This window comes from Oncorhynchus mykiss, chromosome 21 (assembly GCF_013265735.2).
Source record: "Oncorhynchus mykiss isolate Arlee chromosome 21, USDA_OmykA_1.1, whole genome shotgun sequence".
NCBI lineage: Eukaryota > Metazoa > Chordata > Actinopteri > Salmoniformes > Salmonidae > Oncorhynchus > Oncorhynchus mykiss.
The window spans coordinates 28,851,927-28,971,584 of NC_048585.1; the positions used below are offsets into that span (position 1 = coordinate 28,851,927).

The following is a 119,658-nucleotide window of genomic DNA, read 5'->3' on the forward strand; positions in this document are numbered from 1 at the left end:
GAACTTGGTTGTGCATCAGCAGTTTTCCTCGTTATACAGTATGCCACTCATTGACAGTCACTCAGTTAGCCCATGTCAGTTAAATATTTTTAGATTGGGAAATTAGTCTAGCCAGTTTTCGAAACTAGTACTAATCACGTCCGAATTACGTATGCCGTACGTGCCCAGCGGCCCAGACTTCCTGGGGGCCCCCATTGATTTTTGTCACTCTAACTCAGATATCATGTTAACATGGCTTAAGACATGAGTCATTGCAACATGTGTAGAATTGCAGGAAATTAGCTGTAAAACTGCAACAACAAAAGTGATTTGTTTACCTTTTGTTAACAAAATACTGTTTCTTCAAGCAGATCCCTTTTGTATGTATTAAATTATAATTTTTAATTCTGTTTTTCCAAAAATCCTGATTCTGGAAATCGGATTTTTGAAACCCTAAACAGGAGTGTGAGAAGTTAATTGCAGAGGATATTTTTCTTGGAATGCAATTTCTAAACCGTTGTAAAAAATACCCACCACAAATCATGTTATCAAAATTGTCTCTCATAAAAAAAAAATGAGAAAGCAACTTTACCGCTTGGATGTTAAAATCAGTTCCCTCCATTCATCTACAGGCTGAGGAACCAGGGAGTCTTTGTAGAGGTTTAATCATCTCTGCCTGTCAGCAAAGTGATGTAAAATACATCAGTATATAAAAAATTACAAAATCATAATGTAGGGAAAGACAGACATCCTAGATCTCTGGTTAAGACCAACTTCCTCTAGCAGTAAAAACACTGAATTCTTAGCATCTCGAAAATAAACAGAGAGGGTCCACTTCCTCCAGCAGTTTGAGTGGCCTATACGCAAATGCAATATCGCGTCATCTATCCACAGACCTAGGCTGGATAGACAGTGCTTTGTGACCGTTTTAGTTTTCTAGGGATATGTTTGCATGTGTGATAAAACCACAAGGGGTCAAGCAAAAGGTTGGCGGTATGTAAATGGTAAAAAGTGTTTGTTGAAGCCCTCTGTTACATTGGTCAGCTGAAGCTATAGCAGTAAGATGTTGAGGCTATACACACACACACACACACACACACTTACACTACGTTTGTGAATTGAGGCAGATGAGCCTCCAGCTGGTATGTCTGCCCTCTATAATTGCTCTGTCCATTAGTATGAGTCATTGATTACAGTAATATAATAACCATGCTGTTACTGGATCATGTTCTCCTCAACAGACTGCAGCATTTGAAACCCTCCGATGGAATCTGTTATCACCCGCTATCATCAGAACCCATTCATGTTTATCCTCTCCATTTATAACAATACTTCAGGGATAATTGTAGGGATACTGTAGCATAAAGGTAGATCACGATATAAATACTCCATATATACTCATAATAATGAATGCACAAGAACAATCTCCCCTTCCACCTTAGTAATAGGGACAATCCTACTGAAAAAGTCACACAATACATTTGTTCCATTTACCAGGCTAACACTTAACAGAACAAAATGCAGCAACATCGCTCAACTGCTGATTTGAGGAAATCAGGTTGGAAAATCTACGTTTTAGAATCAGGTTGGAAAATCTACATTACAGAAAAGTCCACAGAGGCTGTTTGTGGGTGACATGGCTCAGAGAGTAAAGGTGTTCTTGGAGGTTTCTGAAGCACCTTTAAGTGTGGCCCCTTGGACCACTGAGTGAGAGCATCAGAGCAGCACCTTCTAACGACATTCCTCGAGTTTAGGAAAACATCTAATCACCCCGGCAGGAACTGAGCTGAGAATGAAGTCATCTCTTTCTGGGCCCCTGGAGGCCCCTCCTCACACAGAAACGTGCACACACACACACACACACACACACAGACATGTGCCAACACAAAGACAAACACACTAACCCAGTGTGGCGTGCCCTCTCCTAAAGAGGAGGGGGATGCTGGCTGTTTGTCCTGGCAGCCATTGAGCAAACACCCGTCCTATGACGTCGCACTGGCCAGAGTGTCAGAACATAACAAATAGTTTTATGTGGTATTATTATTATTATTGAAAAGGTTGTGGCAATAGCAATGCATTCTGAATTGACCTGAGAAGCAGTATTCCATGTACACACAGGGAAAGTGTAAATCCTGTTATAGAATAAGTGACTTGTGACCGCGAGGCAAACAGGCGGTACTCCACTACAGCAGACTAGCCCCTCCCAGGCATTCTGGTGGGTTTCAGCCTAAAACATTTGTCCATTTAGAAACTAAAAATGTATAGATCACTAGTAATACGTAACAGCATGTTAATACAATATTTTTACTAGTGTAATTACAATGTTTCTACACAGGCATAAGTGGAATTAATGTTGAGTAAGTGTAACCAAAATATTATTTTTCATATTAAGAACATTTCATCTTAATTACGACAGCTTCTTAGGAACTGACACAGCTGGGTTGATCCATTCGGAGTATGGAGATTCAAAATGTCCTCTACTTTCTTTGCGGTAGCAAGCTGAGGCTGGGAGCAGTGTCTCAGTTCTGTAGACACACAGGGGCTGATGCTGCTGCTGCTCATTCAGCAAGCTCACAGCTCACGCCACCAGTAACTCTGGATCAGGCAATATGTGTGAACACTCACTGTGTGTGTGTGTCCACTATAATGAGGAGAGGAGGGGAAGGGGGAGGAGACCCATGGACATCAAAGGGACCCTGGTAATGTATACCTGGGAATCATCCACCTGGATATCTGCCATCAACATACTGATCTGCCCATGGGGTTGATTGAGTGCTAAACTCCATTGTGAAACATTAGTGCTTTCTGAAAGTGGATCTTTTGTCTGGTTGATGAGTCATCAGATGAACTAAAATGTTCACGTTCATAGACTACACAGAGCAAGGGTTGACTGGAGCGAGAGTAACCAGGCCTTCCTCACCTCATAATGTGTTAAATTGCCCTGTGTGACCTCCAGTTCAGCGATCCAGTCTCTACACAACTAGCCTGGTTTCCTGAATGTTTATTTTTTATTTATTGAACCTTTATTTAACGAGGCAAGTCCGTTAAGAACCAATTCTAACTTACAATGACAGCCTACCCCGGCCAAACCCGGACGATGCAATTGTGTGCCGCCCTATGGAACTCCCAATCACGGCCGGATGTGATATAACCTGGATTCGAACCAGAGACTGTAGTGACGCCTCTTGCACTGAGAAGTAGTGCCTTAGACCGCTGCACCACTCGAGAGCCTAGTGACTAAAGCCAACACATGGATAAAGAAGTGGCATCGAGGCTCCTAACTACACAACAAAGCCCACACGGAGATATAGGTACATCGCCTCAGGCCTCAGTTCAGCAGCCTCTCTGCCTGACTGCTCCCAAGGTTCAAACACAGGTCAGCCTCGCTGTCAGGAACCACGGTCTAACTCAACCGTGATATGAACTCATTATTGACCCTTAATTAAACCCTGTTATGGTTATGAATCACTGTCGTTTGGGAAGGTTAAAAATTCACCGGCTGTGTTTGGAAAAATATGGGATGTTTTTAGTAGCTTTTTGCTGCATGGATGGAGGAATCTGTATCCCCTCCAAATGCTACACTGTTCCCAGAAATGGGATGTTTGATTTGTTGATCCAGTTGGAGAGGAGGTTTGAACCTTGAGCTCTGGCTGAATAGTAGGGGTTAATTAAGGTCAAAAGTAGGCTACTATGTGCACCATAACACATGGCTCATACGGTTTAGTAGTACAGTTGTACAGTCCCTCCTCTCCTCCCTTGTCCTCTTCTCTCCTTCCCTCTAATCTCTCCTCCCCTGCTTTTTCATGTCTCTCCACCACTCTCTTCTAATTTCTTATTCTCTTCTCCTTTCTTTTTCTCTCCGCCCTGTTCTTCTCTTCCCCTCTGATCGTCTCCTCTCTGCTCTCTTTTGTTTTCCTGACACAGCTTAATCAATGCCCCCTCCATCCTCCTCTCCTCTCCCAGTAGTATTTTTTTTAGAGCAACAGGACAAAGGTGTGTATGTGTATATATATATATATATATATATATACACACACACATACAGTGGGGCAAAATAGTATTTAGTCAGCCACCAATTGTGCAAGTTCTCCCACTTAAAAAGATGAGAGAGGCCTGTAATTTTCATCATAGGTACACTATGACAGACAAAATGAGATTTAAAAAAAATCAGAAAATCACTGAACATTACTCGCCTATGGTTTTGCGTTCAGAGTGCACACTGGCCGATAAGTAGGGTTGTTCCAAAAGCTCTGACCTCACAACTACAGTCAAGCACCCAAGCTAACTGGCTAACATTGGCTAGCTACTTCCAGACACATAATGAGAACACCCCACTGACCATTTTACCCGCCCTAGCAGAGCTGGTTAGGCTTTTTTCATGTTATCCAGAGCGTTGGTGACTGTACCTGTGCTGCTGGCAACAATTGAAATACGCTTTGTTGTCGATATTTACTGACACCGGACATATTCAACCGGTGTTCAGCGTTAAAAAATGCAGCAATTATTCTGCGCTCTGGCACACTAAGACAAGAGTCTTTGGTTAAGAAATGTAGCTAGGGGCCTCCCGGGTGGCGCAGTGGTTAAGGGCGCTGCTGTGCCACCAGAGACTCTGGGTTCGTGCCCAGGCTCTGTCGTATCCGGCCGCGACCGGGAGGTCCGTGGGGCGACGCACAATTGGCCCAGCGCACCAGCGACTCCTGTGGCGGGCCAGGCGAAGTGCACGCTAACCAAGGTTGCCAGGTAAAATGTGTTTCCTCCGACACATTGGTGCGGCTGGCTTCCGGGTTGGATGCGCGCTGTGTTAAGAAGCAGTGCGGCTTGATTGGGCTGTGTATCGGAGGACGCATGACTTTCAACCTTCGTCTCTCCCGAGCCCGTACGGGAGTTGTAGCGATGAGACAAGATAGTAGCTACTAAAACAATTGGATACCACGAAATTGGGGAGAAAAATTCACAAAAGAAAAAAAATAAAAGAAATGTAGCTAGATAGCCAGCTAGGTAAACAATGAATCCCAACGCATGACGTAACGTTAGTTAGCGAGCCAGCCAGCTAACGTTAGCTAGCTAACAGTACACTTTAACTTGAAATTAAAATACTTAGAGTGTAGTCTTTTGCTAAGACATGTACAGTGCCTTGCGAAAGTATTCGGCCCCCTTGAACTTTGCGACCTTTTGCCACATTTCAGGCTTCAAACATAAAGATATAAAACTGTATTTTTTTGTGAAGAATCAACAACAAGTGGGACACAATCATGAAGTGGAACGACATTTATTGGATATTTCAAACTTTTTTAACAAATCAAAAACTGAAAAATTGGGCGTGCAAAATTATTCAGCCCCTTTATTTTCAGTGCAGCAAACTCTCTCCAGAAGTTCAGTGAGGATCTCTGAATGATCCAATGTTGACCTAAATGACTAATGATGATAAATACAATCCACCTGTGTGTAATCAAGTCTCCGTATAAATGCACCTGCACTGTGATAGTCTCAGAAGTCCGATAAAAGCGCAGAGAGCATCATGAAGAACAAGGAACACACCAGGCAGGTCCGAGATACTGTTGTGAAGAGGTTTAAAGCCGGATTTGGATACAAAAAGATTTCCCAAGCTTTAAACATCCCAAGGAGCACTGTGCAAGCGATAATATTGAAATGGAAGGAGTATCAGACCACTGCAAATCTACCAAGACCTGGCCGTCCCTCTAAACTTTCAGCTCATACAAGGAGAAGACTGATCAGAGATGCAGCCAAGAGGCCCATGATCACTCTGGATGAACTGCAGAGATCTACAGCTGAGGTGGGAGACTCTGTCCATAGGACAACAATCAGTCGTATATTGCACAAATCTGGCCTTTATGGAAGAGTGGAAAGCCATTTCTTAAAGATATCCATAAAAAGTGTCATTTAAAGTTTGCCACAAGCCACCTGGGAGACACACCAAACATGTGGAAGAAGGTGCTCTGGTCAGATGAAACCAAAATTGAACTTTTTGGCAACAATGCAAAACGTTATGTTTGGCGTAAAAGCAACACAGCTGAACACACCAACCATGGATGGAGCGAAATACAGGACCATTCTGGAAGAAAACCTGATGGAGTCTGCAAAAGACCTGAGACTGGGACGGAGATTTGTCTTCCAACAAGACAATGATCCAAAACATAAAGCAAAATCTACAATGGAATGGTTCAAAAATAAACATATCCAGGTGTTAGAATGGCCAAGTCAAAGTCCAGACCTGAATCCAATCGAGAATCTGTGGAAAGAACTGAAAACTGCTGTTCACAAATGCTCTCCATCCAACCTCACTGAGCTCGAGCTGTTTTGCAAGGAGGAATGGAAAAAAATGTCACTCTCGATGTGCAAAACTGATAGAGACATACCCCAAGCGACTTACAGCTGTAATCGCAGCAAAAGGTGGCGCTACAAAGTTTTAACTTAAAGGGGCTGAATAATTTTGCACGCCCAATTTTTCAGTTTTTGATTTGTTAAAAAAGTTTGACATATCCAATGAATGTCGTTCCACTTCATGATTGTGTCCCACTTGTTGTTGATTCTTCACAAAAAAATACAGTTTTATATCTTTATGTTTGAAGCCTAAAATGTGGCAAAAGGTCGCAAAGTTCAAGGGGGCCGAATACTTTCGCAAAGGCACTGTAGCTAGCTAAACAATGGACCATAATCACAATGACGTTACTACCCTGCATGAATCTGCAGGTAGCTAACCTACCGGGTTCTATGGCTATAAGTAGTCAAGCAAATGTGTCTGAGATACGAAGAATAAGATCATACACATAACGTTAGCTAGCGACCCAGCCATGTAACCTGTAAACAGCTGTATGGTGTTTCCTCTGACATATTGGTGCGGCTGACTTCCTAGGTGACAGTACACTTGAAATGAAACCACTTTCTGTCAAAATTAGAAACGTGTAATATCTGAAAATGTTACTGTTATACATCATGGTTGGACGTGTCTCCTGTCTGATGCCATGCACGGTTGTCCTTAGTTTCATGAATGTAATCCAGACTGGTGTTTTTTCCATCTCCTTAGCTATCATACTCGAATTCCACTGATTTCAAAACTCGGTCCTCCAGAAAGTGGAGAACATACACATAAAGTTAGCTAGCGAGCCAGCCAGCTAACGTTAGCTAGCTAACAGTACACTTTAACTTGATATTAGGTTTATGCAGTTTTACATTGCGATTACCTAAACATACTGACTAGCTCCAATAGACTGATGCGTGCTATATGGTAGAGCAATCCAAACTCATCTCTCGGCATGTCCGGCCCACTCATTATCTCAGCCAATCATGGCTAGCGGGAAGGTTGCTCACTTTTTATGTGGCTAAATCAACTAGGCTCTTAATTTAACCATGTTATTCCTATTTTCAGATGGCATCCAAGTTTGATATTAAGACACATGAAAGTTCACATGTTCGAGAAGGTATTTCTGCCAAAAAAACGCATTTTCATTTTTTACGTTCAAACAGCTCTCCTGTGAAGACATACGCCTAGTTTCCTGATTGGGGTCACATATTATGGCTAGAACAGCTCAAATAAGCAAAGCGGAATGACAGTCCATTACTTTAAGACATGAAGGTCAGTCAATATGGAAAATGTCAAAAACTTTTAAAGTTTCTTCAAGTGCAGTCTCAAAAACCATCAAGCGCTATGATGAAACTGTCTCTCATGAGGACCGCCACAGGAAAGGAAGACCCAGAGTTACCTCTGCTGCAGTTACCTCTTCTGCAGAGGATAAGTTCATTTGAGTTAAGACTCAGAAATTGCAGCCCAAATAAATGCTTCATAGAGTTCAAGTAACAGACATCTGAAACTTCAAATGTTCAAAGGAGACTGCGTGAATCAGACCTTCATGGTCGAATTGCTGCAAAGAAACCACTACTAAAGGACACCAATAAGAAGAGACATGCTTGGGCCAAGAAACACGAGCAATGGACATTAGACCGGAGAAAGTCTGTCCTTTGGTCTAATGAGTCCAAAATTGAGATTTTTGGTTCCAACCACTGTGCCTTTGTGAGACTCAGTGTAGGTGAATGGATGATCTCCACATGTTTGGTTCCCACCGTGAAGCATGGAGGAGCAGGTGTGATGGTGCTTTGCTGGTGACACTGTTGGTGATTTATTTAGAATTCAAGGCACACTTAACCAGCCTGTCTACCACAGCATCCTGCAGCAACACACCGTCCCATCTGGTTCGCGCTTAGTGGGATTATCATTTGTATTTCAACAGGACATTGACCCAACACACCTCCCAGGCTGTATACGGGCTATTTGACCAAGAAGGAGAGTGACGGAGTGCTGCATCACATAACCTGGCCTCAACCCGTTTGGGATGAGTTGGACAGAGTGAAGGAAAAGCAGCAGTTTGTCTTGTCCCATCGCTGCAACTCCCTTACGAATTTGCGAGAGGCCAAGGTCGAGAGCCATACGTCCTCCGAAACACGATCCCGTCAAGCCGCACTGCTTTTTGACATACTGCTCGCTTAACCCGGAAGTCAGCCGCACCAATATGTCAGAGGAAACACCATACAGCTGTTTACAGGTTACATGGTCCAGCAGAGGCAGACAGGGCCGTCCTGCTAAGGTTATAGAGACTGGTCCTACAATGCAATACATTGACTTTGTGTAGTAATAACATTGTAATAATGTAATGTGGTGTTACCATCTAGGCGACTCTTTGGGTCGGTTTGAAATGGATTTGGTCCTACTGTGAAATGGAATTGGTCCTATTTGTGTTGATTGCTAACTATTGTGTCTCGTTAACAGGAATGCTGCACCCTTTAAAAAGGGCTCTGCCCTCTGCACCACTGAGCAAAGCACGGCTAGACACAGAGGAGAGGTACTGCGCTCCAACCAGCCATCTTTATTATAACGTTGTAATACCTATGTGTTTACAGTGTAGGTATACATAACAAGACTGTCTATGAACCATAAACAGATTACACTGGACTCGCTAAATATACAGTAGCCCTTATCCGGCTATCCAGTTAGCTAAACACTCATTCAAATAACTGGGAAGCAGGGTGCCGTTTTGGAAGTTTGCTTGAATCACGGTGTGAAACTGCAACAAACACAAAAGTACATGTTTTCAGTTACAGTAGTATAGAGCATAGACTGTCTTCCACAATAACTGAACTAAATGTATGAAATGAGGAATAAGAGTACTCAATCTAGAGCCAAATATAAAATAGAGTTACTAGAATACAACTGTATGCTTGATATTACTCAACTAGGTATCCCTAGGGAGAAATGGCATTGAAGCTAATGCAAAGTAGCTGACTCAATTATTCATATTTTAGAGAAACATGAAAATGATATGTGATTAACATTTATCTTGGGTTAATAAACAAATGTACTTTCAGACATTGCGTCATACAAAGCTTATGAAGGATGTTGAAGGATTGAGACTACTCTGTCACACCTGCACATCTTACACATTGCTTCACTTCTGAAACTGCTTCCTGTCACATGACACAAACAGGTCAATTCTAGACTGCTGAACTTAAACTGCCACTAGGGTGTGGTAAACAACTAACAGGTCCAGAACACCGATGATTTCAGCCTTTGTGGTAGGGCTCCGGTGTAACACTCCTAAAACTAGGCGACCAAAACACTCACAAAATGTACAGAGGTCTGTCTGTGTGTGCACACCTCCTTGTATGTTCTGATCTGGAGTCAGTCACATGTTTATTTTAGCTTGGGTTTATTAGCGGTGGTCTCTGTTTGACACATCACACTCTCTTCATCTTGGACTGCTCGGAGCTGTTTGCTTTGAGAAAGGGTCCTTGCCATGTGAGATCCATCAGCTTAGGCCTATTCCGTTCTTTTGTCCAATAAACATGTTACGGTTAAGTTGGAGAGCAGGGCTTTGCCGTTCGTATTTTAGTGTTTTTGTATAACACCTGAGTGCCAATGTACAATGTTGCCTCTGAACCTAAGCAGGGTTGGTCCTGCTCGGGCCCTGGATGGGAGACCATATGCTGCTGGAAGTGGTGTTGGAGGACCAGTAAGAGGCACTCTTTCCTCTGGTCTAGAAAGATATTCCAATGCCCCAGTGCAAGAATTGGGAACATTGCCCTATGTAGGGTGCCGTCTTTCGAAAGGGGATGTTAAACTGGTGACCTGACTCTCAGTGGTCACTAAAGATAAAATCAAACTTTATTTGTCACATGCGCCGAATACAAGTGTAGACCTTACTGTGAAATGCTTACTTACTACAAGCCCTTAACCAACAGTGCAGTTCAAGATGAGTTAAGAAAATATTTACCAAATAAACGGAAGTAAAAGATACTAAAAGTAACACAATAAAATAACAATAACAAGGCTATATACAGGGGGCACCGGTACCGAATCAGTGTGCGGAGGTACAGGTTAGTTGAGGTAATTTGTACATGTAGGTAGGGGTGAAGTGACTATGCAAAGATAATAAACAGTGAGAAGCAGCAGCGTACAAAACAAATGGAGGGGAAGGGGTGGGTGTCGATGTAAATAGTCCGGTGGCCATTTGATTGATTGTTCAGCAGTCTTATGGCTTGGGGGTAGAAGCTATTAAGGAGCCTTTTGGTACTAGACTTGGCGCTCCAGTACCGCTTGCCGTGTGGTAGCAGAGAAAACAGTCTATGACTTGGGTCACTGGAGTCTCTGACAATTTTATGGGCTTTCCTCTGACACCGCCTATTTATATACGTCCTGGATGGCAGGAAGCTTGGCACCAGTGATGCACTGGGCCGTACGCTCTACCCTCTGTAGTGCCTTACGGTCAGATGCCGAGCAGTTGCCATACCAGGCGGTGATGCAACCGGTCAGAATGCTCTCGTTGGTGCAGCTGTAGAACTTTTTTAGGATCTGGGGACTCATGCCAAATCGTCTCCTGAGGGGGAATAGGTTTTGTCGTGCCCTCTTCACGACTGTCTTGGTGTATTGACCTGGCACTTAGGGGGTGTTAACCCTGGTGCCCTGGATAAATTCCCAATCTGGCCCTCATACCATCATGGCCACCTAATCATCCCCAGCTTCCTATCGGCTCATTCATCGCTCTTCCTCTCCCCTGTAACTATTCCCCAGGTTGTTGCTATAAATGAGAATGTATTCTCAGTCAATTTACCTGTTAAAATAAGGGTTAAATAAAAAAGTAAATGTAAGGTCAAGCATTAACAAGGTACAATGTGACAACACAGAGCTGGTAGGGAGGGAGGTTGGATGTGTGACTGCTACCTGTGACATACTGTAAACACAATCTGAAACACCTTCCTCTCTGACTACACTGTTTACCAAAGTTGTTCTATTCTACCAAAATAGGTGAGGAGTTTATATACAAAATCGAACTTGGGTCCCAAATTCCACATATTCCCTATGTAAAGCACTACTTTTCACTATATAGGGAATAGGGTGCCATTCTTCCCACATCACAAACCGTCAGATCCAGTCTTACATCATGTGAATTGTCCTTCAGTTGCACCTGCCTGGACTCCTCTTTGATGACAATATATTTATTTGGCTTATATCCTAAAATCAATTACTTTGATAAGATCATAAAAAGTGAAAGATAGCCTAATGGTTACCCTCTGAAGTTAATTGCTTTCATAAAATACGCTATGAGAGAAGAGGTGTAAGATGAGCTCATATTTTCAGGAAATGGATTGGATGACGTGGCCCATGATGCAAGTGAGTTTAATACGCATTATTCAACCTTCCATAGAAAAAACGTGAGATCTTCTGCCAGCGGCACTGGGAATCTCACGAGCCATTTTCGACTATCATGACATCATGGTATTTATTTCCAGCATAGCCTACAGAAAATGTTATAATTGATGTTTGTGGAAATAGGCCTAACTCTATTGCATTCATTATCATAATTATAATAAATTCCATCACCATCATCATTGATTTGTTTTGTGACGCCTCTCGAGCCACCGGACCAAGCCGGGGCTCTATTTCATCTCCATTAAAAAATAAAAAATAAACGTCAGGAAATCTCTATGTAAACATGGTTTACGTCCGGGCAGCAGTATGCCACGCTTCGGCAAATTCCACTGTTGTTTCTTCAAGGGGAGAGGAGTAGCCTAGCCTATGATGAGCAGTAGAACCGTGAGGGATAAATAATAATACGGAGAGAGAGGAACAGACGGAGCGGCACAAAGGAGAGAGGAGAGTGTTGTGCGGGAGGGCGAGATAGAGGGAGATGCAGGCAGTGGCCTAGATGTGCGAATCGCCAAGAGTTGCTCTTTCTGGTTCACTGGATGGAGGCTGTTCTCGCGCAGGGAGGACTATAGAAAATATGGGGAGGTTTTACGTGGTTTGTTGAAGGCTACACAGTGAAACGTAACTTTTTCCAGCACGTGTTTTCGTTCATTCGTGTTCTGTATTTTTATGTGGCCTACTTTATGTGTGTTTTGGGGAGAAATGGGTCAATAATTTCGAGGCGCGCAAGCAGTAGCGCACAGTCCCACACATTGCCGCGCGTTATGACTCTCTCTGTCAAACATGGTGTATGAAAATGCGCTGAACCTTTCACATTTACACACTGTGAATATATAGTTCACGCCGCTTCCTTGTGTGATGACGATGGAAGTGGAAGTTGACAGCGGCAGAGGTATATCAAGGAGCGCTCATGATAAATGCCCGCGGGCGGTGGAGCGCAACGGCTATGTGAAAACATGTGTCACCCCTCTGTATCAGGACGCGGGCTGCCAGTCGTGGATGAGACTCGCAGATATATGGAGTTCCCTAAGACTTTCGTCCGCGGTGTGTGTGGGCTCTGTCTCGGTTATTCTTGCTTTGCTGGTCAGATTGGTGGACTGGGACGTGGAGCAGCAGAGTTGCAGCAGCAACAGCAAGAATAACGGCGAGTCTGGTTCTCTAGTTCATTTCGTGGCGACCTGTGTGGTGGAACTGTTGTTGAACGTTTGGTACCTCGTGTCCCCCGTCTTCACTCTCGTATGTGCCTTCTTTTGGGTTGGCTTGTACCTGATCCGCTGCGGGGTGCTGATCCGGACCGCGGTGTTCCTGTTGGCAGTGTGTCACTTTGGCGAAGCAGCCGCGCAGTCTCTCCTGCACGGAGCGGAGGACCAGTTGTTGTCTTTCACCGCCACGGTGGTGGTTCTATCCTGTCTAGCCGTCGGGGCGCTGATGGTGGTCAGACTCGGACAGGGTGTTTCTGTCATCGTCTTCATCAGTATCATCAGAACTGTGTCTCTCATCTCCCTCAACAAGATCCGGGCCAGCTGGAGACCCTACCTGGCGTACCTGGTAGGAGTGCTGGGGGTCCTGCTAGCGAGGTATGCTGACCGGTTCCTGACGGGCTCAGTGCCACTCGGGGCGGGTTGTAGCTACGTGACAGCGGGGAAGGAAGAGAATATCATTCCCGTGTTTAAAAGGCGACGAAGGTCCAGTTCAGTGGTCTCTTCAGACATGGCGCACAGTCACAGCAACAGCAAGTCCCACCGAAGGACCTCGCTCCCATGCATTCCACGGGAACAGGTAAAAGCTTAGCTATAATTTGAATGTTTGGCTTTTTTTCGTTTGGGTTAGAGCAAGGGAATGACGCAAAAATGTGCCCACAATTTATGCATTGTGCCCGAATGTATTATTATTAGGATTGTGACTAGTATTGTTATTATTATTATTAGGCATATTATTATTACATTAGAGGGTCCTTTGACTTACTTTGCGGGATGCCTCAAAGCTTAGCTTCTTCTCGGACAAATATTCCTATAGGCTGCTCTGAATATAGAACACGTGTGTTTACTTGTGCCGATTCTACCATGAGCACTTTATCTACGCTATTAAAGGGAAATACTCTCTGCATGCACGTTCCCGACCCTGGCTGACTTTTTTCTGTTCTATTTTAAAGTAGGCCACTGTTCAAATGGCAAGTATGTGTTTCTGCTTTTGATAAACCAACTGTGTGCCACTGTCCAAGTGGTCCGTATAGTGTATACGCTGTGTGTCCAGTCCATCCATCTAGTGAAGGATTGCTTTGCCCTTCAGGTAGTAAGTCATACCAGGGTGGGTCACCTGAGACAGAGTCAGGGCTGATAACCAGCCCTCAAACCCGGCCTTTTGTTTGACCTGGCCGGGTGGCTCTGGCTCGGCGGAATGGCTTTCACGTCAGCTCACACCAATTGTAAAAGGTTATCAGTAGTTAGAGACTGATATCAAACACATTTCCGCATGGTTTACTGTAATTCATGCAGGTTTTTTTTATACGGTAAGTTACCAGGAAATGCGTTCTACAGACCGGCTTGAATGTGGTTTATGTGAACAAGGAATGAATCTTAAATGTGAAGGTACACATTCTAGAGTATATTTTTATTGTATTCAAGTGCATTTACTGACCTTACCTGTTTTATTCCGCCTCGTGCTTTGTTTATTTTATGTCTAAGGACACTGTGTATCCTGAGGAGGGTTTCCTGTCTGTAAGAACAGATTTTGTGCAATGCTGGACTTTTTTTTATACTGCCTGAAATCTTCTCTCGTCATTGAATTGCAATCCAAAGTTAGTACAGCTGCTACATTTTAAATGCAGATGTACACGTTTTGTGCATGGGGCTCCCCAAGTATACAGCCTGTATGAGCTGTACAACAGAGAAGACATGCTGTACGGCTGGCAACGTTTTTTTTTTATCCTCCTCAGCATGTATGATGTGAATGAACACATCCATATGAAGCTGAGGTGCTCTAGTATGTCAACCAGACCCGTGGGTAGTGTTCATAATGCATCATCTCAACTGTGATTTCTACAACAAAGTGAATCGACGACGACCGGTCTCATAAATGTTAGATTTGTTGTCCCTTGATCTTCACGCGTAAACGTTCACAGCAGCTCTACCTCCTCCACACCTTCTCAGCAGCCACCAATGTGTTGCCTCACATTGACGTTACGCCCTCTGGTGATAGTTTAGAATAAAACCAAAGTAAAAAAAGGTATCCAAGTTGAGATAATATCCAAGCAGACGTTTTGTGTTGGCAGACGGCATGTCCCACTATTATGTGCCAGATACCGGTCTGTCTCCGAAAGGTTTCACATTTATTCGTCCCAGAGGGAAATTGGTTTTGCAGCAAAGGAGCGTAAAAAACAACAACATTGAACATATAAAATCCACATGGATATCCACAGGGATATTTTACTTTGTACTCAGGATAAGCACGCTGTCAAAAGTCTTAAATATAATGACTTCTTTTTAAGTAAGAGGCCCCAGCTGGCCCATAGCGTCATACGGGTGGGTGTTTATTGCAACGTGTTTAGGCCATGTGTTTTGGTGTTGACTGTTGAGTGACTTTGGGCACATCCCTTCTGAACTGTACACAGTGTGTTAGCGATGGGGTCGTCTGATCGAAATCGTGTTCAATGATGCTGACCAACCTCACTAACAACACACCATGACACGAGGCCTGACAAATTGGCCCCCCTCTCTCAGAGGACTTGGTTTTCGGGAGCTTTGATACTCAAGAGGCCTTGCGATTGGTCAGGGTGAGTGCTGTGCGGAGCGAGAGGCCCAGGCAGCGTGTCCTGTCCTCCACGGGCGTCTCCTTGAAGTGAGTTGCGTAAGCCTCTTGAGAGAGAAGGCTAGCTACACCAGGAGAGGCTCACTGGCTGGATCAAAACAAGTCTGTCTGAAAAACAGGGCCTGGTCGCCGGTCACCAGGGTCACTGTATGTGCTGGACAGTATAGGAAATTATCATATGTCACCGATGATGGTAGGACATTATTCTGTTTTCTCTGTAGTGAGTGGTTTTTTAGTGCAATGGAAATTGATTCAGGGTATCATTTTAGAAGCAGCCTTATGTTTTTCCCAAGGGTTAAAAACAACCTAATCTTGTTGTGTGTGTGTGTGTGTGTGTGCGTGTGTGTGTGCAGCTCTCCTCTGGGTGCAGTTCTCGCTCAACTCAGAGAAGCATAGATTTTCATAAACCTGTCCTCCTGCAGTATTTATGAGCCAGCCTCCTCTGACTGCCTGCCAGAATGTGTTCTTGCTTTACATTGCAGCATCAAACAGATCCAATAAGTCCTCCACTGCTACTTCAAACTCTCCTGTCGCCATTGTTTTTCTCAATGTTGCCATAATGTCACGCTTACGGTGCGTTTATAGATGTGTACGGTAGGCTTTATGAACAGTCAGCTCTTAGTAAATCATTACCATCTGTATAATATAGCGTGTATAGTTTGAGGAAGACATTGTAATGTCAGATGAAACCGTTTCAGATAGGTGACTGCTTCATAAATAGCTTTTTAATGAATTCTGGGGGATTTCTTAGAACGCTAAAGCACTTCTAATGACATATCACGATATAAATCTCCTTTTAGACTGAGTGCATGCAGAGACAGTGTGAGTAGCTGTGTGGTAGCGCTGCAGTGGACTAGCTAGCTGCAAAAGTTGTTTGTGTTTTAGCAGAGGCTTCTAGAGGGATATGATTCGAGGAAATAGCCTTTTCTAGTAAGTTCCGGGCGGATTCAATCCAAACTTTGGCTCAGTAATAGAGACGTTGTAAGTAGGACTTTTAAAAATTCCATTTTATGAGATTAGTTTCTGCCTTGGTTCTCATTTTCATTTTACCCATCCACACACACAGAGGACTGTATATTATACAATGCCACACATTATAACAATGCTTCTGCCAAAATAGCTGAATGCTTGAAAAAGAGTTGGGGCTCCAACAGTCCAAACAGTTCTGGATTTTGTTCAATTTTCTAACTGTATATTACCTAATCATCAAACGTCTAAATATTTCTATGAGCGAGAGAGAGAAAGAGAGAGAGAGAGAGAGAGAGAGAATGACAGAGAGAGAGAGAGAATGACAGAGAGAGAGAGAGAATGACAGAGAGAGCGAGAATGACAGAGAGAGAGGAAAGAGAGAGAGAGGGTGTGATTCGGTTAAATTTGAAGGAGAAAAGGGTGCAGCTAGAATCTATTTGAGGGAAACACTATTCTCTCAATGACGCACATTCATTCCCACAGAGACCCGCCACATTATGCTCTGTGCCATAGATTCCTGAATTTCTGTGCCACTGATACAAGGTTAGTAGGCTGGACTATTCTATCTGCCCTCATAGGTTTAGACTATAGTCCCCAAAAGGGCCTGGATCGTGTACAGATGTAGGATCTTATTTTGATCCCCCTGTTGCAGGAGAACGTTCCTGCAATGCAGGAAATGTAAAGCTTGTAATGTATTTGAGGTTTAAAAAGGCTTCTGGAATTTGTAAATCTCAATTTGAAATTCAACTTGATTTTCCCTTAAGAAAAATTGATCAACCCCTACAAAAATGTACATTAATTATAATCCACATAATTATTCACATTTCCTGTTGCTGCAGGATTATTTTCATGCTGTAGCAAACTGGCTCAAATTAAGATCCTACATCTGTACAAAAACAGATCAACTTAGAACCGGTTTGTACTTAACGTAGTGGCTTCTTGTGTGTGTGTCACAGCTAGGCCGCTCACTCACCAACAAAATAAGCTTGGCCGTGCCGAGCTTGTGTGTGTTGAGCATATTCCTCTACATGTTGTCATAGTGTACATTCACCTGTTTTCATCTTGTCGGAAGCAGAGAGGGTGTCTTTTCTACCTGATGACTAGACATGCTGAATGTTGACTTTATTAGTCTGCCTAGCCTTCTCTGTTTAATTGAGCTTGTCTGTGTGTGAATGGACAGAGGGATCTTTTACGTACATACACACACACACACACACACACACACACACACACACACACACACACACACACACACACACACACAAGCTCAGCACGGCCAACCTTATTTTGGTTGTGAGTGAGAGGGGCCTAGCTGCGACTGTGAGAGGGCGTCCAAGGAATGTGTAGCTTCAGCTGTTTGATGGGCCCGCCGGCTGCCAAACCTCATTCATTTAAAAAACCCAGCGCTGCACAGCGACCCGAGTCTCAGAGAACAGCACCACTGGTACACGGTCCTGGAGAGGAAGCGAGACGGAGAGGTTGAGGTAGGGAGGTATAGAGAGATGCAGGGGAAGAAGAGAGTGGGAGGGAGAAGCAACGAGAGAGAGGGGGAGATGCAGAGAGGGAGCGACAAAGGAAGATCTAGATTGATAGACAGAGGCAGGGGTAAAGGATAGGAGAGGTAAAGAAAGATAGACAGCGAGCAAGAGAAGAGAGAGCCGTGCCCTTTTGTCACCAGGTGTGCAGCTGTAGCTCTTATGAAGAAAAAAAAAGAATGAATGGACCCCCTCATTCAGGCCAGAGGTAGGTGGAGAAGGAGGGAGGAATGGAGGGCAGAGAGCAAGTGGGGAAGAGAAGGATGGGTGATGGAGAGTGGTGAAAGACGTGAGTGAGATGGAGAGAAAGGGAGGAGGGAGAACAGTTTCCTGCCAAGTCTACCAAAGATGTCAGTCGTAACAGGACAACAGCCTAGCTGCCCTGTGAAACCTCACCACTGTTCCTATAAACACACCACAGCGTCGCTCTGCTCACTAAAACACTAACAGACACCACACTCAAATACTAACACACACTCTCTCCGAACACTTAAACATTTCTACAGTTTCTGCCACGGCTGCCAAGGCAGTGTCTCCCATACAGACAATGCTTCTTTTCCATGTACTTGTTTTTTTCTATCCAGTACCTGAAGGTACATTAGGATTTGGGTTGTTTTCGCTTTCCAATCACTAGTGAAACATAGCAGATGCCTGTATAGTCTCTTGTGTCGGGAGTTAGAGACCAGAGTCATCCCAAAGAGAAATTCTGCCTCCGGTTGTCACAGTCTGACTTATCCTCCTCATTAGGAGTTCATTATCAGACTCACGTCAACATCACTCACATGTGAAACAGGAGGGATGGGATGTGTCTGTATGCTTGCCTGGGCAGCCGAGCGTATGCTCCATGTTTGCATGATTGTGATGGCGCGTTTATGTGTGTGTGCACATATGTTTGCGTCAGTACCATACTGGTTTGCCCACATACCGGTATGTGCAAAATGTGAATGCAGAATTGTGTACCCATATGTGGATATGTGTGTGCTTGTGCATCTGTGTGAGTGTTTGAGAATTTGTGTGTATGAGTGTACCAGCGAGAGAGAGAGAGAGAACGCTCGAGCCCCAGCTCTAGCTGACTAGCTGTAGGGCTGCTAAGCCCACTGCTGAGAGGCAGCTTGTTTATTTAACCTGGACTGGCCGCTGTCCTGATCCCATCTCCCCCGCTTCTTGCTCCCTACCCCCTCCTCCTCTCTCCCCTGCTCCCAACTTCCTACTCCCCTCACCCTGCTCCCGGCTAGCCTCTCCTCTCTCCCCTCTCCCCTCAATGTGCTCCCCTCTCCCCATATACAGAGTTGCTACCCTGCTGGCCAGCCATATGAGCCCCTGGCCCCAGACAAGGAGCGTACTGTTACCCACTCAATGGTGTGTTTTAGTTTGAAAATATGCCCGGCAGATGGGGAGGGGGGGGAAGAAAGCCAGCCTTTAACAGAAACCAGGTCTGTACATCTGTTTGTCTGTCTGAAAATGAGTGAGAGCCAGGGAGAGCGAGGGAGAGGCTAGAAAAAAAAAAGTTGAAGGATTTTGGTGCAGGGTTTGTTTTCTCTGAGTCTATTTTAATTAGAGAGAGAAGTGGGCTAACTGCTGCCGTGTAACACCGCACAGCACAATGCCATGTTCAGGAGGAGAGGCATGGAGGAGTCTCAGTCAGCGTACGAGGAGGTGGACTGATGCATGGTCAGATTTTTTGTTGTTGAAAGGAGGCGTTTATTAAAATAATTATGCAATGGGTGTTTTTCTCAGTTCATTGGAGGGAACAGACAGCTAATGTGATCAATTGTGTGAATTCCGATGAATCATAAGTGTAATGATAAAATATGATAGATTTCTCTAAATGTCTATAATAGCGTCCTGCTATAATGGCTCAAGCCCCTATATCAGCAGCATTGGAGAACTGTCCTTGAGAAGCCTTCCAGATGACTAGAGTCCTCATAAACCATGGAGGAGTCCTCATAAACCGTGGAGGAGTCCTCATAAACCATGGAGGAGTCCTCATAAACAGTGGATGAGTCCTCATAAACAATGGAGGAGTCCTCATAAACAATGGAGGAGTCCTCATAAACAATGGAGGAGTCCTCATAAACAATGGAGGAGTCCTCATAAACAATGGAGGAGTCCTCATAAACCATGGAGGAGTCCTCATTAACCATAGAGGAGTCCTCATAAACCTTGGAGGAGTCCTCATAAACCATGGAGGAGTCCTCATAAACCATAGCTCCTGTCCACCGACCACGTTACTATGGCCCAGTTGAACATGCAGCGTTATTGGGTTCGGTGTGTGTGTGTGTGTTTGAGCGATGAGTGTTTTTTAAATGTTCCTACTGTATAACCAGGTCTTTATTGTAAAACATAATTAGTTCTCATTGGCTTACCTGGCCAAATAAAGGTTTGAAAAATTGACTGCAGATTGTTGATGCTTCAGAATAAAATCTCATACATTTCTGAATTGAGCTTTCTGTGGACCAAGAGGGTTCCAGGCTAGCCCTCTGAGTTGCCCAGTGCTTCTGCTCTGTCATCAGTCTGCTGGGCTGCAGTGTTTGCCCTGCCTGACCCCTGCCTCCTCCAAGGCTCCACAGTGCCTGGTGCTGTGGTTGTCTATCAGGTAATTGCCAGCGTAATTGCATCACATGCAGCTGATAGTGTTTTTCCACTTCCATTACTCTCCTTGCTTGTGTAATGCTGCTTTTACGCAAAACACAATGGAGATGTGCGCAATGCAGTGAATTGCACGAAGCTGTCTGTTCCTGGAGCCAAAGAGAACCTGCTGCTGGGTTACACTAGGTTTGGATCGGATCTTTATCCTGAGAAATGGTTCTGGGATTAGATAGGGACAGTAGGCTACTTGCCTGTTTCTGCTTAAGCCAAGAAGTTGTTGTCTTGTTTTGGCAAGGCAACAATGTACTAGTATTGGATGCAGATGTCTTGGAACTATTAATGAGTCATACGTTAGCTTACGTAGCTTAGCATATGGATGAAGGGATATTGCTCAGACGCATCATCTTAAAAACAGTGAATAGTATATAGGTAAACTTTGTGATGGTATTCTTAACAGAAGCAGTTTTGACCCCGGATATCTTTAAGGTTATGGGTTCTAACTATTTCTGTGGACGCGAAAGTATATACAGTGTGTTCTGAAAATATTCAGACCCCCTTGACCTTTTAAACATTTTGTTACGTTACAGCCTTATTCTAAAATTGATTCAAATGTATTTTTCCCTCATCAATCTATACGCAATACCCCATAATGACAAAGCAACAATTGGTTTGTAGAAAGGTTTGCAAATGTATTAAAAATACAAAACTGAAATCACATTTACATAAGTATTCAGACCCTTTACTTAGTACTATGTTGAAGCACCTTTGGCAGCGATTACAGCCTCGAGTCTTCTTGGGTATGACGCTTGGCACCTGTATTTGGGGAGTTTCTCCCATTCTTCTCTACAGATCCTCTCAAGCTTTGTCAGGTTGGATAGCTGCACAGCTATTTTCAGGTCTCTCCAGAGATGTTCAACTGGGTTCATGTCTGGGCTCTGGCTGGCGCACTCAAGGACATTCAGAGACTTGTCCCAAAGCCACTTCTGCGTTGTCTTGGCTGTGTGCTTAGGATCGTTGTCCTGTTGGAAGGTGAACCTTCATCCCAGTCTGAGGTCCTGCTCTGCTCTGGAGCAGGTTTTCATCAAGGATTTCTCTATACTTTACTCTGTTCATCTTTCCCTCAATCTTGACTAGTCTCCCACTCCCTGCTTCTGAAAAACATCCCCACAGAATGATGCTGCCACCACCACCATGCTTCACCGTACGGATGGTGCCAGATGTCCTCCAGACGTGAGTTCAATCTTGGTTTCATCAGACCAGATAATCTTGTTTCTCATGTCCAAGTGGGCTGTCATGTGCCTTTTACTGAGGAGTGGCTTCCGTCTGGCCACTCTACCATAAAGGCCTGATTAGTGGAGTGCTCCACAGATGGTTGTCCTTCTGGAAGGTTCTCTTATCGCCACAGAGGAACTCTAGAGCTCTGTCAGAGTGACCATCTGGTTCTTGGTCACCTCCCTGACAAAGGCCCTTCTCCCCTGATTGCTCAGTTTGGACAGGCGGCCAGCTCTAGGAAGAGTCTTGGTGGTTCCAAACTTCTTCCATTTAAGAATGATGGACGCCACTGTGTTCTTGGGGACCTTCAATGCTGCAGAACATTTTTGGTACCCTTTCCCAGATCTGTGCCTCGACACAATTCTGTCTCGGAGCTCTACGGACATTTCCTTCTACCTTGTACCACCGGTGGACTCCAATCAAGTTTTAGAAACATTTCAAGGATGACAATTAATTTGTAAAAATGAAATCCATTTAAAAATAAAATTGTAACATAACAAAATATGGAATAAGGGAAGGGGCCTGAATACTTTCCGAATGCGCTGTACATGTACAGTGCCTTCAGAAAGTATTCCTACCCTTTGACTTAGTCCACATTTTGTTGTGTTACAGCCTGAATTCAAAATTGATTAAATATTTTTTTTCTCAACCATCTACACTCAATACCCCATAATGACAAAGTGAAACATCTTTTTTGAAATTTTAGCAAATGTATTGAAAATGAAATACAGAAATGTTGAATTCACATAATTATTCACACCCCTCAGTCAATACATGTTAGAATCACCTTTGGCAGTGATTACAGCTGTGCGTCTTTCTTGGTAAGTCTCTAAGAGCTTTGCACACCTGGATTGTACAATATTTGCACATTATTATTTTTAAAATTCTTCAAGCTCTATCAGGTTGGTTGTTGATCATTGCTAGACAGCCATTTTGAAGTCTTTCCATAGATTTTCAAGCCAATTTATGTCAAAACTGTAACTAGGCCACTATTTTTATTCTATACAGGCTTCTTTCTTTTCACTCTGTCATTTAGGTTAGTATTGTGGCATACTTCCCATGTTGTTGACCCATTCCCCATATCACAGCCATTAAACTCTGTAACTGTTTAAAAGTCACCATTGGCCTCATGGTGAAATCACTGAGCGGTTTCCTTCCTCTCTGGCAACTGAGTTGGGAAGGATGCCTGTATTTATTTATTGATGTAGTGATACACCATCCAAAGTGTAATTAAAAACAGATACTTATATGTGTGGGGTACTGAGATGAGGTAGACATAGTCATATTATTGCACACAGAAGAAGTCCATGCACCTTATTATGTGACTTGTTAAGCACATGTTTACTTCTGAACTTACTTAGGCTTGACATAACAAAGGGGTTGAATACTTATTGACTCAAGACATTTCAGCTTTTCATTTTTTATGAATTTGTAAAAATGTCTAAAAGCATAATTCAATTTTTACATTATGGGGTATGCCAGTAACACAATCTCAATGTAATCTATTTTAAATTCAGTCTGTAACACAACAAAATGTGGAATAAGTTAAGGATGTGAATACTTTCTGAAGGCCCTCTATGTGTTTTATGCAAGGCCTGAAATGCACAGAGTGAAGTAGAGAAAGCACTAAGACAGTGGCTGTTCACTCTGCCCTATCCTTCAACCAGCCTGCCAGACCTGCTCTGTTCTGTGTTGTTGGAGAAGTAGTTATTCCCTGGTATTTGGGTGGTAATTTTGCGTACACAAGTCAAGGCATTCTGAGCACAGACGTATGCAGGGACTGAATACAGTGACTGAAGGCGCTTGAAGATGACCTCATCAGGCTGGTGAACATTTGGCCTTTTTTTATTTGTTTGTTTTTATTTGCCGACACACTGCATTTTTCAGCTTTTTCATACACTGGACATTATGAGGCCATAGGGAGAAACCAGATAAAACAAATATATTTTTTTGCCAGGTTTTCAACCGGAGTAGCTATCGTGTCGGTTGTTTTGGTGTGGAGGATGGGGGGTGCTTTGCATCCTCAGGTGTGGCCCAGCTGCCACACGCGCACACACACAAACACAAACCTCCACCCCCCATGAATTACTTCCAGAAGCCCTAATGTGTTCCAGAGCAGGGAGAGTCGCTTTAAAACTCAGGCCAGATGAATGCTCTGTAATAACAATTGCGTGTGTGTGTGTGAGTGAGAGAGATGGCTGACTGGTGGCTCGTTACCTCACAGCTGCTGGGCTGATGACGCTGTGCAGAATTAGCTTATAAATGCAAAATAACACAAACTTGGGACAACACATCTGAGAGAGAGAGAGAGAGAGAGAGAGAGAGAGAGAGAGAGAGAGAGAGAGAGAGAGAGAGAGAGAGAGAGAGAGAGAGAGAGAGAGAGAGAGAGAGAGAGAGAGAGAGAGAGAGAGAGAGAGAGAGAGAGAGAGAGAGAGAGAGAGAGAGAGAGAGAGAGAGAGAGAGAGAGAGAGAGAGAGAGAGAGAGAGAGAGAGAGAGAGAGAGAGAGAGAGAGAGAGAGAGAGAGAGAGAGAGAGAGAGAGAGAGAGAGAGAGAGGTACAGTACCTGTTGTCTGAGCAGCAAGATGTCTCTGGCAGTGACGCATGATGACGTGTTAACTCTAGTGGCACAGGGAGATTGGGACTGATATGAAATTAAGAGCCAACCATCTCTCTCCCTTGCCTTCAACCAGAGTAGGAAAGGCCCTGTACCAACCCACATAAACTGCACTGGTCATTACATAAGACTCACCCTGCATGCTTAGCGGTAGATTTGTGTCTCTCTCTCACTCTCTTTCTCTCTCTAACTCTCTCTCTGTCTATCTTTCAGAAGAGTGGCGTCCTCTGAAAGATGGAGTTAGAGAGGGAGTGGCGTCCTCAGCTGCAATCACACGCTGTTATGTAAGGCAGATCTCTACCATAGCTACCTTCTTCATCTGTGCTTTAGCTATGTGCAAAAGCATTCATCCATAAATCCTATCACAAGGTTTATCCTGTAGTCTATTTTATTACCACTACTGCTCTGATCTTATCTGAAAGGATGATTTGATGATATAAATATATGCTGTCAAAACATCTCGTTAGTCAGAACATTAGGCTATTCCAATCACTTAGTAGGTCCCCGGGCCTGGGAGGGCTCATCGTAGGGCATGTACAGGAGAGTTTGCTTTGACCCCCATCGCCCCATCTGCAGGTAGGATGTTCAGCCACAACATTCAATGCCTCTCAAATTGGTTTGGATGAAATTGTTTTCTAATACTTATTGTGTCTGTCTGACTGATGTAAGCTTTGTCCGTTAGATGAGTAAGTTCACTGGTCTGGTCTACTGTTAGACTCCATTGCTCTGTAAAAACGGTGTTGCCAAACTCTCTAAATAATGAAGGAGCCATAAAGAGCATCGTTCTCTCATAAACAAAGAGAAAGCTCTTTTCATCTAAAAGCAGGGACATTTGCTCTTTGCAGCTGTTGGTTTATGTTTCATGTCCAGCTCCGAGGCAGAACACACACACACACACACACACACACCGCTCTCGTCCCTCCATCGTTTTCTGCCCATCTGACATTTCAAACAGACGTGCAGAAGAGCGAACAAGACAGGCGGGCAGCCAACGGGAGGGCTGGCCTGGTCAAATAAACACAGGAGCAGTAATCCCTACCAGACCTGCAAAACACACCCTGTGTGTGTGTGTGTGTGTGTGTGTGTGTGTGTGTTCATGTTCATGGCTCGAGTCATGATCGAACATATGCACCCAGGAGCTTTGTCCTGCCTCCGTGGGTTAAACAGTGGTCCCAGAGGATGTCAGGTTGGATAACCAGCTGTAGGTAACCTCTGCCTTTAACCCTGTATGTCAAGCATAGTGTGTGCATCCCTATGGGAAGCACAACAAGGTGGTTCAAAACGCAGCTCTCTGTGCTGGGCTATCATACTGGAGCAAATCCTAGCTTGACGTGTGCCGAGATGTTTGATCATATTTAGGGAGATCACTTGGGCCCACAGGGTTGGTGTTACGCTGTGGTTGACTCATGGTTGTTATGGTTGTCTGTGGTGTGTGAGTTTACGTTCTGCGAACACTGAACATTGACAAGTGTCAAGACCCAATCACCCAGTCCAACAAGCAACACACTTCGCACTTTCATACCCTTAAAAGGAGACACCTCTCACACTTTCTTTATCCTTAGTTACCTCTCTCTGAACTCCCTCTCTCTTCTCGCCATCTCTCTGTCTCTCTCTCTCTCCGTCTTTGTCTTCTCGTTTGTCTCTCCATCTTCTCTTCTCCCTTTTGCTGTTTTTGTGGCTGTGGGAAAACATTGTGAGAGGCAAGGAGCGTCATCGTTAGTGCTCATCTGTGGAACAGACCAGGGGACAGACCACGGCTCTGACGTCTGTACGGGCTATTAGGAGGGGAAGACACACAGAACACACACACCATGCGCTTTCCTCTCTCACACACACAGAACACACAAACACACACACAATCGTCAGGATCATGTGGTTAGCTGTGCTGTTTGTTGGCACTGTGGGGCCTGTTACTGTCTGTGTTTATGTCAGTGTGGTCCTCCAGGCATGAAGTCTCTCTCGTCCATTCACCAGCCATTCACTGTTTCCTCCAGCCATCCAGTCACTCCTAATTCCTCTCTCTCTCCTTCTCCCCCCCCCCCCCCTTATTTCTCCCTTCTCTCTTATTCTGTCTCTCCCTCTCTCCCCCTCTCCCTCTCTCTCCAGTCTCATTCAGGGCAGAAGCCCTTCTTATATTGGATTATGTTGTTGTGATGGGCGTTGGGGCGTCTAGTGGTGGTATTACTCAGAAGCAAAGGATTAGGGGAGTTCAGTTTTCCTAGAAGAGCTGTTTTTATCATGGGTTGGAACCGGTTCAGGGAACAGAACCGAAAACCGGAATATAACGTAATTTTTCTAGGAACAGAATCAGAACCGGGAAAGTGATCTACAGCGCTTTCGGAAAGTATTCAGACCCCTTAACTTTTCCCACAATTTGATACGTTTCAGCCTTATTCTAGAATTGATTAAATAGTTTTTTCCCCTCATTAATTGACACACAATACCCCATAATGACAAAGTGAAAATAGGTTTGTAGAAATGTTTGCATATATATATTTATATATATATTTTTAAACAGAAATACCTTATTTACATAAGTATTCGAACCCTTTGCTATGAGACTCAAAATTGAGCTCAGGTGCATCCTGTTTCCATTGATCATCCTTGAGATGTTTCTAAAACTTGATTGGAGTCCACCTGTGGTAAATTCAATTGATTGGACATGATTTGAAAATACACATACCTGTCTATATACGGCCCCACAGTTGACAGTGCATGTCAGAGCAAAAACCAAGCCATGAGGTCGAAATATTTGTCCGTAGAGCTCCGAGACATGATTGTATCGAGGCACAGATCTGGGAAAGGGTACCAAAAAATGTCTGCAGCATTGAAGGTCCCCAAGAACACAGTGGTTTGGGAACCACCAAGACTCTTCTTAGAGCTGACTGCCCAGCCAAACTGAGCAATCAGGGGAGAAGGGCTTTGGTCAGGGAGGTGACCAAGAACCTGATGATCACTCTGACAGAGCTCCAGAGTTCCTCTGTGGAGATGGGAGAACCTTCCAGAAGGACAACCTTCTTTGCAGCACTCCACTAATCAGGCCTTTATGGTAGAGTGGCCAGATGGAAGCCACTCTTCAGTAAAAGGCACATGACAGACCGCTTGGAGTTTGCCAAAAGGCACCAAATGGACTCGCAGACTATATGAGAAACAAGATTATCTTGTCTGAATACCAAGCGTCACATCTGGAGGAAACCTGAAGCATGGGGGTGGCAGCATCACACTTTGGGGATGTTTTTCAGCTGCAGGAACTGGGACTAGTCAAGATCGAGGAAAAGATGAACAGAGCAAAGTACAGAAAGATCCTTGATGAAAACCTGCTCTAGAGTGCTCAGTACCTCAGACTGGGTCGAAGGTTCACCTTCCAACAGGACAACGACTCTAAACACACAGCCAAGACAACGCAGGAGTCTCTGAATGTCCTTGAGTGGTCCAGCCAGAGCCAGGACTTGAACCCGATCGAACATCTCTGGAGAAATCGGAAAACAACTGTGCAGCGACGCTCCCCATCCAACCTGACAGAGCTTAAGAGGATCTGCAGAGAAGAATAGGACGAACTCCCCAAATGCAGGTGTGTCAAACCCAAAAAGACTCGAGGCTGTAATCGCTGTCAAAGGTACTTCAACAAAGTACTGAGTAAAGGGTCTGAATACTTTATTTATTTATATTACATTTTCTACGTTTTCTAAAAACCTTATTTTTAGCGTGGTTCCGCTTAGATTTTCAGAATATTCCTATTTCAGCTATTCTCGATAAGCTTCAGCTCGTCATGTAATATTTTTCATAGACCTTTTGTTTGTTGAGTAGATATTACTTGTCTTTGTGTGAGCCATCATTTGAATGAAAACAATAGACAACTGGATGTTCATTCATTCATGTATGCAAATGATACCGGAAAAGGAAACCTCTTCCCCACTTGAGCTCATGATGTGGTTACACTTTTACCCAGTTTTATGTGTACTCTATATACAGGTCTGCTCAAATCTTTTCACCAACATGTCTCCTGTGGTTGTGCTGTTCTTGTGCCCCCTGAGGACAACACTCTGACTCTGAAGTCGAAGCCCTGAGTTGTAGCACTCAACAAACAGGCCCCTGGAGGACAAAGACAGGCAACATCTATGGTCTCAGCACCACAACACAAAACCTCCATTAGCGCCATTAGATCCAACCCTGCATGGGTCACATAGACACACACGCACACGCATGTGCATGCAGACATACACAGTCACAGTCTAGACTCTATAGGGAGATAAATAAGTACAGTGTGTTTTGTCCAGTAGAGTGATGGTGATGATGGAGCTTCCTGGTGTGTTGACATGTGGAGAAAGCCTCCTTGGGTTGGCTGAGCACTGGTTGATCCATGGTCACAGCAGGGAGAGCGAGCAGGGGTAGACCCGTAATGGCATCTAGAGAGAGAGAGAGAGAGAGAGACCACTATTACATGGAGAGGTCCAGGACGGCCGTAGTGGTGGTCAGGGAAGTCCGTGTACACTAGAGGTCTTCACGGGTCCACCTGAACCCGTGGGCCGGGTTTGAAATTCTGTAGTTGACCCTCGGAGCTGGATTCGGATCTGATTTGATTGTCACGGGTCTGATTTGTACGGGTAAGGACCCATACAGACCCGATTGCGACTCATGCTGCCGAAATGTGACTTTTATGCATAAGGGTTTGGGCGTCTGATTCTGCAGTGAGACTGTGAAAGCTTGTTGCTCTCCCTCCTCCTTGATGCCTGCATGTTGCGCCACTCACACACACCACACCGTCTCTACCCCGCATTCTGCTAGAACTTCTGGTTCCCTCTCCCTCTGCTTTTGCATTAACAGATTCAGTTAATAAGGCAACAAAAAAATGCTTTTCTGCAGCTTCCTTCACTCGGATAGGACCCGACTGGGTCTTTACGGAGCCGGGTCTGATTATCCTCTGGTCCAGACCGGGTTTCCATGTTTTTTAAAAGTATTTATTCGGGTAGGGTCCGGGGAGGAAAGTACCGGGTCCATTTCGTAACGGGTCCAACTTTTTGCATCCGAGAAGACCTCTAGTGTACACACAATTTCCAGGAAGCCTGAACACTTTCCATGAATGGCTTGGGCTTTTTGACCCACTGTCTGAGTGAAAGCATATTAGCAGAGATGATTATATGCCTGTTGTTTCATCCATGTAACAATGATCTAATCATCGAAGCTAGTGTATCATTCTATTCTCCATCTCTCCGACCAGTATGCTGCTATAATGATAAGAATTTGGTGGGTTATTATATTTGTCCTATTTCACGTAGGAATTTGAAATATGTGTTTTTTTTGCATATCCCAACTCTTCCTGAGACACCCTTGGAGAGGGGTCATGGCCAGGGTCAGCCATTATCAACGGTGACCCTGGAGCAATTAGGGTTAAGTGCCTTGCTCAAGGGCACATATATTTTTCACCTTGTCGGCTCAGGGATTCAAACCAGCGACCTTTCGGTTATTGGCCCAACACTCTAACAACGGGGTTTAAAGACACCGATTGATTGTATGCACATCAATCTGTCATATGAAACATGGGTTGGTCGTTGTCTTTTGAATACAGTTTTCCAATGCAGCCACTGCATGCGACGTGTGTACAGTCCGATTTTAAAATGACCATGAACACTGCACAGTGATCGTGCAGAAATTATGTTTATATTAGTTGTGTGTGTGTGTGTGTGTGTCTGTGTAGCTTCCAGCTGTGTCTTATTAAGCTTCTCTCAGGACTGTAAGAAAACTGAATGAGTTCACTCAGGGTTTGGTGAATTATCTCTCTTTCTCTCCATCTCCCTCCTCCTCTCTCTCCCTCTCTCTCTACCTCTTGCTCTCTCTCTCTCAGCTCTCTTCTCTCTCTCTTCTCTCTCTCTATCTCTCTCTCTCTCTCTCTCTCTCTCTCACTCCCCCTTCTGTTTCTCCCCTCTCCTCCAGCGATCTAAGAAAACAGAGGCAGAGTGTTTGTATAATGCCTGGCTAAACTCTGGCTGTTCCACCAGTAGACCCACACACCCCCAGTTAAAATGTTGACACTTCCAATCCTGCACAAATTGTCCAAGAGCCATTCTTCCTCTGAACACAGCGCATTCTGTGTTTATTTAGATAATCAAGGACATATCCTCCCCTCCACGTCGGCTAAAACAGCTGTCAGACTTCAGTGGCACTGTGTTCTTTAGAAAACAGGAACAAACAGCAGAAAGTACAGTCAGAAAGCACCCATACAACCCTGAAATACAAACTGTTATAATTGCAATAGTAAATATGCTGGATGATATTGGACTATTTTATTCATCTACTGATGGATTTTGATCATTCATAATATTATATGATTCTATACTGTTTTGCAGCAAAAGGAAACGAGGGCCTACATTATGGAATAGATTTTCATCCATTCTTCGCAGAGATGGAAGCATGCACCACATAGGCCTACAGTAGGGATAATAAAGGAAATGGAGTTCCTGTGTCTCAATCTTCACTTTACATGAAAAGTCAATTACTCCACTGACGTTCACGTCACGTACCACATCAGTCATTGGGCGCTGAAAGGGGATCGAACGTCAAGGAGGATGCCGCTTTCGCGAGCCGTGACGCACGTGATGTGATGCTCTCTGACAGTAATGGCAGTAAAGAGCTACGCGACTCCAGTATCCTGAGACTGGCTTGCCATTAGCATGGGAAACGCTCCACTTAGAGGGAACCAGTGGAAGGAACTGTTTGTGTGTGTGCGTGCGTGCGCATAAAGCCAGTGGATGCATGAAGCCATTGGATTGCCTCTTAATGCGGCTTGGCAAATGAAGTGAAGGGGTGTACGTTGCGGAAATCACACATCATGATTCTATCTCCAGTCTGGCATTTTCTATGAAAATAACACTGATTCAGGGCCAATGTTTAACAGACCTTTAATTTCTCTTAGATGGACGAGCAGGGCCTTTTCCAAATGGCAAAATTCTAACACGTACATACATCTTACACGCTAGATACAATTGAATGCATGCAGTGAGACACACAACATAAGAAATACAGGCATCCAGCTGTGATACATAGTGTACATACACTAACCGTTAAAAAGTTTGGAGTCACTTAGAAATGTCCTTGTTTTTGAAATAGGCGTACAGAGGCCCATTATCAGCAACCATCACTCCTGTGTTCCAATGGCACGGTGTGTTAGCTAATCCAAGTTTATCATTTTAAAAGGCTAATTGATCATTAGAAAACCCTTTCGCAATTATGTTAGCACAGCTGAAAACTGTTGTCCTGATTAAAGAAGCAATAAAACTGGCCTTCTTTAGACTGGTTGAGTATCTGGAGCATCAGCATTTGTTGGTTCAATTACAAGCTCAAAATGGGCAGAAACAAATAACTTCCTTCTGAAACTCATCCGTCTATTCTTGTTCTGAGAAATTAAGGCTATTCCATTCGAGAAATTGCCAAGAAACTGAAGATCTCGTACAACGATGTGTACTACTCCCTTCACAGAACAGCACCAACTGGCTCTAACCAGAATAGAAAGAGGAGTGAGAGGCCCCGGTGCACAACTGAGCAAGAGGACAAGTACATTAGATTGCCAGCATCCCGGAGTCGCCTCCTCACTGTTGACTTTGAGACTGGTGTTTTGCGGGTACTATTTAATGAAGCTGCCAGTTGAGTACTTGTGAGGCGTCCGTTTCTAAAAGTAGACACTAATGTACTTGTCCTCTTGCTCAGTTGTGCACCGGGGCCTCCCACTCCTCTTTATAACTTGGATTAGCTAACCCAACGTGCCATTAGAACACAGGAGTGATGATTGCTGATAATGGGCCTCTGTAGGCCTATGTCGATATTCCATAATAAATCTGCCGTTTACAGCTACAATTGTCATTTATAACATTAACAATGTCTACACTGTATTTCTGATCAATTTGATGTTATCTTAATGGACAATTTTTTTTCTCTTTTCTTTCAAAAACAAGGACATTTCTAAGTGACCCCAATCTTTTGAACGGTAGTGTACCAATGCATGCGCAAAGACACGCAATTCACACTTAGAATGCGTAGGTCCCACTCACCCTCGGGCGACCATCGCAGCACAGTGATGACTTGTATGTAATTGTGCACAAATTCAAATCAAAGTTTGTTGGTCGCGCGCAGATGTTATTGCAGGTGCAGCGAAATTGTTATGTTTTCAGCTCCAACAATACAATATCAATATTCACGTAATCCAAAGGTAAAACAAATAACATAAAATAAAGAACAAGAAATGTCAGAGTGCAGAATATATATAAATACAGTACCAGGCAAAGTTTGGACACACCTACTCATTCAAGGGTTTTTCTTCATTTGGACTATTTTCTACATTGTAGAGGTAGTAACCAAAGTAGTGTTAAGCCAATCAAAATTATATTTCATATTTGAGATTCTTCAAATAGCCACCCTTTGCACACTCTTGGCATTCTCTCAACCAGCGTCATGAGGTAGTCACCTGGAATGAATTTCAATTAACAGGTGTGCGTTTTTAAAAGTTAATTTGTGGAATTTCTTTCCTTCTTGATAAGTTTTAGCCAATCAGTTGTGTTGTGACAAGGTAGGGGCGGTATACAGACGATGGCCCTATTTGGTAAAAGACCATGTCCACATTATGACAAGAACAGCTCCAATAAGCGAAGAGAAACGACAGCCCATCACTACTTTAAGACATGATGGCCAGTCAATGCGGAACATTTCAAGAACTTTGAAAGTTTCTTCAAGTGCAGTCGCAAAAACCACCAAGTGCTATGATCTTGCCCATAGTATGGACTTGGTCTTTTACCAAACAGTGCTATCTTCTGTATACCACCCCTACCATGTCACAACACAATTGATTGGCTCAAACGCATTAAGGAAAGAAATTCCACAAATTAATTTAACAAGGCACACCTGTTAATTATTTTAAATGCATTCCAGGTGACTACCTCATGAAGCTGGTTGAGAGAATGCCAAGAGTGTGCAAAGCTGTCATCAAGGCAAAGGGTGGCTACTTTGAAGAATCTCATATTTTAATTTGTTTAACACTTTTTATTACGACATGATTCCAAATGTGTTATTTCATAGTTGATGTCTTCACTATTATTCTACAATGTAGAATATCAACACTTGAATGAGTAGCTGTGTCCAAACGTTTGACTTGTACTGTATGTATGTGAATGGTGTATAGACAGTATGCAACGAGTGCGCTGAGACTCGGGGATTGTGTTTTAATAAATAAAACCTCATCCAAAACACGAACGCCGCACAGAAACAGAAACAATGACGCCTGGGGAAGGAACCAAGGGGAGTGACATATTTAGGGCAGGTAATCAAGGAGGTGATGGAGTCCAGGTAAGTATCATTATGCGCGTAACTAGAGGCAGGAGAGGGAGCACACGTGACACAGTATGGACAGTATATGAGTAGAAAAGGTGTGTACACCAGTAGTTATATAGGATGCGCCATGACTAGAATACAGTTAATACATATAAAGTGGGTAAAACAGTATGTTAACATTATTAAAGTGACCAGTGTTCAATTACTATGTACATAGGGCAGCAGTCTCTAAGGTGCACGGTAGATTACATAATCATGTTCCATGTAAGCACGCACGGAGTTGTGTCTGAGGCTGTGACCTCGGCCCACACACATGTCATCATGGTCGGCAAACCAGGTTTCCCTAGTTTACTGAAGGTGACCTTTCTCTCCCCCCTTCCTCTCCCGCCTCTCAATCTCTCTCTCTCTCTCTCTCTCTCGCTCCCTCTCTCTCTCTCTCCTCAGTCTGTTTCTCTCTCTCTCACACTCTCTCTCTCTCTCTCCTCAGTCTGTTTCTCTCTCTCTCTCTCTCTCTCTCTCTCTCTCTCTCTCCTCAGTCTGTTTCTCTCTCTCTCTCCCCAGTCTGTTTCACTCTCTCTCTCTCTCTCTCTCTCCTCAGTCTGTTTCTCTCTCTCTCTCTCTCTCTCTCTCTCTCTCTCTCTCTCTCTCTCTCTCTCTCTCTCTCTCTCTATCTCTCTCTCTCTCTCTCTCTCTCTCCTCAGTCTGTTTCTCTCTCTCTCACTCTCTCTCTCTCCTCAGTCTGTTTCTGTCTGTTTCTGTCTGTTTCTCTCTCTCTTCATCTCCCGCTCTTTCTCTAGCAGGTTCATGTTTGCTGTCATGAATCTTGTCCTGGAAAACAAAACTGTTAGGGTTAGGCATTAGGGTTAGCAGTATGGTTAAGGTTAGGGTTAACGTTTGGGTTACTTTTAAAATCCGAGTTTGTGGCGCTGCCAGCTATTGACCACTCTGCAGAGCTGCCTCCAGAACATGACACAAAACAATAACCTGCTTTTCTCTACCTTCCTCATCCTCAGTCTTTTTCTTTCTCTCTCTCTCTCTCTCTCTCTCTCTCTCTCTCTCTCTCTCTCTCTCTCTCTCTCTCTCTCTCTCTCTCTCTCTCTCTGTTTTTCAACTCCTTGCTGCATTGTGGGATTGTGTGTTTTTCATTTGGTCTGGGTAAAGATGTTTAAACTGTGATTCAGACTGTTCTGTGACAAGTGAGAAACGATCCATTGACGTATGTATGTGGTGCACCGCAGCAGATGGGGCCGACTACACCGTCCAACCTCTTTCTTTGTGTTTCTGAGGTCGGGAGGGTAATTGTTTGCATCTGATGCACAGTGGGACTGGTGTTGATGACGCAGGCAGCTTGGGAGAGGGCGGAACCATGGGAAATGTAGTTGATATATATAGGACCACAGGGAGTCTGTCTACTTTAGGTGTTTTTCAGCATTGTCATGGAAATTAATCCAAATCAAATCTGATGAAAACAGAAACCACTTTTTGAACCAGAGGGCAGAAACTCTATCTTTGGACTAAGTTTAGACCGATGTATCCGTATCTGGAGCTGAGATAATGACTGTTTGTCAGTGTGTTCGTCCCTGTAGACCACTGATTCCTGCTGCTTGGGTGTCTGCTCATCCTGATGGAAGTGATTTAGGACACCAGACACGTCCCTATTACCGCTCACAATGTAATCAGTGGTGTGTCCAGACAAGGGGTAAGAAGGGTTAATGTCGCTCCTCAATAGCCAGACCATTAGATCTGCCCTAACCCAATCACAGTCATCCAGAGCCCCTCTCTGCCCTTCTCAGTAGCCCTGCCACAGGGAATGTACCTGCCCCAGGGGACTGGACAGGGACAGAGGGCTTCCAGACACACACACACACACACACACACACACACACACACACACACACACACACACACACACACACACACACACACACACACACGAGACTGATGTCACTCACACTCACTCACAGGAAGCAACAACATGAGTCATGGTCCAGAGGGGGATAGAGAGTCAGGCCAGTGTCAGAGAGTGAAGCACCTACAGTGCATCATCTTCCGTTGGTTCACCCAGCTTTGATTCTTTAACACGTCTGTTTTAGTGCATCACTATACTTCAAATGTTCCTGTGTCTTGTCTAGTGTTCCTTGCTTAAAATGGGCTTGTCCTATTCTCTGTGTACGTTTCTGCCTGTCTGTCCATGGGAGTACACTACATTCGTGTCAATCCAGGCCTTTTTCTAACTTGGTGGTTCCAATTCAGACATCAATGGGAGTAGTGCCAAATAGCAGACTTTTAACCTGCCTCTGTGTGTGTCTGTCTGTCCGTCTGTGTGTAGTGATCTGATCTGACCTCTGTCCCTGGTTCATCACGGTTCTCATGGAGCACTAAGAGCCAGTGATTTGTCTGGTTCTGTTAAATTCATCTGTGGAGTAATACCCTCTGTCATAAAAAGTGAACATTTCCCAGATGGAAAAAGGTGCCCACTTGCCCAAATATGCCTGTTTCAGGGTGGCCTCCGTCTTTACAACGTTAATGTGGGCACGAGCCCATATGTCAAATTTTGGTGCGTTTTTCCTGGATATGTTTTGAAATTAATTCATATTTTTTTAAACTTTAACCCTTATTTTACCAGGTAAGTTGACTGAGAACACATTCACATTTACAGCATTGACCTGGGGAATAGTTACATGGGAGAGGAGGGGGGTGGATGAATGAGCCAATTGGAAGCTGCCCTCTAATTTCTGCCTACTGCGTACTTTGCAGTTCACTACCTCTGAGACAATGTAACAAAGAAATGAAATGATTTTAACTGGCGGGCAAGGTCAGGAGAACACACCAGATGCACTTAGAACACAAACTTCTCTTTAATTCTGTAGAGTAAATTCGATTTATACTGTAGTACAATAGCCTTTCAATGTTCCACCTCTAGCAGCCTGTTACTGACTCTACACTAATTCAGAGCATTGATTGAGAATCATTCAAGTTTAATGGGCCTGTAGGTTGGTAAGTTTTCAAACTGTAAATACCCCCAGACAGATGACTACGATCTGATGTTCTCAGGCTCTGAGTTCAATGCCTCTTCTGACCCAACAGATGCTTTACCTAGATCCACATGCTCCTAACGTGTGTTCTACCCACTCCTCCTCCTTCCCACAACCTCTCCTCCTCCTTCTCCCGCCGTCGTACCAAGCTCACCCCTGTACCTCACCCTTCACCCTTCACATCCCTTTTCCCTCTCCCTCACCTCACCCCTTCTTCCTCCCCAACCTTTCCATCTCTTTTGTCTCTTTGTCACCGTCCCCCTCACCTCTCCCCTCCCTCCCCCAGTACACAGCAGGTCTGTGAGGTACTGAGTGACGCAGGAAGATAATGTGATCAATAAGCAATCCCAGAACAGGCTCCGTGCTGATCGACGGACAGACGGACAGGCAGCCGGACACAATTAGCATCAGTAAGCACAGCTGATGGCCCATGGGGACGTAGATGAGTGGTCTCTCTCTGTGAGTCATCAGCCTGTCCAAAGGGTCCCTTCAACGCAACCCATCAACATGACTTCCACTGTGAGTGAGAGAGTGATGGTGAGAAGGAATAGATGCAGAGTGAGGGAGGAGGAAGAGCGAGAGTGACATAAATGATGTGAAAGTGAGGTAGGGGAGTATAGATTGAGTGAGAGTGTGGGGGACAGGGAGAGTAAGAGGGAGAGGGAGGGAGGAGAGGAGTTGTGATGTAGTGAGTATGTGTTCCAGCATGATGACTGAACCCAGATCAGATGTGCAGGATCAGGTGTTTCCTCCAGGGAGAAGAATGGTTTAGATAATCCCACCGGGGACACCGCGTGCTGTCTCTCTGCAGACTCTCTCCCTTCTTCTCTCTCCCACCCTCTCCGTCTTGTCCCCTGTTCACGCTCACCCTCTCTAAGGGTGGCTGAGATATAAGATGTATTCTTCAGAAGAAGAGGTCAATGGTGATGCCAGCTTCTAGGAAGGAAGCTCCCAGTGGTCCATATTTTCTTGGGACCCCTCAGTCTCTGTCAAGAAAAATCTTGACCCTGAAATGAAACCAACAGACCACACACACACACACACACACACACACACACACACACATGATTAGATAAGAACGCAATGCACTGAAGAATGGAGCAGGGAGACCGAGGATGGAGGAGCCCTAGACAGATGGTAAATCAAGGAGGAGGCCTGTGGCGTATAATGCTCTTAAGGTACAGAGTCAATGTGGCAGTGAATCAACGTTTTAGATTTATTCGGGTTTAGATGTTTTAGGATCCCCGTCAGCCTACGCCAATGGCGAAAGCTAGTCTTACTGGGTGCCGACACATAACGAAAAAGACATTACAGACACAGGTTCATTTGAAGTTGAGACAAATAGTTTCTTGAGACCTTAATTGGTTAACAACTGCGCTCGTGAGATGTAGCTAGCTGTCTGATGTACAGTGCCTTGCGAAAGTATTCGGCCCCCTTGAACTTTGCGACCTTTTGACACATTTCAGGCTTCAAGCATAAAGATATAAAACTGTATTTTTTTGTGAAGAATCAACAACAAGTGGGACACAATCATGAAGTGGAACGACATTTATTGGATATTTCAAACTTTTTTAACAAATCAAAAACTGAAAAAGTTGGGCGTGCAAAATTATTCAGCCCCTTTACTTTCAGTGCAGCAAACTCTCTCCAGAAGTTCAGTGAGGATCTCTGAATGATCCAATGTTGACCTAAATGACTAATGATGATAAATACAATCCACCTGTGTGTAATCAAGTCTCCGTATAAATGCACCTGCACTGTGATAGTCTCAGAGGTCCGTTAAAAGCGCAGAGAGCATCATGAAGAACAAGGAACACACCAGGCAGGTCCGAGATACTGTTGTGAAGAAGTTTAAAGCCGGATTTGGATACAAAAAGATTTCCCAAGCTTTAAACATCCCAAGGAGCACTGTGCAAGCGATAATATTGAAATGGAAGGAGTATCAGACCACTGCAAATCTACCAAGACCTGGCCGTCCCTCTAAACTTTCAGCTCATACAAGGAGAAGACTGATCAGAGATGCAGCCAAGAGGCCCATGATCACTCTGGATGAACTGCAGAGATCTACAGCTGAGGTGGGAGACTCTGTCCATAGGACAACAATCAGTCGTATATTGCACAAATCTGGCCTTTATGGAAGAGTGGCAAGAAGAAAGCCATTTCTTAAAGATATCCATAAAAAGTGTTGTTTAAAGTTTGCCACAAGCCACCTGGGAGACACACCAAACATGTGGAAGAAGGTGCTCTGGTCAGATGAAACCAAAATTAAACTTTTTGGCAACAATGCAAAACGTTATGTTTGGCATAAAAGCAACACAGCTGAACACACCATCCCCACTGTCAAACATGGTGGTGGCAGCATCATGGTTTGGGCCTGCTTTTCTTCAGCAGGGACAGGGAAGATGGTTAAAATTGATGGGAAGATGGATGGAGCCAAATACAGGACCATTCTGGAAGAAAACCTGATGGAGTCTGCAAAAGACCTTAGACTGGGACGGAGATTTGTCTTCCAACAAGACAATGATCCAAAACATAAAGCAAAATCTACAATGGAATGGTTCAAAAATAAACATATCCAGGTGTTAGAATGGCCAAGTCAAAGTCCAGACCTGAATCCAATCGAGAATCTGTGGAAAGAACTGAAAACTGCTGTTCACAAATGCTCTCCATCCAACCTCACTGAGCTCGAGCTGTTTTGCAAGGAGGAATGGGAAAAAAATTCAGTCTCTCGATGTGCAAAACTGATAGAGACATACCCCAAGCGACTTACAGCTGTAATCGCAGCAAAAGGTGGCGCTACAAAGTATTAACTTAAGGGGGCTGAATAATTTTGCACGCCCAATTTTTCAGTTTTTGATTTGTTAAAAAAGTTTGAAATATCCAATAAATGTCGTTCCACTTCATGATTGTGTCCCACTTGTTGTTGATTCTTCACAAAAAAAATACAGTTTTATATCTTTATGTTTGAAGCCTGAAATGTGGCAAAAGGTCGCAAAGTTCAAGGGGGCCGAATACTTTCGCAAGGCACTGTACATGATGATGTAAATGTTCCCTGGCCCTGTGTCTGTTGTTTACAGCTGAGGCCACTCGTAGCAGCTGCTGGCCAGCCGGCTTTGTCTCACCTCGTTATGCAGATGAGCCCCGGGTCCTCTTCAGGCCTAGAGTGGTCCAGTCGTGACGTGCAGGGAGGGCAGAGGGGAGGGAGCGAGGGCTATCTGCCTGTCACTCAGCCAAGGGCTCTATCTGTCTATGTCTCTCTCTCCTGCTTTTTCTGTCGCTCGCTCACTCCCTCTCTCACAAACACTCTCTCTCTCTCTCTCTCTCTCTCTCTCGTTCTTCCATAATGTAGTGGTGTAGTCGTGACGTGCGGGTGCGGGGTGACGCAGGCCTGTCCGTCATGTCATTCAGCCAGGGGTCCTTTCAGAGCAGTCTAGAGACACTCCTACAGGGGCAGGCCATTCACAACATATACCCTCTTCTCCAAGGCCTTTATTCCGTACCAAGGACTTGTTTATTTGGGTGACGCACACACCTGTTCCCTTGATTTCGTCCCATCCCCTACACACCAGCCCTAGCTCCAGTCCCATACACCCCAGTTTATTTCTCCTGCTTCAGCCCCAGTCCCGACTCTGGTGCTTCCAGCAACCAGGTTTTATTGATGTGTCCATTGTAGTCCATCCGTTCTCTACATTCGTCTGTGGGATTTCCTGTCCAGTGGCTGGTGTAACAGGGGCGGGGTTGTGCTGTTGCTGCATGTATGTCTCCTAGTGTTTCACAGCTCTGTCCGTGTATGTCTCATATCTCAGCAGGTATATCTCTCTGGTCACCCCCAAAACCAATTATTTCTTTGGCCGCCTCTCCTTCCGGTTCTCTGCTGCCAATGACTGGAACGAACTACAAAAATCTCTGAAACTGGAAAACACGTATCTCCCTCACTAGCTTTAAGCACCAACTGTCAGAGCAGCTCACAGATTACTGCACCTGTACATAGCCCACCTATAATTTAGCCCAAACAACTACCTCTTTCCCTACTGTATTTATTTTATTTATTTATTTATTTATTTATTTATTTATTTTGCTCCTTTGCACCCCATTATTTTTATTTCTACTTTGCACATTCTTCCACTGCAAATCTACCATTCCAGTGTTTTACTTGCTATATTGTATTTACTTTGCCACCTTGGCCTTTTTTTGCCTTTACCTCCCTTATCTCACCTCATTTGCTCACATCGTATATAGACTTATTTTTCTAATGAATTATTGACTGTATGTTTGTTTTACTCCATGTGTAACTCTGTGTCGTTGTATGTGTCGAACTGCTTTGCTTTATCTTGGCCAGGTCGCAATTGTAAATGAGAACTTGTTCTCAACTTGCCTACCTGGTTAAATAAAGGTGAAAGAAAAATGTGGTCCCTCTTCCCTCAGGATTTCCATTGTTCACCCATCGCTCCAACATGTAATCATGTGGTGTGTGAATGCGGCTGTGGTGACACTGATTTTGTTGAATGGTGAAATTGAGGAAAACACATGGAGTCCCTTTCAGAGCTGCGTTTCATTGAGTGTTTTTGCATGGACATTTACGGTACAGAACCACTGGTTGGTTTCAAAGGTCTTGGTCGATACAGGATATACTAGCAGTCAGTCAGACCTGCTGGTGCTGTAAAAGATTTACACTGGGAATGTAACACACAGGCCTGTAGAGTGTGTGTGTGTGTGTGTGTGTGCGTGTGTGCGTGTGTGCGTGTGTGTGTGTGTGTGTGTGTGTGTGTATGGAAGCAGACTGTAGTAAACACCAGTGGAATGTGTCAATATTCATAACATGTATGAGAGCTGCTAAAACATCCATGGCAGACATATTGGGATCAACCTCACCTGTCATTTCTGAGACATTTATAACTGTCATTTACCAGACTGTTTTATTCAAACGGACTCATATTAACTTGATATATATTCAGTATGTGTGACCCGTGCAGGAATCGAACCCGCAACATTGTCATCATCTTCACCAGTTGAACGTGTTGCATTTTCACACAGGGAAGTGTTGGACAAGACCGATATGTGTGAATCACAGAAACACCAACCCCATGGTTGCAATTACTGTCACGCTAAGTATTTTCTATGGGCAGCACGAATGTGCCATTATTTCTTAATGGGCTTGGAAGGCCTTGAAACTCTCAGGGGGGGTAACTAGCAAAGCAGCTAGATCCTGTTTAGTAGCCAACACTGTTAAAACCACCTCCAGATTGTGTGTGTGTGCTTGTGCGTGTGCCCATGCAAACGCAGGTGCACGTGTGTGTGTGTGCACATCTGTGTGTGTCTGAATGTGAGTCTGATGATACAGCATCCAAAAGTGTTAAAAGCAAACCTCCAGCAGCCCTGCCCCCCCCCCCCCCCCCCCCGAACAGGGTTAATGAATCTATGCCAGGAGTCTAGCAGCAACAGCCCCGTTTCTCTTCCTCCCACCTATAAAGTGTCAGGGTTTCAGGCTTCAGGCCCAATTCTCACTGGAGCAAGGAGGCCTGACGAGGGTCCAGGGGATTGACTGGCAGCGGCTGTCGTCCAATTCCGTGTCCAGTTGGCCTTTCTCCACAATAACAGGTAGTGGAGGGAGTCTGTGAGCTCTGGGTTGCATTTCATTGCAAAATGTTTTGTTGCATTGTAGATTTTGCCCTCGTTCACATCCCTATGTAGATATAAGATGACTGTATTGGTGAAAGGGGAGGGAGTAACTATCTGGAATGAAATGCAGCCCAAGGCTCAGGTCCGTGACTGGTCTTTTCCAGAGTCCAGAGAGAGAGGAGAGGAGTGCTCAACTATCCGGCGAAGAGTTTCGCTGCAATACAGGGGTAGTTTACAGTGTCTAACGCCCTGAGAAGGAGTCTGGAAAGAGGCAGCAAATTCCCTGCTTTATGAGTTGTTTTCAAGCTGGGTCAGAGGAGCGTTTGACTGTTACACTAATATATCCCAGGGCACGTATTCATAAACCATCTCAGAGTATAAGCTGATTAATGTTATTCATAAAATGCAAAACTGATCCTAGAATACAGGCCCAGGTCAGGATAACAGCTCCACCTGCAGGTGTAAAGCAGCACCCCACATCGTTAGCAATCTCCCCCAACGAGGAGAAACTTAAAAAGTAGAGAGAAAGTCATCGCAAGTCCTGGAATGGAACTGATTGAAAAACAGAGCTTAAATGACCGCCGAGGCAGAGGGAGACGAGAGAGTGAGACGAGCGAGTGAGTGGGTGGCAGGCAAAGTCACCAAGGGGTAGTTATCCCTGCTGGCACTAGGTCGGAAGTGAAAATGTAATCGCCATGAGTTTCGACAGTCAAGGAGCCTACATTGATATAAAGCTATCGATAGAGCATGATATTACCGTGGCCCCGGGCATTATAAAACAACTATTATGCTGGTAATGACTGAATCATAGAGCCGTCAATGGTAATCTGGCATAGCACTGCATTTAGGCCCCAGTGGTTTCCTACCCTCCCATAGTCTTTACGTTATTAAAAGTGCATTAGAGCCGTAATGAAGGCCATCTGAGGGAGCAGTGGGGCTGAGTGGAGGGCCCACATACAGGTTTGACCAGGTGGAGATGTGTGTGTTAGTGATGTGTGGGTCAGCTGTTTGTTCACCCACACCCAACTGCAATTGCTAATAACCCATCTGCAAACACCCAACTATATGTGATCAAGTGAAAATGTGATGCCCCGTCGCTATCCCGCTAATATATAAAATGCGCTGTACAGTCAGAGATGATGAAGCGCTTCGTCATGCCTTTTCAGATTCCTGACATGTCGGTAGGCTGTTTGTTAGTCAACGTGTCTATAGTTAGATGCATTGCCGCTTCTCTTCTGTCATTACTTGTTGCCCGAGAATACTAAATGAGTCCTTGCTCACCAGAATGTCATAAATCGATAGAATGAATGAATGATTCAATCTAGATGACACTGGTAAAGGTTTCCCTTTCTTCTCTGCTTGTCTCACGCTACAAAGATGTTTAGGGACCAGGGATAAAATGCAATAACCCTCAGAAAAGTAAAACAGTTTCGTGCAAAATGTCCAAATGACATCAGTTTGACCCGTTTTAGAGACATTAAAAGCTGTGAAAACTACTCAACATGTTTCTGATATGATTTTGGCTTGTATGCATATTTTATGTATTTGATAGTACTATCAGCTTTTATGATGCTCATAAAGAGAGCACCTTTATAATAGACCTGTATTCTTTCAAGATGCTGAAATAAGTCAATCATATTTCTCCACTCTTGTTCCCGAGTCAAAATGTACATTTGGTCTAGAATCTTACTGCAAGAAATCCTTAATTCTGCAGGAGTTAATATTATATTAGGCTTATGTGAGGTTGTAGATCTACAGTCAACTGTCTATATTTCAGTTACTATTCCATTTAACCCATCTGAACAGTAGCCTACAGTTCCCTTGACATGTCATTGTGAAGTCCCAGTCTTGTGACTGTCGAGTTTTGTATAGCACCTCATAATTATCACACATAACATAGCCAGCACTGCTACAATCCTCTTTTACCCCTTCATTAAATCTTTCCCAAACTGTAACGACAGATCTCTTCTTCATCTGAAGAGTAGTAAGGATCGGACCAAGATGCAGCGTGGTAAGTGTCCATAATGGTTTTAATACAGACAAATGAACACTCGAACAGAAACAATAACGTGAAATCTACAACAACCGAAACAGTACCGTGTGGCGACAAACACACACATGGAAACAAACACCCACAACCCAACAGTGAAACCCAGGCTACCTAAGTATGATTCTCAATCAGAGACAACTAACGACACCTGCCTCTGATTGAGAACCATACTAGGCTGAACACAAAAACCAACATAGAAAAACAAACGTAGACTGCCCACCCCAACTCACGCCCTGACCATACTAAAACAAATAATAAAATAACAGTACTATGGTCAGAACGTGACACAAACATCAGGCTACTGTTCTGGCCTTCCATCTATTTCTTTTCAACTCTCCATTTCGCAGCTTTTCTCTTATTGAACTCGACTCCGACATTGTCCTTTTTGTCTCTCAGTGGATCAACGTAAATCCTTTCTGCCCACGTTACCAAAAGCAATCGGCGTGTATTTGTTGAGCGTAAAGTTAGGTCGTAAAGATTAGGCTTAGGCTACGCCCTAACGCTAGATACAAATAATGAATGAAAAACCTAAATGTAACCTAATTGCGCAGAATTATACATTTATGGATTTTTAATGCATCGTTTTCTCTTTATTCAACCCGCCACCCGCCCTTCGTCCACACAATATTTCCTGACCCAATATTTTATGAGTCTAACCCCGCATCACTATAGTATATGACACCAATGAGCAGGGCGGAGATAGATAAGGAAGACACAGAGAGAAGAGGGCAAGATGAGATATATATATATACTGAAGACAGCGAGAGAGACCGAGAGATTCCCGAAGAAAGAGAGAGGTACTGAAGAGAGAGCGAGAGATACTGAAAAAAGAGAGAGCGAGATCGAGGCTGTAGATACACAGAGAGAGAGAAGAGAGAGGCATTGCCAGTGGCGGTGTTTCATTCATGGTAAATTAAACACACTGCATCATCATCCTCTTATTAGGTAGATTTCCTCATCTGTCATTTAATAACACACAGACAAACAGAGTTCTGGTTTGCAGCCCTGCCTCCCCATCGTCCGTCATCTGTCCTCCTTCTCTGTCATCCTCTTATCATGCTCCCTTCAACCTTTGTCATCCTCCCTGAGAGTTTTTACATTTTCTATTTTTCTCTTTCTATCTAAATGAACAAAACACTGAGAGAGCTAGTTAGTTAGTTAGTAGGAGGACATATCAGGCTCTCCGTTTGCTAGATTAGATTTTCATGAGCTGTACACTCACCGCTTACTCACCCCCCTCTGGTTCAGTGGTGGTCCGATTCATCCTGTTCTTCTGCCCAGGGACTTATTTTTAACATTTGAGTCATTTAGCAGACGCGCTCCAGAGTCACGAGTCAATGCATACATTTTCAATACTGGTCCCCCGTGGGAATTGAACCCACAACCCTGGCTTTGCAAGGGCCCGTGCTCTCCCATTAAGGGACTCAGACTGAGCCACATGGGACCCAGTTACTCTGTTACTGGTAACTTGTTCAGAACTGGATGGTTCTGATGGCTCAGTTGATTAGCGTGTAGTGACTAGTACACAGTCTCTATCACCGGAGTACAGTGGGTTTGATTCCTTAGTGGGCTACCGTATCATGTGTCAACTATAAGTCACTTTGGATAAAAGTGTCTCCTAAATGACTGTTATTTATATGATACATTAAAGCTGTCCCTGGATAAAATTGTAAACAGTTTAAAATCCCGAACCATGGAAAGGAACACTGCTCTGTTTCAAATGCTACTTCTCTGATGATTTTACCAGAGAACTCAATAAAATGAAAGGTACAGCCCCGGGCCTCTATTTTTACTGAACGTTGCTCTTGCTGTACTTCTAGGAAAACAGCCCAGCCAGACCATAATATAACATATAGACCTGTAGGTTTTTAATGGAAGCCCAGGAAAATAGCCATAAACAATGTGGACGATTGAGAGAAGTCTTTGACAGATGAGAGAACCTCAAAGCTGTCGGACATAGCGTACATTGTAGACTTGGTTAACTTAATGGGTCCTTGGCCACGACTCACCATCCAACCATGGAGAAGATCAGGAGGTTCTCTCTCTGATCATTAGCCTCTCTGTATGTTTCATGGTATTAAAACCTATGTGTATATATATTGCAATGACCTACGTAGCTAACTACAGTGTGGTCAGAGGGAGAGAACGCATATGTGGACTAGAAGCAGAATATACATTAATTTTTCGGCTGTATTGAGTAGATACATCACCTGTCTAGTTAACCAGGATGTTGAGTGGTGGTAGTGGGCTTGACTGTCGTTGAGCTGTAGGGGTTAGGGTAAGGGGACTCAGGACAAAGACACAAATTGTGGTCACTGTTATTGAGGGAGGGAGACGACTACAGTACCATCCTCTGCGCTAGAGGACGAGAGAGTGGAAGAGACAACAACAACAAAAACACCCAGAGAAAAAGGATCTGAGTGATCCTTTTATAGATCATGTTTCCGTTGGCTCCCTCTCTTGCCCTCTTTGAAAAGGTTCTGTTGAAAAGAACCGTGGTTGAGTTTGTGGCTCAGTGGGAATCTGGGTGAGGACCCCACCAAGAAGTGTTACGTAATGTTACTGTATGTGACATACAGCCAGCCGTCCACAGAGTGTCAGCCAGTCAATGTAGGACTCATTCTCAACAGCTGAGTTAAGTCGCCCCATCAGATTGTAAAAGACTGGACACTTATTCTATAATACTAGGGCAGAAACTCAAATCAGAGACAATGTAACTGATTTTAGAGGGACTCTTTCACTTTGTTGTACATCGGTTCAAACCGTGAGAATATTCAAGCTACTGTACACTTCAGTCAATTTGTCGAGTCCCTCTTCTCCTGCCCCTGCCTTACCATGAAGATTATGCCAGGGTAAACTAGTCTCTGCAATGTGAGTCCAAAATGGCAATGATGCTTTAATGCCTTGATGTTGATCCTGCGTCGCTTCCTGCCTGCCGACGCGAGTGTAAACGAGCCTGCACTTAGCATGGCGTGCCTTCGGGACGGAGGTTAGTGTGTGTGCGTGCGTGTTAGTACTGTATGTTGTTTATTTGCTAATTAGAGTGATTAAAGTTGTAGCCTGGCAGAGGCCATTATGCTGTGCTGAAAGGCTCAGTACGCCCCAGCCTCACTGTGAAATTACAGCCTACATTACAGCCTAGCCTTGTTGATCAAAATAGAACAGGTTGGATAGAGGAATAGAAGGGAGGAATGAGAGGGGGATAGAGGGATGTGTAGATGAAGCCCGCAAGCGTAGGTGATGCACTCTTTTCATTCATCAGCACCGCCTCGCATGTATTTTTAGCCCTAGGCAGAGAGGGGGAGGAGGAGGAGATAGTGGGGGATGATAGAGAAGAAAGCTTAAAGATACTGTAGTAAACTGGAGGTGAATGTCCTCTAAATTGGTGTCTCCCTCTCGTCCCCAGATGATCTCACAGACTGAATGGGACCACAAGAGGGGTGCCCGGGGATCCCAGGTAGGACAGAGAAGGGGAGAAAGGGGGAACATGCTTCTTTTTCTAACCCTTTATTGAATGAACACTTCAGGTCAGTACAGAGAGGGGGCAGGAGGAGGGGGAGAAAGGATGGGGGATGCTACTTCTTTCTCTAACCGTACTGAATGAACACTGACGGAGCGAGAAATCAATAATGCTACTTCTCACTTCTCCACCTGACTGACCAATGCTTGTGTGCTTTCCCCCTCTTCCCCCCTCTCCCTCCCCCTCTCCCCTGGTCAGATGGGGCTACTGCTGTCTGTCTGAATAGGAAATACTTAAATACTTTCCTTTTAGGTGGCTGGTTTTCCTTTAAGACCCAGGCAATTATGGAGCAATATAAAATTGCATGCCTAAACAATGATCTAAGGTTGGTGGTTTTCTCCCCTAGTGGTTAAGGTTAGGGTTAGGGGAGGATAAACTCATTCTAGATCTGTGTCCTCAGTAACTACAAAGTTGGTGGTTCAAATCCCGAGCTGGCAAATTGGAAAAATCTGCCATTGAGCAAGGCAGTTAACCCCCAACAACAACTGCTCCCTTGTCACCGATGATGTTGATTATGGCAGGCCCAAACACACCTCACTGATTCAGGGGGATTGGGTTAAATGTGGAATACACATTTCGGTTGGATGCATTCAGTTGTACAACTGACTAGGTCTCCCCTTTCCCTTGTTATTATTAGAGATGATGGTGATGCTATAGGTATACACTAGGATATTACAGAACCTTTTAGACCGCAGTAAATGGTGAATAACTGGAGATTATTGTCGAGGGATTTCCATAATTGATTGTGAAAAGGACAGATCAGAATTGTGGGTAAACTACTGTAGACACACACACACACACACATACACATACACATATACATACACACACACACATACATACACACACACATACACACACACACACACACACACACAAAACGTTTTAATTTTCTAAAGTCTCTATAGTGTACAGACATGCTGGCACTGTATGATGCATTCAGACTGATGACAGTTTGTAGGAGAAGCGAAGCCTTTACACACACGCACACACACGCACACGGACAGTCAGACATGGACACACTGATCGACCAGTCAATCACAACCTTCCACAATGTGTCGTGTCTGTGAGAGATTGTGTTGGCAGGAGGAGAATGTATTGAGCCCTTGTAGAATCTGGAGGCTTGGTACTGATAGCAGGAACAATGACACTAGCACTGGCTGAACAATGTGTGTGTGTGTGTGTGTGTGTGTGTGTGTGTGTGTGTGTGTGTGTGTGTGTGTGTGTGTGTGTGTGTATGTGTGTGTGCATGAAACATCTTGGTTGTGCACCTCTCATTGATTTTATAGAAAAATGTTTGGAATGTATCCCTATCAATGGAAATGTGTGTAAAGAGGTAAATATTAGGTTATTGACATTATTCCATTCTTGTCCCATCTGGGAATGGGAGTGTGTATATGTGTCTATTTTAGTTCAGCAAGAGTAGGTCTCAGGGGAAGAAGAGAATGTATCACTCATCCCACAGTGTCTCTTCATTCCCTGATATGAATGCTCGGCTATGAAAAGCCAACTGACATTTAGTCCTGAGGTGGTAAAAAAACTGTTGACGCTGCTGGTCATCTATGAACATTTGAACATCTTAAGCAACGATCTTGCCTAAATGACCTACTCTTATAATCACCACCCGGCACAGCCAGAAGAGGACTGGCCACCCCTCGGAGCCCGGTTCCTGCCTTTCTAGAGAATTGTTCTTAGCCACTGTGCTTCTACATCTGCGTTGCTTGCTCTTTGGTGTCTTAGGTTGGGGGTCCAGCCAGGTCACTCGAGATCCAAGGCAATATTTGACGTTCGTCCAGATCCCCAGGGCGTCGGGCGATGCCTTCAAAACCGGCCACTAGGAGCAACAGTAAGCACTATTACCATTTAAGTAGGCTTGCGGCTTGCTAGGGCATTGCGGATGGGGATAGTGGATAGGCGTAACCAATGAGCTCGGGCTCTGAGGGTTGTGTGTTCTATCCCAGTACTAGGCACTATGTTTTTTAAATACTTTAAAAACTCTTACCGTACCCATTCGGACTGAATCCCTAAACCTGGAAAAAAAGTTGAATACCGAAGTCTTATCTGCATAGACCTTTGTGACAGCTGCTGCTCGAAAAAAGGGCTTTATAAAAAACATTTGATTGATGAATGCACTGCCATGCTCTCAATAGTCTAACGTGGCTTCCTCTCCTCATCTCTTCTGCTCATATCCTCTCCGTCATCACGCCTTCCTATTCATTTTTTACTCACGAGAAAGAGTTGTACTGGTGGAAGCAAATGCCTGGTGAAAGCCTCGTCCCATTGCTCTCAGCTGTGTCTTCAGTGTCACTGCAGATGAAAGAGAGAGGACACGAGGAGAGGATGAAGCCAGTTTAGGCTGCTGAGCCTACTGTGGCGTGTGGGTAGCACTGTACTAATGCAAATAACCCACTTCCATTCTTTCTCGTCTTTTCACATCTTAATAATAAAAGGGAAACGCGTAGGACGGGATGACGCGTTGCTGCGTCCAATTGAACCCAAACAACTATATTGTGTAGGACTCACTTTGCTCTTTGCCCCTGCGTCTCCTAGCAACAGGCTATTTTCTATATAAATGCTTCCTGTCTGTCTGCCCACCTTGGCGGAGCGACGAGTGGAGGAGCACCTAGGAGCATTCTCTCACAGGATTGGCTGAGGCAGGAGCAGGCGAGGGCCAGAGGGTTATTGGGACTGACTGCATATGTGGTACAGTGGGGCAGAGGAGAGAAGGGTGTGACAGAGGAAGGGAAAGAGAGAGGGAGAGAAGAGAGGAGTGACAGTTTACTTTCTGAAGAGGGAGGACAGTCACCATAGGAAGACTGCGGCTGAGAGGAAGAGATAGGAGTCGGGTATCGGGTGTTTGATGTTAAGCATTGGTCGCTGGTTGTGTGCATTGTGGCTGTGATGAACAAGGGGTACACATCGTGTACCATGAGACGCCATCAGGAGACCACCCATCCTGCCAAACAGGTGGGCTCATTACCACTGTGTGATGTTGTGAGGCAGCATGTATGTTTTCATCTGTGTACACAATTGTTGTTGTTGTTGATTCAACTAATTCTGATTTAGTAACTGGTTCCACAGTCTTTTATAGTTTACTAAACTTTTCGGTCAAAGTGTTACCTAAACATAAAATTTTTGTTTGGCCCAAACTTAGCTCCAACTTGAGAACTTAGGTTATGGACACCCACGCATTACAATGGTGCTTTTAACATAGAATGGTTTCAACATATTTGACACACGACCCCTTGTGCCTTTTAATTTACAGACAAATGATTACTCAACACATCCTCACCTGGGATTTGAACACACAGCTGCTTGGTTCATAGCATGCCAAGCTTACTGCTACTCCACCATGTCTGTGTCAATGGCTGATTTCACCTGTATTTCTATATTTCAAAGTGAATTTCAGCTCTGTTAAAAGTAAACTCAAGAAAAATGATTTTATTTATCAAAGTGATTTATGGATTGTGAGTTCAAATCCCCGGTAAAGGAAACAATACTGTTTAAATGAACATAGAACAATGTCAAATTTAATTTGTCACGTGTGAAATGCTTATTCGCAAGCCCTTAACCAACAATGCAGCTCAAGAAATGGAGTTAAGAAAATATTTACTAACTAAACTAAAGTTTAAAAAAATCTAATCAAATCAGAAAGTAACACAAGAAAATTACATAACAAAAATGGTCAATGGGGTCAATGTAAGTAGTCCGTGTGGCCATTTGATTAATTGTTTAGCAGTCTTATGACTTGGGGGTAGAAGCTGTTAAGGAGTCTTTTGGACCTAGACTTGGCGCTCCGGTACCGCTTGCAGTGCGGTAGCAGAGAGAACAGTCTATGACTAGGGTGACAGGAGTCTTTGACAATTTTATGGGCCTTCCTCTGACAGTGTCTAGTATATAGGTCCTGGATGTCAGGAAGCTTGGCCCCAGTGATGTACTGATGCACTGGGCCCTACGCACTACCCTCTGTAGCGCCTTACGGTCAGATGCCGAGCAGTTGCCATACCAGGCGGTGATGCAACCGGTCAGGATGCTCTTGATGGTGCAGCTGTAGAACCTTTTGAGCATCTGGGGACCCATGCCAAATCTTTTCAGTCTCCTGAGGGGGAAAATATGTTGTCGTGCCCTCTTCACGACTGTCTTGGTGTGTTTGTTGGTGATGTGGACACCAAGGAACTTAACTATTGACCTGCTCCACTTCAGCCCCGTTGATGTTAATTGGGGCCTGTTCGGCCCTCCTCTTCCTATACGTAGTCATAGACTTTTTTCTCTGCTACCACACGGCAAGCGGTACCGGAGCTCCAAGTCTAAGACCAAAAGGCTCCTTAAAAGGCTTCCGAGTGGCGTAGCAGTCTAAGGCACTGTGTCTCAGTGCTAGAGGCATCACTCCAGACACCCTGGTTCAAATCCAGGCTGTGTCATAACCGGCTGTGATTGGGAGTCCCATAGAGCGGCGCACAGCGTCGTCCTGGTTTGGCCGGTGTAGGCCGTTATTGTAAATAAGAATTTGTTCTTAACTGACTTGCCTATTTAAATATAGGTTCAATAAAATATATATATATATATTTTTTTATAGCTTATACCCCTAAGACTGCTGAACAATTAATGAAATGGCCACCAGATTATATACATTGACCCCATTTGTTTTTTACACTGCTGCTACTCGCTGTTTATTATCTATGCATAGTCACTTCACCCCTACCTACATGTACAAATGACCTCTAACCTGTACCCCCGCACACTGACTCGGTACCGGTACCCCCTGTATATAGCCTTGTTATTGTTATTTTATTGTGTTACTTTTTATTATTTTTTACTTTAGTTTATTTGGTCAATACTTTCTTAACTCATCTTGAACTGCACTGCTAGTTAAGGGCTTGTAAGTAAGCATTTCACGGTAAAGTCTACACATGTTGTATTCAGCACCTATGACAAATAAAGTTTGATTTGATTTAGTTTTTACTAGTAAGCAGGAATCAGGATAGAATTATGATCAGATTTGCGAAATGGAGGGCGAAGGAGAGCTTTGTATGCGTCTCTGTGTCTGGAGTAAAGGTGTTCTGGTGTTTTTTTCCCTCTGGTTGCACATGTGACATGTTGGTAGAAATTAGTTAAAACGGATTTAAGTTTGCCTGCATTTAAGTCCCCGGCCAATGGGAGTGCCGCTTCTGGATAAGCATTTTCTTGTTTGATTATGGCCTTATACAGCTCGTTGAGTGGGGTCTTATAGTGCCAGTATCAGTTTGTGGTGGTAAATAGACGGCTACAAAAAATATAGATGAAAACTCTCTTTGTAGATAGTGTGGTCTACAGCTTATCATGAGGTGATCTACCTCAGGCGAGCAATACCTATCTTAATATTAGACATCGCACACCAGCTGTTATTGACAAATAGACACACAGCCCCACCCCTCGTCTTACCTATCTTACCTATCAGCCATAAAATGCTATTCCCTCTGAAAGTAGGCTAAACCACCCTTCGTTGGAGGATGACTTTACTACAAAGCTTTATCATTGCTCTTCTATTTGACACATTTCTTCCGATTGTAGCTGTTCTGTCCTGCCGATGCATGGAAAACCCAACCCAACTGTATGTTATCCATATCGTCGTTCAGCCACGACTCGGTGAAACATAAGATATTACAGTTTTTAACGTCCCGTTGGTAGGATAGTCTCGAACGGAGCACATCCAGTTTATTCTCCGGTGACTGCACGTTGGCCAATAGAACGGATGGTAGTGGCGGGTTACCCACTCGCCAACTAATTCTCTCAAGGCACCCTGATCTCCACCCCCTGTATTTCCTTATTTTCTTCATGCAAATAACATGGATTTGGGCCTTGTCTGAGAGCAGCTTTATATCCTTTGCGTCAGACTCACTAAAGAAAAAAAAATCTTCATCCAGTTCGAGGTGAAAAACCGCTGTTCTGATATCCAGAAGCCCTTTTCGGTCATAAGAGACAGTAGCATCAACATTATGTACATAATAAGTTACAAACAATGCGGGGGGAAAAAACACACAAAATAACACAATTGGCAAGGAGCCTGTAAAACGCCAGCCATAAAATGCTATTCCCTCTGAAAGTAGGCTAAACCACCCGTCGTTGGAGGATGACTTTACTACAAAGCTTTATCATTGCTCTTCTATTTGACACATTTCTTCCGATTGTTTTGTAGCTATCGGAATGTGTGAGTGTTGTGCCGTAGCGTTACTGTGACGGTGAGTGTTGTTTACCATCCTGTAGGTTTTCGCTGGTTGATAAACTGCATCGGGTTAGTTACAACTGGGGTTGGATTGAAAACCTACAGGAGGGTAGCTCTCCAGGAGCAGGGTTGGAAAACCCTGGTGTAGAGTACTGTGATCATACTGTTTTAGAGTATTGTTGACTGTAGTAATACTGTATTAGAGTAATATTTACTGTAGTTGTAGTGTAGACTTGAGTGCTGTGGTAATACTGTATTAGAGTATTGTTAACTGTAGTAATAGGGTAGATTAATGTAGTAATGCTGTATTATAGTATTGTTGACTGTAGTAATACTGTGTTAGAGTAATGCTGATTGTAGCAATAGTGTAGAGTACTGGGGTAATACCGTATTAGTGTATTGTTGACAGTAGCAATAGTGGAGTGCTGCAGTGGATGTCAGCCAGTCTGTAACTGTTGGGCTGTTCACTTTCCACCTGGCTAACTCAGTTCTGCCTGCGGACTCAGCTCACCATCTGTACACACACACATACAGGCACGCACGCGTGCACATAGACACATACATGCATGTACACACACAACCGCACACACCCACACATTACACACAGCCGTGCTTACGCCTGAACTGGTCTCATGTGCCTTTCAGTGTCTGAGGAGGAGAAGGGATGAGAAGAAAAAGAGAGAACACGTCCAATTTCGATGGAAAGAACAAACGCTGCTCCATAGTGTACTGGAAAATGGATTCCTCTAGTTTGCATAGCTTTTTCCCCCTCTATATGCAGTTTTAAACCTGTATGCAAGATCACATAGGTCATGTAGTTACTGTGAAATAAGGGCCTGGGTTTACAGTGCTACTTCTACAACCCTAAAGCTGTTCCATCAATGACAGATATTGACACCCTGTTCCCTTGGGTCTCTCCTGTGTGTGTGTGTGTGTGTGTGTGTGTGTGTGTGCGTGCACATTCAATGACTCCTCTCTGTGTTCTTGGTCTGTTTGCGATCGGTCTTTAAACCCATCAAGATCAATACTTCTCCACTCCCTGACCTCTGTCTCCGCTACAACGGCTCCCACTATCACTTGCTTGGCCTAAATACACAGGTACTCACGTAAAGAAGCTACACACAGGCCCACACTCTCTACCTTGTTATCTACAGTATCTTTCTCCCCCCCCCCCCCCCTTTCTCTCTCCCAGGGACATGAGCCAACCACACAGAGTCCATTACTGCCAGGTAATGGTTGAATGTCACAACCACAGGATGTCGTAAAGACCTGAGTGAAGAGAGCTCTAATGGGTTTTGTTCAGGTTGAGCTGATTTCGCACAGCAATAGAGAGAGGCTGCGTCTCAAATGGTACCCTATTCCCTATGTAGTGCACTACTTTTGACCAGGGCCTATAGGGCTCTAGTCGAAAGTAGTGCACTACAGTGGGAATAATGTGCCAATTGGGGCCCATACCCTAGCTGTTCCACATCTATCTGTATCAGAGCATCAGGCTACTTTGAGGAATCTATTAGCTCTCTCTTTCTGCATTGCTGTTAGATCTGTTTGGTGAGTCAGTCATCAGGGTTCCAGTGTTTGAGGAGTTAATATGAGGTGTTTAAGTAAACAAGATGGTCATGATGAATCATTTGTACTGATTACATAAGAGTTTCTGTACGGGAGTGGGACACTGGTGTCTATCCCTGTTTCAACTCTCTGTAACTGCTATAAAACATCTCCAAAGTGCAGTTTTTGAATCTGTGTGTGTGCCACTGCTAAAGAGAGCGAGAAAGAGTGTGTGTGTGTGTGTGTGTGTGTGTGTGTACTCCCCTGGCTGTGTCCATGCATGTTCATGTGTGTCTGTGTATTTATTTATCTGGTAACTCATCTGATCACACAGCAGTTTGACCTGAGAATGTGGGAAATGTCCGTCCTGTGCTCTGCTGCGGTCGGTTGTTTATGATGCTGCTCTGTTTACCGAGCACTAGGAGGGAGTATTATTGGAGGCCGACAGAGACATGAGAGGGGAGAGAGATGGAGCCAGCGGAAGCCTCCCACACAAAGGAGTTGCAAGGTCTCCCGTCCACTTACCCTCTCTCCTCTCGCTCACGCTCAAAATAAATCACTCAATATAGAGTCACTGTCAGCTCTCTTATGTTTGGCCACATCTAACCCTGAAGCCTGTGATGAAACACACAGACACACGTAGACAAAGTCATACAATTTGTGATTTACATCAATTCTATGAAAACCCACACTAAGACACGGTTGTCACGCCCTGACCATAGAGAGCCCTTGGTTCTCTATGGTGTAGTAGGTCAGGGCGTGACTAGGGGGAGTGTTCTAGTATGTCTTTCTATGTTGGTGCTAATATGGTTCCCAATTAGAGGCAGCTGTTTATCGTTGCCTCTGATTTGTGGATCTTATTTAGGTAGCCATTTCCCCACCTCTGTTTTGTGGGATATTGTTTGTGTTTAGTTGCCTGTGTGCACGTCATGACGGCACGTTTCGGTGTGTCTTTTATTGTTTTGTTTGTTTCACGGAGATTAAAAATATGTGGAACTATACTCACGCTGCGCCTTGGTCCGCTCATTACGACGATCGTGACAACGGTTATATTAACAGTATTGCACTTTTCATGTATCATACTTTTGGCATAGCCTGTCCACCAATCAAGCAACATTTATAGACTACACGTTAAAATCCGGTTGTTGCGGGATTTATTTTGCTGTGACAATATAGGTAACGTTAAAATCCAACATCTGTAGGAAGGAAAGTAGATATGGAAAGGATAACACTTTAGACAATTGAGATTTACCCTATGAAGCACAGTTTATTGTGGCTATGTACTTTCCCAGATTCCTTGGTTGAAATGGCTCCACCATGAAAAAATGAATGGTAAAAAATCTCTCCTCTCAGTTGCAAAGGTGTGAAAAAAGTTCCAGAGGAATCAGTGGTCAGAAAGAAACTCTACAGTTTGTGTTTTTGCAGTAATTCAGGGAAGGAAATACCAAATACCAATGTTGTGACGCTTTCCCTTAGCACTGTGTAATTTACCAAGGCTGTTAGGGGAGTGTGTGTGTGTGTCCGTGTTTTTGTGTCTGTTATTGCCCAGGTCTGTGGAGATTCTTGGTGCTTACAGCGGATTCTAATGATATTGCTTACAGTAATTCCAGCTTTGCTCTGTACAGTAAAGGAAAGGGGGATAACCTAGTCAGTTGTACAGCTGAATGCATTCAACTGAAATGTGTCTTCCGCATTTAACCCAACCCCTCTGAATCAGAAAGGTGTGAGGGGGGCTGCCTTCATCGACATCCAAGAGTTTAGCCTATTGCTGTGGACGTGCCTTTCCTAAACTAAACCGTTTCCCCCTAACACTTAACACGTCTGCTGGTACGGGTACAGACCGGAAACGGAGAGGAGAGAGAACGGGACTGAAAAGAAAGAGAAGTAAAAGGAAAAGAGCTAGGGCCTCCCAGGTGGCGCAGTGGTCCAGGGCACTGCATCGCAGCGCTAGCTGTGCCCCCAGAGACTCTGGGTTCGCGCCCAGGCTCTGTCGCAGCCGGCCGCGACTGGGAGGTCCGTGGGGCGACGCACAATTGGCCTAGCGTCGTCCGGGTTAGGGAGGGTTTTGCTGGTAGGGATATCCTACCAGCGACTCCTGTGGCGGGCCGGGCGCAGTGCACGCTAACCAAGGTCGCCAGGTGCACGGTGTTTCCTCCGACACATTGGTGCGGCTGGCTCCAGGGTTGGATGCGCGCTGTGTTAAGAAGCAGTGCGGCTTGGTTGGGTTGTGTATCGGAGGACGCATGACTTTCGAGTTGTAGCGATGAGACAAGATAGTAAATACTATTTTTTTTAAAGGAAAAGAGCTGTAGGGGGGCAGGAAGATTGGAGAGCAGCCTGATCACTAGAAATAAACTTCAATTTCGGACATTTGAAAACGTCGATATATGCCTTCCTCCACACTCACAAAAAAGATTAAAAGTGATTGCCCAGCACTGGGTGCAAACTTATGATGCTGGAGCTTGCTGTGCCACTGCAGTTCACAATGTTCTAGCAAGACGTGAGTATACTTAACATTTTTTGACCTTTATTTAACTAGGCAAGTCAGTTAAGGACAAATTCTTATTTACAATGGCAGCCTACACCGGCCAAACCCAGATGACGCTGGGTCAATTGTGCACCGCCCAATGCGACTCCCAATCACGGCCGGTTGTGATACAGCCTGGATTCAAACCAGGGTGTCTGTAGTGATTCCTCAAGCACTGAGATGCAAGTGCCTTAGACCGCTGCACCACTCGGGAGCCCGAATCAATGGAGCAGAGAGCTGATACCCACATACCACTGTGTTTGTGTGCATGTGCGTGTGTTCCTGGTAATAGCACGTTGTTTTTAATGATTTCTTTTAAGTCTTCCCCAAACCATAGCCCTAACCTTAACCAATTGGAATGAATGCCTAAACACCTCAAACTCAACTCTGGACCTCAATTTTTTTTATTTATTGTTCCCCTCTAATCAGGGACTGATTTAGACCCACCTGGGACACCAGGTGTGTGCAATTAATTATCAGGTAGAACAGAAAACCAGCAGGCTCTGGACCTCGTAGGGTAAGAGTTGAATACCCCCGGCCTAAACTGTTACCCTTTGAGTTGTTTCTGTGTTAACCCTATAACCATGTGGAATTAATGCTTCAAAAATAGACATCATAATACGTTGAATTTCGAAGGGAAACTATGAGATCTTGTTGCAGCGAGAGCGGCATGTTGACATTGACAGGCAACTGGCGTCCAGGCGTCCATTATGGCCCAACTCTGCTATGACAGGAGGTGCCCATTATGGGTCTGCTCTGACATGGCTTGGATGACCTGCATGCGCTGCATTGGTTACCAGGTCAACACATTGATCCGCCCTGGCGACTGCTGTCGGGTGGTCTCAGGCACGCACAGAGAGGAGCACACACACAGTGGTATGTGGGTCTCTGCTCCATTGATTTTTGATCGGAAACTCAACGTGGATTTATTGTAAGGTTTTGTCTAACGACTGAAACAAGAAAAAAACACCATCTGTCCCTCTTGTCTTATTTGTGATATATAGAACAGAGTTCCACAACCCTCGGTTCTAGAATGAGATGTTGCTGTGTGGTCCCTCAGATTGCACAAGTGACGGATACAGGGGGTTTCGACATAAGACACCAGCTCTTCCATTCTTCCACTGAATGTCTCAACACTCATTGGGCGGTGCACAAGTTGCTGTGGAGTTGTCATGTTGTGTTATTGTGACTCCCTCTACTGTCCCTGTGTGATTGAGATGGTCACTGCTATCCAGGCTGCTCTCATCCTCTCCCATCACTCCCTAGGTTATTTATACAATTATCACCTCTGTAGGAGTTAGAGCAGTCACACACACGTAAACAGACACACACACACACACACACACACACACACACACACACACACACACACACACACACACACACACACACACACACACACAGCAACAGAAGCATGGTCACAAAGCGGGAGATGATCCAGACAGCAATGATCAGTACTCTTAACAGTGTACTGTTATGATGTGTTAGTTTAGTCCAGTCTCCAGTGACTCCACCACTCTCTTTCTCCATGGGGCTCCTGAGTGGCGCAGCCATCTAAGGCACTGCATGTCAGTGCTAGAGGCGTTGCTACCGACCCTGGTTCGATCCCGGGCTGTATCACAACCCGGGCTGTGATCATGAGCCTCATAGGGGGGTGCACAATTGGCCCAGTGCAGTCTGGGTTAGGGAAGGGTTTGCGCTGTTAAATACATGTTTTATTTATTTGTTAACTACTGTGATCACTACTAGCTGGAGTGTATTATCCCCTTAAGAACAATACAGTGCTACGTTGACTAGAGTTGTTTTGTTTTCAACGTGGAAAGACACGGGAGGCCGTGCCATGTCGTGGCAATCATCGTTTCTTCAATCGCTTTGGTTCTATATGTGGTTATTGTTCTAAACGCCAAAATGGTAGCACTTGTAGCGCAGCCCGTCTTGCATTCAAACCCTTTCATTGTGCGTTCATTTTGTTTGTCGACATCTTTCGTCACACCAGCACCGATTCAAAACGTGTTTTCTGTGAAATATAAACGAGCACATAGGATCCCTCACCAAAACACAGCATAATGATATCTTCTCAATGTAGTTATTTTTAACAACCAGTTCATCCAATAGCAAAAAAAATGACCCTTTGAATGTAGTATGTTACAGTACTGTAAATGAAAGTACATTACACTGTTTTCACATTAGGCAATACACTAGCACTCCCCATTATAGACTGAACATCACATTTCCAAAATGTATATCCCATGTGTGATCATTGAAGACATATATGTCGCAATGTTATCAAATGAAATATTTGATATTTATATTGATATTCATATTTAGCAGGCGTTAGTTGGCATCAAGTCGTCTTGAGCATTTGGCCGTAGGTTCTCATCGAAATCACAGTAAATATCCTCATTGTTTATGCACCTGGGGAAAAAACTTTTGGCATGGCGAATCCAAGCCTGACATACTGTAGGTCTGAATTGATATCATTCCATTCCTCATTCATGGGGCGGCAGGTAGCCTAGTGGTTAGAGCGTTCTGCCCCTGAACAAGGCAGTTAACCCATTGTTCCTTGATAGGCCATCATTGTAACTAAGAATTTGTTCTTAACTGTTTTGCCTAGTTAAATAAGGAGGGTGGTAGACTCATGGGGATGGCAGGTAGTGGTCCTGTACGTGGCTCAGTTCATTCACTAACAACACCATAATTGTTTGTTCAATTCCCAATGGCGTCACATACCAAAATGTGTGGACTGTTGTCAATTTGGGTAAAACTGTCTGCTACGTAAATGGTATATATTACAGTACTGCATTAGCCAATGCAATTTTATTAAAGCATGCTATCTATACTTTGGATACATGTTTACTGTATAGGAGATACAACTTTTTTTCTTGTTTTGGACTTTCTGGATGATTTGCATAGTGGTATTGGGTTGATGTTGTATTACTACACTGTAGGAGCTAGAAACACCGAGCGTTTCGCTGCACCTACTGCAATCTGCTAGTCTGTGTATGTGACCAATAAACTGTGGTTGGATTTGTTACATCCAGCACATCGCTGATCTTATTAGTGTTTACTTTAAAGTCGAATCCTAGTCATCATCATAGCAGTACATTTGAGTATGTATCATACTTGTTTCTACTAAACATACATTTTCATTATGTAGTTCTCAATGTCTGCAGTAAGAATCTGCGCTCACAAATGCCCTGCCATTTGCAGAATGTTTCAGAGATCTCAAATTACCATGTGTGTATTTCATCAAATGCCCGCAGTCAAACAACCAATAATAATGCGGAACTTTGGTTCTTATCCCGTGTTTGGTCCAGACTGCGTTCTCAACTACAGTGAACCGCACCGCGAATTGAATCGGGACCAAGACAACCCTTTTGGAGTGAACCACGGTGCGTTGTTTAGTGCGCTGGATAGAGTGTGGATAGTGCTCACACCAGTCCAAATGAACCAAACTAAGATATATATATTTTTTAAGTTTAAAACACATCAATCCAATTTGGTGTGAAAGCCCCTTAAGTAATAGTAAAATGTATTTTAACAAAAGAGAAGAGTGCGTGTGTGTGTGTGTGTGTCTCAGAACACACAGCTGTATGGATTCGTATGGAGTTGTCTTGGATAAGATTAGCTGCTTCCATGCTTAGAGACTAAACAATGTCAGCTGCTCTTCCATCATCTTAATACAAGATCTACAGTATCTAAATATTATTTTTACTAGTGCTAGCACCAGTGTGGTAGCCTGGCTTTTGGTCTGAACGTTCTATGCCTTTTCTTTATATGTGTCTCTGTGTGTTGAGCAGTAGTTTTGTATTGAGCTATAGCTGTCTTTTTTAGTTCCGGCTTTACACTGGCAAGATCCCACTTCCACGGACTCGAAAATGAATAACGTGTTGCAGACGCAAAGACATCCCATTGAAGAGCAGTGTCCTGCTGTGAAACTGTCTCCCCGACATGGCTTCCTGTCTGCTTTAATGTCAGATATCAGAGTGGATGCATCTGGCTGCCAAAACATAGAGGCCCCTGTCACAAACATCTTGTTTAGTGTGTGTGTGACCCACAGAAGCTAGTCTGTTGCCACAGCAACCACTAGCCTGACTATTCTATCATGACCTTGCCAATACCCAGTTTTCAATGGGAGCTGGAGTGACACAGACGCACGCGCACACACACACTGTCCTGGGATATGTATGGGATGAATGTGGATTCCAAGGAATGGCAGGATGAATCACAAAGATTGAGACAGCCTTCCTCCTTACCCACTGGTTGTGTTTTCTCTGACACTCTTAGAGATTCAATTAATTAAAGGAGGATATCATGTCCCCTCCTTCTCCCCTTACTCCCTTTCATATCCCCCCCCCCCTCTCTCTTAAACTCATTGTTGGCCCTCTCTGTCTCTCCTCCTCTGCAATCTCCCCCTCCCCACACACAGGTACAGTACGTATCAGGGCAGAGGCAGAATCGGTGTGCGTCAGCATGCGGTGACGTCTGCCTAGCATAGTGATAGCGTCACCTTTGCACCGCGTCAGCTTTCCTGAACAGGAGATGCGCCAACTGACTCTTTCACCATCTTTCTCTCCTCTACACTCCCTTGCTTCTTGTCCCTTCTCCTCCCCCCCCTCTCTCTCCACCCCCACCACCCCCCTCTCTCCCTCTCTCCTTCTCTCTTCCTCAAGTCGTCGGGTACCGGTGTGGTGGTGGACATAGCGGTGATGGGGGAAGCCCATGGATTGATCTCAGACCTGCTGGCAGACCCCTCTCTGCCCCCCAACACCTGCAGTTCCCTGCGGGCTGTCAGTAACCTGCTCAGTACCCAGATCAGTTTGCAGCCGCTGCACCGGCCTCGAATCAACCCTCTGCAGGCACTCAGCGACACACACACCTGCTCCGACTCCGAGGACTGGCCAGAGAGAGAGAAACTGGCCATCCCAAAGGTAAAGGCTACTGTACTTTTATAGACATGTGTACGTATGTACGCATACACACATACATACACAGGTTTTGTGCGTGCATGAAAAATCTGTACATTTTTCATTCTGCCGATTTTAATTAACTACATTTTCAATGAGAACGCCTTGAATGTTAATATTTTCTGTTAGTTAGCACTTCTCTCTCTCTCTCTCTCTCACACACACACACACACACACACACACACACACACACACACACACAGTCCTCTCAACCTCGTCCACACACATACATCCCCATTTCACCTCCCCATGCTGGACAGACCCTATCATGTAGTGAGCATTGACAGACATTCCCACAGAAAGCTTTTAATGTTTTACAAGGCCAGCACTTCAAAATGCATGCAGGCACTTAGTGCAGAGGTGAGACTAAATAAAGCGTGTGTGATGCTATGCAGGATACCCAGAGAAGCTTAAACAGCCTCATTGAACTCTTAATGGATTCCACTGATGTAGTTAGAGTTATGTAGGCTGTAGCTAGGGCCCAGTTTTTCGTTGTTTTCAGGTCAGGGAAAAACATTGGGCTCGTGGCATGGCTCATAGACATCCAAGCATTGCACTAGTCATTGTGGCTAGTCAACTATGAACATCGTTATAATGCACAGTGTATGCTGTGTATTAGAGGTGGGCCGATTAGGAGTTTTCAACGCCGATACCGATACCGGTTATTGGAGGACCAAAAAAAGCCGATACCGATTACTCGGCCGATATTTATGCATATATTTGTAATACTGACAATTACAACAATACTGAATGAACAATGAACACTTTTATTTTAACTTAATATAATACATAAATAAAATCTATTTAGTCTCAAATAAATAATGAAACATGTTCAATTTGGTTTAAATAATGCAAAAACACAGTGTTGGAGAAGAAAGTAAAAGTGCAGTATGTGCCAAGTTAAATAAATGTTTAAGTTCCTTGCTCAGAACATGAGAACATATGAAAGCTGGTGGTTCCTTTTAACATGAGTCTTCATTATTCCCAGTTAAGAAGTTTTAGGTTGTAGTTATTACAGGAATTATGACGAGTCGAATATTTCACTCAATACCATTTGTATTTCATATACTTTTGACTATTGGAAGTTCTTATAGGTACTTTAGTGTTGCCAGCCTAATCTCGGGAGTTGATAGGCTTGAAGTCATAAACATCGCTGTCCAGACTGCTCTATCAAACATCAAATCATAGACTTAATGATAACATAATAAACACAGAAATACAAGCCTTTGGTCATTAATATGGTCAAATCCGGAAACTAGCATTTCGAAAAAACAAAACGTTTATTCTTTCAGTGAAATACGGAACCGTATTTTATCAAACGGGTGGCAACCCTAAGTCTAAATAGTTCTGCTATATTGCACAACCTTCAATGTTGTGTCAGAATTATGTAAAATACTGGCAATTTAGGCGGTTCAAACTGTTGCATATACCGGGACTCTGCTTGCATTGAACGCAAGAGAAGTGACACAATTTCCCTAGTTAATAATGCCTGCTAACATGAATGTCTTTTAACTAAATATGCAGATTTAAAATACAAAAAAATACTTCTGTGTATTGATTCTAAGAAAGGAATTGATGTTTATGGTTAGGTACATTTGTGCAACGATGGTACTTTTTTCGCAAGTGCGCTTTTGTTAAATCATCACCCATTTGGCGAAGTTGAAGTAGGCTGTGATTTGATGATAAATTAACAGGCACCGCATTGGTTATATTCAACACAGGACAAGCTAGATAACCTAGTAATATCATCAACCATGTGTAGTTAACTAGTGATTATGTGAAGATTGATAGATTTTTTTATGAAATAAGTTTAATGCTAGCTAGCAACTTAACTTGACTACTTGCAGCCACAAGGTCCCTTTGACGCTGCACTCGCGTAACAGATGGTCAGCCTGCCACGCCGTTTCCTCGCCGATTGCAATGTAATCGGCCATAATCGGTGTCCAAAAAGGCCGATTATCGATTGTTGTGAAAACTTGAAATCGGCCCTAATTAATCGCTCATGCCGATTTAATCGCTCGACCTCTACTGTGTACCCATTAAATTACATCTCTGTCATTATATCATAACAGCCAGGTCTTTACAGACAAATAGCTCGTTATATCACGTGTATCGGTCCCCAGACCCTTACCCTACTCCCTATAACTGCTACCCACACCTATGTTTAGCAGTCTAGACCCCACTACCCCTTAACCCCTCTGTCTCATCTCACCATCTACTGTATCTGATACTGTAGCGCTCTACTCTCCTAGCTTGACTGTTGACCACATTTCTGGTCTCCACTCACTCTGTGAATTAAAGGTGACATTCTGTCTGTTTCTGAGTACAGACAAACACCACTGAGAGCATCTGGTTCCTGAGCTGCTGCTGTTTTATCTGGGTTTCTCCACAGCTGTGTCAACACAGTCTATCTGAATAAAACAGTGTCCGTCCAACTTAAGTGTCCGTCTCCCCCCCCCCTCTTACTCTCTCTGATGGTTAAAAGTAATCAAAACACAATTTAGAGAAGGTCGTAGTGAGGAGGTGAGGCCCTTACATCTGCTACCCAGTACACTGCCCCTTTACTTCCTTACTTCTCCCCTCTGATCAGAAAACGGGTTTGTTTTTGGGGATGTCTGGTTGTGCAGTTCCATCTCTGTTTCTTGTATAAAAGCCGTCTTCGACGTCGTGAAGCTCGGTCTGCTAGACAAAACACTTTCTGAAATTCCAGAGAAGAGATGTGCTACTCCGGAATATTGGAGTTTTCTTTTTTTGGATACCCCTTCTGAGTGTGTGGGTGTGTGTGTGTGTGTGTGGGGGGGGGGGGGGGGGGGGGGGGGGGTGTTGTTAACTCAGTCTAAGGGCCTGAGACAGAGAGAGACTTGCTAAATGCAGTGTGTACCTCTGATGATAATGGTGTTAGATTAGAGAAGTTATTTAAGCTTGAATTCTCCCCAAAACCTTTTCCTCTGACAAATGCAGCCAAACCAATGTTTTGTATTAGACTGTAGTGAAAAACAGCATCCCAGGCGTATATCTCAATGGCATAATATGGAAAATGTCACCTGAAATGGATGAATTGTATTAAATATACTGAACAGAAATATAAACGCAACATATAATGTGTTGGTTGCACTTTGTGCTGGGGACAATAAAAGGCCACTCTAAAATGTGCAGTTTTGTCTCACAACACAATGCCACAGATGTCTCAAGTTTTGAGGGAGTATGCAATTGGCATGCTGACTACAGGAATGTCCACCAGAGCTGTTGCCAGAGAGTGTAATGTTAATTTCTCTACCATAAGCCGCTTCCAACATTGTTTTTAGAGAATTTGGCAGTACCTCCAACTGACCTCACAACCATGCCAGCCCAGGACCTCTACATCCGGATTCACCTGCGGGGTCATCTGAGACCAGCCACTCGTACAGCTGATGAAACTCAGGAGTAGTTCTGTCTGTAATAATGCCCTTTTGTGGGGAAAAAGTCATTCTGATTGGCTGGGCCTGGCTCCCTAGTGGGTGGACCTGGCTTCCAAGGGGATGGGCCTTTGCCCTCCCAGGCCCACCCATGGCTGTGCCTCTGCCCACTTATGTGACATCCATAGATTATGGCCTAATGAATTGATTTCAATTGACTGATTTCCAAATATGAACTGTACCTCAGTAAAATAGTTGAAACTGTTGTACTGTGCGTTTATATTTTTGTTCAATATAGTTTAATTTACTAGAACCTTATGCATAGCAAAGTAGTATTGCCATGCTTTTAGACCCAGATAGATTTCAGAATAGATTCAATGAGGTAATGTTTAGAGCCTATTAGACACAAACCAGGGCTGATATGAGGAAGTGGGCCTGACCCTGATAGGACGAGACTTGACCCCTCCCCCTTGGCTGTGACACAGACTGTCTTTGTGAGTAACTGGAAGAGACATGGCTCACCTCGATAGCATCAGACATCTGGACCTCTGTAACCCTTTAAATCCTGCTCGGAGACGCTGAGTCTGTGAGCCAATCACACTGTGTCCATCTCACCATCAGGTCATGTAAATGTCATAAGGACGACAATGACTGTACTCATGTTATAACCAATGGAAATACTAATCCATGGTCCTGAGAGAGAGGCTTTAGAAAGAGTAGGGTGACAAGGCGGTCCCGGGAGGCACAGGGTGTGTGTGTTTCAGATGGATTAATATGCTGGGAGGCACACACACACACACACACACATACATACATACATACATACAGTTGAAGTCGGAGGTTAGGACATCTACTTTGTGCACGACACAAATTATTTGTTCCAACAATTGTTGACAGAAAGATTATATCACTTATAATTCACTGTATCACAATTCCAGTGACCATTGTTATGTTTGGAGGAAAAAGGGGAGGCTAACTACAAGAGTTTAAATGTATTTGGCTAAGGTGTATGTAAACTTACGACTTCAACTGTACAGTTTTTCACAATTCCTGACATTTAATCCAAATAAAAATTCCCTGTTTTAGGTCAGTTAGGATCACCACTTTATTTTAAGAATGTGAAAATGTCAGAATAATAGGAGAGAAGGATTTATTTCAGCTTTTATTTCTTTCATCACATTCCCAGTGTGTCAGAAGTTTACATACACTCAATTAATATTTGGTAGCATTGTCTTTAAATTGTTTAACTTGGGTCAAATGTTCCGGGTAGCCTTCCACAAGCTTCCCACAATAAATTGTGTGAATTTTGGCCCATTCCTCCTGACAAAGCTGGTGTAAATGAGTCACGTTTGTAGGCCTCCTTGCTCGCACACGCGTTTTCAGTTCTGCCCACACATTTTCTATAGGTTTGAGGTCAGGGCTTTGTGATGGACACCCCAATACCTTGACTTTGTTGTCCTTATGCCATTTTGCCACAACTTTGGAAGTATTCTTGGGGTCATTGTTCATTTGGAAGACCCATTAGCGGCCAAGCTTTATCTTCCTGACTGATGTCTTGAGAAGTTGCTTCAATATATCCACATAATTTCCTACCTCATGATGCCATCTATTTTGTGAAGTGCACCAGTCCCTCCTGCAGCAAAGCACCCCCACAACATAATGCTGCCACCCCCATACTTCATGGTTGGGATGGTGTTCTTCGGCTTGTAAGCCTCCCCCTTTTCCTGCCAAACATAACAATGATCATTATGGCCAAACAGTTCTATTTTTGTTTCATCAGACCAGAGGACATTTCTCCAAAAATTACGATCTTTGTCCCCATGTGCAGTTGCAAACCGTAATCTGGCTTTTTATGGCGGTTTTGGAGCAGTGGCTTCTTCCTTGCTGAGCGGCCTTTCAAGATATGTCGATATAGGACTCGTTTTTACTGTGGATATAGATACTTTTGTACCTGTTTCCTCCAGCATCTTCACAAAGTCCTTTGCTGTTGTTCTGGGATTGATTTGCACTTTTCGCACCAAAGTACGTTCATCTCTAGGAGACAGAACGCATCTCCTTCCTGAGCGGTATGATGGCTGCGTGGTCCCATGGTGTTTATACTTGTGTACTATTCTTTGTACAGATGAACGTGGTACCTTCAGGTATTTGGAAATTGCTCCCAAGGATGAGCCAGACTTGTGGAGGTCTAAAATAGTTTTTCTGAGGTCTTGGCTGATTTATTTTGTTTTTCCCATGATGTCAAGCCAAGAGGCACTGAGTTTGAAGGTAGACCTTGAAATACCTCCACAGGTACACCTCCAATTGACTCAAATTATGCCAATTAGCCTATCAAAGCTTCTAAAGCCATGACATAATTTTCCGGAATTTTCCAAGCTGTTTAAATGCACAGTCAACTTAGTGTATGTAAACTTCTGACCCACTGGAATAGTGATACAGTGAATTATAAGTGAAATAATCTCCGTAGACAATTGTTGGAAAAATGACTTGTGTCGTGCACAAAGTAGATGTCCTAACTGACTTGCCAAAACTATAGTTGGTTAACAAGAAATTTGTGGAGTGTACATACATACACACACACACACACACACACACACACACACACTCTTCTCAACCTTGTCCACACACATCCCCACTTCACCTCCCCATGCTGGACAGACCCTATCATGTAGTGAGCATTGACAGACATTCCCACAGAAAGCTTTTAATGTTTTACAAGGCCAGCACTTCAAAATGCATGCAGGCACTTAGCGCGGAGGTGAGACTAAATAAGGGTGTGCACAGGGTGTGTGTGTTTCAGATGGATTAATATGCTGGGAGACACACACACACACAGCCCAGGAAAGAGTGAAATATTAATGTTCCTGTCAGCAAGGCTTTTCTCTGGTTCTGTTCTCTTACTCTTTAGTCAATGAACAATGGTGCTTTTATCCACTACTTTAAAACATATCTACCAAGTTATAGATACAATTAGTTTCATTAAGATTAAGTTAATACTATACTATACAGTATGCTTTGTATCATCACAAAATAAAATTCATTCAAACTAATCTCTCAAGCATGTGTTATGTTATTTGAACTGATAATAATGAATCATGCAGTCATTGGAAGATTTGACCTGGCACAGATTTGTTTTGCCAAATTTGACTGTGGTTAAAAAGTAACACTTTTCCGACCAAATGATTCTGAGGACATTCCTCCAGGTCTTCCATCTGTCACGTTCCCTTATCAACCGGAAAACCATCATCTGCCTACCTCAAATGTTCTTCTCCTTTCATAATGTCTGTACTGTAGTGGTTGACCTCTGGTCTCCCGTCCAGGATGTTGTCGGTGCAGAGTAGAGAATCAAATGTTTACAAGTAGATGCATTTTGCTACACCCGCAATAACATCTGCTAAATGTGTGTATGTGACCAATACCATTTGATTTGATTAGCTGTTCAGAGAGCTGGACCGAACCCACAACGTTGTGTGTGTTATAGCGTCTGCGACGGAGCCTGCCTCCAGGCCTGCTGAGAAGGATCTCCTCTACATGGACCACCACCACCTCAGCTACAGGTCTTCCCACCATAGAACCAGGACCTGTACGCAGAGACCGCTCTGCCAGCATCAAACCCCTCCATGACAGTCCACCATGCAGGTATCATGCACTATCCTCTACTACCCTTTTCTCTCCATCTCCCTCTCTCCATCTCTCTCTCTCCCTCTCGCCATCTCTCCCTCTCTCCATCTCTCTCTCTCCCTCTCGCCATCTCTCTCCCTCTCTCTCTCACATTTCCTTCGTCTTTCCCTCTTTTTCTCCCTATCTCACTCTTAGTCAACCGCCATGCAGGTAGCAGCCCCTCTCCTCCTCGATAGACTCCCTCTCTCTCTCTCTCTCTCTCTCTCTCTCTCTCTCTCTCTGCTCGTCTTTATTTCTCTCCACATCCAGACGTCCGACTTGCTTCCTGCTGCTCGAGTAACTTCCCGTAGGGGTCATCCTGAGGCCAGCACAAGGCCCTCCCCAGCTGTAAACCCTCCTCCTTTACGGCCCGTCATAGTGAAATATTAGACCTATAATGCACGTGCAACACTGATATATTTTCTTAAGTGGTGAATGATGGATGGGTCATGTGGGAGTTTGAACTGGAGAACGTAGGATGTTCTATGTGTATGCCTGTCTTTGAAGGAGACTGTTTGTGGCTCCAGTCCTGTGGAGTGCTCCTCCAAGGCAGCTGACCTTCATCTGTACAGAGACTGCGTTTTTAGCATCCAGCAGTCTGAACTGACCCTAGTCCTCTACTTCCTACCTTATACTCTCTAACCCCTACCTCATAGCACTTTGTAGATCCTAAAGGTTTGGATATGGGTAAGAAATATGCAGAATAAACCACCTAACCTGAGATGATAGGATTGTTTGAGACATACAGATGATAATGCACACCAGTTTTGTGATTCATTCCATTTCCACTCTGTGTCAGGCTCAGAACTGGCTGTACTCTCCGGGGACCAATCTTGTGTTGTTCTGGCCAAAACAACATCCCTTTTGCTGCTATTATTTATCATCTAAATTGTTCCTTTTTTTGAGATATTGGTTGAAGCTCAGAGTGTAACAGTTAATCCTGAAGTCAGATCGGTATCTGCAGACTTCAGTCTGGCTCTTTGGCGGCTTCCTGGAGACAAAACATTCTAGAATAAATGTCCCAGGGAGATTTTTATCCTGTATGTCAGAGCAGGATTAAAATACTGCTGGGGTCACCACCCAGTACACTCTCAGGAAAAAGGGTTCCTAAAGGGTTCTTCGGCTGTCCCCATAGCAGAACTCTTCTTGGTTCCAGGTAGAACCCTCTGTGGAAATGGTTCTACATGGAACACAAAAGGGTTATTCAAAGGGTTATCCTATGGGGACAGTGGAAGAACCCTTTTAGGTTCTAGATAGCACCTTTTTTTTCTAAGAGTGGAGGGTTCATGTTGTGGAGGTGATGCTGTTATGGTAGTGTCTGATCTGCCACTCTTCAGGGACAATGGAAGTTGAATAGATGCTCTGTTTAATTGCGAAAAGCAACACGGTTCACCATAACAGCATTCAACAGACAGTGCAGACAGACTGTGGTTGTGGCATCCTGTGTGTTAGATTATTGTGACTTACTGAGGTTTTGATATCCCGTGTGTTTTCCAGCATGGTGAACAGTGAGTCGTGGAACAGCTCTGTAATGCTCACCATCTCGAAGAGTCGCTCCATGTCTGCCTCCTACTCTGCTTCAGCCACCTCCAACCACCTCTACAACAGACGCATGACCAGACCAGGTGTGTGAGTGAGTGTGTGTAGACACTTTGCGTGACAAACAGAGAGTGATATGTTTAGTCCATCAGAAGAGAACAGGTCATTTAGAATGATTCTAATGTTATGGGGCCATGTAAGAGATGCAAGAAATGGGTCAAACCATTCTCTGTCCATTCAGTGTGTGCCTGTGTCGGTGCATGTGTGCAAGTGTGTGGGCCGTATGTGCAATTTCTATTTTGTCTTTGTTTAAATCGTGATCTGATTTGTTACATTTAGTTGAACATGTTTCCCTCCTAATAACCCTGTTCTATCTCCAGGTTACCCCCCCTCCAATATATCTCCTCTGGCCTCTCCCTGCCACTCCCCTCCGGTCCAGGGGACCCCTGTCTCCAGCCCCACCACCAAGTCCTGCTCTGTGGACCTACCGGACCCTGCGGACAGCCAGGGAGAGAGGCCCGTGGACCGCCAGGCCCCACACAGAGCATTAACACACAGCATCAGTGCACCTAGCTCCACCACACCGCACTGGGGGCCACCATCTCTCTGCATCAGGTAGCACGTTCACGTACTTACAGATATACACAACACAGATACTGCCCTTTTTGCTGTCACAAAGAGGTACAGAACATACACACAGAGAAAAGCTTGAATGTGGCATTCTTGCCCGTTACTTCACTGATCATTGGCAGCGCTGTCTAGAAGACACGGAAGCAGAGACTGAGGAAGTCGTGCATGTAGCTTTAAGCTCAGCCTCGCTGAGTCGGAGAAGAGACGTTGTTTAACGGCATCATGCTGCTTCATCGTCCTGTGTGTGTGTCTGTTCCGTGTGCATGTGTCTTACAAAGGGTGAGAGATGAGTAACGAGAGAGAGAGAGAGAGAGAGAGAGAGAGAGAGAGAGAGAGAGAGAGAGAGAGAGAGAGAGAGAGAGAGAGAGAGAGAGAGAGAGAGAGAGAGAGAGAGAGAGAGAGAGAGAGAGAGAGAGAGAGAGAGAGAGAGAGAGAGAGAGAGAGAGAGAGAGAGAGAGAGAGATCGAGATCGATCATCTGAGGCACATGGACTCACGCCAGAGAGAGATGGGTGAGACAGTCAAAGAGAGAGAGAGGGAGGGGGAGAGAGTCAAAGAAAGAGAGGGGGAGAGAGTCAAAGAAAGAGAGGGGGAGAGAGTCAAAGAAAGAAAGGGGGAGAGAGTCAAAGAAAGAGAGGGGGAAAGAGTCAAAGAAAGAGAGGGGAGAGAGTCAAAGAAAGAGAGGGGGAGAGAGTCAAAGAAAGAGAGGGTTAGAGAGTCAAAGAAAGAGGGTCAAAGAGAGAGAGGGGGGGGGCGAGGCATATGGAGGGGGAGCGAGGCGCATGGACTCACACCAGAGAGAGAGATGAGACAGTCAAAAGAGAGAGAAATAGATAGAGACTTTCTCTGAGGCATATGGACTCACGCCAGAGAGACATGGGAAGGGAGTACTGCGGTGTATTCACTAGGAACCAAATGGAAACTAACAGGGAGGGACCTATTGTACCTGAACTTGTCCGATAGAAACTCTCATTTCCATTGTGAAACGTTTTGTTATGGTTTGCACGAGTGGATATGATCTGCTGAGAGAACTTGATGATAAAAAGATTGTGGGAGCTGTTTTGTTAGACCTCAGAGTGGCTTTTGACGTTACCGATGTCTAACAGAAGACAGAGGGTGTTCTTTAATGAAAGCCTCTCCAACATAATCTAGGTTGAATCAGGAATTCCCCAGGGCAGCTGTCTGGGCCCCTTACTTTTTTCAATCTTTACTAATGTCATGCCACTGGCTTTGAGCAAAGTCGATGTATGCATATGACTTAACACTATACACATCAGCTACTACAGGGAGTAAAATTACTGCAACACTTACCAAAGAGCTGCAGTCAGTTTCAGAATAGTGGCAAGAAATAAATCCTAATATTTCAAAAATTAAAAGCATTGTATTTGGGTTAAATCATTCACTAAACCCTAAACTTCAACTAAATCTTGTAATGAAAAATGTGGAAATTTAGCAAATTTAGGTGACTAAACTGCTTGGAGTAACCCTGGAATGTAAACTGTAATTGACAAAACATGTTAATGTAACAGTAGCTAAGATGGGGAGAAGTCTGTCCATAATAAAGCGCTGCTCTGCCTTCTTAACAACACTATCAACAAGGCAGGTTCTGCCTTGGCAGCAGCAAATGGGGATCCTTAATAAATACAAATATACACCCTTGGCTCTGGCTGTGTTGAGAGGAAGAATGTCGTTGATCCTGGTTCAGCTAGAACAGCTGGTCTGATGATGTGAGAAGTGATCACTGACCTGGACTCTTTGGCCTTTTATCTGGCCTTGTTTCCTCTAACGCTACTGATGTGGTTAACTCTTCGCTTATCCTCTTGTTCTCTTTTCTCCTCTCCCATTAGATATAAATGTAGAGCCTATTTTCATATCGTAGTTGTTTACATGTTTTGAATATCCTTTGTTTATCTGTCCTTTGTCCCTCTCTCAGCTGTGGTAGACCGTACAGCAGGCTGAGCCATGGGGAGGGATCTATGGACAAAGGGGACAGAATACCTCACCCTGGTAAGTAGTAAAAGGACACTTATCTACTTCTCCATATATGACTTCTCTCTTAGTGTTACATTTCTATTTGCCACGTTGTGAGCGTGTCAACCACCTGACTTAACCCCTGACCCCTGATGTGTTCTGTCCTATAAGATGACCCGGCAGTGGCGTCGTCAGACTGTGAGAGCACCTACGAGACCAACCACAGTGACAGCAGTGACTTTGCACAGAACGAGGAGGACGGGGAGGGGGCCAAGAAGCCCTCGGACACCCAGGACGGATGCAGGTTGTACCAGCCTGAGGGCATCGTCTTGCAACCCCTAATGCCACCTCTAGAGGTAGGTTCCTCGATAGAAATGCATTGAGTGGAATGAAAATGGGTCTACAAATATGCTAAACATTTCATGGCTGCAATATCAATAAATCAACACATTATGAAATTATGAATTTGATTCGAAGAGCAAATACCAAATAACATGCTATTTCCCTATAAAGTGCACTACCCTACTTGTAACATACTATTACCCATAGCCACTTGAAATTACCCTTGATCCTGACCCCTGACCTCTAGGACACACAGCATATCCTGGACCCAGAGCCTCTGGTGATGTCAGAGCTGGATCCTCTGATGACTCAACTCAACAGCTGGAACTTCCCCATCTTCAACCTGGTGGAGAAAACACACGGCCGCTCAGGATGCATCCTCAGCCAGGTGAGAACAGGCCTCAGCCAGCTGAGAACAGGCCTCAGGCAGGTGAGAACAGGCCTCAGGCAGGTGAGAACAGGCCTCAGGCAGGTGAGAACAGGCCTCAGGCAGGTGAGAACAGGCCTCAGGCAGGTGAGAACAGGCCTCAGGCAGGTGAGAACAGGCCTCAGGCAGGTGAGAACAGGCCTCAGGCAGGTGAGAACAGGCTTCAGGCAGGTGAGAACAGGCCTCAGCCAGGTGAGAACAGGCCTCAGCCAGGTGAGAACAGGCCTCAGCCAGGTGAGAACAGGCCTCAGCCAGGTGAGAACAGGCCTCAGCCAGGTGAGAACAGGCCTCAGGCAGGTGAGAACAGGCCTCAGGCAGGTGAGAACAGACCTCAGGCAGGTGAGAACAGGCCTCAGGCAGGTGAGAACAGGCCTCAGGCAGGTGAGAACAGGCCTCAGGCAGGTGAGAACAGGCTTCAGGCAGGTGAGAACAGGCCTCAGCCAGGTGAGAACAGGCCTCAGCCAGGTGAGAACAGGCCTCAGCCAGGTGAGAACCAGTGAGTACAGGTGAGAACAGCACATCTTCAACCTGGCGGAGAAGACACACTGACAGTCTGGCTGCATCCTCAGCCAGGTAAGGATAGATACAGCCTTAGTCAGGTGAGAACAGGTGAGACTTAGCTAGGTGAGGATAGTTTTTAACTGGGTGGAGATTAGGCTGCATCCTCAGCCAGGTAAGGTTAGCTACTGCAGAGCCAATTGATAAAAACCCAGACCCATCCAGGTAAGGATAGGTAAACAAGTCAGAATACTGTGGTGAAAACAGTCTATCGTGAATCAAGAGAGAATGGCTCAGACTTTAAACCAAACTGTATTTAAAATGCATTTAAAATCGCAACACAATTAAGAAAATACATTACGACAATGCAATGAAAAGTAGTTAAAGCAAACAGGAAGCAGTAAAAAGTATGAATAAAAAGAGCATAAAACACATATGATGTTTAAACAGTCACTGATTAAAGGCCAAGCTAGAAAGGTGGGGTTTTAAACGTGATGTAAAAGCCTCAATGGTGTCTGCCCCTCTTACCTGACAGGAACAGCTATTCCAAAATGTAGGGGCTTTGATAGACAGAGGAATCCGCTCACCGATTTGGCCATCGAGGGATGCCTGTGAATAAAGCACTGTGAGATATGGGTGGGATTACACTGCCATCTACTGGTTGAAACAGGAGTTACAAGTAATTGGAATTGCAGTGTACTGTAAACCAAGACGGGAGTAGGGTCGTTCCACGAAATGAGTTCCATTTCGGAAGTGTATCTTGGTGAAAAACAACTTTCTATTTCACCTGATTTTAACATTCTGTCATGAATAGCACATGTTCAACTTAATAAAAAACATGTTCTCATCTCAAGAAGTTCATAAAAAATGACTATAATATCAAATAAAATGTTATTTGTCACATGCGCCGAATACAGCAGGTGTAGACCTTGCAGTGAAAAAGGCTTACTTACAAGCCCCTAACCAACAATGGAGTTTTAATAAAATACCTAAAAGAAAAGTAAGAGATAAGAGGTAAATAATTAAAGAGCAGCAGTAAATAACAATAATGTGGCTATATACAGGGGGTACCGGATAGAGCCAATGTGCGGGGGCACCGGTGTCAAGGTAATTGAGATAATATGTACATGTAGGTAGAGTTATTTAAGTGACTATGCATAGATAATAACAGTGCCAATTAAGTGCCAAATAAAGTAACAGGGTTGACCGTAACAGGGTTGACCGTAACAGGGTTGACGATGTGTTTTTCTTCTCCAATTGATGCTTTGCCCACAAATACGAGTATAGGATGAGTCAGCAACATGAATTGGTTATGAGGGAACAGATTATACACTTAAAAGGGAGTTTTTCACTGGAAAGTTATTTTAAAACACGTCTAGCCTGTCTGTCTATCTGTGGGTAACAGGGTTGACGTGTTACGGTCGACCCACTCAGTTTCCTACCACAAAACACCAGAAATGGCCAGAAAGAGTAGGACCAGCTCACTGTTTTTATGCTATGATTTGATTATTAAATGTTACATTTTTCTTTTGAAACAAATTTTTAAAAGGAATAGTTTCACCACATTAAAACGAGAATTCGGGTTCACTTAGCAGGGCTGACCTTTAATCACATGAAATAAATAAAACGCTTGAGAAATGACTTTATCGACGCGCCAAAGTTACCACGGTTTTACGATGATGGTGAACATTTTGGGATTAAGTGAGTTAAAATCTTGCTAGAAGTCACAGACGGTGCACAGAGGCATAGCTGCAGGGAGTAGGGGTGCTGGGGTTGTGCACTGGGCCTTTACGAGTCCTGTATTAGTGGACCTATATGGCCTTATATAACTTTCTCCACCCACCCCTCCCTCGTCGACCCAAAGTTCTCACACGGTTATACACAGAGGGACATGTCAAAAGGCAAAATTTTTCAGAAAGTCGTTAATCATATAAACCAATCAGATGTATGGAATTTTTCACTTGGTCTATATTAAAGTGCACTTCATTTAATATAACAGGCTTTTAATTCAATATTGGTGCACGATTTCTACTTAAAATATCAAAGGGACGCAAAGGGGACTCATTTCGGGGAAAGATCCATGAGCAGGATCACAGCTTCAGGTGTGAAGAGGCCAACTAGGTGGATGGGATAAGGCTGCTCTATGTGTGTTCCAGGTTTCCTACCGCCTGTTTGAGGACACGGGACTGTTTGAGACGTTCAAGATCCCTGTCAGGGAGTTCATGAACTATTTCCATGCTCTGGAGAACGGATACAGGGACATCCCATGTGAGCAAACGTTACCATCAATCCTCGATGTGAATATGCTTTGAAAATACACACACAGTTACATCAAGTACTCGAGAATATCAAAAACATTTGATTGAAGCTACCGTAATCCAAACTCTGTGCAGCTGTGGTGGTAGCACTGCCTATTCTATCCACAAGAGGGAGTGGTAGGCTTTCTCAATGCAATCACAGCACTAGTTCTGTTCCCTCTACCTCCACCTGTCTCTGTATGGTTTGTGAGGCATCATTATCATCCAGTGGACTAAGTTAGTACTACAGTTGGCATCTCCTCTCCCTCCCCATGCAGACCACAACAGGATCCATGCCACTGACGTGCTCCATGCCGTGTGGTACCTCACCACCCAGGCCGTGCCAGGCCTGCCCAACCTCCTCACAGACCACAGCTCTGACTCTGGTGAGGACACACACGCGCATATGCAAATACAAGCACACACACACATGCACGGACACACACAACCACACACACGCGTGCGCGCACACTGCTTTCCTCCACTCTCCGTTCCTTTGTGTTCTGACGGAGGCTAATATCCTATGTCTATAAGCCTACTGTTGTATGCTTGTTGCTGATGGCATCCTTCTGGGGCTCAATTAGCTGCTGTATATTAATTCATACACACCAACCACATCAGTAGCTTATGTGAAATGGCATAATTACATCAATCAGCCTTACAGTTTGCAGACCGGAGGCTGTGGAAGTTCCCAGAACAATGTTTCCAGTGAGATCAGATGACCGTTAGTTCATAGTCATCAACAGTTCTTTTACCTCTCGCTCTCTATGTAGAGCTGTTTCCATAGAAGCCTATCTCTTCCAGAGGAACACAACAGACACCAATGTCAACACGCTGATCTTGATCTGTTTGTTCTTCACAAAATCTGTCTGACTGGGCTGGCAGATGGCCTACTTTGATGGCTGAGGGGCAGGGTGGCTGGCTGTCTGTCATTCTTGTTGTTTGCTGATGCTCATGTTATCCCATATACACATTTGCCCACACATTAGCACGCTAACGCGCACACACACAACACCCATTGACCCAAGTGTTTTGTGCTAAGGTTTCTGATTTGTTACGACAATGACAGTCACCCCTCACCTCATTTATCTCTCTGACCCTTCTATCCCTGTGTGTGTGTGTGTGTGTGTGTGTCCAGACTCTGACAGTGGGCTCCTCACCCCCAGCCATATAGGCCATACAGGGTTCCTGGTCTCTAAGATGTCTGCGGTGATGGAGGAGGGTTATGGATGTCTGTCTGGCCTCATCCCATCCCTGGAGCTCATGGCTCTGTATGTGGCTGCAGCCATGCACGACTACGACCACCCTGGACGGACCAACGCCTTCCTCGTGGCGACTAGCGCTCCTCAGGTAGGAAGGGAGAGAGGGAAGGAGGGAGGAAGAAGAGGGAGAGGATGGATGGATGGATGGATCTAACTAAAGGAACTGGAAAGGTGAAAGCAAAGTCCCCGGTAGATGTCCACCAATAATACTTTATTATCTTGTGTTCTTCTCAGATCACTGAAGAGATAAATGGAGGAAGACAAAAGGGACCACTGAGATGCACCAATGATAACTAATGAGTGACGCGTTGCTCTCTGTCTCCCCCTGTAGGCCGTGCTATATAACGACCGCTCAGTGTTAGAGAACCACCACGCTGCGTCGGCCTGGAACCTGTTCATGTCGCGGCCAGAGTACAACTTCCTGGGCAACCTGGAGCATGTGGAGTTCAAACGCTTCCGCTTCCTGGTCATCGAGGCCATCCTCGCCACCGACCTCAAGAAACACTTTGACTTCCTGGCAGAGTTCAACGCCAAGGTAAACACAACCGATGGTCATGAGCTTCTAATCTATACATTTCTCTTTGATGTACAGTGCATCTACAGCTGAATGGACTGAGGCGCTGTGTCATTTTCTCTGGCGATGGACAACTTACAGTATGTCAGTAACGAGCCTGTAGGAGAAGATCTGAGGTTTGTTTGCTCTTACGCTCTCCTGGCTTCTCTCTGATAGGTTGAAAGGAGGTAGGGATAGAGGATGTGAGGACACGAGGAAAGACATTTGAGATTCATTTAACCCTTGCTTCTCTCCAGGTGGGTGATGATGGCTGCTCGGGCATCGACTGGTCCAATGAGAACGACCGGTTGCTGGTGTGTCAGATGTGCATCAAACTGGCGGACATCAACGGCCCACTGAAACACAAGGACTTGCATCTACAGTGGACCGAGGGCATCGTCAATGAGTTCTATGAACAGGTACATCTATTAGGTCTAGGTTTTGCCAGAAGATACCGACCCTACCGTTACGCTTGTTTACACTGAGCTGCACTGGGGTCAGAATGCAATCATGGTTACAGTAAGACACCGTGGAGCCGGCATGAGATGTGCATCAGAAAACATACCTCAAATGCAGGAATGGGATATGCCACTGTACTCCAAATTTGACCTCTCACAACACTGCTCCATCGAGAAGCCTGAAATACTGCTACTTTTCCCAGGAAACTGCACTTTTCATCCTCATGCTAGCGAGCAGTAGCCACCGCTATGGTGACCCGAATTGAATTAAATAAACGTCATTGATCCCCAGAGGGGAAATTGGGTGAATGATGCATCTTGCCATGCAGATCCGACATTTGCATAATTACAATGATTGGTCCAAGGGGGGGCGCTGCATAATTTGTGGGGGACGACATGTATACAGTTGCCTTGTTGTTGCTGTCTTTCTTGATCAGGCAGTTTCCCCCCATGAAACTGCCTGATCATAAAATGGTCATTACACTACCTTCTGCAGAAATAGCTATGACAGACTTGAGAGGGTGTAGAGGGGCAATTATATTTCTCCATCAAATGACATTGAAATGGGTTCCTCTTGGGAATAAAATAGAAGGCAGGCCACTTCATGAGTCCATCACAGTACTGCTCAGTGTGAAGAGGTACAGGTGCCTGGAAACAGCCCACTCTCCAGTAGCAATGCTGCTCATTGGTCAGAGATGGACGAGTGCCTAGCAACCACACCGCTGATCAGGAAGAGCGACTCTTAAGATGTCAGAAAGCGATCAGTGTGTAGGCTGATATATTAGAGAAAGGAGGAGATAGGAATCGTATTGGGCAATGAATGGAGGAGCATATAACGCCCCACCCGGCAGACTGTCGACCAATCGCGTTCACGTGTCATGCTGTGTCGCATGGTTGCTAAGCTAATCGTCATGCAATCCCTTCTTGGTCAGGGTATGAGTCGACAAACCTGACTATTTTCCTCAAAAGTACGAAATGTCACGATTCCAAAGCTATACGATATTGCAGGGACAAAGTAAATTATCTCACATCTCGGAAAGATTTGTAATGTTGTACTTATTTATGCTTATGTTGGGTTTTTGAACTAGCGCCCAATTGACTCCCATCCACTCCTTGAAGGAGTGCTCTTCTTGTCCCAGAATTGCCCAGAATGCACCACGTGGCCCATTGACGATGCATGGGCAACGTAAACAATGGGCGTTAATACAATTCCCATCAGAATAGATAGAACCAATGGATACTCCCATTCAAATCAAAGTTCTCTGATGTGGAGTCGTGGCCATACTGGGTCTACCAGTTCTGGAATATTCTATGCCAGTGTTTCCCAAATCCATCCTTGGGTACCCCAAACCAGTCCACTTATTTGACATATTTCGGAACTAACACGTTTAACTAATGAGTGGCTTGATGATTAGTTGACCATGTAATACGTGGACTGGTTGGGGGAACTCAATGAGAGGTTTTATTTATTGACTGAAATGTTGAACTACTTTTGTTCTTCTGTGTCTTCATCATTAACGTTGATGTAACACATACCGTCCTTGTATGTAGGCAATGTACTGCATAATGCATCATCTATTCAAAATGGAAACCCTGGCATTGATGGAGAGACAATTAGATTGTTGATGTGTTGACAAACAAAATGCACAATATGTCACTCTACAGTGATCGGGGCACCAAAAGGGTGTAGGGTCTCATCAGTGCTACTGTGATTGACAGCGCAGTCTGTCTGTCTCTTCAAAGCCTGAGCTCACTCAATGATAAAACCCAAACCCTCGTTCAAATGTCAGATCTGCTTGTGTCCTTGGAGAGAGAGGGAGGAAGAGAGAGATAAAGGGGGAGGGAGGTGAAAGACACAAAGACAGGGAAGTGAAAGGGAGAGGGGGAAAGACGGCGAGGAGAGAGAGAGGAAAAGATGGGGAGAGAGAGAGAGAGAAGAAGTGTTGTTGTACTGCAGTTTTGCTGACCTACTTGTGTCATCAGTGACAGCCCTCATTCACATAGACGGAGATGCAACAGTAGCAACACATCAGATCACAGAGCATTCAACTGCACTGACTGCACTATACGTCAAGGCATGCACAGGTATAACACACACACACACACACACACACACACACTATGGTCAGAAGGAGCATACCCCCAATCCTGACGCTGACCATTAACACAGTGAAAACATCTTAAAGATCTGACCCTGAATCAGTGGTTGAGTTGTAACTTTACCTTCTCCTTGACACCTGTCTTTAGAAGACGTTTTAATGGTTCAATACGCCCCTCTAGAGTAGCGCATCTTTCTCTTTTTCCCTCTCTCCCCCTCTTCACTTCAGACACTCATTTCAGTCCACTGCACTGACTGACGAAAGCTCCGCTGGTTACTATGGCAACAAGAGACCTTGCCTGCTGCGGTCCACTTCGAGTGTATAAGCCCCTGACGTCAACAGACACATATATATGTATCCGGCTATGTATTACTTTGCTATATATACGTGATCTTGTCAGTCAGCCAATACTGGACCTATAGATGAACTTGTAGGCTTCCTCGAGCTAGATAGACGTGTGCCTTTTGCTGTATATGTTCTTGACCCAGTTTGAAGCTTTGATTATTCAGTTGCTAATCCCACAGGCTCTGCGCGCTGTTGGTTTACCAGTTTAGAGACTGAGACGGGCTGGTGAACAAAATGAGAGAGTTACAAATTTTGATGTGTTTTCTACCATCAGCTAGAATGCAGTTTTTACATCATTTCTGAATGTAATTTTCTCTCTCTGTGTATTAGTACCTTAGCTGTGACTCCCTGCATTTGACTCTAATTTCCCTCATGTCATTGGCTGGTTGATTGATTGATTGATTGACTCACTTTCCTCAGTGCCAAATGGTGACGTAAAGAGGTCATTCATATTATATTTACATTAGTCATTCAGCAGAAGTGCTTACCCAGAGCGACTTAGTGCACTGCATTCATCTGAAGATAGCTAGGTGAGACAACCAGATATCACAGTCATTGTAAGTACATTTATTCCCAGTAAAGTAGCTATCAGAAAAGTCTGTGCTAGTATGAAAAGACAAGTACAAGTGTTTAATAAAAGCAAAAAAAAAAATTTTTTTTTTTTTGGGGGGGGGGGGGGGGGTGAAAGGGGGGTGCTGTGGGATGGATCAAAATACTTTGTGAATAGGTGGGTTTTCAGACGCTTATATCTAACATTCTGCCATGTTTACCCATAATGCACCACTCCTCAGGGCGATGAGGAGTCGAGTCTGGGCCTTCCCATCAGCCCCTTCATGGACCGCTCTGCGCCACAGCTCGCCAAGCTCCAGGAGTCCTTCATCACGCACATCGTGGGGCCGCTCTGTTCCTCCTACGACTCCGCCGCCCTCATGCCGGGGAACTGGGTCGACCCCACCGACGCACGGAGGACGGAGGGAGAGGAGGTGGGGGAACGAGAGACAGAGGAGGAAGAGGAGGATACAGCAGAGGAGGATGCGTCGACTAGCTCTGAGAGTTCCCGTAAGAGCATGTTGACGTTCATGTTGAACTTCTTTGAGTTGAAAGAACTCCATTAACAGAAACCTGTTGAAATCAAAGCTCAGCTTGAAATGGCCCAGGTATTGAGTTGTTGATATAGTGCCCATCAATAATGCATGTGGTGGATTTAAGCAATAAGGTATATTGCCCATATTTCACAAACACTGCGGTGCCTTAATGCTATTATAAGCTGGTTACCAACATTAATAGAAGTAAACCAAGTCAGCCAATCAGCATCCAGGACCCAAACGACACGGTTTATAATTAGCAGTAGATGCAGAAGCCTCAAATACACTAGGCTACCTGGTCTGCCCTAAGTGTATTTGGTCTTCCCAGGTTATCAGACCCTGCTTTGTAAGCCCTGTCCACAGGTTGTATTGATAAGGGTTTGCGTGTACAGTATAAGGGGATAGAGATGTAGTAGGTTTTGTTCTGAGGGATTTTTTCCACCCCCTACAGAGAAGCACGTGGTGAAGCTTAAGAAGAGCAGGAGGAGAGTGTTCTGTCCCATCACTCAGCACCTTCTGGACAACCACGAAATGTGGACAAGAGTCATCGCCTTGGAAACCCGGGACACACCGGACAGAGAGGCGCCTAACTGCCTCAGCAACCCCGCCGAGCCAATCACAGCCATCCACGAGGAGGAGGATGAGCCAGCCAGTAAGGAGGCGCCAATAGATGGCCAGGTAGAGGAGACAGAAGGGGAAGAGATGGGGCTTGCAGAGGAAGAGGAAGTGGTCGAGCAATCGGAGACTGCAGAGAAAAGGGAGGAGGAGTTGGAGTGAGAGGATTGTAGTTGACCCTAAGATCAGGAAACGGAACGTTTATCCAAACTCATGCCCTCTCCCTAATATACTTTCTGACTCATGTCAGAAATTATGCCCTATTCCTCATGTGGTGCACTAGCTGGCCAAAAATAGTGCACTATACAGGGATTGGGGTGTTGTTTGAGAAGCAGACCCTGATATTTGGTTGCCAGCAAATCACTTAGACACAACACTGTAGAAGTTTGGAGTAACATGTGCCTAAAGAAAACAAGGTGGAGGGAGGGAGCGGAAGCTGAGGAGGATGTGGGATTTATTGTTTTACTACTATATTGGATCAGGTTTCCATTTCAGAATCCCTCTCCCTGACGAGGTGCCCGCAACGCAATACGGGCCCACAGAACACTGACCCCACTGCCAGCCTCAAGACACAGCCGGCCATACAAGTGGTCCGCATCCACCTGACCGCCCTCACAGAACCAGGGTGTACAACGTGGACTGTACTGAATAGACAGTACAAACACTAGCTCCCGAGGACAATGAGATGAAAGGGCGGGAAAAAGCTGTGTCCGCTCTGTGTTGGTTCTCAGGAGAGGACTGGGGACTAGGGAGAGGAGGGCCAGTGTTGATACAGAGTGTGCTCACACACACGCATGGAGGCAAACACACACTTACACACACACACACACACACACACACACAAACCCATCAGAAGATTTGCTAGCTACCCCAGGAAGAGGGAATGGGAAGTCTAACATAGAACCCTGTAGCTCTGAATAAAAGCTTCATACTCAGTCATGGAAAATAATAATCTCTTCATCTCTCTCCTTTCTTCTTTCTTTCTTTCTTTCTTTCTTTCTTTCTTTCTTTCTTTCTTTCTTTCTTTCTTTCTTTCTGTCTTTCTTTCTTTCAATCTCTCCACTTTTGTGTCGGTCATTCAGGCTCTTTTTTCCCCCTCTCGCTCCTTCGCAGTTCCACAGGACCCAGGAACACTGACACACCCCACTGGGCACACTGGTTGAATCAATGTTGTTTCCACTTCGTTTCAATGAAATTACGTTGAACCACAGTGAAATTGGTATTGAATTGACGTCTGCCCAATGGGACCCAACGCAGACCCCTCATCACAGTGTCCTTGTGCCCTTTGTCATTATTGCTTCAACCAACACAAGTGATTGTTCTTTCCTTTGTGTTATTGGTTTGGGGTTTTACTTTCTTTTTTTTCTTTTTTTTTTTTAACATTGGCCGTAAGATATTCGCTCTCAGTGGCGTTTGTGTTTTTTTAAACATGGCGTGGGGACTTTTTATTTTGTTGCCTCTCTTATTTTATGTACCTTGTATTTTGATTCTCTGCACACTACAAAGGGAATCACTTTGAATCTGAATCACACCGTTTCTTATAGAGTTAGATCTTTCTTTTATTCGGAAGCCTCCGTTACGTATTCCAATGTAAGATGTTTGATAAGTGCAGAATCTTTTCTCTCTTCATAGCCTTGACCCAGTAGATGAGGTCATGTACCGCCTCGCTGAAGAAGAAGCATTCATATTTGGATTCATCTGTGGATGTCAATCTGACCATGACACTGAAAAAGAGATTCGCCTTTTTCAAAGGTTCTCTACAGCCGTCTTCATTGATAAACTATTTTGTAGAACTCTCTCGTAAAACTCTTTTGATGGTACACTGACCTCTAGCCTGTGTTTCTGTGCTCTCTCACAAGGGGATCCACCACCCAATACCCTGACAGGAAGTTCAGTCAAGAGAGCCAATGTCGAAAGTACACAGATTCTCTTTCAGTATCTTCAGCGATTCCCCATCGAGTGAGCAGTCTCACTCCGTTCCTTCAGAGAACCACGGTTACAGTCGTAACCAGGCATTTTTGAACTCTGGCAAATCATCTATTTCTCCATCAGGCTGAAATGATAACAGGCCCTGGGCTCCAATATCTTTCAGCTAGTCAAGTGATCAAAGAAAGCTAATTGCTGAGTGGCCCTTGGAAAGCCTTGAAGGAGATGTGGAGGAGCCCAGAGGTTCAACCAAGAGAACACGGCTACAGATATACTCCACATACCCACAGAGAGACTGTGCTGCTCCATAGAACATGGTGAATCACGCATGGGGCTGAATGCAAAGCAAACAAACAAAAAAATATCCATACCATGAAAGACCATACCAAGTATATCTGTCTGCTTAGTGTGTGTTTGCTGACTCCCACAAAGAAGTTATGTATTTATTAACGTCCTGATAGTTTCAACATTTCAGCCATAGGTCTAACATGGTTGAACTGTAGCTACCCCATTGTAGCTATCACATGATACATCTCCCTGCAGCTATCCCATCTCTCCCTATCCATCCCGCTCCTAGCCCAGGGCAGCTCCCATGACATGACCAGGCAGATCAGGCCTAAGCAGGTGTGTGTCCGGAAAGGCACCCTATTACCTACATAGTGCACTACTTTTGACCATCGTCCTATGGACCCTGGTCAAAGTAGTGCAGTAAATAGGGAAAAGGGTGCGATTTGGGACACAGCCCTGGTGGACTAGCCAGCCAGCCTGAGCCAGGCAGCATGCTGCAGTCAGCACATGGACCAGTGCTGGGCTCCCTGTGGCTGTCCATAGCCCCATTTGATGTCTAGAGAGAGAGAGAGAGAGATAAATTGGTGGTGACAGAAGGATGAGAGGGAAAGGTAGAGGAAACAGGAGAAGAGAGAGGGAAGTGAAAAGGATATGAGAGAGAGATGCGGATAAGAGAGAATGGTATAGGAGAAGGAAGGGGATGAGAGAGAAAGGGAGATGAAGAGGGGCAGAAGAGAAGCGTTTGGGGGGGGGGGTCTCTGAGGTTGGTCAGATGTCTCTTTTCTGTTCACTGATGGTCTCTGTGAAAACGTCACTTTGAATGAGGAGCCAATTAAAATGTCTGTCTGTCTCTCCGTCTTTCTGTCTGTCTGGTTCTCCTTGAAGATTCTACCCTTAACAGATTGTTGTAGCCGGTAATATTATCAGGAAAAAGTATTTGTGGGGTGACAATGTTTAAAGCAATACTGACACTTAATCTGTATCTGGAGCATTTGAGTTGCGCTCCGTGACCTCTCTCGCTCTCTCGCTCTCTCTCTCTCTATCTCTCCTCTCTCTCTCGCTCTCTCCCGCTCTCTCTCGCTCTCTCTCGCTCTCTCGCTCTCTCGCTCTCTCTCGATCTCTCTCTCTCTCTCTCTCTCTCTCAAACACCAACCTCTTTGTTGTGTGATCTGTTATGGGTCATTATTTAACAGTGGCATTTAGTGTTGTAGCTGACATAACATCTTGTGATGGGCTAGGGGCCAGGTGGTTGAGGGAATCATTAAAATAGTTATTGGCCCATATTAAACGATACAGAGAAGAAGAATCAGACATTGCTAGTCAACCCCTGACCTATACATCTGCTGAGTCACTGCCTCATCTGAATAAGGCCTTTCACGATTTCAGCGTGGCCTAGGGGGAACTGAACAGTAACCGACCCAATGGAGTGAATGCAAAAGCAATATTCACAGCCTATGATGACCTGTGTGTGTGTGCGTGCGTGGATGCGTGCTTGTTCTGCGGGATCATTTGGGGGGGTATTGTGAATGTGATTTGGTGGCCAAAGTTAATAATCTACTGTGGGAGGACAGCAATATATTGCTCTTCCTAATATGTATGACTAGTCCATCACTAATTCCTCGATGTGACCACACTTCCACTGTACCTATTCAAGTCTTGACAACACCTAGCCAATGAGTTCCGTCACCAACTGTGATTTCAGATAGCTTTTGGAGTGGTATATATCTCAACATGGATTTCTAGAAACATCCGTTTCTCCACTGTTTGGTTTCCATGCAGACCAGAGGTGGATGGGAGATGGAGAGAGATAAGAGTCGGGAATTCTACGCTGTTCCTTAATTGAGCTGTGGACAAAAGGAGTCCACGCGTTGGGAAAGAGGGTTGGGGCCTTTCAGATGCTGGGTCTTGGAACGATGTCATCCTTTACACGTTGTCCTCCACCTCCCTCCTTCTCGTCTATTGTTGCATGCTAGCTTCCCTCTGTTTCGGTAAACACAGGATTGATATGACCCTTGGCAACATCACTGTGCGTGCCTGACACACGGATACAGTGTAGAGAGGCAGTGGGAGAGTGGAGGGAGGGACAGCAGCAGGAGAGGGAGAGATGAGAGAGGGCTGTGTGTCATAGCGGATAATTGGTTTGTCTTTAAGTGACACTCGCTGTGTCTCAAATGGCACCCTGTGTGTGTGTGTGTGTGTGTGTGTGTGTGTGTGTGTGTGTGTGTGTGTGTGTGTGTGTGTGTGTGTGTGTGTGTGTGTGTGTGTGTTTGCCAGCTTGACAGCACGGTCTGACAGTCCTCTGAGCGCCTAAAGAGAAAAACCCTCCAAATGTTTGTCCTCCAGAGCATCTCTTCCTTCTTCATCTCTCTCTTTTTGTTTATCCCTCTATTTCTACGTGCATGTTGTTCAAAACACACCCAGGATTTATATTTGAAACTTATGTTTCCATTGTGTTGTTTTGATCAGATTTCACATGTCTGTAAAGGTTTGTTATGTGGGGATTTTTGTTTTGCGGTATAATCGAAGGGCTGTGTTTATTCCTAATTTGCAAAAGTCAGCTATGTAACTGGTATGTGATGGAGATTTTACAGTATGTGTCGCGGTTAGATGTGTGTGAGAACACGGTTATTCATGTAACCACCTATCAGATGAGAGGTTAGCTCTGTTTGCTCCGATTCCATCTGTCTGAGCTGGGGGTGGGGGGGGGCTCATACACACACATGCGCACACACACACCAACTGTAGACTGCCTCGTGCAATTACAAAGTCATGTGCAAGTGGAAGCTCACTTGCATTTCATTCCAAAGTGTGTCATAATACATCCTATTCAGAACAGAACCTTGGATTAAGAATAACATCATGGCATTTAGTAATTGACAAGGACGTGATAGTGGTCACATGCTCGTGTTGACATTTTTCAGAGTACTACTATTACCATAATTCCACCCTATCAGTGGACAGCAGCAACTGTACAATAGGCACCAAACATGGCAATAGGCACCAAACATGGGCAATTGGGCATTGAAAGCATTGAGCCCCCGTGGTTTAAACAACAGCAGGCACGGTTTGAAGCCCAACATCCTTCCTCATGTTTTAACTCTGTCCTGTGTGATGTTTTTTTCAGGCTATTACCAGATTCTGTCTGCGTCCTAAAATGGCTCCCTACTGACCTGGGCCCGTATGGCTTTGGTCAAAAGTAGTGCACTATACAGTATAGCGAATAAGGTGCCATTGGGAATGAACAAAATGTCTCTCTCTTTGTGGGCATATGTCTGATTTACCACAATCGTCATCGGCTCACATATTAGCCACAACGAGAACCAAACGAGCTTTACACCTTCTTAAACGAGACACATGAGACTTGTTTTATATATTTATCTTTAGCGGCACTTCACAAACGGAATAATTATTACTGTTTCTTCTCTCTTGTATCTTGCACTTAACACATGTAGCAATACCTATAGGACGGGGAAAACAGACGTGTGATTCACCAGTATTTGTGAAGTATTTCATTTTATTACTGGTTTATTGTTCCACTTTGTACAAAATATATGCTGTACAGATATAACAAATTAAAACGACATCAAAAGTCTTTTAGATAAACTTTATTTATTTTTACTGTTTTTGTAATTTAGACACTATACTGTAGCTCCTTTTTGGCCAGAATTACTGAAAGTGCCTCTTGGTATAATGTATTACAAAGTAAATATACAGTATATTGAGATTATTAGAAACTGTCACTAGCTGAACAATGTGGATGTTGTAATGTGAATACTGAATAACATGAGTTAAATGCTGTGGTAATTGTATGTGTGGTCTCTTTGCCTCGACTTACATTTATTTTCTTCATCATCATCTATTTCATATAACTATGTCAACATGAAGTATGTAAATGCCTTTCAACTTCTCAGGTACGTCCTCAAGGTTACTGATACATTCAATATTTGATTTGATTTATGCCTTCCCGGTAAGCCAACAGTCATAGTTGATTAGGGGTGGCAGGTGGCCTAGTTGTTAGAGTGTTGGGCCAGTAACTGAAAGATTGCTGGATCGAATCCCCGAGCTGAGAAGTTTTTAAAAATCGTTCCGCCTCTGAACAAGGCAGTTAACCCACTGTTCCCCGGTAGGCCATCATTGTAAATAAGAATTTGTTCTTAACTGACTTGCCTAGTTAAATTAATTAATTTTTGGCAACATCATAGCATACTAGTGATAGTTTTGGCTTTTGAGCTTTAACTATTATGAATCATTAGTTCTAAAAGAGACATGAGGGGTGCCATAATGAAGTTTGGGAGGGGCTGAGTGCAGGGAAAACGGTCACACGTGGCAGTATTGATAAAGGGAGGAACCGTTTAAGGCCCATATCTCTTAGCTCCCTGCCTAGCAATAAGGATGCAATGTGTAGCGATGAGGAGGAGACTCCGCCCAAGGTGGGGTATGTATACACTACCACGGGTGAGGAGGAGACTCCGCCCAAGGTGGGGTATGTATACACTACCACGGGTGAGGAGGAGACTCCGCCCAAGGTGGGGTATGTATACACTACCACGGGTGAAACCATGTCTTTGTCTAATGCAGCTGTATTGGCCCTCTGGGCAGAATAAACTTGGTTTAAAGCTTGCATAGTGTCTGTTGAGTTTGTACTCTGAAAACTAGAACCTAACACTAGAAAGATCCCATTCTTTTCCCACCCTGTTATAAGATGTTATTGAGATATAAACAGTAGTGACGTGTCAGTATGGAGGGATTAAAAGAGAAAAAAGCTGGCTATGTTACGAGCTTATGCCTGACTCATTAGTTGAGGATTTGTCTTAAAGCGTAGCTTTATACTCTGACGGCCGGGGTTTAACACTTTCTATACCAGATTAGCCACCATCCACCAGACCTACCTGGGTTCCAACAGTATTGGTTTTCCGTCAAGTAGTCTTTTGAGCGTTGGATTGAGTATGCCTGGAGTGCGAGATGCCATATGGGTTGGTTTGCACTTTTGAGACTATTTCATTGGCTCCATTGCATCACGCAAGCTCAATGAAACTCAGCTAATATATTTGAAAAAGAACAGACATCATTTGAACCCAGGTCTGCCAAACACACTGGTCTCTGTCTTTTGATCCTGAGACCTGAGCTATGTGGAGCTGAAGGTAATTAACATCAACAGGTCTCCCTTCCACCATAGGGATCAGCCAGATCAGCCAGCCATGGGTTGAACCCTGACCTGTAACCCCTTCACATCCTCATTCACTAATCTAAAATAATGGTGATCTGGCAGTTTTTAATGCGGTTTTGTTGTCTCGACTCAAAGACAAAGGGATTGAGGCAGCACTTAACACCAAGTTACCCTCACATGTTCAGTTCCAGACAAAAGTTTGGACACACCTACTCATTCAAGGGTTTTTCTTTATTTTTTACTATTTTCTACATTGTAGAATACATTAATAATATAACTATGAAATAACACCTATGGAATTATGTTGTAACCAAAAAAGTATATTTGAGATTCTTCAAAGTAACCAACCTTTGCCTTGAGGAAAACTTTGCACACTCTTCTCAACCACCTTCACCTGGAATGCTTTTCCAACAGTCTTGAAGGAGTTCCCACATATGCTGAGCACTTATTGGCTGCTTTTCCTTCACTCTGCGGTCCAACTTATCCCAAACCATCTCAATTGGGTTGAAGTCGGGTGATTGTGGAGGCCAGGTCATCTGATGCAGAACTCCATCACTCTCCTTCTTGGTCAAATAGCCCTTACACAGCCTGGAGGTCTGTTGGGTGATTGTCCTGTTGAAAAACAAATGATAGTCCCACTAAGCGCAAACCAAATGGAATGGTGTATTGCTGCAGAATGCTGTGGTGGCCATGCTGGTTAAGTGTGCCTTGAATTCTAAATAAATTACTGACAGTGTCACCAGCAAAGCACCACCACAACATCACACCTCCTGCTCCTCCTGCTCCATGCTTCACGGTGGGAACCACACATGCGGAGATCATCTGTTCACCTATTCTGCATCTCAGAAAGACACGGCGGTTGGAACCAAAAATCTCAACTTTGGACTCATCAGACCAAAGGACAGATTTCCATCAGTCTAATGTTCATTGCTCATGTTTCTTGGCCAAAGCAAGTCTCTTCTTATTATTGGTGCCCTTTGGTAGTGTTTTCTTTACAGCAATTCGACCATGAAGGCCTGATCCACGCATTCTCCTCTGAACAGTTGATGTTGAGATGTCTGTTACTTGAACTCTGTGAAGCATTTATTTGGACTGCAATTTCTGAGGCTGGTAACTTTATTCTCTATTCTACCACGCCCAGAAATCTGCCCCTTTTATTCTCTGTTCCCAACGCACTAGACGACCAGTTCTTATATGCTTTAGCCGTACCCTTATCCTACTCTTCCTCTGTTCCTCCGGTGATGTAGAGGTCAACCCAGGCCCTGTATCCCCCAGCATCATACCTATTCGCCAGGCACTCTCATTTGTTGACTTCTGTAACTGTAAAAGCCTTGGTTTCATACATGTTAACACCAGAAGCCTCCTCCATAAATGTGTTATATTCACTGCTTTAGCACACTCCGCCAACCCTGATGTCCTAGCCGTGTCTGAATCCTGGCTTAGGAAGGCCACCAAAAATTCTGAAATTTCTATCTCCAACTACAACATTTTCCGTCAAGATAGAACTGCCAAAGGGGGTGGAGTTGCAATCTACTGCAGAGATAGCCTGCAGAGTTCTGTCATACTATCCAGGTCTGTGCCCAAACAGTTCAAGCTTCTACCTTTAAAAATCCACCTTTGCAGAAATAAGTCTCTCACTGTTGCCATTTGTTATAGACCTCCCTCAGCCCCCAGCTGTGCCCTGGACACCATATGTGAATTGATTGCCCCCATCTATCTTCAGAGTTCGTACTGTTAGGTGACCTAAACTGGGTTATGTTTAGTACCCCAGCCGTCCTACAATCTAAGGTAGATGCCCTCAATCTCACACAAATTATCAAGGAACCTACCAGGTACAACCCTAAATCCCTTAACATGGGCACCCTCATAGATATCACCCTGACCAACTTGCCCTCTAAATACACCTCTGCTGTCTTCAACCAGGATCTCAGCGATCACTGCCTCATTCCCTGCGTCCGTAATGGGCCCGCGGTCAAACAACCACCCCTCATCACTGTCAAACGCTCTCTAAAACATTTCAGCGAGCGGACCTTTCTAATTGTATCCTGGAAGGATATTGACCTCATCCCGTCAGTAAAGGATGCCTGGTTGGAATTTTAAAACTGCTTTCCTCACCATCTTAAATGAGCATGCCCCATTCAAAAAACGTAGAACAGATATAGCCCTTGGTTCACCCCAGACTTGACTGCCCTTGACCAGCATAAAAACATCCTGTGGCGTACTGCATTAGCATCGGATAGCCCCCCGCGATATGCAACTTTTCAGGGAAATCAGGAATATACACAGTCATTTAGGAAAGCTAAGGTTAGCTTTTTCAAACAGAAATGTACATCCTGTCGCACTAATTCCAAAAGGTTTTGGGACATCGTAAAGTCCATGGGGAATAAGAGCTCCTCCTCCCAGCTGCCCACTGCACTGAGGCTAGGAAATACTGTCACCACCGATAAATCTACGATAATCGAGAATTTCAGTAAGCATTTTTCTACGACTGGCCATGCTTTCCACCTGGCTACCCCTACCCCGGCCAACAGCTCTAGACCCCCCGCAGCAACTTGCCCAAGCCCCCCCCCCCCCCGCTTCTCCTTCACCCAAATCCAGATAGCTGATGTTCTGAAAGAGCTGCAAAATCTGGATCCCTACAAATCAGCTGCGCTGTACCCTTTCTTTCTAAAATTATCAGCCAAAATTGTTGCAACCCCTATTACTAGCCTCTTAAACCTCTCCTTCTTATCGTCTGAGATCCCTAAAGATTGGAAAGTTGCCACGGTCATCCCCCTCTTCAAAGGGGGAAACACTCTAGACCCAAACTGTTATAGACCTATATCCATCCTGCCCTGCCTTTCTAAAGTCTTTGAAAGCCAAGTTAAACAGGTGTCCCTTGTTAAATGTTATTTGTAGATTTTCTTTCCTTCTTAATGCGTTTGAGTCAATCAGTTGTGTTGTGACAAGGTAGGGTTGGTATACAGAAGATAGCCCTGTTTGGTAAAATACCAAGTACATATTATGGCAAGAACAGCTCAAATAAGCAAAGAGAAATGACAGTCCATCATTACTTTGAGACATGAAGGTCAATCAATCCTGTAAATTCCAAGATCTTTGTCAGTCGTAAAAACCATCAAGCGCTCTGATGAAACTGGCTCTCATGAGGACTGCCACAGTAAAGGAAGACCCAGAGTTACCTCTGTTGCAGAAGATAAGTTCATTCTTTTTTTATTTCACCTTTATTTAACCAGGTAGGCCAGTTTTTACAACTGCGACCTGGCCAAGATAAAGCAAAGCAATGCGACAAAAACAACAACACAGAGTTACACATGGGATAAAACAAATGTAAAATCAATAACACAATAGAAAAATCTATGTAAAGTGTGTGCAAATGTAGTAAGGTTAGGGAGGTAAGGCAATAAATACGCCATAGTGGCGAAGTAATTACAATTTAGCAATTAAACACGGGAGTGATAGATGTGCAGATGATGATGTGCAAGTAGAGATACTGGGGTGCAAAAGAGCAACAACAACACAAATGACAATATGGGGATGAGGTAGTTCGGTGTGCTATTTACAGATCGGCTGTGTACAGGTACAGTTATCAGTAAGCTGCTCTGACAGCTGATGCTTAAAGTTAGTAAGGGAGATATAAGTCTCCAGCTTCAGTGATTTTTGCAATTCGTTCCAGTCATTGGCATCAGAGAACTGGAAGGAAAGGTGGCCAAAGGAGGTGTTGGCTTTGGGGATGACCCATGAAAAATACCTGCTGGAGCGCGTGCTACGGGTGGGTGTTGCTATGGTGACCAGTGAGCTGAGATAAGGCGGGGCTTTACCTAGCAAAGACTTATAGATGACCTGAAGCCAGTGGGTTTGGAGACGAATATGTAGCGAGGGCCAGCCAACGTGAGCATACAGGTCACAGTGGTGGGTAGTATATGGGGCTTTGGTGACAAAACGGATGGCACTGTGATAGACTACATCCAGTTTGCTGAGTATAGTGTTGGAGGTTATTTTGTAAATGACATCGCCGAGGTCAAGGATCGGTAGGATAGTCAACTTTACGAGGGTATGTTTGGCAGCATGAGGCAAAGAGGCTGGTTGCAAAATAGGAAGACGATTCTAGATTTAATTTTGGATTGGAGATGCTTAATGTGAGTCTGGAAGGAGAGGGGGGATTCGAAATGGCCGATGATCTGTTTGTTAATTGAAATGCATTCTAGATGACAACCTCATGAAGCTGGTTGAGAGAATGCCAAGAGGGTGCAAAGCTGTCATCAAGGCAAAGGTTTGATACTTTGAAGAATCTCAAATATTTTACAACATGATTCCATTTGTGTTATTTCATAGTTTTAATGTCTTCACTATTATTGTACAATGTAGAAAATATTACAAATAAATAAAAACCCTGAAATGAGTAGGTGTTTCCAAACCTTTGACTGGTACTGTAATTGCTCTGTAATTACTTTGGTAACTAAAAAGTAATTGCCGAGACATGTTACTGGCCGTGCTGCCCTGCCTGACACTCACTGGAGGACTTTCCAGAGGTTAGGTAAAGCCCTTAGGCAGCTGGCACAGATCTAGGATCAGTTTACAATCCCCAATTACTAACCCTAACCATTAGGGTGGGGGTGAGCAAAACTGACCTAAGATTAGCTTCTAGGGTTAACGTAATTATTCTTGAAGAACGTGGAATAATGAAAGCTGTGTCTGAAGATCAAATTTAGCCTGCAGTGAGACATCACATGACTCTCTGTCTACCACTCTCTCCCTAGCTCTCTCTCTTCTCTCTCTGTCTCTCTGGTCTGCTCTCCCTGCCCTCTCGCACTGTCTTTCTTTTTCTCTCTCCATGTTTTTTTCTCACCCTTCTGCCCCCCTTTCCCTCTCACTCTGTAGCCCGCTGCTCTCTTTCCCTTCCTCTCTTCCCCCATTCTCTCTCGCTCTCAGATAGTTTGTGTTCCTCCCTTCATCCTCTGCTCTAATCTCTTCCCCTCTTCAGATCTAGCAGAAGTACTGTTAATGACCATGGGAATGGGCCCGGCAAGAGATGGAGAGAGACTGAGAGATGGGAGCATCAGTCACGAGATCACATATGCCTGGTAATTAAGGACTCACACATACAGTGCCTTTGGAAAATATTCATCTTTTTTCACATTTTAGAAAAGTGTTCATGTATTTATTTAATATTTATTTTAAAAATGATTTTTTTTAAATCCTTATCAATCTACACACAATACCCCATAATGACAAAGCAAAAACAGTTTTAAACCGAAATACCTTATTTACATAAGTATTTAGACCCTTTGCTATGAGACTCAAAATTGAGCTCAGGTGCATCAATGTTTCCATTGATCATCCTTGAGATGTTTCTACAACTTGATTGGAGTCCACCTGTGGTAAATTCAACCAAAACATTTCTGCAGCACTGAAGGTCCCCAAGAACACAGTGGCCTCCATCATTCTTCAATGGAATAAGTTTGGAACCACCAAGACTCTTTCTAGAGTTGGCCGCCCGGCCAAAATGGGCAATCAGGGGAAAAGGGCCTTGGTCAGGGAGGTGACCAAGAACCCGATGGTCACTCTGACAGAGCTCTAGATTTCCTCTGTGGAGATCGGAGAAACTTCTAGAAGGACAACCATCTCAAAGATGAATTGAGCAAAGTACAGAGATATCCTTGATGAAAACCTGCTCCAGAGTACTCAGGACCTCAGACTGGGGCGAAGGTTCACCTTCCAACAGGACAACGACCCTAAGCACACAGCTAAGACAACACAGGAGTGGCTTCGGGACAAGTCTCTGAATGTCCTTGAGTGGTCCAGATCGAACATCTCTGGAGACTTCTGAAAATAGTTGTGCAGCAATGCTCCCCATCCAAACTGACAGAGCTTGGGAGGATCTGCAGAGAAGAATGGGAGAAACTCCCCAAATTAGTTACACTCGCATAAATGTCTGCTAACAATGTGTATGTGACCAATAAAATTGGATTTGATTTAAATACAGGTGTGCCAAACTTGTAGCGTCATACCCAAGATGCCTTGGTGCTGTACATTAAACAAAGCATGTGTGTCAATGTATGCTGATGATTCAACCATATACTCATCAGCAACCACAGCTAATGAAGTCACTAAAACACATAACAATGGGAATGGGTGGCCAGTAATAAACTGGTCCTGAACATCTCTAAAAACTAAGAGCATTGTATTTGGTACAAATCATTCCTTAAGTGCTAGACCTCAGCTGAATCTGGTAATGAATGGTGTGGCGGTTGAACAAGTTGAGGAGACTAAATTACTTGAAGTTACCTTAGATTGTAAACTGTCATGGTCAAAACATATACAGATGAAGTCGGAAGTTTACATATACCTTAGCCAGATACATTTAAACTAAGTTTTTCACAATTCCTGACATTTCATCCTAGTAAAAATTCCCTCTTAGGTCAGTTAGGATCACCACTTTATTTGAAGAATGTGAAATGTCAGAATAATAGTAGAGAGAATGATTTAATTCAGCTTTTATTTCTTTCATCACGTCAGAAGTTTACGTACACTCAATTAGTATTTTGTAGCATTGCCTTTAAATTGTTTAACTTGGGTCAAACGTGTTGGGTAGCCTTCCACAAGCTTCCCATAATAAGTTGGGTGAATTTAGGCCTATTCCTTCTGACAGAGCTGGTGTAACTGAGTCACGTTTGTAGGCCTCCTTGCTCACACACACTTTTTCAGTTCTGCCCACACATTTTATATAGGATTGAGGTCAGGGCTTTGTGATGGCCACTCCAATGCCTTGACTTTGTTGTCCTTAAGCCATTTTGCCACAACTTTGGAAGTATGCTTGGGGTCATTGTCCATTTGCAAGACCCATTTGCGACCAAGCTTTAACTTCCTGATGTCTTGAGATGCTGCTTCAATATATCCACATCATTTTCCTACCTCATGATGTCATCTATTTTGTGAAGTGCACCAGTCCCTCCTGCAGCAAAGCACCCTCACATCATGATGCTGCCACCCCCGTGCTTCATGGTTGGGATGGTGTTCTTCAGCTTGCAAGCGTCACACTTTTTCCTCCAAACATAACGATGGTCATTATGGCCAAACAGTTCTATTCTTATTTCATCAGACCAGAGGACATTTCTCCAAAAAGTACGATCTTTGTCCCCATGTGCAGTTGCAAACCGTAGTCTGGCTTTTTTTATGGCAGTTTTGGAGCAGTGGCTTCTTCCTTGCTGAGCAGCCTTTCAGGTTATGTTGATATAGGACTTGTTTTACTGTGGATATAGATACTTTTGTACCTGTGTCCTCCAGCATCTTCACAAGGTCCTTTGCTGTTATTCTGGGATTGATTTGCAGTTTTTGCACCAAAATACGTTCATCTCTAGGAGACAGAACGCGTCTCCTTCCTGAGCGGTATGATGGCTGCGTGGTCCCATGGTGTTTATACTTGCGTACTATTGTTTATACAGATGAACATGGTACCTTCAGGCGTTTGGAAATTGCTCCCAAGGATGAGCCAGACTTGTGGAGGTCTACAATTTTTCTTTTTGGGGTCTTGGCTGATTTATTTTGATTTTGTCAAGCAAAGAGGCACTAAGTTTGAAGGTAGGCCTTGAAATACATCCACAGGTACACCTCCATTTGACTCAAATTATGTCAATTAGCCTTTCAGAAGCTTCTAAAGCCATGACATTTTCTGGAATTTTCCAAGCTGTTTAAAGGCAGTCAACTTAGTGTATATAAACTTCTGACCCACTGCAATTGTGATACAGTGAATTATAAGTGAAATAATCTCTCTGTAAACAATTGTTGGAAATATTACTTATGTCATGCACAAAGTAGATGTCCTAACCGACTTACCAAAACTATAGTTTGTTAACAAGACATTTATGGAGTGGTTGAAAACTAGTTTTAATGTCTCCAAGCTAAGTGTATGTAAACTTGTGACTTCGTCTGTAGATTCTGTGGTTGTAAAGATGGGGAGAGGTCTAGTCGTAATTAAGAGGTGCTCTGCTTTTTTGACACCACACTCCAAAAAGCAAGTTCTGCAGGCTCTAGTTTTGTATAATCTTGATTATTGTCCAGTCGTGTGGTCCAGTGCTGCAAAAGACCTAGTTAATCTGCAGCAGGTCCAGAACAGAGTGACACGTTTTGCTCTTAATTGTAATCAGAGGGCTGATATAAATACTATGCATGCAAGTCTCTCTTGGCTAAGAGTTGAGGAGAGACTGACTGCATCACTTCTTCTTTTTATAAGAAACATTAATGTGTTGAACATCCCAAATTGTTTGCATAGTCAATTTACACACAGCTCTGACACACACATTTATCCCACCAGACATGCCACCAGGGGTATTTTCATAGTCCCCAAATCCAGAACAAATTCAAGAAAACGTACAGTATTATATAGAGCCCTTATTGCATGGAACTTCCTTCCATCTCATATTGCTCAAATAAACAGCAGACCAGGTTTCCAAAAACAGATAAAGCAACACCTCGCGGCACAACGCCTCTCCCCTATTTGACCTAGATAGTCTGTGTTTATGCATTGATATGTAGGCTACGTGTGACTTTTTAAAAATGTATGTAGTTCTGTCCTTGAGCTGTTCTTGTCTAATGATGTTCTGTATTATGTCATTCTGTATTATGTTTCATGTTTTGTGTGGACCCCAGGAAGAGTAGCTGCTGCTTTTGCAACAGCTAATGGGGGATCCTAATAAAATACCAAATACAAACAAATTACTGAGTAAATGCTTATATAAATGTGATATTTCAGTTTTTTATTTGTTATACATTTGCAAAAATGTATAAAAACTTGTTTTTGCTTTGTCATTATGGGGTGTTGTGTGTAGATTGATGAGGGGGAAAACATTTCTTTCATCAATTTTAGAATGAGGCTGTAACGTAACTAAATGTGGAAAATAGTAAAGTGGTCTGAATACTTTCCGTAGGCACTGTGTACACACACTCATGTACGGAGGAAAGCACATATGCACAGCCACACATGTACGTGTATGGCCGCGCACACACTTGCACCCACCTATGCCAACAAGATTTGTCTCGCTGCAGAATTAGACTTTCATCCACATTCTCCAACTGTCAAATTTAGAAGTTTCTTCTGAGTGGCGCAGCGGTCTAAGGCACTGCATCTCAGGGCAAGAGGCGTTACTACAGTCCCTGGTTTGAATCCAGGCTCTATCACATCTGGCCGGGATTGGGAGTCCTACAGGGTGGTGCACAATTGGCCCAGCATCGTCCGGGGTAGGCCGTCATTGTACATAGAAATTTGTTCTTAATAACTGACTTGCAAGTTAAGTTTTTGTTCAGATCTGGGTCAAAAAGGTATTCGGTTTCCACCACAGGAGGACGGCTCATAATAATGACTGGAACAAACTTAATGGAATGCTATCAAACACATGAAAACGATGTGTTGATGCCATTCCATTCATTCCATTCCAGCCATTACTATGAGGCCATCCATCCCAAGTAAGGTACCGCGCCTGTGGTTTCCATCTCATAATAATCTAGACGCATGTTGAAGGATTTTTATCAATAATGACTAAATAATGCATACATTTGGCGTTGAGTTAAAACTAACCGAAGATATATGCTGTCTGTTGAAGAATATGTTTGTACATAGGCCAAGAGGAAGGTTTAACAGACAACTTGTGATCACAGTGAAACTAACAACAGGAAATATGTCTGGTCCCCAACCATGGAGGGGAGAAACCATTGGGCGTGCAGTAGATTGTGAAACATATGGTAGCATAAGATAAGCAATATGCATGTGTTGGAATTGAATTGAAAAGCAGCTTTGTCATTGTCCAAGAGGAGGAGGGACATTTCGTACGACATGACGCTATGTGTGATATATAAACTAATGTACATGTGATTATGTTCAGAGCTCTCGAGAACAAACGCTATTGATTCATTTTGATGGCTGGTCTCTGTCCCTTTTAGGCAAATAAGAACCTTACAAATTCTTAGAAACGGACAGAGTGTTTTAATTGAATTGATTAATAAACACATATGAACTAAATTCGTCTAACAACGCACCTGGTTGAGCATAGGCCTATAGTAATCTCCAGATGTGTACTAAATGTCACGTGCGCTTGCCAGATCCTCCTGTTCACTCTGTTACGAGATACTAAGCATTTCCTAATTAAGTTGTGGTCTGGAAAAGGGCAGTGGTGGTGGTGGGTTAAAAAAAAGAAAGAAAAACCACAGAGCTGACAGAAGGTGGTTGTTGACTTGTCTGGAACAGAGCGTCATTGTCCCCACAGAAAGTCATTATGCTGTAAAACACAAGGGGCCCAAGATGCTTCTCTTCTCTTGCAACATATGTGGAGGAAGTGGGAGTGAATTGGGACTCCGAACATATTGAGATTATCATGCTATATGAATAATAGAACTTGGTCACATACAATTCATTTCAAAAACTTGGGGTGCACTTGATTTATCTATTGGACCCACGTATGGTGAATGGGAGTATTTGGCCACAAAATGACAATTTGCAGCTTGATCAGGGGTGATTCACTTAACATAGAGTTTGTATTCAGTCAGTATGTGCTGAAACCTGTACCTATCTAATAATTTGGATTTGTCTGCAAGGTATGAAGAATAGGCTATATCTCTAGGAGACAAATTACACTACAGTATATAGAAAGATCCTTATCGGATTTCAGCAATCAGTTAAATAACCCACAATTAGTAGTGTTGTCGGTAGGAGACAATGACTTACATCCTTGTCAGAATTCAAGGTTGAGTGAAAGCACAGAGGGGAGCGGAGGAGGGTGGGAAATTAGCTTTCTTCTGTATGGCTGCTGGCTGAGGGGAGGTTATTTATCCAGTGTATTGTAGAAGAGAGAGGCTTGACAGGTTTAATCTCTGCTCAAATCCCTCTCTAGGGATCCCTGCTTAATGCACAGCAGAGCGCCTTAATAACCACACAAATATAGCCACACCGGTGCACGCCCTGAATACAGATTTGCATATCATGCTTATCCCCTCTGAATCTGGCATCGTAAAGATAGGCCAACATGGATAAGAGTCAGTGAATACATTAAGGGTGGTGATCATGGATCGGCAGGAACAGAAATGCATCTGATGCACTTATTCCAACCCACCAAATTCTCACTCATTCCTTACTACTGCTACAGATGGTCGCCATGGCAGCAGAGAAACACAGGACACAATTGCAACTCCACAGATGCGGTGAAGAGGTCAATGGATCGTAGTCCATGGTGGATAGTGTTAATAATGGGATATGTAGGAGGGTGAGCCGGTCAAGGATCGATTCAGACAAGGTGGTCTATTGTATGACAAGTGACAGTTTAATTATGAGTAAAGATATCTGGTACAACGTATACGGGCCCATTTCATTCGGTTCTTAAGGAACCAGCAGAAAAGAGCGCAGATAACAGAGTGCACATGTCTCATATACAGAACAGAAAGTAGGTTGATTCTAGAAGATCGGGTCTTCGGGTTGGTTCAGGCTGAGGTGTAGTCTTCTTGGATTGGCCCTGTTGGGCCGTCCGTCATCCCTCTGAGTCTTGTTCTTTGCCACACAATGTTCAGCTAAAAAGGAGATTAGGTGTGTGCGCTGTCCTCAGTCACACAATGTTCGGCTAGAAAGGAGATTAGGTGTGTGCGCTGGTTTCTGCAAGTCAAGGCTGTCTCTTCCTCCCAATGTGTGGGTGTATGTCTTATCTGTGTGTCCTCGGCAGTTAGTGTGTGTAATGTGTGTGTGCTGTGTGTGTGGGTGTGGGAGCTATCCTGTATGGGACCTAACATGTTTTACTGTGAAAATACGTTGTCTCAGTTATAGCAATGTAATAGCAGTAGGCTGGTCACCTGCATAAGAAATAGCACTTCCTTACAAATCCCTCTCTTCACGTCTCCCCAGAGACGTGACACAACCTAACTAGATCCAGACACAAAAAGAAAACTTTTCCCAGAAGGAAAAGTTTTGTGATTCCCTCTCTTCACATCTCCTAAGAGATGTGACATAAACTAGGCTAACAATTACAAAGTTGAAAATACCTTCATGTTCTCCATTCGATCCCACTATGTACTAGATTGGCTACCAGCCACCTAGGAACTTGCAACCCTCATGTCAAAAGAGAACAACAACTCATTGAAAAACAGAACAAAAGAAAATGATGTGAAATTTAAGCCCCCCTTTTTGACACCCACTAGGGTGTCACTCATTATCCCTTATTTCAGCAGTCATAGCATTTCATGAAAATAAAAACAAAACCTAGTAGGCACTCTCAACCTCATCCTCAAATTCGGGCAGGTCATTAGCAAGCAGAGGAAACATCTGGGAAAGGGGGGAAGGGTCAATAGCTCTAGAGATAACCCTAGTGGTGAGGGAACGGATACATGGAATGCAACAGCATCCACAGAGAACCAAAATGGCCGCGAACACCGAAATGGAGACCAAATTGGAGGAGACCAGGGTTTTATATTTACCAAAGGCACTCATCCAGGAGTCCCACATTGAGGTATCAATCCCAGAATGAGATTTCATTTTACCATTAAGAGTCCTCAAACCTTCTAGGGCTACGGTCAAGCTACCATCGGAGGCTGTGTTATTAGGGATGAAAATACAACACTGTTCACCAAACATAGTGCAAGCTCCACCTTTCTCTGCCGGTAGCATATCCACTGCAATGCGATTCTGGAATGTATTCTATCCACATTTTTATTAACAGTGCACCACCAACAAATGGAGGACTCAAACCCAGCTGCCACCTGATCCACCAACTTGTACTCGTCAGGAACTCCCCTTGGGACTCCAATGGCGTCTATGTACGTCGGATCACCACTAGATGGGGTGGTGTCACGCCTGGAACGTCCCCTCCAATATTCAGGGTTCACCCCCTGGACCCTAAGGATGAGGTCTCCAGCCTCTGTAGGGTAGATAGAAACAGGCAAAAGGAGAGTAACAAGTGTAACAAGCTTCCAGTAGTATTGGAGGGTAATTTATCAAACAGGACAGTGTTGCCACACCACCACCTCACATCTGCTCTGGATATTGGACTGAAACTCCCAACAATGTTGATTGTATCCAGACACCAATTCCCAGGAACCTGTCCCACATTAGTACCGCCTCCCGTCATTTTGACACAGGTGAAATGTGCCCTGGCAACCTTGTTGGAAAACAATGGTTTCCTAGCAGTAGATTTAGTCATGGGATAGACAGCATCCCAGGCAGAGCAATTACAACTGGGGTTATCCGTAGTCATTAATGGGATTAAACATGTTAGAGTCACATCTGTAACAGACTTCTTAAAACACGGTATGATGCAAGCAGCACAACACATCAATAATACAAATACAAGAATTAGGGTCAGAAATCCAGTAACCACCATACCAGTGTACTTACCAAACCAGGCTCCCAACCAAAAGAACAGTCCAGACTCCTCCACCCCCGCCATGGTCCTCATCTCAGCAGATAGTGCACCAAGCCCATTAAAGGCCTTAGCTATACCACCATCTGGAGTGGTGTTATTAGGAATATACGTGCAACATTGTTCACCGAACATCTTGCAGACTGTCTGGCAACCCTAGATGTGGCCTCAAGCTGTTCAGACAGACCAGTGAGTGCATCACGGGGGTAATTCACAAAACGCTGTTGATTATAGTAGATATAACTGATCCATGCAGTCTGTCTAGCATCCACTATGGCTGGACCTATAATAGGTAGTAAGTGCCAGAGTCCATCATTCCTACCCAAGGCCTGAAACTCATGAGGAACCCCCACTGGCACTCCCAACAGGTTAGTGTGTATGTCAACTACATCTTCTGTCCATGGAGCACTACATATATGTCTCCCATGGGATGCAATGTTTTCAGGTCCCCTGGATACAGAACCTAACAGCTGTTCAGAAGTAACATCAACAATGGTCAGTGGAATTATCAAACTGGTCAGAGCACACGTACCTTGCCAGTCTCCTCTAAGAATGGGTCTCAGTACTCTTTTGGGTCCACATATTCACCACACATCAGCCAGACCACTAGTTTGGTTTAGGCCTGTAACTGGCCAAGTGGCATAAATGGTTATGTTACTGCTGCAATCAGCTTCAGGCAATCTCCCATAGTCCATGCCACTACCTGTACCCGTGATGCAACTGTAATTGCCCCCATATGCCTTAACACCCCAAGGGGCCCGATGAGGAGGTACTGTAGGAAACACAAGGCTCAAAGAGGAACAGAGGGTTGAATTGGGCTGAACCTGGTAAAAACCTCTCAGAATACACAACCACCCTTCTCCTTCTCCTTCTCCTATAGCAAATGGGTGTGTAGCCAGAACAAGTCTAGCATGACTACAAATAGTGCAGTCCTTTCTTCTCATGGTTTTAGCTGTGTACCTCATATAAGACAGCCACAAATTGTCCCTACCATCAAAACCAGTCTCAGTGCCTAATTGATCAATAGCTGTGTAGTCTCTAACATTAATTACCTGAATGGGATTTTTAACACAGTGGTGGTAGGTGGCAGGTTCGGTCCAGGGGTGGTAGAGGAGTGTGTCTGGCCCTGGTTCGTCTGGGACCTCTGGTTTTGGCAGCTCCCTAATAGAAAACACATCCATCGTGTCTGTCCCGGTCCTTTGTAGTCCGAGGGTGTAAGTGCCTGCATCAGAGAGCTTAATAGTTTTGATGGTTAGTAGGATTTCATCACCTTTACAAAGTTCAACAGTGCTCCCAGGTTTTCCCCATATGATGGAAAACCTATCCACCTTTGTGGGATCCCCTATGCTATAAGAATACCCTCTTCTCCAATCCTAGAATTGTCCCAAGTTGGTTATCATGTAATCCCCATATGGACACCCTCCCCCATTACACAGGTACACTGACACTCCTGTAAAGCCCCACCCTCTCCCAGAGAACACATCACTAGCAAGAGCCAGACACATCTTCACTTCTATGAACAAAAACAGGGGTGACAGGACAGGGAGGGTTACTTCATTCGAGAGATGGCCCCCGGAATCCTGTTAATTCCAGTTCTCCTCTCGAACACTGTTTATTGTTCGACAGTGTCATGTGTCCTACCCTCCCCCGTGCGATATGAATCCGGGTAGCTCTTTCAGCTAGCTGTCACCAGGAGTCCTTGTATGGTCCCCCCAACAAGCCTCTGGGACTGGATTGAGTGACTTCACCTGTAGTTCACCTGTAATGCATAAAATCCTGGACATACAGGCTTGGTTAACAAACAGTTTCTCATATGTTTTATCTGATTATATCTTTAGTTTCTTATCCAGTTCGCCCCATCCTATCCTAGACCACAATTTACCCATCCCCCTTTTGATACCTGGCTCTGCCCAGGTAACAACCTTACCTACTCTAAATAATGACTTAGGTAAGATTAGTATATTATCCTTCTGTTCTGACATTATCATGTAGGAGCGCCCCTTTCATTTTCCACATGTCCAATTATCCCTTTTGTCTCCACTCAGTAACTGTTATCTACACATTCTGTTATCTTTGCTCGTCCTGGCTCCCTTTTCAAACTTCTCCTCTCTGCTCTCCAACCTTCAAGGTCTCTGCAGTGCAGGGGAGGGCTCTTCTGTCTGCCTTTTCCCCTTATCTGTCTGTAGCTCGTTTTCTCATGTTTCCAAATTTGAACTAAATGTCTCACTGTTTGGCTTTATCTAAACTCATGGATTTTTTTTTTTTAGAAAAACATGTCTATGGTGGCACTTTCTAAAGTCCTTATATAGGTTAATTAAACCCCACTATAATTAATTTACCTTAAAAATAAAAAATAAAAACAAACCGTATTACCCATGACCACAAATTAAATATTCAAATGGAACCCCCTATACACAGGTGTTAAAACCAAACACAAATCTAAATTTCTTCCCTGCCCTGTTGGCTCAAAATATGTCCCAAATACTTAACATGAGTCCACCATAAATAAAACTTATCCTAGCTAAATTTTCACACCACGTTCATCGGAGAAAATATATTGACACTATAATGTAAATTTCACTGCCTTTTTGTATTAAATTACCTTAATATCAGTATTACAAATTACCCTAGATTCTCCATCCAAATGGCTTTCCAATGAGGCTGATCAGACCACAAAGGAAAGTTACAATGGAGGTCATAAGTCATACCACCTTCCCTGTGTTTGATTACCAATTTCAAACCAGTTGTAACTTTAGTTAACGTCAACCTGCTCCGCCACAGGAGTGCCATCTGATGCACTGTCCAGCTAGACCAGTCAGGACCAGTCTCTGCCACTAAATTCTTCCACGTCCATTTATTATACCCCCCTTCTGTCATGTACCACACTGATCTAGACCAACTGATTGCATGAGTACCATAACCGCCACCTGGGCTTCCAATAACACCCCAGGTAAGTATAACAGTGGTAGTAGCGTTAGGCGGGATACACAGAGTAGCTGACCTAATCAATTCTGCAGTACACTCAAAGTCATTATTCTGAACTTGACGTTTAGACAGAACATGCGTATCCGAGAATATTGAAGCATTGGTGATGTTTAGCTGGGTAGTCTGTTCCTGGTCAGTGATTATACGCTGGGCTGCCCATATCATTACTCCCAATGTCAAAACAACATTGACTATAATTAGGACAAACAATGGGCCAGAACAACCCAGTCTTTCCCATGGTCTCCTAGCCCTTCTAGCCCATGGTGCTACTCTAGTGTCCCTATCATCTGAGGATGGGAGTCTCCTCCACATGATCAGACGGGAGGGATGTCAGAATTTGAATTCGAATTGGATGTGAGTAAATCACTTCTTACTTCAGCCAGAGTTCTGGCAGGGGTTGGGGCTGGTGTACAATGTGTCAGGTGGTGCCAAGGTGCGCCTAATTTACCTTTGACCTGGACTGAGTGTGAAGTAACCTCCTTCACTTCGTACGGTCCAGTCCACCTGGGATCAGCCCACTTTCTCTTGTGGACCTTGATCCTTACCCAGTCCCTAACTTTTACCCTTGGTTGTTCCGGGACGTCAGTCAGCTCCCTCTCTGCGACACGGTGTATCTGTTTGGAGAGAGCTGCAGACAATTCCGTCAATTTCTTCACATAGTCAGACATCCCTATCTGGTGCACATCAAGAGGGGGCATATGACCTCCCTCTCTTGGTGGCCCTGGCATTACTCTACCTGTCATTATTTCATGGGGTGAAAGATGTGTCCCTGCACCTGGTGAGGACCTCATGGCCATCAGTGCCAGGGGCAGGGCTTCCACCCAGGTCAATTTGGTTCCTGCACATACTTTAGCTATTTTAGCTTTCAGATTTTGATTACAGCGTTCCACAAGGCCCTGCGATTGCGGCCTATACACAGAGCCAAACTTGTGTGTAATGCCAAACCTCTCCTCCACCTGTCTTAGGTGCTGATTTGACGTGTTTTTTTTTTAGAAATATTTTGTACACTCTTTGGATATACTTAGCCCGTCACTGGCTCGTGCCAGTGATGTATTCTTAGGAGACACTATTACTCGTACTCTGTCTTAACTCAGAGCCTCTCCGTCATATATCCAGAATTTTAAACAATAATGTTTTAATGATTAAACACGAGCCACCAATTCAGGAAATGATTATCAACATAAACTATGTTTTAACAATTTGGATAATAGATTTTTTTTTTTTTTTTTTTTTGAATTTAGGAAATACTTTGCTCACAATAATTTTAAATAATGGTAATAATATCAGGGACTTGTGAAACGCCGTTTACATTTAGTCTATAGTCAACACACAAATATTATTACATGGACATAGTTTTAAACACAATTGTTCAATTAGAACATCTTATTCTATGACATCACACATTAGTACATTTATCACATTCATTCTGGCCACAACACAAAGCGGACTTTTCAGTCCAACATATCTTAATCATACATTAATCTATTGTAGACACCTCACCGGACACTACCAGCTATTGGATTTTAACCTCACCGGACACTACCGGCTATTGGTTCTATCTAAAACACTAATTGGATTTATCTTTTGCAGATGAATGATCGAATCATACTCAGATGTTAATGATAAAACTGATCACGCCCTTTTTCAGACGCCCGAACGAATATCACTTATACATAGAATATAATCCTGGTCACATCAATACTCAATAATAGACCACCTTACCAGACACAGCTGGACCGGTCACTAGCCGGACTATCGGTGAAAATCTATCCTAGACTATATTATTTATTCCTTACTGGTGTCTGCCACCAGACCGTTCACAGCCGGACTATCAGAATATTCTATTAATATTAGGTCTACTACTAAATATCCCTTACCGGTGTCTGCCACCGGACCGTTCTCATGCCGGACTATCGGAATATTCTAACTACTACTCATCCCTTACCGGTGTCTGCCACCGGACCGTTCTCATGCCGGACTATCGGGATATTCTAATTACCACATATGTTTACTTCACTGTCAATTTCAAGTCCATTATTTATATAAAATTTACACAAAAATTCTTACCCACACTCGGTACTACTGATCGTAATTTGGTATGACTATTCGACAATATGCAAAGTTTGATAAAACAGGTTTTGCTTACCTTATTTTGTGGTCGACCAGAGATCAGTTTCCCGAGTTGAGCAGAATTGTTGTCCACCCCCGAATGGTTTTCACCTGTCCTCCGGGAACCGTCCTTTCACCAACTCGCCCCCTCACACCCACATCAACCACTCTGGACTGGGTCGTTAGTAAACCATCCTTCTGCTACCAAGTTTCTGTTAATAATGGGATATGTAGGAGGGTGAGCCGGTCAAGGATCGATTCAGACAAGGTGGTCTATTGTATGACAAGTGACAGTTTAATTATGAGTAAAGATATCTGGTACAACGTATACGGGCCCATTTCATTCGGTTCTTAAGGAACCAGCAGAAAAGAGCGCAGATAACAGAGTGCACATGTCTCATATACAGAACAGAAAGTAGGTTGATTCTAGAAGATCGGGTCTTCGGGTTGGTTCAGGCTGAGGTGTAGTCTTCTTGGATTGGCCCTGTTGGGCCGTCCGTCATCCCTCTGAGTCTTGTTCTTTGCCACACAATGTTCAGCTAAAAAGGAGATTAGGTGTGTGCGCTGTCCTCAGTCACACAATGTTCGGCTAGAAAGGAGATTAGGTGTGTGCGCTGGTTTCTGCAAGTCAAGGCTGTCTCTTCCTCCCAATGTGTGGGTGTATGTCTTATCTGTGTGTCCTCGGCAGTTAGTGTGTGTAATGTGTGTGTGCTGTGTGTGTGGGTGTGGGAGCTATCCTGTATGGGACCTAACATGTTTTACTGTGAAAATACGTTGTCTCAGTTATAGCAATGTAATAGCAGTAGGCTGGTCACCTGCATAAGAAATAGCACTTCCTTACAATAGAAGGATGCCGGGTTGGCGCACATTCAACAAACTGATATATCTGTCAAATCCGTCATGATTGATTTATTGTAACAGGCCCAAAATGGTTACTAAAGTCCGATTTTGATATATTTGGCTGTTTTAAATGCGTAACATGTAGAAGTAGTCCCATTTGATTAAGCCGGTAGCTTAGCGAAATCGGTGGTGGTAGTCAGTCGTTTTTAACTGTAATGCAGCTGGTCCTATTTTTACCTGAACATAGTAGGAAATACACATATATACAATAGCCTAATTTTGCTGGGGGGAAGTGAGGATAGTCAGGATCTTTCCCCTACAAGTTTCCATTGACCTCTTTTAATTGAACCTTTATTTAATTAGGCAAGTCAGTTTAGAACAAATTCTTATTTACAATGACAGCCTAAGAACAGTGGGTTGACTGCCTTGTTCAGGGGCAGAATGACAGATGTTTACCTTGTCAGCTCGGGAATTCGATCTAGTAACCTTTCAGTTACTGGCCCAACACTCTCACCACTCAACACTCTCACCACTAGGCTACCTCTTTACCACATCTATGTGATCCACATTGTAAGACCTTCTGTAAACAGCTCTGGTTCAAAACAATAAATCACAAGTATTTGAGTGTAATGCCTATAGGACTGCCTACAGTAGCATGGGATGGTGGTCCCAAATATGTTTGTGCTGTCTTGGCCTAGTGTCGCCGGGGTAGGCCGTCATTGTAAATAAGAATTTGTTCTTAACTGACTTGCCTAGGTTAAAAATATATATAATAATATACTGATAAATTATTAGGAGGTGGTGAGCCCTATGTGATTCAATATAAATAACTTTTATTTCCTAAGAGTTAACTTCATATGTGGTTGGGTTGTGTAAGATACATAACAACATACACTCTCAGAAAAAAAAGGTACGGTTAGTGTAGAGTATTGTTCGCAGGTATACAAAAAGATCGAAATGCACATACATAATGTACACATCTCAGATTGTATTATTCGGTACCTTTTAGGGTAGATGTGTGGATAATCTATTCAATACATTTCTTTTTTTTTTTTTTTTACCCCTTTTTCTCCCCAATTTCGTAGTATCCAATTGTGTAGTAGCTACTATCTTGTCTCATCGCTACAACTCCCGTACGGGCTCGGGAGAGACGAAGGTTGAAAGTCATGCGTCCTCCGATACACAACCAACCAAGCCGCTGCTTCTTTAACACAGAGCACATCCAACCCGGAAGCCAGCTGCACCAATGCGCCGGAGGAAACACAGTGCACCTGGCCACTGCGCCCAGCCCGCCACAGGAGTCGCTGGTGCGCGATGAGACAAGGACACCCCTACCGACCAAGCCCTCCCTAACCCGGGCAACGCTAGGCCAATTGTGCCTCGCCCCACAGACCTCCCGGTCGCGGCCGGTTACGACAGAGCCTGGGCGCGAACCCAGGACTCTGATGGCACAGCCCTTAACCACTGCGCCACCCGGGAGGCCGGGTGATACATTTATATTGCTTCGGTGATACAGATTGAATAGGGCCCCAATATTTCTAATATAAGCTTTTATTATCATGCTTTTATTTCCATTTGTTTTTAGATTTTTTTTGTTGAATTTCGATTCAGTTTCAGTTAGTTTTCCGACTTGATTTACTATTTTCTGTTCAGTTTTAGTTTAATAAAAACATTCCTATTTCATTTTTGTATTATTTAGTTTCAGTTTTAGTATTACACTGTTAGACATTTTTGTAATTTTATCAGTAACTTGCTGTATTAATCAACAGTATAATGCTGTTCAAACTGAATATAGTATATTACTGTAGAATGCACAGAAAAATAGCATACATTTGTTTTACAGCACATTGTAAGACCTTCCGGCACTTTAACAGTAAAACACTGTAGAATGCACAGTAAAATACTGCCAGTGATTTACTGTAAATCAGAATACAGTACCATACCGCATTTTTTTGTGTGCCTTTTGAACAGTAGGGGGTGCGTGGTATTGTTGTTTCTCACTTATTAACATATTTTGAGACGTCTTGTAAGAGGCTATATTTGTTGTACACTTCAGTGCTGTACCAATTAAAGTGATATGTGGTAGTGGTTCCCTAGCAATTACATTTATGTAGAAGAAGATCAGAGAGGCAGCAAGTCTCAAAACTTTAAGCAAACCATATCCTTTTGCTCTTTAGTCACTGTCAGTTTAGAAGCCTTTGTTAAGGCCTAATTTGCAATATCAGTTGGTATGCTGTAATATACAGTTAAATATTCACTTTTAGCAATTGCTGATTTCATTTTGAATACAATTAAACGATAAAGTTCTGTATAGTTGTTTTGCTATAAAGTATTCGGCCCCCTTGAACTTTGCGACCTTTTGCCACATTTCAGGCTTCAAACATAAAGATATAAAACTGTATTTTTTTGTGAAGAATCAACAACAAGTGGGACACAATCATGAAGTGGAACGACATTTATTGGATATTTCAAACTTTTTTAACAAATCAAAAACTGAAAAATTGGGCGTGCAAAATTATTCAGCCCCCTTAAGTTAATACTTTGTAGCGCCACCTTTTGCTGCGATTACAGCTGTAAGTCGCTTGGGGTATGTCTCTATCAGTTTTGCACATCGAGAGACTGACATTTTTTCCCATTCCTCCTTGCAAAACAGCTCGAGCTCAGTGAGGTTGGATGGAGAGCATTTGTGAACAGCAGTTTTCAGTTCTTTCCACAGATTCTCGATTGGATTCAGGTCTGGACTTTGACTTGGCCATTCTAACACCTGGATATGTTTATTTTTGAACCATTCCATTGTAGATTTTGCTTTATGTTTTGGATCATTGTCTTGTTGGAAGACAAATCTCCGTCCCAGTCTCAGGTCTTTTGCAGACTCCATCAGGTCTTCTTCCAGAATGGTCCTGTATTTGGCTCCATCCATCTTCCCATCAATTTTAACCATCTTCCCTGTCCCTGCTGAAGAAAAGCAGGCCCAAACCATGATGCTGCCACCACCATGTTTGACAGTGGGGATGGTGTGTTCAGCTGTGTTGCTTTTACGCCAAACATAACGTTTTGCATTGTTGCCAAAAAGTTCCATTTTGGTTTCATCTGACCAGAGCACCTTCTTCCACATGTTTGGTGTGTCTCCCAGGTGGCTTGTGGCAAACTTTAAACGACACTTTTTATGGATATCTTTAAGAAATGGCTTTCTTCTTACCACTCTTCCATTAAGGCCAGATTTGTGCAATATACGACTGATTGTTGTCCTATGGACAGAGTCTCCCACCTCAGCTGTAGATCTCTGCAGTTCATCCAGAGTGATCATGGGCCTCTTGGCTGCATCTCTGATCAGTCTTCTCCTTGTATGAGCTGAAAGTTTAGAAGGACGGCCAGGTCTTGGTAGATTTGCAGTGGTCTGATACTCCTTCCATTTCAATATTATCGCTTGCACAGTGCTCCTTGGGATGTTTAAAGCTTGGGAAATCTTTTTGTATCCAAATCCGGCTTTAAACTTCTTCACAACAGTATCTCGGACCTGCCTGGTGTGTTCCTTGTTCTTCATGATGCTCTCTGCGCTTTTAACGGACCTCTGAGACTATCACAGTGCAGGTGCATTTATACGGAGACTTGATTACACAGAGGTGGATTGTATTTATCATCATTAGTCATTTAGATCAACATTGGATCATTCAGAGATCCTCACTGAACTTCTGGAGAGAGTTTGCTGCACTGAAAGTAAAGGGGCTGAATAATTTTGCACGCCCAATTTTTCAGTTTTTGATTTGTTAAAAAAGTTTGAAATATCCAATAAATCTCGTTCCACTTCATGATTGTGTCCCACTTGTTGTTGATTCTTCACAAAAAAATACAGTTGTATATCTTTATGTTTGAAGCCTGAAATGTGGCAAAAGGTCGCAAAGTTCAAGGGGGCCGAATACTTTCGCATGGCACTGTATTTACTGCAGCATACTGTAAATGAGGAAATATTGTGGGAAATATTGTGGGAGGAGAAAGAATCGCTGACTCATAAACATATTTTAAGGCGTGCCTTGTAAGTGGTTATATTTGTTGCACCCGTTAGTAAGAGTGCTGTAACAATTTAATTGATATGTGTTTGTAGTTCCCTAACAATGAAATGTATACTGAACAAAAACTATAAATGCAACATGCAACAATTTAAAATATTTTACTTAGTTCATTGAAGGAAATCAGTAAATGTAAATAAATTCATTAGGCCCTAATCTATGGATTTCACATGACAGGGCAGGGATGCAGCCATGGGTGGGCTTGAGAGGTCCTAGGCTCACCCACTGGGGAGCCAATCAGAATCAGAATGTCTTTCCTCACAAGGGCTTTATTTCAGATAGAAATACTCCTCAGAACGCCCCCTCCCCAGACGATCCCGCAGGTGAAGAAACCTGACCTAGAGGTCCTGAGCTAGTGTGGTTACACGTGGTCTGCAGTTTTGAGGCTGGTTGGACGTACTGCCAAATTCTGTAAAATGACGTTGGAGGCGATTTATGGTAGACAGAAACATTACATTCTTTGGCAGCTATGTTGGCCATTCCTGCAGTCAGCATGCCAATTGCACCCTCCCTCAAAACTTGAGACATCTGTGGCATTTTGTTGTGTGACAAAACTGCACATTTTAGAGTGGCCTTTTAATGTCCCCAGCACACGGTGAATCTATGTAATGATCATGCTGTTTAATCAGCTTCTTGATATGCTACACCTGTCAGGTGGATGAATTATCTTGGCAAATGAGAAATGCACACTAACAGGGATGTAAACAAATTTCTGCACAAAAATCGAGAGAAATAACCTTTTTGTGCATATGGAACATTTCTGAGATAATATATTTCAGCTCATGAAATATGGGACCAACACTTTACATGTTGTGTTTATATTTTTGTTCAGTACATATAGAGAACAGATCACATTGATAGCGGGTCTTACAACTTTCAATGGTTAAATATTTACCCATGTCCATTCGATCTGTTTTGCTCTGTAATCATGGCCAGTTTGGAAGCCTTTGTTTAGGCCTCTAGAAGTATACGTGATATAAAACACCTAGTAATCGTTAATATGCTGTAAAATGCAAATGCCAACCTGCTTGCTCTAATCACTTGTAATTGCAGTAAAATACTGTATAATTATTTTTCTTTCAGTTTACACACTGTATTATACTGTGTTTCATTGCTCTGGTATCAAGTTACCATGAATATCTCAGTATTGTATTGGCACTATCCAGAGATGGTCAGAGATATATAATAAGATATCTTGTTGTAAATACAATTATTTTGTTGACCAATGTATTCTTAACTACAGCAACAGCTGCATTCAGTAATTCCAGTAATAGACTGTACATTTGATTACAGTTAAAATGTTTGTACATTAACATGGATTACCGTAAAATGGATTACAGTAGCTGTAAAATAAATTACTGTTACTTACTGGCTAATTGCTGCCAGTAAATTACTGTACATTTTACAGGAATTTTTTTACGGTGTAGAGGCAGAATGTAGCCAATGTATGGGAAGCTAGGAGCTATTTATGTATTGTAGGTTGTACTTCTTCCCTGTTAGCTAGTGATAGATAGTGGTCTCTGAAATCGCAGACCTAGAGCAACATCACTAGGTCTGGGGAGGATGTCTGATTCTCTTGGACGTTTAAAAAAATAAATAAACAATTGTTCCAGGGAGACAGCACTTCTTTACAGTAATCTACTGTTAAACCAAAGTTTCTTTGGAATTTACCGTAACATACTGTACTTTTTTTCTTACAGTATCTTAAAGGGAACTGTTTGCCAGTATGTTACATTTTTTTACTGTGTGGCTAACCAGAATAAGAGCCACTGTATGGTTCTTTAAAAGGTTATTTGTAGAACCTTTGATGTTGAGATAGGTTCTTAATAGAACAATTCTCCATTAAGGATTTATAAAGATTATTTAAAAAGGGTTCTCTGTGGCACCAAAAAGGGTCGTAATGATACCAGAACCCTTTTTTGATGCTCTAACCTTTTTTAGTGGTTCTTTATAGAACCTTCGGAAAGGGTTCTTTATAACTCCATAAACAGATCCGCTATCGTAAGAACTCTTATTTGGCGCTATACAGAACCATTTGTTTTTAGTGTGTATGATAGATTAGATTAGAAGCAATCGATGCAATCTCAGGCTATATATACACATACAGTGCCTTGCGAAAGTATTCGGCCCCCTTGAACTTTGCGACCTTTTGCCACATTTCAGGCTTCAAACATAAAGATATAAAACTGCATTTTTTTGTGAAGAATCAACAACAAGTGGGACACAATCATGAAGTGGAACGACATTTATTGGATATTTCAAACTTTTTGAACAAATCAAAAACTGAAAAATTGGGCGTGCAAAATTATTCAGCCCCCTTAAGTTAATACTTTGTAGCGCCACCTTTTGCTGCGATTACAGCTGTAAGTCGCTTGGGGTATGTCTCTATCAGTTTTGCACATCGAGAGACTGAATTTTTTTCCCATTCCTCCTTGCAAAACAGCTCGAGCTCAGTGAGGTTGGATGGAGAGCATTTGTGAACAGCAGTTTTCAGTTCTTTCCACAGATTCTCGATTGGATTCAAGTCTGGACTTTGACTTGGCAATTCTAACACCTGGATATGTTTATTTTTGAACCATTCCATTGTAGATTTTGCTTTATGTTTTGGATCATTGTCTTGTTGGAAGACAAATCTCCGCCCCAGTCTCAGGTCTTTTGCAGACTCCATCAGGTTTCGAGCTCGAGCTGTTTTGCAAGGAGGAATGGGAAAAAAATTCAGTCTCTCGATGTGCAAAACTGATAGAGACATACCCCAAGCGACTTACAGCTGTAATCGCAGCAAAAGGTGGCGCTACAAAGTATTAACTTAAGGGGGCTGAATAATTTTGCACGCCCAATTTTTCAGTTTTTGATTTGTTAAAAAAGTTTGAAATATCCAATAAATGTCGTTCCACTTCATGATTGTGTCCCACTTGTTGTTGAGTCTTCACAAAAAATCTATAAAAAAAATCTATTTATATCTTTATGTTTGAAGCCTGAAATGTGGCAAAAGGTCGCAAAGTTCAAGGGGGCCGAATACTTTCGCAAGGCACTGTATAAATACAAACACAAATAAACATATCCAAGGCTATTTATTCCTACTTATTCCTCACTCATTTTCTTTTATAGATGTCACTGAGGGGTCAGTGTCACATGTGAGGGAAGTATTTTAACAAACCTAGAGTTGATAAGACCAATAATCGCTCCCCCAAGGGAACTAGCTTTCTTGGAGCAGGTCCAGGTGTCAAAAGCCGCTGCCCTGGACAAAGCAACCCGGTTCACGCCGTGCTTGAGGACACACTCCCGCTGACACGCTACAATGGTGTCAGAAGTGAAGAGAACCTGGTAAGATGACCTTGTCATGTCAGACATGTGAAGGGACTTGAAAGAAAGTTTGTTGGGGGAAGGTAGCTTTTTTAGGGGTAGCAAGCCTAGTGTTTATAAAACCGATAACCGTTCCATCAAACAAGTTAGGTTTCGTGGAGCAGAAGTCACGACTCCTGCCCTCGCTCATGGTGACCAAGGTTTGAGCCACGCTTAGGGATCTTGCACTATAAAATTCTGCAATTTGATGAGTTGATTTAAAGCAACTTGATGGCAAAACACACTCATTTGGTTTCTTGGATGTAGATTTTAAAAAGCCACCTCTCCTCTGGGAATACCTCTGTGTCCAGGTACAGTAGGTTTAATCTGGGTCGAGTGACCTGTGCCTCAGAGACATGGCATAATGCCTGCATCACACCTACAGCGTTATTGCGCAAAATGGTATGCAGCATCATCTGGAAATACAGTCCCAATCTAAAGTTTGGACACACTTACTCATTCAAGGGCTTTTCTTTAGTTTTTACTATTTTCTACATTGTAGAATAATAGTGGAGGCATCAACACTATGAAACAACACATATGGAATCATGTAGTACCTTCAAAGTGTTAAACAATATAATATATTTTATATTTGTATTTTCTTCAAAGTAGCCATCCTTTGCCTTGATGACAGCTTTGCACACGCTTGGCATTCTCTCAACCAGCTTCATAAAGAATTATTTTCCAACAGTCTTGAAGGTGTTCCCATACATGTTGGCTGCTTTTCCTTCATTATGCAGTCCAACTCATCCCAAACCATCACAATTGGGTTGAGGTCGGGTGATTGTGGAGGCCAGGTCATCTAATGCAGCACTCCATCACTCATCTTCTTGGTCAAATAGCCCTTACACAGCCTGGAGGTGTGTTTTTGGTCATTGTCCTTTAGAAAAACAAATGACGATGCCACTGGCGTATCGCTGCAGAATGCTGTGGTAGACATGCTGGTTAAGTGTTCTAAATAAATCTAAATAAATAAAATTCTAAATAAATCACTGACAGTGTCACCAGCAAAGCACCCCCACACCATCACACCTCCTCCTCCATGCTTCATGGTGGGAACCACACATGCAGAGATCATCTGTTCACCTACTCTGCATCTCACAAAGACATGG

At 43.9% G+C, this 119,658-nt stretch overlaps 1 protein-coding gene and 2 long non-coding RNA genes across 5 annotated transcripts; 2 read left to right on the top strand and 1 right to left on the bottom strand.

Annotated features, from left to right (window-relative positions):
• The first annotated feature begins 12,082 nt into the window (after positions 1 to 12,082).
• LOC110501052 (cGMP-inhibited 3',5'-cyclic phosphodiesterase A) lies at positions 12,083 to 88,664 on the top strand. 2 transcript variants are annotated; one of them, XM_036957576.1, is made up of 16 exons: positions 12,083 to 13,474; positions 47,908 to 47,958; positions 62,969 to 63,226; positions 70,136 to 70,293; positions 71,812 to 71,939; positions 72,234 to 72,468; positions 74,416 to 74,489; positions 74,625 to 74,809; positions 75,043 to 75,183; positions 77,877 to 77,988; positions 78,296 to 78,403; positions 79,156 to 79,367; positions 79,611 to 79,814; positions 80,090 to 80,251; positions 83,526 to 83,793; positions 84,271 to 88,664. In XM_036957576.1, the coding sequence occupies exons 1-16, from the start codon at positions 12,554 to 12,556 to the stop codon at positions 84,594 to 84,596; spliced, it is 3,543 nt and encodes a 1,180-aa protein (XP_036813471.1). In that variant the 5' UTR covers positions 12,083 to 12,553; the 3' UTR covers positions 84,597 to 88,664. The 2 variants fall into 2 exon arrangements, with proteins under 2 accessions (XP_036813471.1, XP_036813472.1); XM_036957577.1 differs by lacking the exon at positions 47,908 to 47,958 and having other exon boundaries at positions 12,085 to 13,474.
• A 603-nt stretch (positions 88,665 to 89,267) lies between these two features.
• On the top strand, positions 89,268 to 91,269 carry LOC118942915. The gene is made up of 2 exons (XR_005038568.1): positions 89,268 to 91,078; positions 91,127 to 91,269. It is a non-coding gene; the product is annotated as an uncharacterized LOC118942915 (long non-coding RNA).
• A 16,685-nt stretch (positions 91,270 to 107,954) lies between these two features.
• Positions 107,955 to 110,650, bottom strand: LOC118942916. Of its 2 annotated transcripts, none has more exons than XR_005038570.1 (2): positions 110,335 to 110,650; positions 107,955 to 108,802 (listed from the first exon to the last, which is right to left on the bottom strand). It is a non-coding gene; the product is annotated as an uncharacterized LOC118942916 (long non-coding RNA). The 2 variants fall into 2 exon arrangements; XR_005038569.1 differs by having other exon boundaries at positions 107,955 to 108,816.
• Between the last annotated feature and the right edge of the window lie 9,008 nt (positions 110,651 to 119,658).

What these genes read in the sequence shown, in the direction of transcription:
- LOC110501052 (XM_036957576.1), top strand. Translation starts at nt 12,554, where the DNA reads ATGACGATGGAAGTGGAAGTTGACAGCGGCAGAGGTATATCAAGGAGC. An exon ending in CCACCATCTCTCTGCATCAG is followed by an intron (nt 72,469 to 74,415) that starts GTAGCACGTTCA and finishes TCCCTCTCTCAG; the next exon opens with CTGTGGTAGACCGTACAGCA. An exon ending in CGGATACAGGGACATCCCAT is followed by an intron (nt 77,989 to 78,295) that starts GTGAGCAAACGT and finishes CTCCCCATGCAG; the next exon opens with ACCACAACAGGATCCATGCC.